At 47.7% G+C, this 140,769-nt stretch overlaps 1 long non-coding RNA gene, 36 other non-coding genes and 5 pseudogenes across 37 annotated transcripts; all 42 read left to right on the top strand.

Moving 5' to 3' along the window:
• Window positions 1–27,409: 27,409 nt before the first annotated feature.
• LOC140397051 (uncharacterized) lies at window positions 27,410–29,438 on the top strand. Its single transcript, XR_011936682.1, has 3 exons — window positions 27,410–27,517; window positions 28,002–28,133; window positions 29,129–29,438. It is a non-coding gene; the product is annotated as an uncharacterized lncRNA (long non-coding RNA).
• Window positions 29,439–53,406: 23,968 nt separating this feature from the next.
• Window positions 53,407–53,596, top strand: LOC140397920 (U2 spliceosomal RNA). Its single transcript, XR_011937342.1, has one exon. It is a non-coding gene; the product is annotated as a U2 spliceosomal RNA (small nuclear RNA).
• Window positions 53,597–59,727: 6,131 nt separating this feature from the next.
• On the top strand, window positions 59,728–59,903 carry LOC140397142 (U2 spliceosomal RNA; annotated as a pseudogene).
• Window positions 59,904–66,045: 6,142 nt separating this feature from the next.
• LOC140397289 (U2 spliceosomal RNA) lies at window positions 66,046–66,222 on the top strand (annotated as a pseudogene).
• A 785-nt stretch (window positions 66,223–67,007) lies between these two features.
• On the top strand, window positions 67,008–67,198 carry LOC140397692 (U2 spliceosomal RNA). Its single transcript, XR_011937124.1, has one exon. It is a non-coding gene; the product is annotated as a U2 spliceosomal RNA (small nuclear RNA).
• Window positions 67,199–67,983: 785 nt separating this feature from the next.
• On the top strand, window positions 67,984–68,174 carry LOC140397557 (U2 spliceosomal RNA). Its single transcript, XR_011936991.1, has one exon. It is a non-coding gene; the product is annotated as a U2 spliceosomal RNA (small nuclear RNA).
• Window positions 68,175–68,961: 787 nt separating this feature from the next.
• On the top strand, window positions 68,962–69,152 carry LOC140397440 (U2 spliceosomal RNA). Its single transcript, XR_011936879.1, has one exon. It is a non-coding gene; the product is annotated as a U2 spliceosomal RNA (small nuclear RNA).
• A 785-nt stretch (window positions 69,153–69,937) lies between these two features.
• On the top strand, window positions 69,938–70,128 carry LOC140397774 (U2 spliceosomal RNA). Its single transcript, XR_011937203.1, has one exon. It is a non-coding gene; the product is annotated as a U2 spliceosomal RNA (small nuclear RNA).
• Window positions 70,129–76,275: 6,147 nt separating this feature from the next.
• Window positions 76,276–76,460, top strand: LOC140397148 (U2 spliceosomal RNA). The gene has a single exon (XR_011936726.1). It is a non-coding gene; the product is annotated as a U2 spliceosomal RNA (small nuclear RNA).
• Window positions 76,461–77,245: 785 nt separating this feature from the next.
• On the top strand, window positions 77,246–77,436 carry LOC140397490 (U2 spliceosomal RNA). The gene has a single exon (XR_011936926.1). It is a non-coding gene; the product is annotated as a U2 spliceosomal RNA (small nuclear RNA).
• A 786-nt stretch (window positions 77,437–78,222) lies between these two features.
• On the top strand, window positions 78,223–78,413 carry LOC140397540 (U2 spliceosomal RNA). Its single transcript, XR_011936975.1, has one exon. It is a non-coding gene; the product is annotated as a U2 spliceosomal RNA (small nuclear RNA).
• Window positions 78,414–79,190: 777 nt separating this feature from the next.
• Window positions 79,191–79,381, top strand: LOC140397652 (U2 spliceosomal RNA). The gene has a single exon (XR_011937085.1). It is a non-coding gene; the product is annotated as a U2 spliceosomal RNA (small nuclear RNA).
• Window positions 79,382–80,158: 777 nt separating this feature from the next.
• Window positions 80,159–80,349, top strand: LOC140397627 (U2 spliceosomal RNA). The gene has a single exon (XR_011937060.1). It is a non-coding gene; the product is annotated as a U2 spliceosomal RNA (small nuclear RNA).
• A 785-nt stretch (window positions 80,350–81,134) lies between these two features.
• On the top strand, window positions 81,135–81,325 carry LOC140397820 (U2 spliceosomal RNA). Its single transcript, XR_011937248.1, has one exon. It is a non-coding gene; the product is annotated as a U2 spliceosomal RNA (small nuclear RNA).
• Window positions 81,326–82,110: 785 nt separating this feature from the next.
• LOC140397751 (U2 spliceosomal RNA) lies at window positions 82,111–82,301 on the top strand. The gene has a single exon (XR_011937180.1). It is a non-coding gene; the product is annotated as a U2 spliceosomal RNA (small nuclear RNA).
• Window positions 82,302–83,079: 778 nt separating this feature from the next.
• On the top strand, window positions 83,080–83,270 carry LOC140397475 (U2 spliceosomal RNA). The gene has a single exon (XR_011936911.1). It is a non-coding gene; the product is annotated as a U2 spliceosomal RNA (small nuclear RNA).
• Window positions 83,271–84,048: 778 nt separating this feature from the next.
• LOC140397752 (U2 spliceosomal RNA) lies at window positions 84,049–84,239 on the top strand. Its single transcript, XR_011937181.1, has one exon. It is a non-coding gene; the product is annotated as a U2 spliceosomal RNA (small nuclear RNA).
• A 785-nt stretch (window positions 84,240–85,024) lies between these two features.
• Window positions 85,025–85,215, top strand: LOC140397599 (U2 spliceosomal RNA). The gene has a single exon (XR_011937032.1). It is a non-coding gene; the product is annotated as a U2 spliceosomal RNA (small nuclear RNA).
• Window positions 85,216–85,999: 784 nt separating this feature from the next.
• LOC140397205 (U2 spliceosomal RNA) lies at window positions 86,000–86,190 on the top strand. The gene has a single exon (XR_011936758.1). It is a non-coding gene; the product is annotated as a U2 spliceosomal RNA (small nuclear RNA).
• A 776-nt stretch (window positions 86,191–86,966) lies between these two features.
• Window positions 86,967–87,157, top strand: LOC140397484 (U2 spliceosomal RNA). Its single transcript, XR_011936920.1, has one exon. It is a non-coding gene; the product is annotated as a U2 spliceosomal RNA (small nuclear RNA).
• Window positions 87,158–87,942: 785 nt separating this feature from the next.
• Window positions 87,943–88,133, top strand: LOC140397653 (U2 spliceosomal RNA). The gene has a single exon (XR_011937086.1). It is a non-coding gene; the product is annotated as a U2 spliceosomal RNA (small nuclear RNA).
• Window positions 88,134–88,917: 784 nt separating this feature from the next.
• On the top strand, window positions 88,918–89,108 carry LOC140397840 (U2 spliceosomal RNA). Its single transcript, XR_011937265.1, has one exon. It is a non-coding gene; the product is annotated as a U2 spliceosomal RNA (small nuclear RNA).
• A 785-nt stretch (window positions 89,109–89,893) lies between these two features.
• Window positions 89,894–90,084, top strand: LOC140397589 (U2 spliceosomal RNA). Its single transcript, XR_011937022.1, has one exon. It is a non-coding gene; the product is annotated as a U2 spliceosomal RNA (small nuclear RNA).
• A 777-nt stretch (window positions 90,085–90,861) lies between these two features.
• On the top strand, window positions 90,862–91,052 carry LOC140397559 (U2 spliceosomal RNA). Its single transcript, XR_011936993.1, has one exon. It is a non-coding gene; the product is annotated as a U2 spliceosomal RNA (small nuclear RNA).
• Window positions 91,053–91,836: 784 nt separating this feature from the next.
• On the top strand, window positions 91,837–92,027 carry LOC140397651 (U2 spliceosomal RNA). Its single transcript, XR_011937084.1, has one exon. It is a non-coding gene; the product is annotated as a U2 spliceosomal RNA (small nuclear RNA).
• Window positions 92,028–92,812: 785 nt separating this feature from the next.
• On the top strand, window positions 92,813–93,003 carry LOC140397449 (U2 spliceosomal RNA). The gene has a single exon (XR_011936887.1). It is a non-coding gene; the product is annotated as a U2 spliceosomal RNA (small nuclear RNA).
• Window positions 93,004–93,780: 777 nt separating this feature from the next.
• LOC140397617 (U2 spliceosomal RNA) lies at window positions 93,781–93,971 on the top strand. Its single transcript, XR_011937050.1, has one exon. It is a non-coding gene; the product is annotated as a U2 spliceosomal RNA (small nuclear RNA).
• Window positions 93,972–94,757: 786 nt separating this feature from the next.
• LOC140397464 (U2 spliceosomal RNA) lies at window positions 94,758–94,948 on the top strand. The gene has a single exon (XR_011936900.1). It is a non-coding gene; the product is annotated as a U2 spliceosomal RNA (small nuclear RNA).
• Window positions 94,949–95,733: 785 nt separating this feature from the next.
• Window positions 95,734–95,924, top strand: LOC140397679 (U2 spliceosomal RNA). Its single transcript, XR_011937111.1, has one exon. It is a non-coding gene; the product is annotated as a U2 spliceosomal RNA (small nuclear RNA).
• Window positions 95,925–96,696: 772 nt separating this feature from the next.
• On the top strand, window positions 96,697–96,887 carry LOC140397549 (U2 spliceosomal RNA). Its single transcript, XR_011936984.1, has one exon. It is a non-coding gene; the product is annotated as a U2 spliceosomal RNA (small nuclear RNA).
• A 785-nt stretch (window positions 96,888–97,672) lies between these two features.
• LOC140397543 (U2 spliceosomal RNA) lies at window positions 97,673–97,863 on the top strand. The gene has a single exon (XR_011936978.1). It is a non-coding gene; the product is annotated as a U2 spliceosomal RNA (small nuclear RNA).
• A 786-nt stretch (window positions 97,864–98,649) lies between these two features.
• On the top strand, window positions 98,650–98,840 carry LOC140397639 (U2 spliceosomal RNA). The gene has a single exon (XR_011937072.1). It is a non-coding gene; the product is annotated as a U2 spliceosomal RNA (small nuclear RNA).
• Window positions 98,841–104,975: 6,135 nt separating this feature from the next.
• On the top strand, window positions 104,976–105,155 carry LOC140397236 (U2 spliceosomal RNA; annotated as a pseudogene).
• Window positions 105,156–111,298: 6,143 nt separating this feature from the next.
• On the top strand, window positions 111,299–111,480 carry LOC140397268 (U2 spliceosomal RNA). Its single transcript, XR_011936794.1, has one exon. It is a non-coding gene; the product is annotated as a U2 spliceosomal RNA (small nuclear RNA).
• Window positions 111,481–112,258: 778 nt separating this feature from the next.
• On the top strand, window positions 112,259–112,449 carry LOC140397728 (U2 spliceosomal RNA). The gene has a single exon (XR_011937157.1). It is a non-coding gene; the product is annotated as a U2 spliceosomal RNA (small nuclear RNA).
• Window positions 112,450–113,234: 785 nt separating this feature from the next.
• Window positions 113,235–113,425, top strand: LOC140397724 (U2 spliceosomal RNA). The gene has a single exon (XR_011937153.1). It is a non-coding gene; the product is annotated as a U2 spliceosomal RNA (small nuclear RNA).
• Window positions 113,426–114,210: 785 nt separating this feature from the next.
• Window positions 114,211–114,401, top strand: LOC140397505 (U2 spliceosomal RNA). Its single transcript, XR_011936940.1, has one exon. It is a non-coding gene; the product is annotated as a U2 spliceosomal RNA (small nuclear RNA).
• A 799-nt stretch (window positions 114,402–115,200) lies between these two features.
• On the top strand, window positions 115,201–115,391 carry LOC140397804 (U2 spliceosomal RNA). The gene has a single exon (XR_011937231.1). It is a non-coding gene; the product is annotated as a U2 spliceosomal RNA (small nuclear RNA).
• A 786-nt stretch (window positions 115,392–116,177) lies between these two features.
• Window positions 116,178–116,368, top strand: LOC140397483 (U2 spliceosomal RNA). Its single transcript, XR_011936919.1, has one exon. It is a non-coding gene; the product is annotated as a U2 spliceosomal RNA (small nuclear RNA).
• Window positions 116,369–117,153: 785 nt separating this feature from the next.
• On the top strand, window positions 117,154–117,344 carry LOC140397717 (U2 spliceosomal RNA). Its single transcript, XR_011937147.1, has one exon. It is a non-coding gene; the product is annotated as a U2 spliceosomal RNA (small nuclear RNA).
• A 785-nt stretch (window positions 117,345–118,129) lies between these two features.
• LOC140397350 (U2 spliceosomal RNA) lies at window positions 118,130–118,225 on the top strand (annotated as a pseudogene).
• Window positions 118,226–129,175: 10,950 nt separating this feature from the next.
• Window positions 129,176–129,348, top strand: LOC140397392 (U2 spliceosomal RNA; annotated as a pseudogene).
• Window positions 129,349–140,769: the final 11,421 nt, after the last annotated feature.

Here is a 140,769-nt window from a genome sequence, read left to right as displayed (position 1 = left end):
AAACACAGACATCGCTAGAACGCCAGGTGCTTCCTGTCAGTTTTGCAGAACAGGAAAAGACACAGCGAGTCTTCTGAGGCTCTGCAAACTTAAACCTGCTTTCGCATTACCCAAAATATGTCTCAATGCCAATTGGTCAGCTTCTCATCAACATTTCTCTTTGTGTTTACAACAAATATAACAGTGCGCGTTACGTCTGTGCCAGAAGCTCGATAAATATTGCAGCACGTTTACTCAACTGACTGGCAAGTTGACCGATGAAGGTGCAAGAATTTTGGTGCATTAATAATGAACGATTACTGAGCGGCATTGGCCTGACGTACTCTGTCACTCTAAGCTGGGCACAGGCAGCAAACACGCTCAGAAATGTAATGTTGGCCTCGATCGTCTGATCGAAAAGTAATTAAATTCAATTGAAGAATTACTATATTTTAACAGAGCCTTTAATAACTTCTGCAATAAGTCGCTGCAAATTAGAAGTTAATTGAGATTGAGCCGCCATTTAGACTGAAAGTTATATAAAACCCAATAGGTTGCTGAAATCCTTGGTTAAACTGCGTGTCATTCCTTTAAGTATGTTCAAGGCTGAGATAGATATAATTTAAATCAATAAGGGGATCATGGGATATTGGGATAACGGGTAAAAGTGGTCTAGAAGATTATCATTGCAAATCAGTATTGTACAGTATTCAATTGTGGAACAGACTTGATTGGATAAATGACCTACTTCTGCCCCAACGTCTTGTCGATTTATGATCTGTAATGCATCCCCAAATCTTTAGTTATCCCTGTACAGGATCACCGACAATAATCCTCTGCATATTTCACGAACACAGCTGATTTGCTTGCAGAATAGCCAGGAAAATGTTATAAATTTGACACAACGTCTATTTGAAACATACGACAACATCGCGATCCACATCAAAGATCAGTTTAAAATAGGGCCGTTTGAACTTCAGGAATAGAGAGAAAAGTTGGAAATAGACGTTTCACTTCACTGTCTCTATCATGTTCCAATTGGATTGGGGACACGGCAGTACATGTCCGCGTGCGTCTGGGTGTGCTTTGATTTAGATTTTAAAAATGTACGGAACATGCGGTAAAGGATTTTGCATTCTGCGATGGACATTGAAAAGTGAAAATCACACTGTGTCAGCACAAACACTGAGTGCAATCAGGATGTGGAACCAAATGTCACAATAGGCTTCAAATATAAAATCTGACTAATTTCAAATATAATCGATGAGCTGCCTCTGAATCTGTTGGTGGCCAGGTTTAACATGATATTTTCAATGAGGATGATCAAAAGATCCATTTCGAGCTTAACTTTTACTTTGTTTTCAGGTTTTCCTGTGGATGTGTTGTTTCTCCATTATAAACCCCGCATTCAGGCGGATTAGCAAACACAATTTAGTCTTCCAATGCCTGCTTCATTTCAGGTGAACATTCCATCTCACGCACGGCTCTCTCTGACTGACAGAGCTGCAGTTTCAGTGCGAAATTGCCTTTCATCTGAATCTGGATGCTATGTTGCTGAGGTCACCTTGTCATGAAAGGTTGCATGTTTCGCTCCAAAGATGCTGCTACATCATTCAAGTCATTCAAACATTTTATTTGTCGCGTTTATAATTCAGTACGTCAGGTTCAACAGCATTGTGCTTGTATGCTGCACGGGAACCTTTGTGAAAGAAGGACATGGCTGCCAAAGGGCCACAAAGCAGCTTAGAAGGGCCTCCAAAAATGAATAATGAAATGAAACTTGCAAGGGGCATCAAAATGAAAAAGAATAAGTTTGACAGCTGTACAAAAGGAACGCCGGCGACCAGGAGCACTATTGGCCCGCTGCAGACTGAAAGTGAGGATATTGTCAATGACTGTGACAACTTTGCACACACGGTGAATAATTATTTGCCTGAGCATTCACATTAGGGCAGGACGCTGGAAAGCGTTAGGCCTCCTATTGTGGACCAAGAAAGGAGATACCTGGATACTTTCTGGATCGAGATGGTATGAAACTAAATTCAGGGGAATCCGAGAGGGGCCTGTGGGTTCAGCTGCCCAGAACAAAGAACAAAGAAATGTACAGCACAGGAACATGCCCTTCGGCCCTCCAATCTTGAGCCAATCATGATGCCCTAACTAAAAAACAAAACCTTCTGTACTCGGACCGTATTCCTCTATTTCCTCCATGTGGATGTACCTAGCCTCTTAATTTTGCTAATATGCCTACTTCCACCACATCCTCTGGCAGCATGGTCTACGTGCCCACCACTCTGTGTGAAAACCTTACCCCGCACACCTTCCTTACATTTTCCCCCTCTCACGTAGAATCTCTGCCCCCTTCTAATTGACACTTCCACCCTTGGAAAAAGCCGCTGACTACCCACCCGGTCTATGCCTCGCATAATTTTGTAGAACTCTATCAGGTGTCTCCTCAGCTTCTGTCTTTACAGCGAAATCAATTCTTGTTTATTCAATCTTTCCTCACAGTGAACACCTTCGAGACCAGGCACCATCCTGGTGAACTTACTTTTCACTCCCTCCAAACTAACACGTCTTTCTGATAATGTGGTTACTAGAACTGCACGCAATATTCTAAATGCGCCTAACCAAGGTTTTAAATAGCTGAAACGTGATTTTCTAACTCCGATACTCAGTGACCCGGCTGATGAAGGCAATCATGTCATTTACCTTCTGAATCACCTTGGCCACCTGTGTTGCCACTTTCACGGAAGTGTGGACCTGCACGCCGTGATCCCTCTGTTTGTTAATGTTCCTGAGCGTTCTGCCACTTACAGTATAATTCATACCTAGATTTGATACTCTAAAATGCATCATCTCGCCTTTGTCCGGAATAAACTCCAACTTTAATGTGTTTGCCCAAATTTCCAAACTATCTATACCCTGTTCTGTACTCTGGCAATCCTTGCCACGATCAGCAACTCCGCCAATCTTCACGTCATCCCCAAACTTACTGAAAATACCACCCACATTTTCTTCCAGATCATTTATGTATACAGCGATCGCGGCACCGATCCCTGCGGAACATCCCTAGCTACAGATCTCCGTTCTGAAAAACACCCTTCCACCGCTACGCTCTGCCTTGTACAACCAAGCCAATTCTGTGTCCATCTGGCCATCCCACGACGAATCCCATGAGATTTTAGTTTTTCTACCACTCTGCCATGTGGAACCTTGTCAATCTCCTTACTAACGTCTTTATAAACTATATCCAGAGCCCTTTCCTCATCAATTTTCTTTGTTACGTCTTCAGAAAACTCAATAAGTCGGTGAGGCATGGCCATCTACGTGCAAAACCGTGCTGTCTGTCACTAACTAGTCCATTTTCGTCCAAATGATCACAGAGCCGGTCCCTCACACTATTTTACAAAAGCAATAGATAATTCAAATTCCATGAAGAAGGGCAGAAGGTAATCAAGAAGGATAATGGAATGCTGGCATTTATACTTAGAGGACTGCAATATAAATATGCAGGGGTTGTATTGCAGCTTTACAAAACCCTTGTTATACCACAATTGGAGTACTGTGGGCAGATCTGGCCATTACACTCCAGGCAGCATATTCTGGCCTTGTGTGGAGTGTAGGCTAGGTTGAGGAGAATGACACTTTAACGTCAGGGGATAAGTGGAGAGATTAGACAAATTTCCTCTAGAATGTGAAAGGTTAAGAGGTGATCTGATCGACATCTTAAATATATCAAGACCAAAGGATAGATTAGGTAAATTTAAAGTGATTCAGCTGCTTGGAGATGTGAGGAAGCACTGCGTCACACAAAGTGTGGCAGAGATTTGGATCAAACTTCCAACAACGGCAATTCATACTCCATCAGCTGTTAATTGAAATCGGAGACAAAAACACCTTTCTATAAACCAAGACATTAAGGGAAATGGGCCACGGATTACTTAGTACTCAACAAGCCCTTAAATCCAATCAGATAGAGTTAGGCCCCGGATCAGCTAATTAATCACAGTGCAGTCTCGATGGGCTGAATGACCTTTTCCAGTTCCTATGTTGCATTGCAATTTCAGAGATAGATATTTGGAAAGAGATATTTAGTTATGAACGTCGAACCAAAAACAGGAGGCCAGATGTACATACAAACATACACATATGCATACACACACACCGCACCATCACACGCAGAGATTGCGAAGAGATTTAGATAGAGGTGAGAGAGACAGATTGAAAGCGAGAGATAGAGATAGATAGATAGAGTAATAGAGAGAAAGAGAGAATGAGAGAGCGAGAGAGAGAGAAATAGAAACAGCCAGGAGAGTTAATAAAGTGCAGATGGAGACTATTAAGAAATCATATTCGACATGCATTGGCTTATATCATTGGGTTTTCTCACTGTTGTACAATTTTTCTCAGATACTTTAGGCTGCACGATTGAGGTTCCTTGACAGGATATGGATTATATTTCGCAGATTAATACCATAGGGACGGGTCTGCTGTTATTTCGAGAAATTGCTTCGTTTGGGCTGTGCCTCCTTCGAGAATATAGTTCTCCAAATAGAAATGGTGGTAGAGTAGTATTGTCGCAGAGCGAGAAATCCAGAGACCCAGGATATGAAATGGGGACCCGGGTTCGAATCCCACCATGCAAAGTGATGGAATTTAATCTCAATAAAATATCTAAGTTAAAATGTCTACTGATGACCATGAACTATTATCTATTGTCTGATAAACCTATCTGGTTCACTCATGCCATTTAGAGAAGGAAATCTGCCATCCTTACCTGGTCTGGTAGTCGGTCTAACCTACATGTGGCTCCAGGTCCACAGCCATGTGATTGACTCTCAACTGCCCCCTCAAGAGCTTTTGGGAAGGGCAATAAATGCGTGCAGCACGAGCGACACCCATGACCCATGAAAGAATAAAATGACATCTGCGAGTTGCTGTAAGAGTAAGTAGGAAAGATTTTAATTCCCCCACAAGTTATTTATTATATTCAGATTGCATAGATTTGAAATTGTTGATTAACTTGTTGCTGAACAGAAAGTTATTCATTCACCGAGTTGTTAAGATGTGGACCGCGCGGTGAGAATACTGCTGAATTCAGACTCCACGGGATTCTGGGAACTCTGCTGGGACATGTGCGTTAGGAACACTCACTTCCAGATTTGTGGAGGAAAAGCAAAAGGCTCTGGCGTTGCAGCTGCAATAGGCCGCTGCGTCTGTGGTGGGAGATTCTATGACTCTATGATGCAGGATACGTCATCTACTTCCCTTCATGGGCCGCACAGGACAAGAAGGTGGATGAAACCTGGGCTTTTCTCACGTGTTATTGCTCTGATTGTTTCTCATTGGTGCACTTTATCAAAGGGCGGTTTACCTTATCCACATGACAGCATGAATTGATTATGCAGAAGAGGACAAACTGTTCTCAAAGAAATAATTGTCTGAACAGTCTGGGTTTCAGATCGTGCAGGAAAGGCAGTCTAGTGTCTGTGCACAACATCTGGTTAATATTCCAGTCTGATCGCAGTAAAGGACTGCCGGGACGATGATGCGCTCCTTTCTGACACTAGTTACACTGCAGCTTCTGAACTGTGAGTTATTATTGACTAAAACTATTCTGATTCCTGTTGAGAAATCAGCTATTATAAATATTTACATCAAATGAAGTGATGTACTAATTATTCGTCATGAAAATGCTTATGTGCTACATTGAGGAAGATAGGCGTTTGAATATTAACATTGGATACCGGAGTTAAAGGGATATTAATATATAATAAACTGCATTGGGAGGAGGGAAGCTCAGTGTCTGAAAAACTGAAATCCTCAGCGTTTTTCCATCATTCTTGATTCTTGGATTGAATTATTGTTTCGCACGAAGAAAGAACTAAGATCAGGTAACAGGCACAAACTGGATCAAATTTCCTTCCATCCATACACTCAGGTTGGACCAATAGGCCTATGTTTGTGACTCAAATAATTCTGAGTTCACTAGTCTCCAGCGGAAACTGTCTTTAATCTCCGTTCACCGGAGATTCTTGGTGCAGGCTGCAGATATTGGAGTTAAAAATCAAAAGGGAGAGTTCACACTGAACCTGGAAGAAACAGTTGACTTTTCCCTCAGAGTTTCGGAATCTGGGCTCCTTTTAGGAAAAGGTGACCGGGGATTTTCAACTGTGACCTTCAGTCATGTCTTTTCAGCTTTCTGTGACCTTCAGCTTTCCCGATAAAGCTGGGAAATTAACTGGCAGAAGTTCTCGTTATTTAATATTTTAGATTCTTTGTTTCATATTAAAATCCACCCCTTTCAAGTAAATTTAGAATATAGTATAAATGATTTACATATTTTTAAAGTTTTCAGTTGAGATTTACATCAAATTGAGATTTAAATCTGTCCTTGAACATAAACACATTAGCAGATGGGTTTACTTTGGCATCCGCCACCCCTGTATATTATAGAAACAGCATATTATAGAAACATATTGAAGTATTTAAGTGAGCTTGTCCGTTTTAAGTGTGTAGCCGCTGATTGAAGCAGTTAAATCCAGGCTGCCCGGCAGCACAGTGGTGAGCATGGTGCCGAGGATGTGCAGACTTTGGCCACGCTAAATTGCACCAGAATGTCATGTTGTTATTGTTGAATGGAAGCCGACGTATAAGCCAATGCAGTGAGTTTAAACTGCACTAACATCGCCATGAAGCTCCATATATATCTGTCAGAGAGTTTCCACAGTCGACCTTCCACATGAGTCCGTGTCCGGGGAAAATTAATATTTTTTAACAACCTTACAGCGTTGTGCAAATTGGATACACAGCGGACTGGATTCTCCACTATCCCAGCCGCGTGTTTCTCGGCGGCGCGCCGTTCTTTGGCGGCGGGATTTTTCACTCCCGCCGCTTGTCAATGGGATTTCCCATTGAAGACACCCCACACCGCCGGGAAACCTCTGGGTGGGAGTGCGCTGACGGAGGGAAAAGTGTATCTTAACACAGGAATTACAAGAGCAATTAATGCTGTTATTAATTACTTTTGTTTGGGGGGGGGGGGGTGGGTGAGGTGAGGAACATTCTCACAAGCTGAGATTTACTCATTCTGTGGGAAACTTGCTTTGTGAATACTGTTGCATAAGCGGCTCAGAAATGCTTTCATATATAACCACGTCGTGTTAAATTAGTATTTCTGTGCAATGTTTCTACTTTCTTTTTGTCGTCACTAATTTTGCGCAAACCCATTCCATATTTTTATTTTTGCTGTATACCAGGCAGTGTTCAGCAACATTTTCAGAATTGTTTCTTCATTCATCTCCTCATCTCGGGTATTTTGCTGAGTCCTATGCCGATGAGTAAGTTCAGTTCATCGCTAATCAAAATGAGTCTCTTAAGTTAAAGTTTTTAACCTCTCACTATTAATAACAATCACCGACACTCGTCCCTGCACTGATATTGATGTTACTGTCAAGTTAAGAACAGGCATCTTATGGAATAATATGTTGTCGGCAAATAGGGAAATAATTTTCCAACTATAATCACAGCAGTGTCATACGTAGGGTATCTTGCATCTGATTAATAGATACTTTAAATTTGTCACCAGTATTAACATCAAAAACAGAGTGAACACGGACTATAACTCCAGACTGAGGTCGTTTTAAAATGTTCAGCTGCGGCTTTTGTGCAGACACAGCAGACTGGAATTGAAATTCGAGTTCAACTGATCCGGCTACAAATAGTTAGAATAGATTGTACCGCAGTCCTGGATGCCTGTTAAGTTGCTGACTCCAGCTGTAGTTACTGCCCACTGAGCACACCCTCAGGTTAGGCAAAGCTGTATCTAAATGGAACCGCTGTGTGCCTGGTCTGCGGTACAGTGAACTGTTTTAACACCTTATTCTGGGTAATTGGATTGTTGGACACGGTGTATTAATATTGTAAATGTGGAAATTAAATTAAGCTGGAGCCAATGTTACTTTAACCATTATCAGTATGATTAATATCAATTACAATCTCGAATATGTTCCAAAACATAAATGGACATCTGTCTGTTTGTCTAACAATGAGGATTTTCCAGCCTCTCCACAGAGATTCCCTATTTCACGCGGGTTTCTGCAGAATGTAATGAGAACCTGTTCCTCAATCTCTTTGCACCTGCTCCATCGTCTATTCGTAAAACACGTGTGAAGCATTTTGTATCTTCACCTTCCACTGAAAGATGCCATAAAATTTCATCCGGTCCCGGAATTATAACATACATAACGGGTTACATTCTAAACTCACATCCAGTACGAGTTCATTTGGTGTGATGTAACTTTATGAAATTGAAGTTGCACTTTTCACACATATTCTGGGCCCGCTGACAATTATTTCTTTTAACCTATAATCAATATTTGTTTTAATAATTCTGCTCGTATCATTTAAATTTATTTCTGACAACTCTCCAATTCACGTGCCATAGTTTAAAATAAAATATTATTATTATCGACACATAGAACAATCCGCCATGGGAAGATACATTTACATTAAAATGCGCAAGAAATATTCTGACCTTCACATCCCGCCTGTATTTATCGGTAAATGATTATGAGTCGGCTTATTCACCGGCAGCGGAACACGTTGCATACGGACAAGCATAGTGAGGTTAAGGAGGGATCATTCCCGATATAGGAATGTCGATATAGTTCCCTGGCCGCATTGCAGCTGTCTTGCATTTCTTGGTGCTCCCACATGTCTGCGGCCCGTGTTTTTCTGGGCAGTAGAGGTCCGGGGTTTGGAAGCAGCTGTGGAAGTATGTCTGACGCTTTGCTACAGTTTACTGTTTAAAATCCACTTACTGCATGAGGGTGTCGCTGGCAAGACCTGCGTTTATTGTCCCGCCCTCCTTGCCCTTCAGAGGTTGGTGGCGATGTGTCTTTATGCACCTCTGCAATCCCTGATGTGCAAGTACATCCACCGTGCTGTTTGGCTGGGGGAGGCGTTTGCAGGTTTTTACCGAGCTACAGTGAAGGAATGGTCCACATCTTTCCCAGTTCGGATGGTGAATGACTTGGAGAGGGTCTGCCAGGTGTCGCTGTTCCCAGGAATCTACTGCTGACGTTCTCCTCGATGGTCGTGGTCGTTGGTTTAGCGGGAATGTCTCAGGGACGTGGCAAGTTTAATGAAACGGCTGACATGTGCCTTGTAGGTGATTTGCAGTCTTTACTGTGTCAGGAGTTGAGGGCGAATTGACTGAATTCGTGATGCTTGGGCCTCCGGTGCAGGCCGAGATGAATCACTCACGGGGCACTTCTGTCTGATAATTGTTGTCATAACTTTTGCACAGTTGTTGCTGGGGTCCTGCATCGCTGTGGATGGGGATATTTGTGTATACTCATTTTTCAGTGCGTTGTTTAATTGTCCAGCACCATTCAATGTATTTTCGCAGATGACACACTGACAAGTAAGTTCATGGTTGAGCTGCCCATCGATAGAAATGTGCTTTTATCTGGATGTTCTCCTAATGATTCTGTTTTGTGGCTTGTCATTGTCTGTGGCAATGCGCTTTTAGAGCAAACTAATGGAAAATAACTGAGGAAACATTACGAAGATTAACTCGGAAAAGGATGGTTTATAACTGGAGCAGGAAAACAAAAGACGGAATGGAATAAATGCGTTTCGTATATTCCAGTGAGACCATTGTGGTTGTGACATTCCTGAGTAGCTATTGGAATATGTTCCATCAGTCAGGCAATGTGTATCAAAAGATGGATTTATAGGCAGTATAACTATCAGGATTGAGTTCTTAAGGATGACTGAGGATTTCCAGGATCGGCCACACTTGACGAACACTCGATATTATAGAAAGCGGAGATACAGGATTTACATTATCGTTGTTAATTTTGGTATCAAGTGACAAATTTCGGCAAACCAACAGCACGGAGGAATCTCTGTCCAGTTTTAATAGTTTTTCATAGTTTTAATAGTGTATATACGAGCGATTAAAAGCAATCAGGAGATTTGACAGACACGCTGGCTGACCAGTCTGCGAATATATATTTTTATTTTTAAAAATAAATTTAGCGGACCCAATTCATTTTTTTCCCCAATTAAGGGGCAACGTAGCGTGACCAATGTACCTACTCTGCACATCATCGGGTTGTGGGGGCGAAATCCACGCAAACCAGGGGAGAATGTGCAAAATCCACGCGGTCAGTGACCCAGAGGCGGGATCGAACCTTTGACCACTGCACCGTGAGGCAGCAAGGCTAACCCAGTGCGCCACCGTGCTTACCGTCTGGGAGTATATAAAGGAAAAATGAATAGTATTGAGCCAACACATAGAATGTGACCATGATTTATGGAGTCCCCAACATCATGGTGGCGCCATTTTGAATAGTTAGCCGATTCGTGAGATTGTCAACATAGACCGACGGTATTGCAGGGTGACTATGGCAAAAGTCATGATGATCTGTGGGAGACAATGACCTCAGGAATATTGGGAACAGCTCAATATTTTGGCAGTTAAAACAATTCTGGGTAAATGTTGACACGTTACTGATATTAGCCATGTTACAATCGATTTAATCACAATTCCCGGTGTTCCTTCTTCCTGACATTCATGAAATTCAACCCGAAAGAAAATGTCGGATCCTGGATTTAGGTGGAATATTTTATCATTAGGTGTGAATTAATAAAACAAATCACCGTGTTGTCTTTGTTTGTATTCTTTTAAATTTAGAGTACCGAATTATTATTTCCCCAATCAAAGGACAATTTAGCGTGGTCAATCCACCCACCCTGCACATCTTTGGGTTGTGGGGGTGAAACCCACGCAGGCACGGGGAGAATATGCAAACTCCAGATGGACAATGACCCAGGGCTGGGGTTCAAACCCATGTCCTCAGCGCCGCAGTCCGAGTGCTAACCACTGCGCCACACGCAGCTCCAGGGTTGCCTTTGTGATGCTTGATTTGGACAGTTTCATTCATGTCGTGTTCCAGTGAGCACTGATTCTCAACTATTTATTCCAGGCAGACCCGGGAGCAGCCAGGCTGATTCAGCAGGTAATCGCTTTCATTCTCATAGCTGATATTTTCCTTCCCAACGCATCCAACTGAATTTTAAATCTGTGAGACAATCTCAGTGCTTTTCTGTTTAAGTATTGACACGTTATCAATTAATTCCTGTTGCGAGATTAATGCTGGATATTTCCGAGCGACAATTGATTGTGTCCGTGGGCTTAGAGAAAAATCAGACACAGCTGTCGGTCTGAAACAGATATTCAGTTCCCGAATTGCCAGCCAGCGCTGACATATCGTGGAATTTTACGGTCCTTCCGCCGTCGACATCATCCGGTTCCACTGAAGGCAGTGGGTTCACCACATTTTCCCCTCCCGCCCCCTCCCTGAGCGGGCAGCACATTACATATCTGTCCCTTCCAGCGGAGAGCGGGAGGGCGCAGCTGGCTCGGCGGTGATGGCAGATATCTTGTAATCCGCACTAGGATTGGAATCTCACTGTGCTCGGCCAATCCGTGTGATTGACCGCTGACTATTCCACTCTTGACCTGTGTAGAGAAAATAAATTCTTTTTCTAATATAAATTTAGAGTACCCAATTCATTTTTTCCAATTAAGGGGCAATTTAGCATGGCCAATCCCCCAACCCTGCACATCTTTGGGTTGTGGGGGGGGGGGGGGGGGGGGGTGATACCCACGCAGACACGGGGAGAATGTGCAAACTCCACACGGACAGTGACCCAGCGCCGGGATCGAACCTGGGACCTCGGCGCCGTGAGGCAGCAGGTCTCACCCTCTGCACCACCATGCTGCCCTGAGCGAATAAATTCTGTGCCGATGCACACTCCAGGGTGACGCAGCCGGTAGAATTGTTTTTAAATAACCCACTATTCGCCCCGTGTTTATACCATTTAGAAAGATGCTCTCTTACATTTGCAATGTCTAATATTTGCTGCGTGTTTGTTGAGCTCCTGTAAACGGCCCAATGCTACCAATGATTCTGATATTTACCGCTGTATCGGGGACCAATAACTCTGCATTTTATTTCTGTATTTTACAGAGGCGGTGAAGCTGAGACTGAGCAATGTGGGCAGTCGGTGCGCTGGGAGAGTGGAGATTCACTATAGCGGACAGTGGGGGACAGTGTATGATTCTGAATGGGACACGAAGGACGCCGCTGTTGTGTGTCGGGAGCTGGGCTGCGGCACCGCGCGCGCTGCATTGCGCAGCGCTCACTTTGGTGAAGGCTCCGGACCCATTGTGACGTGGCAGGTGCAATGCAAAGGGAGCGAATCCGCTCTGCGGGATTGTCCTTCAAAACGTTGGGATGCCTATTCCTTGCCGCATTCCAATGATGCCGGAGTAATTTGTTCAGGTAAAAATCTTTCTTCGTCTATTCTCTACCGAATGGAATCTGTTCACTGAAAATAGCGGCAGTGAATTTGAACTTATAGGACATCCTGATTAATAAAATGGGTTACTTCACCATCCAAGGCCTGCATCCTGTGCTGGGTTAACGTTGCGGGTAAACGCCCATTCGCTTTCATGTGCAGGGAGAAATTCGCGGCTCCATCAGTGGCAACATTTCGACCTTTAGTTTCTGAAGTAGAAAATGGACGTGAGAAAGAGGGAATAGAGCCAGCGCTGCTATTGGTAGGTCAGGGGTTACTTCCCCTCAATTTGGCATTCTATCAATCAAGACTTCAACGTTACAACACTGGTGATAAAGTGCGTGTTTGCAACATGACACTGACGGTCTCTTTTAGACAGACGGACAATTAAGTTAATCTGAAAGGAAAAATTATGGTCGCGAGAGAAGCAAAAACATTTGGTGGAAGGAGGTAAGTTGCTTGATTAGTGTTGGAGCGGAAATGAGCCAATGTCCAAACTAATCGTGACAGATTCTCATTCAGCAGATGTGTACAGATTTGTAAATCATTTGTATCATTGTAATCTATTGTTGCTCAGCCCACAGATTTCCCAGATTGGTATCCCAAGGTGCACACTGCGCTGGAAGACTGGAGATCCAGGTCGGTATAACCTGGGGAACAGTTTGTAACCTTGACTGGGACTGGAATGATGCCATGGTAGTCTGTGCTCAACTTCAGTGTGGAGTCGCCGTGTCTGTGAGAAGAGGGGGTGATTTTGGAGAGGGCACTGGACTGATACACAGCGATAGATTTCAATGCATAGGCAACGAGACAAGCCTGGAGGACTGTCCTCTTGTTCCAGTAAATCGGACCCAATGCACTCACAGCAACGATGTCAGTGTGATCTGTTCTGGTGAGTGTTGAATTATGAATGATAGATCATTTTTGTCCAATATTTCAGTAACTGAGCAAAAGACAATCCAAGTCCGAGATATTCAGTTCTAATCACTTATTTAGAGATCACGATGCCCGGCCAATCAGTGATTAATTTCATATTTCTGGCGTGACCTTACAAAGTAAGCACGGATATTGATAATGGTAAATATCTACATTTAATTGATCTTGTGAAAACAACAAATTATCATTGCTAATTACACATTGATGTAACTTTATATCGTACACTTCAATAGACAAGCTCTGTCTCCCCAGTCATGATCCACTTTATGGACTCTAACAATAGGTAATTTAGTAATTAACGGTGTTTACATTGTTAATAGAGAAAGATCTAGGGTATTGACAAAAGGAAAAAGATGAAGAGGTAGAACCATACAGTAATAGAATTTGAAGTGGAGAAGGAGGCCATTCGGCCCATCACGTTACCACCGGCCCTTGGACATAGCACCCCAGTTAAGGCCTCAACTCCGTCCTATCCCCGTAACCCAGTAACCCTACCTAACCTGTTTTGGATACTAAGGGCAATTTATCATGGCCAATCCATCGAACCTGCACATCTTTCCACTATGGAAGGGAACTGGAGCACCCGGAGGAAACCAATGCAGACACGGGGAGAACGTGCAGACTCCGCACAGACAGTGAACCAAGCCGAGAACCGATCCTGGGACCTGGAGCTGTGAAACAACGGTTCTAACCATTGTGGTATCGTGCTGCGCCTAAAGTATATATGTCATTTTTTGCTGCCGGTAGAAATTAATGAAGTTAGCTCTGTAACATAATTGCAAATGCCCGGTTAACATTCGGACACCAGCACTTGTAGTGGATAGTTTTCAAGCAGTTGAGTATAGAAATGAACAATACATGGAGAATTTTCCAAGAACGTCATAACCCCAAGAATTAAAACTATTCCAATAAACGGCCTCTTTCTGCATTTCCCGATCAGCGCCCTGTCTAAACATTGAAAGTCCTTCAACATTTTAAACATAATTCAGTCAACTCTGGATTGAGTCGATACGATACGTTTTTCAAACTGGCCTAATCATGCAAAGCTTAATTAAACATCTTATACTTAGTTGTAATCTATACAATGTCGCCTTTAAACCCACTATAATCGGCAATATTCCATCAGATTGATTTTCAGGATGAACACTCACATTTGAGTTGAGGCAGCTTCTTAAAAGTGTCCAGCACCATTTTAACTCCTTTAAAATGAGTATTTGGTGAACATGAGCAGTGGGTATAGGTGCCTTGGTATAATTTACTTTCCTTACTTTTGACGTGTGACTATTCTAATGGATATCTACAAGTTACGTGGGTCCGTGTTTATATCCGAAACAGGACAACATGGTCCCCGATTGGTTGGTGGCCAGGACAGGTGCTCAGGACGGGTGGAGTTGTTACACGGAGACCGCTGGGGGACGCTGTGTGATGTTTACTTTGGTTTAGAAGCCGCCAGTGTGATCTGTGAGCATCTTCAGTGCGGGGCGGTAAAGAACATCATGAGAGGTGTTGCCTTTGGAAAGGGAACCGGCCCTGTGTGGAAGGAGAACTACAGGTGCGGCGGGAACGAGTCCAGGTTGTGGCAGTGTCCGCTTTCATCCGTGGACGATTTTAGCTGCTCCCATGGAAATGAAGCCAGTGTCATCTGCTCGGGTGAGTGCCCTCAATCCAGATAATCCGAGCAAAGTAAAATGTGGTACAGAAAGTGACCGTGCAAGCGTTTTGGAAATGTAACTCACCTCATCACAGCCCTGGAGTGCCCTCGCAGACTGTATTATTTCCCTTCCACATAATTGATCAATTCTCTTTTCAATGACATGATTGATCTCCACCTCCATTATACCCACACTGTCCATTTCCGATCCAAACCACTCACTGCCGATGAAAGTACTCTGAGGTCACAATTGTTATTTTGTCAAGTATCTTAAATCTGAACCTCCTCCCATCCTCGCCCTATGCCGACGGGAACATTGCGTCCATATCTGTGTTACACAGAACTCAGGACTCTGAACACACGGTCAAATCGGGAAGTTAAAAAATCCTCACACTGCATTGAGGGTAATTAGAGGAGAAGTCCCGCGTGTCCACGCCTGTATTTTCTTTCACTCAATATCACACAGGACAGATTAATGGCTACTCTCACATGGCTGTTTGCGGGACTTTGGTCTCCTCCTTAATGTCTCTATTTTTTTTTTCATTTTGCATATTCCTGCAGCTGTTTCAGACAATTCACCTTTGCAATGGCAGAATAATAGCTCTCGGTATTCGGCACTGCAGGCAAATTCTTTCCCACACTCTGAATTTACATCCCTAGAATGCAAGCGTAATTTCAAAGGAGTTACATTCTCTTCTCCTATAATCCCAGATAATGCCGCAATCGCCCATCCTCTCGTGCTAGCTGCCAGCACCGATTCTCCGAACGTGATCGATTTCCCCTAATGTTACCTCATAGCTCCAAAATGTTTTCCAAATCTGTCCTGACCATACCGATGGAACTAGCCAATTGAACTGGAAGGATATGGGACGCGACTGCGTTCAGCTGCAACCTATCCCAACATTCCCTGATCACTCTTCCGCAGAACTGTTGCCCATATTGGAGGAAATTTATGTCCAAACCCCAGCATCTAATATCCAGCAAGGTGTACATGCGTTTCCTAATGTTACAAAAACAGAGCTGCATTTGCTCAGCATCCGCTCAGTCACACCCTTCACTCTTGCACCAGAGAAGCAGTCGGGGTGAAGATGATCGAAATCTGCGTTAATTTTTTTCACTGTTACCATTGTTCTCAACGTCTCACTTCACACAGATGAAAATTGGTCACTGAGATTGATGAATGGGGGTAGCAGGTGTGATGGCCGAGTGGAGATTTACTACAACCGCAGCTGGGGCAGAGTCCAGGACAGCCTCTGGGACCTGAATGACGCTCACGTGGTCTGCAGACAGCTGGGCTGCGGAGCCGCGATAGCCGCATATAACTCTTCACAATACGGAGAGGGTGAAGGGTCAGTGTGGTTGAATTATGTCCATTGTAAAGGAAACGAATCGCATGTCTGGAACTGCAGCTCATTCCCACCGATGTTGCCTCACACTGACAGCATCGACGTAGGGGTTCTGTGTTCAGGTGAATAAACACGTCATGTGACTGAAATGAATGGGAAATGTGTCATCGGCAATGGGAACATGTCATTTCTTCCTCAGGGGCCTGTGGAACAATTATTTAACACTGGAGCCAGGATGAACATGGGCAGTAATAACACATATTTGGAACTATGTTGACAGATTGAACAACGCGATAAATCTCTAGGTCCCGCCCTCAGTAAATACAGACAAAGCCAATAAGGACCAATGGCAACGATGACAAATGAATTGGTCAAAGGGGTAGATTTCATCAGCGCAACTGAAAGGGAGAGGAAAGGTTTATGTAAAGGAATTCTGATATTGTCTGTCAAAAGCCAATGTCGGGGCTGTTGATTTTTTTTTGTTCGTTCTTGTGATGTGGGCGTCGCTGTCTGGGCCAGCAATTGTTACCCAAATCTAATTGCCCTTGAACTGAGTGGAGTTCTAGACTATTTCAGACTGGGGGAAACTAAGACTTAACCGCATTGGTGTGTGGGGCTATAGTCACATGGAGGTCAGAGCGGGTTAGGACAACAGATTTCCTCACTGAGGTGCATTAGTGAATGAGATGGGTTTTTACGACAATCGACAATGGTTACATTGTCATCAATAGACGTCCAATTACAGATTTTAGTTGAATTCAAATTCCACCATTTCGCAAGATGGGATTAGAAGCCGCGCCCCCAGAGATATCCCCAGGTCTCTGCATTAGTAGTCCAGTAACAATACCGCTACGAAGACGCCTCCTCATTAAGTATGGGGGATCGATTGATGTATTTGTGCATTTGAACATGACAATGATATTCTAAAGCTAAATTATATTATAGGATGAAAGTGCAGGATAGATCAAATAGGTGATTTTGGTAGGCGGGGGGAGTGTGTGAGGCAATGTAATTGCGGTGGGCATTTCTGGTGAGATCAAATTTGCGCGGTTCACTTTGGAAAGTGTTGTTTGCAATAGCGTTTTTGAAGGGAGCAAGATTGGTTTCCCAGCTAGGCATTTGAGAAATCCTCCTGTCTTGAAAGAACATGGATCTTCTGAAACTTTCAGCCGGATGTGTGGTGAATTCGCGGGGAGGGTCAGTGCTTGAGCGGTTAAGCCGCTTATTCTCTCAATGATGCTACCAACCCATTGAACATTTTCTGATTTGTACCATTAAGAACATTATGGCGATATCTGATGAAATATGGGCAGCAAAACAGTATGCAGTGAAAAACATAACATAAAATGTTTGCTTATAGGGATTGTGTTTAGACCAATTAATTAACATAATTAGACAATTGCGGGCGAAATATACTATCCAGCATAGAATGGGCCAATCCCGAAAACCACGGTGCAGATTTTATAACATAAATTGAGAGTACCCACTAATTTTTTCCAATTAACGGGCAATTTAGCGTTATCAAATCACCATACGCTATTCATGTTTGGGTTGTGAGTGTGAGAACAACGCAGACACGGGCAGAATGTGAATTCTCCACATTGCCAGTGACCCAGGGCCGGGATTAATCCTGGGACCGCTGCGCGGTGAGGCAGCGGTGCTAACCACTGCTCGCTTTATCAATCTCCAAATGATTTGTATCGGTTGATTCAGATTTTCGGAACAGGCATTTCCCTACGTCCCATTGAAGAGCAGTTCCACATTGCCTTCACGGCGTAATTTTCCAGTCACCATATTATACATTTAGGTAAGACTACAAAAGTGTTGGACAACAGGTATTCATTTACCTGTGAACAGCAGCTTGAAAGGGAGATTTTGATTCAGCCGGCCATGACACAATAGTTTGAATTAAACAGTGATATGAATTTGTGTTAGAAGGATAATATTCCACTGCATTATTTTCTATCAGGACACAAACAGTTAAGGCTGTCTGACGGGGCAAGCCGGTGTGCTGGCCGATTGGAGATTTATTACTCTGGGACCTGGGGCTCAGTTTGTGACGATTCCTGGGACCTGACAGACGCTGACGTTGTTTGCAAACAGCTGGGCTGTGGAAATGCATTGCAGCTTCCATTTCCTGCCCCGTCTGGACCAGGCACAGGCACCATTTGGCTTGAAGAGCTGGACTGCTCCGGGAACGAATCGTCTATCTGGCAATGCCCCCATGCATTGTGGGGAAACCACGACTGTAATCATAAAGAAGATGTGGAGATCATGTGCTCAGGTAAAGATCGTATTTCCTTCAGTTATAAGCGAAGTTTCATACTGAAGATATATCCCCGAATTTGGTCGGAACTGCACTGACGTAGGTTAGTCGGACTAACGCCGAGTGTGGCGTTTATTCTGCACACAAATAGCATTAAAACGTTGATTCAGCCTACCGGATCTATGTTCCCTTCCGATTCTTTCTCCTCTCACTTCCGTTTATACTCTCAGTGTAAAAGCATCGATGCTGTCCGCCTCAAGTATCTTATGTTTTCTGAGTTTCACTTTCCTCCAACCTTCTGGCAATCAGAAGAAAAACATGTTCTCCTGAACTCACTGTGAATGTTATTCGTACAAGAGATGGTCGTAACAGGGTCATACAAATCCACAGCACAGAAAAGAGCTCTCGGCCCATCGTGTCTGTTATATATTGTGCAGCCCTCTTCAGAAGTAACTGCTTGCCCCATTTTCTGCCTCCTATAAATTTGGAACTTTTACTTGTGAGGGCAAAGTACGACTGGTTGATGTATATCATCAGGAACAGTAAAACCAGCACCAATCCATGTGAACATCCCGTTCGTACTTCTGCTATTTAACTAACAGAATAATTTACAGCTAATTTTACAGCAACTTTCCTACTGACTCGCTGGTTTCTCATTTTCTGACATGAGTTAACAATGTGGGAACTTGTCAAAGCTCTGCTGACAATCCAGGCTGATTTAAAGGAACGCATTTATCATAGATTATCATAGAATTTTCAGTGAAGAAGGACGCCATTGGGCCCATGGAGTCTTCACCGGCTCTTGGAAAGAGCACCCTACCCAAGGTCAACACCTCCACACCCAATCCCCATAACCCAGTAACTCCACCCAACACCAAACTTTGCAAAGTTTCCTAGTCATTCAATGCGGTACATCATGTAAATATCTGGTTTGGAATTCACATTTACTTATTATGGACTGTATCGTTTGATTGCAGCTGCTCGTTTCTGTTAATTTTCTGAAATAATATCAATGAAAATGTTAACTCAACTGGCGCAACATATGTATTGCAGTGCACTGTGGATAAACAATTGGTCAATTGAACCAACAGGGTGTTTGTTATTTCATTGATAGAACACAAAGAGCTACGTCTGGTTAATGGAAAGCATCGCTGTGAGGGGAGAGTGGAAGTGTTCTACAATGGGACCTGGGGCACAGTGTGCTCTGACAAACTGGAGAACCGTGATGCAGATGTGATCTGTAAACAGTTAGAGTGCGGCACCGCCGATTTCATTGACTATGACGCTAAATCATTTGGAATGGGTACCGGCCACATTTGGCTCGATGAGATCGAATGTCTGTCACATGAGACGACGCTTTGGCAATGTCAGGGAGACCCGTGGGGTCAACACAACTGTGAACATCGGGAAGATGCGGGTATTGTTTGTTCAGGTAACACAATGAACTACTTTGTTTGCAGATGTAATTTCACATATTAATTTCATCTTCATTCAACATGTCTGTCTTATCAACAGGGGGAAACACAATAAAGGGACCACACTACAGTTTCAAGGACTGCGGTGGAGAATCAGGTTCTCCTTCATCTTTTCTAACAGCTGCCTGATTGTATTCTGCGCTTGTGTCACGTCAAGTGTAATAATTATTTTTTCTTTGACAAATTCAGGACAAATCTTGCGCTTGGCTGGAGGTGACACCAAATGCTCCGGGCGAGTGGCGATATTGTGTAACGACACTTGGGGCACGGTATGCGATGATTCCTGGGATATGAACGATGCCAGAGTTGTGTGCAGGCAGTTGGAGTGTGGTCCCCCTCTATTGGCCCCAGGAGGGGCCTCTTTTGGCCAGGGTAACGGTACTACCTGGCTGGATGAGGTGAAGTGCACTGGAAATGAATCCTTTCTCTCTGATTGTCCTTTATCATTGTGGCCTCAAGCTGACTGTGATCACAAGGAAGACGCCAGTGTGGTTTGTTCCGGTAAGCATCGCACAGAGTGGTGGGAGCTTGAGCTGGACAGGGGTGTTTGGTTCTTGGTTTCATAGATTATCATAGAATTTACAGTGCAGAAGGAGGCCATTCGGCCCATCGAGTCTGCACCGGCTCTTGGAAAGAGCACCCTACCCAAGGTCAACACCGCCACCCTATCCCCATAACCCAGTAACCCCACCCAACACTAAGGGCAATTTTGGACACTATAGATTAAATCTTCTGAATATGAAGCACGTATATAAATTAAGAATAACAGCTAAATTTCGAACATCAAACCCAAATAATTGTTTATTTTTTTCGACATGTTCCACAGATCCGCCTTTCTCTCCAACTTCTTCTCCATCCACGCCTGAAGGTACATCTCGTTGATAGAAATCATTCAATATTATTGTTATTTTTATATTCGGGGAATAATTGGACATTGGAATTGCCTAGTTGTGAGGATTTCTCAAAATGATAATCATGTAAACATTGAAAATTACACGGTGAAACCTTTATCTGTGAAAACGTTCCTGAATCTTTAATACAGCTCCTGGAGATGAAAACACTTCCATTCCTCTTGTTATCTGCATATCACTCGGAGTCCTATTGATCTGTGAGTTACTCGCCCTGGTGACAGTAATGCAGAGGAAGATGTCAATAAAAGGTGCGGCTCGAATCGGATTGTGAACCTCACACTGAATTTTGAATGTTGCTTTATCTTCTCTTCAATGTCTCTTTCCCCAAACTGTACCCAGTCGGTTGTAAGACAGAAAATAACATGCTATTGGTCAGTCATTTCGTTCAAGGTATTCGAGAAACAGTAACATCATAGAATCATAAAAACTGTACAGTACAGAGGGAGACCAGTCGCCCCATCGAATCTGCACCAACCCTCCTAATGCGCACCCGACGTAGGCCTGATCCAACCCTCTATTCCCGTACCCGCACCTAACCATAGGCACTAAGGGGAAATTTTGAATTGTCAATCCGACTAACCTCCACATCTTTGAATAGATTCAAAACATTACACTTAAAATAGGGACTTTTCATCAGCCGTCCAGGAGACTCGAAATTAGTTTCATTTTTGTAACAATAGATCAACACATGGAATGAAAACACTTTAAACTCTGAGCTCAGTATTTTCTTTAGCTGCTTATATATATTATTCCATTCAGTATTCGTTGTAAGCCTGCACAGTCTGTGCCGATGTCCACTGTCAACTTCTCTGAATGGAATCAGCCGCCGTTTTCAGAAGTGATGGAACATTTTCTATCTTTTACATTCTGCATCCCAGCACAACAAACACTCTGGTATCAGTGGATCTCTGCTGGTGGTGCAGTGAGTACTGGGCCCACAGCCGAGTCAGAAGCTCCGCTTCAGGTCCAAAGACTTCATATACCAAGGAATATCAAAACACCTTGAAAGTTCTTTCCATGGCCACAATGACACACAGGTAAAGTGGGGGAAAGTCCTGCTCCGTCAAGCTTGGTGTGGATTTGTGACCGTCTGGCGACAGGCTGGCGACATTTTCCCTACAGAATTTTGGCTATAGAATCTGATGAACCTTTGTCTTGTGAACCACTATGATTGGGGCTGAGAAACAAAACTGCTCCCCGTATCTTAACTCGCACCAAGTTATTTTGATTCATATCTGATGGACAGAACAATAGTGGCCCGGAAATCCCTCCGTTACTGATCCTTGAAATCGAGTAAGTGGAATTATTACTGGGCCAATCATCCAGAGACACAAAGTAATGCTCTGTGTTCCGTGGTACAAATACAGCCTCGGCAAAGAGGGAGATTTGAAATGAGTCAATCTGGAATTATATGTCTAACTATGATTGTAACAATATGCTAATCGTTCCGCTCTCCCGCCAACAGGTCCTCTCACTGGCGGCTGGGACTCACCATCTGGTTTCTACCAACCAATTTATGCAGAAATATATAATACTCCACCTGAGAAGGTTTCCATCCAGACCCGTGATTCAGGTTTGCATTCTGTATTCACTTCAAAACCAAGTTACAAGGGCAAATACCGGTTCAGGTTTAACAAGTTTAATTTTCAGTGCACTGGCTGCACAACACCATTCTCGTGCAACAAGGAGATCTGTATTTCTTCATCTTCAGATGACGAATGATTTTGATTCGATTCCCACTCTCCCGAATTGTTCCAGAATGTTTTTGGCGGCCAGTGCATAACATATAGAGCACCGTAGGAGTTTCCCACAAGGCTGCATCGCGGCTCCATTTGCCCCCAGCAACATTCAGCTTCAAATACGTATCGGCAAAGCGGCTGCTGGAATATGTAAATGAACATTTCAAAGCTTGCAGATGATACCACGTTGGGTGGGAGGGTGAACTGTGACGAGGATGCCGGAATCCAACAGCATGCTCTGGACAGGTACGGTGAGTGGGGAAATCAATGGCAGATGCAGTATAATTTGGATAAGTGTGAGATTAATCACTTTGGAAGCAAAAACAGGAAGGCAGATTACCACCTGAATTGTTGTAATTTGGGAGAGGGGAGTGTGCAGCGGGACCTGGGAGTCATTGCGCACCAGTCGCTGAAGGTAAGCATGCAGATGCACAGGCGGTAAAGGAGGTTAAGGGCTGGATGAGCTCAGTGGGCTCGACCGTTGGTTTCCAGTGCCGAACAAGGCTAGCAGCGTGGGTTCAATCCCCGTACCAGCTTACGCGAACAGGTGCCGTAATGTGGCAACGAGGGGCTTTTCGCAGTAACTTCATACTTATGACAATAAAAGATTAGTATTATATTATGGTATTTTGGCCTTCATTGCAAGAAATTTCGAGTACAGATGCCGGGATGTGTTGCTGCCATACCTCGAATATTGCGCACAGTTTTGGTCTCCCTTTCTGAGGAAGAATGTTCTTGCTCTCGAGGTAGTGCAACGAAGGTTTATCAGACTGATCCCAGGTATGGACTGATACCAAGAATGGTAGATCTGTCAAATGCGGAGAGATTCAGTACGTTAGGATTGTCCTCTCTGAAGTTCAGGAAAATGATCTCATCGAGACTTACAAAATTCTAACAGGTCTAGACAGGGTAGATGCAGGGAAGATGTTACCAATGATGAGTGTGTCCACAACCAGGAGTCAGTCTGAGGATTCAGGGTAAACTATTTCGGACAGAGATGAGGACACGTTTCTTCACCCAATGTGTGGTGAGCCTGTGGAATCCATTCTCACAGAATGTATTCACGAGGCGGCAAGATATAGCACTTGGGGAGAGTGGGACATAAATGGAAAAGATAGCAGAGGCAGTACTGCAGTTATTTACTAATCATGACTAAAGGTGTAATGTCAGGCTCCTAGCGGAAAGCTAGGGATATTACGAATAAATAATATTACTAAAGGATATTACTAATAAAGGATGAGAAGAATGTCTAGGAAAATAAACATCAATCCGCTGAACATTATCGAGAGGAAAATTCCGACTAAAGGAGGGAAGAAAATCAATACAAATAAAAGAATATTAGAACGGTCAGCGCATCTTTCAAATAGGACCTCTCAACACCGAATTAATTTAAAGGCGCCGGAGCAGATATGGTTTACACTGTAAATCTTGATGTCTAATATTAGGCTAGAAGTTAGCACCTAATACACTAATGAATGAGACCAGAGCACAGCTGTCAGCTAGGTGATAAGTAGGTGCAATGTGGCCTCTGAGTCAGACGTTTTCAGGTTCAGGCTCCACCCCATAACTTGGACAGATAAATGAAGTCTGGCACTGCGGTGCATTGCTGAGCGGGGAGCTGTGCATCTTCGGATGTCAGCTTTCATTGGAGCTATTGAAGAGAGGAACATCATGTCCTCTATTCTGAGTATAAAGTATCAATTGACCATGCTGAAGAAGTCTTGAGGGTTTGCCGTTTTGTCCTGACCAATAATGACCCCTGTCGCAAATTCACACAATCAGGTGACATGTTCTTTATGTTGAAATGCTGTGATGTCCGTGGTAATTCACAATTTGACTGCTGTGTTCCCATATTGTAACAGCGACTAATTTTAATTGTACATCTTTAGCTGCAAAGAGTTTAAAACCTGCTGATCATGAAAAACACGAAAAACAAGTGGTTATTTCATGAGTATGGAGTCACGTGGAAAGCAGAAGAATTAGTCCCAGTCGGTAGTGATCGAAGGACTAAATTCTGGGAATAAATGCATCCATATAGACGGAAGGAGGTTAGGAATGTGCTCTGCATGAATAGGCGCTAAGATGAATGTTGTTTGTAATTTGTTGGATCAACTTTGAGTTTGGAGTCAAAACTACATTTTTACGATGGTCTCAAATTGTGGTAGGCGGAGATGTACTGACTTGATAGAATAGATATACGATTGGAAAATTAATTTTTACATAAGTAACTAACATAAATGAAAACTTTGTGAGAAAAGGCACCATGTCATGTATTAAATTAAGAATAATTTAAATGACATACTTACTAAATGGGGTTAAGAACACAAAGGTAGAATAGTAATCTGATGTAAAGTAAAAACGTCAACTAAAACCAAATAAAACACAAATGTTCATTTCTAACTCCGGGAAAACAGACATTTCCGGACAAAGTCAGCAGGTGTGGCAGGATTCTGGGCGAGACCAACAAATCCAACACTTTGAGACCATGTGACTCTTCCTGCCAGACCATCTGACTGTGACATAATTTGATTTTCAGCATCCGCAGTATGTTGCTTTTATAAAAGTTTATTTTTAACCAGGTATAACTGGAAGGTAGAAGAATGAAGATCAAAGTCAATCGAACTTTGGTTGGATGGAATTGGAGTAGATTGTATGGATCTGAAGAGGATATTACGAAAGTGCAAGAACAGTTAAGGGGAGGGCTGATCACAATGTACAAGAGCGTGAACAGTATTGAGGGGTGCTGTTTATCCAGAATGGCTGAACAGAAAGGAAGCAAAATGATCGCATTTGGCGCATTCTGGCTCTTCCCTGAACCATTGCCGCGGGTTCCACGATCTAAATCCACTTCTGATGTATTTACCGTCAGTGATATTGAAACAGAGGGAATTATTGTGGGAGGGGAAGCGGTTCTGTATCAAACACCCAACGGCTGATGCAGACCTCACGGATTATGCCTTATATTATTTAATCCACTGGGATATCTGACACATTAACTATCCGAACGGACGGAACTGTTAGATGACAGAAGTGACATTTATTGTCCACCTGATGGACATAAATAACAAACCAGTCATTTTCTGGAACACAGGGTTTACTGCAGAAACTCAGTATTAGTAAAGAAGTGGAGATAGGAAACTGATGACAGTGAAGGCCGATAAATATCAGGACTTGATAATATACATTCCAGGCTACTTACCAACGTGGCGCTAGATCTTGTTGATGCATTGTGCGTCATCTTTTATGATGATTTGCACTTTGTAATTAATTATTGGAGGATAGCTCATGTAATCCCATTATTCAGAAGGAGAGGGTGACTGAAAATGGGAAATGATAGATCAGTACACCTAACGTCAGTAGTGGGGACAATTCTAGAGTCATTATGAAAAACCAAATAGCAGGCCACTTATAAAACAGTGATAAAATCGTGCAGAGTCATCATGGATTTACGAAAAGGAAAACATGCTTATGAGTACGACTGGAATTATTTGAGCATATAATCAGTAGAATATATAAGGTGGGACAGTGGGCCTGGTTTACCTAGACTTTCAGAAGGCTTTCTACAATGACCCTCACCCGATTATTAGCAAGTGACATTGAAACGCAAACGATTAGGAGGAGGATATTAAGATGAATGGAATTTTGTTTGGCAGAAAAGAAGCAGAAGAGTAGGGATTTTTAAAAAAAATCAGAATGGCAGTCATTGAGGTATTGCATGTTTCAGTGCTGGGACCCAAGCTGTTCACAATATACATTAATGATTTAAAGAATGCAATATGCCCAACACTTCAGATGACACACGCTGTGTGAGAGGGTGAGCTATAAGGAGGATGGATACAAAGATGTTTCAGTGTGATTTGGCCGAGCTGAGTGGGAAAATTCAGGGGATATGCAGTGTTATGTGGATAAATGTGAGGTTGGCGGCAAAAGTAAGAAGACAGAATATCATCTGATTGATTATAAATTGAGAGAGCGGTTTGTGCAACGAGACCCGGGTGTCTTCTCACACCAGTCGCTGAAGGTAATCCTGCAGGTACAGCAGGTGGAACAGAAGGCAACTGGTTTGCTGGCCATAAAAGTAGAAGAACAGGATGTCATGGTGCAATTATAAAGTGCCTTCGTGAGACCACACCAGGAATATTGTACAGTTTTGGTCACCTTATCTGAGGGGTGATTTGTTTTTGCCATAAAGGGAGTGCAACGAATATTTACCAGATGGATCCCTATAATGGTGGGTCCGACATATGAGGAAATAGTGAGTCCTTCACGATAATTTACGCTTGAGTTCAGAAGAATGCAGAGCGTTTGTGGCATCTATCTGAAACCTATAAAATGCAATCAGGATTACTTCCTTCACTTGGATATGATATTGTGTAATTTGCTACTACAAAAAGTAATTGAGCCCAAAACACATATGTTGATTTCCAGAACGAATTAGAAGGGCCGAATGACCCACTCCTGCTCCTACGTTCCATATTTCTATGTCTCTCTATGTTCCTCTGTATAGTTGTCCTGAAAAGTTTGTGCAGTTTCTTCGCCTGATCTCCCAAAGTTGAATGTTCTTCCAAAGTGGAGTCATGTATCAATTCCAGGACATTGTCACAATGATGGTGAAGTTATTGATACCTCGCCTCTGATTGGTTGAAATATTATGTGTCGTGATGACTTTATGATGACTCCACCACAAACAACTGATCCATTAACCAATCACTTTCTGTTTAGCAGATTCTGCAACGATTAACACTCTCAACCAGATTGAATATTACAGCAGTCACAGTTTGGGTGACACTGATCCTGGATCCGCATATCCTGAAGATGAATGCTCAAATATGCAGGGTATGTAGAAATTTACTTTCCACCATCTCGTTTCAGTTCTTCACTCTGTAATATCTGAAATACCAAAACAGATCAACTATTAAATGAGAGATTCAAGGATCTCAGGTATTGCACAATGATTTCAGTAACCGAAACATCGAAACTGCTTGAGTCTGAAACAACGTCTTATCATTTCTCCCAATAAAATAAATTAATTAAAAATAAACGTTTCCTTGTGATTCTACACAAGCCTATGGAGGCTGTGAAATGTTTGCAGGTTGGTGGGATGTACATTTTCTGGGAACAGTATGAATTTAAACTAAAATTGAAAATACTGCCGCACAAGCTGGCTCAATAATTCTCTCCACTCAAACTCAATGACATCATACCGTAATCGATCTACTTTCCTGCCCCGGTATTACTTGGGAGAGAATGATTAAAGTATATCATTCTAACTGTCCTTTGGACGTAAGTAACTTCAACTGCAAACACCTGTGCCTCTCAGCTCCTGTTTCTGCCGACTATGACGATGCTGAGACTGAAACCATTGACGCCCAGAGTGGACACATGCTGCAGGATCCTGGGTCTGATGATCGCATTACATTGGGAAAGTTCAGCGGTGATATCCACACTCTGGGTAAGATAATCCTTTGATTCTTCTGTTTCTTTGAGAATCGCTCGCTTCCGTCGATGATTTTCTCCAGCTCCGCTGAGATAGGCTCTAGGATGAACGATGAGCCCAATGGACGACCTGCAGATTTTGCTACATCTGGGGCAGCTTGATGGGCTGGGAAAACAGGTTGTTTAACAGGAGGATCATCAACTTTTCACAACTCAAGTTCGGCTTTGCGCATTTCCACGAAGTCTCTTGATGTGCTTCATGCCATTGGGGGTGACCCTTCTACATTATTGGGCTTTCAAATTCCAGGTCCTTCCATTGGTCATCGCGCATGTTTCAATTTGCTTGGATGTTTGATGACACCCCTGTACTTTTCCACGTCCCTCTTGCTGTCTTCTGTTGCGACTGCGTTCCCAATAGATTATCAGCTCTGGTTATTCCCTCAGTCACCAACCTTCTTGTGAGGAATTGACTCTCTCTGGATTGAAGTTATTCTAATCGATCATGGAACAAAGTGGGATTTGCAATTGTTCATGTCGCAAATGCAAATAATTTAAAGAAAACATCTAACTTTCAGCCCAATGTTTAACTGAAGTATGCTCATCCCCACAGTGTACAACAGTCATATCCTCATTGACCCAGCGTTATCGGTTCCTTCCACACCTTCTCACAATACCAATGTTATCTGTGTCACAGGCCGGGGGGTTCTACCATCATTGGGCAGTGACCGTTTACATCTAAAGTTTACAAATCTGCATTGCACTGTTAAACGGTGATGGTTAGTTCCATTTCCCTCTGTATGTGGCGCGCTGCTGGGGCGTTCCGTGTCCCGTATAATTTTGGGTCTCCTGGACTATTCCCACGGTTCACTGAGTGAGAGTTTATGAGAGAAAAAACGGAGAATGTTTTTGATAGAATTTTAAAAGGCCAGTTGCACTTGAAATGTTACGAAAGAGAAAACATGTAGATGTGATTTCTTTCGATGATCTCTTCTTTCTTTTCACCCATCTCAGATAATAGTCAACTCCACATCCCTGAGGTGACGTCCACAGATATATGATTCTACATTAAATCTGATGGAAGACATCAGAACTTTTCCAAAATGTCATCGCTTTGATTATGCTTTGCTGCCCGATATCAATATTGTATTTGACTGAATGAGAGATTACTTCCTGTTGTGTTTCTTAGAATCACATTTCTCTCCTTATTTTGTGTGAAAGAATCTGCATTCTGTCTCTTTAGAAATGAAAAACAAAATAGAATGTATATCCAGTATTGCACTGCCCATGTTAAAGCTGTGTTAAATCGCAGTGCATTGTGGAACCGAACCGGCATTATAATTAAATAACTGATGCTGTTTCATGTCAGGTGTATTGGAAGACCATTTGGTAAAATCCCTCACTCTTGCACCATTACATTAAGATTAGGAGTGATAAATGCATTATTTCTCTGTTTTATCTCCAGTTATTGATGATGTGGAGATGCCGGCGTTGGACTGGGGTGAGCACAGTAAGACGTCTTACAACACCAGATAAAAGTCCAACAGATTTGTTTCGAATTACTAGCTTTCGGACCTCAGCTCCTTTCTCAGGTGAAGGAGCTGCACTCCGAAAGCTAGTAATTCGAAACAAATCTCTTGGACTTTAACCTGGTGTTGTTAGACATCTTACTGCCCAGTTATTGAGCCCGTACATCATGTATTCGAGGAACAGCGATCACTGCATTCTCCCAGCAGCAAAGTCCCACACATTCATTCCAGCACTGCCCCTGACAATCGGGTCCTGAAGGCTGTAATCAGAATTTAACGTAGTTTTCTCACTTCAATTCCCCAATTTGTATATTCATTTCCATTAGTGTTGCCCCACTCAAGAGATCATCGGCAGTATCACCCAGTATCACCCAGTGCTGGAGAGAATTCTTCGAGACAGGATCTGCTCACATTTGATTATCATAGAATTTACAGTGCAGAAGGAGGCCATGCGAATCATCGAGTCTGCACCGGCTCTTGGAAAGAGCACCCTACCCAAGGTCAACACCTCCACCCTATCCCCATAACCCAGTAACCCCACCCAACACTAAGGGCAATTTTGGACACTAAGGGCAATTTATCATGGCCAATCCACCTAACCTGCACATCTTTGGACTGTGGGAGCAAACCAGAGCACCCGGAGGAAACCCGCGCACACACGGGGAGGATGTGCAGACTCCGCACAGACAGTGACCCAAGCCGGAATCGAACCTGGGACCCTGGAACTGTGAAGCAATTGTGCTATCCACAATGCCACCGTGCTGCCCATTTGGAAGCAAATGGACGTGTTAGTGAGAGGCAGCATGGTTTTGTGAAGGAGAGGTCGTGTCTCACTAAATTGATAGAGTTTTTCAAGGAGGTCACAAAGATGATTGGTGAAGGTAGGGCAGTGGATGTTGTCTATATGGACTTCAGTAAGGCCTTTGACAAGGTCCCTCATGGCAGACTAGTACAAAAGGTGAAGTCACACGGGTGAGCTGGCAAGGTGGATATAGAACTGGCTAGGTCATAGAAGGCAGAGAATAGCAATGGAAGGATGCTTTTCTAATTGCAGGGCTGTGACTAGTGGTGTTCCGCAGGGATCAGTGCTGGGACCTTTGCTGTTTGTAGTATATAAAAATGATTTGGAAGAAAATGTAACTGGTCAGATTAGTACGTTTGCAGACGACACAAAGGTTTGTGGAATTGCGGATAGCGATGAGGACTGTCAGAGGATACAGCAGGATTTAGATTGTTTGGAGATTGGGCGGAGAGATGGCAGATGGAGTTTAATCCGGACAAATGTGAGGTCAGGCATTTTGGAAGGTCTAATGCAGGTAGTGAATATACAGTGATAGGTAGAACCCTCAAGAGTATTGAAAGTCAGAGAGATCTAGGTGTACAGGTACACAGGTCACTGAAAGGGGCAACACAGGCGAAGAAGGTAGTCAAGAAGGCATACGGCATGCTTGCCTTCATTGGCCGAGGCATTGAGTAAAAGAATTGGCAAGTCATGTTGCAGCTGTATAGAACCTTAGTTAGGCCACACTTGGAGTATAGTGTCCAATTCTGGTCGCCACACTACCAGAAGGGTGTGGAGGCTTTAGAGGGGGTGCAGAAGAGATTTACCAGAATGTTGCCTGCTATGGAGGGCATTAGCTATGAGGAGGGTCAAAGACATAGTGGCTAGTCAGAGGCTTTTTCCCAGGGTAGAGGGGTCAATTACTAGGGGGCATAGGTTTAAGGTGCGAGGGGCAAGGTACAGAGTAGATGTACGAGGCATGTTTTTTACGCAGAGGGTAGTGGGTGCCTGGAACTCGCTGCCGGAGGAGGTGATATTTAAGGGGCATCTTGACAAATACGTGAATAGAATGGGAATATATGGATACGGACCCAGGAAGTGTAGAAGATTGTAGTTTAGCCGGGCAGGATGGTCGGCACGGGATTGGGTGGCCAAAGGGTCTGTTCCTGTGCTGTACGTGTCTTTATTCTTTTTCCTTATAAACAGTGCCCTAAAGTAAACGAAAGGCATTTGAACAGGGCCCGCCAGTAAATCATTACATTTAAACCGTGTCCTCCAGCAAACAAAATGTATTTAAACAGTACCCGACATAAATCAAGTGCATTTAAACAGTGCACCTACAGTAAATCAAATGCATTTCAACTGTGCCCCACAGTAAATCAAATGTATTTCAACGGTGCCCGACACGAAAGCAAATGCATTTAAACAGTGCCCTACAGTAAATAAAATGCAGTTAAAGTGCCCTACTGAAAATCAAATGCTTTTAAACAGTGTCCAACAGTAAACTAAAGACAGTTAAACAGTGCCTGTCACTAAATCTAATGCATTTAAACAGTACCCTACAGTAAATAAAATGCTGTTAAAGTACCCTACAGAAAATCAAATGCATTTAAACAGCGTCCAACAGTAAACTAAAGACAGTTAAACAGTGCCCGTCACTAAATCTAATGCATTTAAACAGTGCCCTACAGTAAATCAAATGCATTTAAACAGTGTCCAACAGTAAACTAAAGGCAGTTAAACAGTGCCCGTCACTTAATCTAATGTATTTAAACAGTGTCCTATAGGAAATCAAGTGCATTTAAACAGTGCCCAAATGGAAACCAAATGAATTTGAACAATGCGCTACATTAAAGAAAATGCTTTTAAACAGTGCTCGACAGTAAATCAAAGGCATTTAAACAGTGCGCTACAGAAAATCAAATGCTTTAAAATAGTGCGCTACAGTGAACCAAATGCCTTTAAACAGTGCCTGACAGTAAACAAATAGCATTAACAGCGCATTACAGGAATTCAAATGTACTTAAAGAGGGTCCTGGAGTAAATTAAATGCATTTAAACAGTGCTCGACTCTAAATCAAATGTCTTGAAACAGTTCTCTACTGTAAATCAAATTTATTTAAACAGTGCCCTCCAGTAAATCAAACGTATTTAAACAGTGTCCTACATAAATCAGATGCGTTTAAACAGTGCCCTACAGTAAATCAAATGTATTCAAACAGAGACCGACAGTAAATCAAACGCATTTAAACAGTGTCCTACAGTAAATCAAACGCATTTAAACAGTGCCCTGCAGTAAATCAAATGTATTCAAACAGAGCCCTACTGTAAATCAAACGCATTTAAACAGTGTCCTACAGTAAATCAAATGCATTGAAGCAGTGCCCTACAGTAAATCAAATGTATACAAACAGAGCCCGACAGTAAATCAAATGTATTCAAACAGTGTCCTACAGTAAATCAAATGTATGCAAACAGTGCCCTACAGTAAATCAAATGCATTTAAACAGTGCCCTACGGTAAATCAAATGCTTTTAAATAGTGCCCGACAAAAACCAAATGCCTTTGAAGTGCATTACAGTAAATCAGACAAATTTAAACGGTGAAATGAAATGAAAATCGCTTATTGTCATACGTAGGCTTCAAAGGAAGTTACTGTGAAATGCCCCTCGTCGCCACATTCCGATGCCTGTTCGGGGAGTCGGTACGGGAAATACGGGGAACAGTGCCCTGAAGTAAACCAAATGCATTTCAACAGTGCACAACAAAAAATGTAATGTATTCAAACAGAGACCGACAGTAAATCAAACGCATTTAAACAGTGTCCTACAGTAAATCAAATGCATTTATACAGTGCACCACAGTAAATCAAATGTATTAAAAAAGTGCCCGACACTAAAGCAAATGCATTCAAACTGTGCTCTGAAGAAAATCAAATGCATTTAATCAGGGCCCTACAGCAAGCCAAACGTATTTAACCAGTGCCCTAATGTAAAATCACTTGGATTTAAACAGTGCCCTGAAGTAAATCAAATGCATTTAAAAAGTGCCCGACAGTAAATCATATACATTTAAACAGTGCCCGACAGTTAACTGAGGCAGTTAAACAGTGCCCGTCACTAAATCTAATGTATTTAAACAGTGTCCTACAGGAAATGAAGTGCATTTAAACAGTGCCCAATTGGAAACCAAATGCCTTTAAACAGTGCCTGACAGTAAACAAATAGCATTAACAGCGCATTACAGGAATTCAAATGTACTTAAAGAGGGGCCTAGAGTAAATTAAATGCATTTAAACAGTGCTCGACTCTAAATCAAATGTCTTGAAACAGTGCTCTACTGTAAATCAGATTTACTTAAACAGTGTCCTGCAGCAAATCAGATGCATTTAAACAGTGCCCTACCGTAACCCAAATGCATTTAAACAGTGCCCTACGTTAAGTCAAATGCATTTAAACAGAACCCTACAGTAAATAAAAAGCATTTAAACAGTGTCCTGCAGTAACTCAAATGCATTTAAACAGTGTCCTACAGTAACTCAAATGCATTCAAACAGTGCCCTACCGTAACCCAAATGCGTTTGAACAGTGATCTACGTACCCTCCAGTAAATAAAATGTATTTAAACAGTGTCCGACAGTAAATCAAAGATAGTTAAACAGGGCCCTGCAGAAAATCAAATGCATTTAAACAGTGCCCCCGAGTAAATCCAATGTATTTAAACAGTGTCCTACAGTAAGTCAAACACATTTAAACGGTGCCCTGCAGTAAATCAAATGCATTTAAACAGTGCCCTATAGTAAATCAAATGCTTTTAAACAGTGCCCAACAGTAAATCAAATGCATTTAAACAGTGCCCTGCAGTAAATCAAATGCATTTAAACAGTGCCCTACAGTAAATCAAATGCTTTTAAACAGTGCCCTACAGAAAATCAAACGCATTTAAACAGTGTCCTACAGTAAATCAAACACATTTAAACAGTGCCCTGCAGTAAATCAAATGCTTTTAAACAGTGCCCTACAGTAAACCAAACGCATTTAAACAGTGCCCTACAGTAAATCAAATGCATTTAAACAGTGCCCTGCAGTAAATCAAATGCATTTAAACAGTGCCCTACAGTAAATCAAATGCTTTTAAACAGTGCCCCACAGAAAATCAAACGCATTTAAACAGTGTCCTACAGTAAATCAAACACATTTAAACAGTGCCCTACAGTAAATCAAATGCTTTTACACAGTGCCCTACAGTAAACCAAACGCATTTAAACAGTGCCCTACAGTAAATCAAATGCATTTAAACAGTGTCCTACAGTAAATCAAACGCATTTAAACAGTGCCCTGCAGAAAATCAAATGCATTTAAACAGTGCCCTACAGTAAATCAAATGCTTTTAAACAGTGGCCTACAGTAAATCAAACGCATTTAAACAGTGCCCTGCAGTAAATCAAATGCTTTTAAACAGTGTCCTACAGTAAATCAAACGCATTTAAACAGTGCCCTCCGGTAAATCAAATGCATTTAAACAGTGCCCGACAGTAAATCAAATGTATTTAAACAGTGCCCTGCAGTAAATCAAATGCATTTAAACAGATTCCTGCAGTAAATCAAATGCATTTAAACAGTGCCCTGCAGTAAATCAAACGCGTTTAAACAGTGTCCTGCAGTAAATCAAACGCATTTAAACAGTGCCCTGCAGTAAATCAAATGCTTTTAAACAGTGTCCTACAGTAAATCAATCGCATTTAAACAGTGCCCTGCAGTAAATCAAATGCATTTAAACAGTGCCCTACAGTAAATCAAATGCTTTTAAACAGTGTCCTACAGTAAATCAAACGCATTTAAACAGTGCCCTCCGGTAAATCAAATGCATTTAAAAAGTGCCCGACAGTAAATCAAATGTATTTAAACAGTGTCCTACAGTAAATCAAACGCATTTAAACAGTGCCCTGCAGGAAATCAAATGCATTTCAACAGTGCACAACAAAAAATGTAATGTATTTAAACAGTGCCCGACAGAAAATCCAATGTATTTAAACAGTGCCCTACAGTAAATGAAATGCATTTAAACAGTGCCCTACAGTAAACCAAATGCATTTAAACAGCGCGCCAGAGTAAATAAAATGCATGAAAACAGCGGCCTACAATAAACCAAATACGTTTATCCAGTGCACTACAGTAAATCAAATGCATTTATACAGTGCACCACAGTAAATCAAATGTATTTAAAAAGTGCCCGACACTAAAGCAAATGCATTTAAACTGTGCTCTGAAGAAAATCAAATGAATTTAATCAGTGCCCTACAGCAAACCAAACGTATTTAACCAGTGCCCTGATGCAAAATCACTTGGAATTAAACAGTGCCCTGCAGAAAATCAAATGCATTTAAACAGTGCCCTGCAGTAAATCAAATGCTTTTAAACTGTGTCCTACAGTAAATCAATCGCATTTAAACAGTGCCCTGCAGTAAATCAAATGCATTTAAACAGTGCCCTACCGTAAATCAAATGCTTTTAAACAGTGTCCTACAGTAAATCAAACGCATTTAAACAGTGCCCTGCAGGAAATCAAATGCTTTTAAACAGTGTCCCACAGTAAATCAAACGCATTTAAACAATGCCCTACAGTAAATCAAACGCATTTAAACAGTGCCCGACAGTAAATCAAATGTATTTAAACAGTGCCCTGCAGTAAATCAAATGCATTTAAACAGTGTCCTGCAGAAAATCAAATGAATTTAATCAGTGCCCTACAGCAAACCAAACGTATTTAACCAGTGCCCTGATGCAAAATCACTTGGAATTAAACAGTGCCCTGCAGAAAATCAAATGCATTTAAACAGTGCCCTGCAGTAAATCAAATGCTTTTAAACAGTGTCCTACAGTAAATCAATCGCATTTAAACAGTGCCCTGCAGTAAATCAAATGCATTTAAACAGTGCCCTACCGTAAATCAAATGCTTTTAAACAGTGTCCTACAGTAAATCAAACGCATTTAAACAGTGCCCTGCAGGAAATCAAATGCTTTTAAACAGTGTCCCACAGTAAATCAAACGCATTTAAACAATGCCCTACAGTAAATCAAACGCATTTAAACAGTGCCCTCCGGTAAATCAAATGCATTTAAACAGTGCCCGACAGTAAATCAAATGTATTTAAACAGTGCCCTGCAGTAAATCAAATGCATTTAAACAGTGTCCTGCAGTAAATCAAATGCATTTAAACAGTGCCCTGCAGTAAATCAAACGCATTTAAACAGTGCCCTGCAGTAAATCAAATGCATTTAAACAGTGCCCTACAGTAAATCAAATGCATTTAAACAGTGCCCGACAGTAAATCAAATGTATTTAAACAGTGCCCTGCAGTAAATCAAACACATTTCAACAGTGCCCTACAGTAAATCAAATGCATTTAAACAGTGCCCTACGGTAAATAAAATGCGTTTAAATAGTGCCCGACAAAAACCAAATGCCTTTGAAGTGCATTACAGTAAATCAGACAAATTTAAACAGTGAAATGAAATGAAAATCGCTTATTGTCATACGTAGGCTTCAAAGGAAGTTACTGTGAAATGCCCCTCGTCGCCACATTCCGATGCCTGTTCGGGGAGTCGGTACGGGAAATACGGGAAACAGTGCCCTGAAGTAAACCAAATGCATTTCAACAGTGCACAGCAAAAAATGTAATGTATTTAAACAGTGCCCGACAGAAAATCCAATGTATTTAAACAGTGCCCTACAGTAAATCAAATGCATTTAAACAGTGCCCTACAGTAAACCAAATGCATTAAACCGCGCGCCAGAGTAAATAAAATGCATGAAAACAGCGGCCTACAATAAACCAAATACGTTTATCCAGTGCACTACAGTAAATCAAATGCATTTATACAGTGCACCACAGTAAATAAAATGTATTTAAAAAGTGCCCGACACTAAAGCAAATGCATTTAAACTGTGCTCTGAAGAAAATCAAATGCATTTAATCAGTGCCCTACAGCAAACCAAACGTATTTAACCAGTGCGCTGATGCAAAATCACTTGGAATTAAACAGTGCCCTGCAGTAAATCAAATGCATTTAAACAGTGCCCTACAGTAAATCAAATGCATTTAAACAGTGCCCTACAGTAAATCAAATACATTTAAACAGTGCCCGACAGTTAAATGAAGGTAATTAAACAGTGCCCGACATTAAATCAAATGTATTTAAACAGTGTACTACAGTAAATCAAAGGCACTTAAACAGTACTTTACAGTAAACCAAAGGCATTTAATCAGTGCCCTACTGTACATCAATCGCATTTAAACAGTGTCCTACAATAAACCAAATGCACTTAAATAGTGCCTACAGTACATCAATCTTATTTGTTCTGGGCCAGGGTTTAGAGATTCCCAAAGTGTATCATGAAGTTCACCTCACGCCCCTGACCCAGAACTTTTAATAGACTGTGGTATGGGGAGCACACGGCCCACTCTACAGGAGTGGTACAGCAGAAATGGAAAATATATTTTAAATAACAAATCGATGTTTATTCTATGAATTTAAGTTAACCTTTTTAAAACATACAGTGAACTTCTTAGCAACCATTAATTCAACTACAACCCCCAAAGAATACAACACTAAGTAATGCTTACGCTGTCCTTTTAACATCCAGAAGACTTACAAAAAACAGAACCTTTAACAGAAGCACATCTGGTTAACGTCACTCCTGAAAACGTTTATAATTCTGACTTCACCAAATGATCAAGAGATAGACGCTTCATGGCAGAGAGATCAAGAGTACACCTGCTTTGTCTGGCTTCTGCTCCAACACTGAAACTAAAACACACCCTGCAGCAAACAGCCTAAAACGAAAGTAAAAAGCTGCCAGACAGCCCAGCTCCACCCATACTCTGACATCACTGATAAACACCCGTTTCTTAAAGGTTCATTTCTTAAACACCCATTTCTTAAAGGTACTCTCACATGACACCTCCGCCCAAGAAAAAATATAAACCATCAACTTCAAGATGGTTTCATTTTTCACCTTGTCACTATCCTTTAAGAAATGCACGAAGTAAACACACTTTTGCGTTTCTAAAAACAACACACGCAAACAGGGATAATAATATAGTCCATTTGTGTTCTTCTTCCTTCAACTGAAGCCCTTCTCGATTGACAGTCACTTTCAACATGAAATTTTACTTAAATGTTTAATGAAATTCACTCATGCCAAGAAATCGCATTATTTCCCTACGTTTGAGGGTATCGGAAACTTCGCAATGAAAGTGACTTGGGTTTTTCCAAATTCACTTTTGGCTAGGTTTATCACCAAACCAGCCTCCTGAAGTCGATCGAATAATTCCATCAGACGTTTCAACTGTTCTTTCCATGTCTGGCTGAAAACTATCAGATCGTCGATGTATACCACACGATTGGGTAATCCTGAAACAACTTTGTTAGTTAACCATTTAAACGTGGTTCGGCGTTTTTCATGCCAAATGGCATAACTTTGAATTGTTATATACCATCTGGAGTCACAAAAGCTGAAATCTCCTTCGCCCTTTCGGATAAAGGTACCTGCCAGCAACCCTTAAGTAAATCCAGTTTGGAAATAAAAGCTGATTGTCCCACTTTCTCAATGCAATTCTTCAAACGTGGGATAGGGTAAGAGCCCGTTCTTGTAACTGCATTAACCTTTCTATTGTCTACACACAACTGTTGGGTACCGTCTGGTATTGGTATCATCACTATGGGCGAGCTCCATTGGCTGCAATCCACTTCAATTATGCCATTTTAAAGCATAATCACCATCTCTTTGTTAACCTGTGCCAATTTTAAAGGATTAAGTCTACATGGATGTCGTTTGATTGGAACAGCATTTCCCACATCTACATCATGTATAGCCATTTTAGTACTTCCCAATTTATGTCCACAAACTTGCCCATGTGATAACTTTCAGGTCAGTCCGTTTTTCCTCTGGAAGGTAACTCTACAATTTATCCCAATTTTTAAGAACATCCCCGTTTTCCAATTTAATTTGAGGTGTGTCAAATTCACAGTCATCTGGATTTGGTTGGTCATTTTGAGTTAGAATCATTAAAACCTTTTTCTCTCCTTCCCTTTCCAAGCACCTTTTAAGCATATTCACATGACACACTCGGTGAGTCTTCCTTTTATCTGGTGTTGTTACCACGTAATTCATTTCACTTAATTTCCTTTCAATCTGATATGGTCCACAAAGCCTAGCTTTTAAAAGTTCACCTCCCACTTGGAACAATACTAAAGCTTGATCTCCACAGGCGAAACAACAAACTTTGGATTTCTTGTCCGCTTCCCGTTTCATCGCATTTTGTGCAACTTTTAAATGTTGTCCAGCCAATTGACCTGCTCTATTTAATAGTTCCCTAAAATTTGCCACGTAATCCAATAATGTAATTTCTGATTACTCACGCACCAATTTTTCCTTACTCAATTTAAGTGACCCTCGTACCTCATGACGAAAGGTTAGTTCAAAAGACTAAATTTGGTTGACTCAGTAGGTGCATCCATAATTGCAAACAGTACGAATGGAATTTCTTTATCACAATCCTCTCAATTATCGTGACACTAAGCCCTCAACACTGTCTTTAATTTCTGACATTTACCTTTCGATTACTCCCTGCGATTCTGGGTGGTACGCAGTTGATTTAAATTGTTTTATTCCGAAACTATCCATAACTTCTTTGAATAATCAGGAGGTAAAATTTGACCCTTGATCCGGTTGTATTTCTGTGGGTCGTCTATTGCTAGTAAATAATTCAAGTAATTCCTCCAGAATCTTTTTAGCTGTAATATTACTGGATGGCCTCCGGAAACCTAGTAGACACCTCCATTATCGCCAAAAGATATTGATTCCAACATTTTGTTTTAGGAAGTTGTCCTACACAATCAATTAGGACCCTTGGAAAAGGTTCCTCAAATGCTGCAACGGGTATTCAGGGCGCTGCTTTTATCACTGCTTGAGGTTTCCCTATCATTTGACATGTGTGACATGACTGACAACATTTAATTACATCTTTCTGGCGTACAGGCCAATAAAATTGTTTTTGTATTTTAGCTTAAGTTTTCCTTATTCCCAAATGACCTCCCACTGGAACCTCATGTGAAACTCGCAACACCTCCTTTCCATACCCAACGGCAATACTACTTGATGAACCTCTGCCCACTTTTCATCAGCCTGCATATGTAAAGGTCTCCATTTTCTCATCAAGCCATTACTTTTACGGTAATAAAACTCTGTTATACACTCTTCCGTGTATGTTTCTGATACATCCGTTTTATTTCTACACCTTTCTGTTGTAACTCTGCCAATTTTCCTGAACTAAAAATATCCGCCTCATCCTCCACCTTTGTCAACCATCTGATCAAAAATCCTTTCTGATAATTGCACTTCAACTTCATCTTCACTCTCTGAATTCCCCTCCTGTCTTAACCTGTGACTTTGCGACCTTGTAACTACAGAATCCGGAAAAATCATTCAACACTTCAGTTGTCTGATTTTCCACTGGATTATCAACCACCGTGGGCATCAGTCCCACCTGCGATTCAGCTGTATCATTACCAGAGATAAACTGTATTCCTGGACAAGATAGTTTCTCTATTACTCCTACTACCACCTCACGCCTCTTCACTGGACTTTCCAACCTTACCTTATATAATTGAACACTACTCCTCTCACCCTGAATTCCACATATTACCACCTTTTCTGGCAGCATTCTTCCCAAACTACATAACTCCTCATCTCCTACCATTAAAGATTGATTAGCTCCCGTATCTCTTAAAATTGTGACTTCTTGACCTACTCCTCATGATACACATGAGTAACCTTTACCAACACAAGTAAATTCTTTAAAGAGATCTGGCACCATTTGATAAATCACCTCTTGATCAGGTGTACAATCTTTTGCAACTCCTTCGCTTCATTTGGGCTTTCCTTTACCACTTTAACTACCCCCACTGTCTTATCCTGTTTTACCACATCAGCCTTCCCAGCGCTTTTCTTCAAGCACCAACACTGTGACTTTACATGGCCTAGTTTATTACAGTGAAAACATTTGAACCTTTTCATGTCTCTTCCACCCTCCTGGATTTTTACTCTGAGGTACACTTTCCTTATTATATCCCATCACATCACCTTTACTTTTACCACTTGAGTATTTCTCATGTCCCCAGTTTCTATCCCTCACAGGCTGAAACTGATGTCGGAAACCAAGCTTTGATTTATGAACTAATTCATAATCATCTGCCATTTTGCTGCTAATCTCGCAATTTTAACCCTCTGTTCATGCACATGAGTGCATACTGCATCAGGAATTCAATGTTAAACTACTCCAAAAGTATAATTTCTCTGAGAGCTTTGTACGTTTGGTCTATTTTCAAATCCCTTATCCACCTATCAAAATTAATTTGTTTGAGCCTTTCAAACTCCATGTATGTATGACCAAATTCTTTCTTTAATTTTCTAAACCTTTGTCAGTGAGCTTCGTGCCCGAGTTCATATGCACCTAAGATGGATTTTGTCACCTCCTCATACGTCCCAGATACCTCCTGCGGTAGTGATGCAAACACTTCACTGGCTCTACCTTCCAGCTTTGTTTGAATCAGTAATACCCACATGTCCTGTGGCCATTTTATTTGTTTAGCCACCTTATCAAATTAAATGAAAAAGGCTTCTACTTCCTTCTCGTCAAACCTTGGCAATGCTTGGACATATTAAAAAAAAATTCCACCAAGCCTTCAACTTTGACGCTCTTTCTCACTATCTTCATCACTATCATCCAACTGTACGTTTCCCTTTGCATCTACCAATTTTAACTGACTGTCATGTTTCATGGCTATTTTCTGAAGTTCAAACTCTCTCTCTTTACTTTTTCCCCTCATCTGTATCTCCCGTTCTCTTTCTCTTTGTTCTGCTGGGGCTATTCTTCCATTTCTACTTACTTCTCTCACCTTTTCTATTTCTTCTCTCTCTCTCATTCATTTCCGTCTCTCTCCCTTTCTTATTCCTCTCTATCTCTTTCTTTCTCCCTTTCTTTTTCCTACAGCAAACTAAAGGCATTTAATCAGTGCCCTACAGTAAATCAAATGTACAGAAACAGTGCCCCAGAATAAATCCAAAGTGTTTAAACAGTGCACTGCAGTAAATCAAATATAATTAAATAGCGCACAACAGTCCATCAATTGTATTTAAACAGTGCCCTCGAGTCAATTAAATGCATTTCAACAGTGCCCGACTGTAAATCAAATGCATTTAAACAGTGCCCTAAGTTAAATCAAATGCATTTAAACAATGCCCTACAGTAAACCAAACGTTTTTGAACAGTGCTTTATAGTAAATCAAATGCATTTAAATAGTGCCCTACAGTAAATGAAATGCATTTAAACAGTGACACAGTAAATCAAATGTATTTAAACAGGCGCTGCAATAAATCAAATGCGTTTAAACAGTGCCCTACCGGAAACTAAATGCATTAAAAAAGTGCCACGAAGTAAATCAAATGCATTCAAACAGTGCCCTACAGTGAGCCAAATATATTTAAATCGTGATTTATAGTAAATTAATTGCATTTAAACAGTGCCCTACAGTAAATCAAATGCATTTAAACAGTGCCCTACAGTAAACCAAATGCATTAAACCGCGCGCCAGAGTAAATAAAATGCATGAAAACAGCGGCCTACAATAAACCAAATACGTTTATCCAGTGCACTACAGTAAATCAAATGCATTTATACAGTGCACCACAGTAAATAAAATGTATTTAAAAAGTGCCCGACACTAAAGCAAATGCATTTAAACTGTGCTCTGAAGAAAATCAAATGCATTTAATCAGTGCCCTACAGCAAACCAAACGTATTTAACCAGTGCGCTGATGCAAAATCACTTGGAATTAAACAGTGCCCTGCAGTAAATCAAATGCATTTAAACAGTGCCCTACAGTAAATCAAATGCATTTAAACAGTGCCCTACAGTAAATCAAATACATTTAAACAGTGCCCGACAGTTAAATGAAGGTAATTAAACAGTGCCCGACATTAAATCAAATGTATTTAAACAGTGTACTACAGTAAATCAAAGGCACTTAAACAGTACTTTACAGTAAACCAAAGGCATTTAATCAGTGCCCTACTGTACATCAATCGCATTTAAACAGTGTCCTACAATAAACCAAATGCACTTAAATAGTGCCTACAGTACATCAATCTTATTTGTTCTGGGCCAGGGTTTAGAGATTCCCAAAGTGTATCATGAAGTTCACCTCACGCCCCTGACCCAGAACTTTTAATAGACTGTGGTATGGGGAGCACACGGCCCACTCTACAGGAGTGGTACAGCAGAAATGGAAAATATATTTTAAATAACAAATCGATGTTTATTCTATGAATTTAAGTTAACCTTTTTAAAACATACAGTGAACTTCTTAGCAACCATTAATTCAACTACAACCCCCAAAGAATACAACACTAAGTAATGCTTACGCTGTCCTTTTAACATCCAGAAGACTTACAAAAAACAGAACCTTTAACAGAAGCACATCTGGTTAACGTCACTCCTGAAAACGTTTATAATTCTGACTTCACCAAATGATCAAGAGATAGACGCTTCATGGCAGAGAGATCAAGAGTACACCTGCTCTGTCTGGCTTCTGCTCCAACACTGAAACTAAAACACACCCTGCAGCAAACAGCCTAAAACGAAAGTAAAAAGCTGCCAGACATCCCAGCTCCACCCATACTCTGACATCACTGATAAACACCCGTTTCTTAAAGGTTCATTTCTTAAACACCCATTTCTTAAAGGTACTCTCACATGACACCTCCGCCCAAGAAAAAATATAAACCATCAACTTCAAGATGGTTTCATTTTTCACCTTGTCACTATCCTTTAAGAAATGCACGAAGTAAACACACTTTTGCGTTTCTAAAAACAACACACGCAAACAGGGATAATAATATAGTCCATTTGTGTTCTTCTTCCTTCAACTGAAGCCCTTCTCGATTGACAGTCACTTTCAACATGAAATTTTACTTAAATGTTTAATGAAATTCACTCATGCCAAGAAATCGCATTATTTCCCTACGTTTGAGGGTATCGGAAACTTCGCAATGAAAGTGACTTGGGTTTTTCCAAATTCACTTTTGGCTAGGTTTATCACCAAACCCGCCTCCAGAAGTCGATCGAATAATTCCATCAGACGTTTCAACTGTTCTTTCCATGTCTGGCTGAAAACTATCAGATCGTCGATGTATACCACACGATTGGGTAATCCTGAAACAACTTTGTTAGTTAACCATTTAAACGTGGTTCGGCGTTTTTCATGCCAAATGGCATAACTTTGAATTGTTATATACCATCTGGAGTCACAAAAGCTGAAATCTCCTTCGCCCTTTCGGATAAAGGTACCTGCCAGCAACCCTTAAGTAAATCCAGTTTGGAAAGAAAAGCTGATTGTCCCACTTTCTCAATGCAATTCTTCAAACGTGGGATAGGGTAAGAGCCCGTTCTTGTAACTGCATTAACCTTTCTATTGTCTACACACAACTGTTGGGTACCGTCTGGTATTGGTATCATCACTATGGGCGAGCTCCATTGGCTGCAACCCACTTCAATTATGCCATTTTAAAGCATAATCACCATCTCTTTGTTAACCTGTGCCAATTTTAAAGGATTAAGTCTACATGGATGTCGTTTGATTGGAACAGCATTTCCCACATCTACATCATGTATAGCCATTTTAGTACTTCCCAATTTATGTCCACAAACTTGCCCATGTGATAACTTTCAGGTCAGTCCGTTTTTCCTCTGGAAGGTAACTCTACAATTTATCCCAATTTTTAAGAACATCCCCGTTTTCCAATTTAATTTGAGGTGTGTCAAATTCACAGTCATCTGGATTTGGTTGGTCATTTTGAGTTAGAATCATTAAAACCTTTTTCTCTCCTTCCCTTTCCAAGCACCTTTTAAGCATATTCACATGACACACTCGGTGAGTCTTCCTTTTATCTGGTGTTGTTACCACGTAATTCATTTCACTTAATTTCCTTTCAATCTGATATGGTCCACAAAGCCTAGCTTTTAAAAGTTCACCTCCCACTTGGAACAATACTAAAGCTTGATCTCCACAGGCGAAACAACAAACTTTGGATTTCTTGTCCGCTACCCGTTTCATCGCATTTTGTGCAACTTTTAAATGTTGTCTAGCCAATTGACCTGCTCTATTTAATAGTTCCCTAAAATTTGCCACGTAATCCAATAATGTAATTTCTGATTACTCACGCACCAATTTTTCCTTACTCAATTTAAGTGACCCTCGTACCTCATGACGAAAGGTTAGTTCAAAAGACTAAATTTGGTTGACTCAGTAGGTGCATCCATAATTGCAAACAGTACGAATGGAATTTCTTTATCACAATCCTCTCAATTATCGTGACACTAAGCCCTCAACACTGTCTTTAATTTCTGACATTTACCTTTCTAATACTCCCTGCGATTCTGGGTGGTACGCAGTTGATTTAAATTGTTTTATTCCGAAACTATCCATAACTTCTTTGAATAATCAGGAGGTAAAATTTGACCCTTGATCCGGTTGTATTTCTGTGGGTCGTCTATTGCTAGTAAATAATTCAAGTAATTCCTCCAGAATCTTTTTAGCTGTAATATTACTGGATGGCCTCCGGAAACCTAGTAGACACCTTTATTATCGCCAAAAGATATTGATTCCAACATTTTGTTTTAGGAAGTTGTCCTACACAATCAATTAGGACCCTTGGAAAAGGTTCCTCAAATGCTGCAACGGGTATTCAGGGCGCTGCTTTTATCACTGCTTGAGGTTTCCCTATCATTTGACATGTGTGACATGACTGACAACATTTAATTACATCTTTCTGGCGTACAGGCCAATAACATTGTTTTTGTATTTTAGCTTAAGTTTTCCTTATTCCCAAATGACCTCCCACTGGAACCTCATGTGAAACTCGCAACACCTCCTTTCCATACCCAACGGCAATACTACTTGATGAACTTCTGCCCACTTTTCATCAGCCTGCATATGTAAAGGTCTCCATTTTCTCATCAAGCCATTACTTTTACGGTAATAACACTCTGTTATACACTCTTCCGTGTATGTTTCTGATACATCCGTTTTATTTCTACACCTTTCTGTTGTAACTCTGCCAATTTTCCTGAACTAAAAATATCCGCCTCATCCTCCACCTTTGTCAACCATCTGATCAAAAATCCTTTCTGATAATTGCACTTCAACTTCATCTTCACTCTCTGAATTCCCCTCCTGTCTTAACCTGTGACTTTGCGACCTTGTAACTACAGAATCCGGAAAAATCCTTCAACACTTCAGTTGTCTGATTTTCCACTGGATTATCAACCACCGTGGGCATCAGTCCCACCTGCGATTCAGCTGTATCATTACCAGAGATAAACTGTATTCCTGGACAAGATAGTTTCTCTATTACTCCTACTACCACCTCACGCCTCTTCACTGGACTTTCCAACCTTACCTTATATAATTGAACACTACTCCTCTCACCCTGAATTCCACATATTACCACCTTTTCTGGCAGCATTCTTCCCAAACTACATAACTCCTCATCTCCTACCATTAAAGATTGATTAGCTCCCGTATCTCTTAAAATTGTGACTTCTTGACCTACTCCTCATGATACACATGAGTAACCTTTACCAACACAAGTAAATTCTTTAAAGAGATCTGGCACCATTTGATAAATCACCTCTTGATCAGGTGTACAATCTTTTGCAACTCCTTCGCTTCATTTGGGCTTTCCTTTACCACTTTAACTACCCCCACTGTCTTATCCTGTTTTACCACATCAGCCTTCCCAGCGCTTTTCTTCAAGCACCAACACTGTGACTTTACATGGCCTAGTTTATTACAGTGAAAACATTTGAACCTTTTCATGTCTCTTCCACCCTCCTGGATTTTTACTCTGAGGTACACTTTCCTTATTATATCCCATCACATCACCTTTACTTTTACCACTTGAGTATTTCTCATGTCCCCAGTTTCTATCCCTCACAGGCTGAAACTGATGTCGGAAACCAAGCTTTGATTTATGAACTAATTCATAATCATCTGCCATTTTGCTGCTAATCTCGCAATTTTAACCCTCTGTTCATGCACATGAGTGCATACTGCATCAGGAATTCAATGTTAAACTACTCCAAAAGTATAATTTCTCTGAGAGCTTTGTACGTTTGGTCTATTTTCAAATCCCTTATCCACCTATCAAAATTAATTTGTTTGAGCCTTTCAAACTCCATGTATGTATGACCAAATTCTTTCTTTAATTTTCTAAACCTTTGTCAGTGAGCTTCGTGCCCGAGTTCATATGCACCTAAGATGGATTTTGTCACCTCCTCATACGTCCCAGATACCTCCTGCGGTAGTGATGCAAACACTTCACTGGCTCTACCTTCCAGCTTTGTTTGAATCAGTAATACCCACATGTCCTGTGGCCATTTTATTTGTTTAGCCACCTTATCAAATTAAATGAAAAAGGCTTCTACTTCCTTCTCGTCAAACCTTGGCAATGCTTGGACATATTAAAAAAAAATTCCACCAAGCCTTCAACTTTGACGCTCTTTCTCACTCTCTTCATCACTATCATCCAACTGTACGTTTCCCTTTGCATCTACCAATTTTAACTGACTGTCATGTTTCATGGCTATTTTCTGAAGTTCAAACTCTCTCTCTTTACTTTTTCCCCTCATCTGTATCTCCCGTTCTCTTTCTCTTTGTTCTGCTGGGGCTATTCTTCCATTTCTACTTACTTCTCTCACCTTTTCTATTTCTTCTCTCTCTCTCATTCATTTCCGTCTCTCTCCCTTTCTTATTCCTCTCTATCTCTTTCTTTCTCCCTTTCTTTTTCCTACAGCAAACTAAAGGCATTTAATCAGTGCCCTACAGTAAATCAAATGTACAGAAACAGTGCCCCAGAATAAATCCAAAGTATTTAAACAGTGCACTGCAGTAAATCAAATATAATTAAATAGCGCACAACAGTCCATCAATTGTATTTAAACAGTGCCCTCGAGTCAATTAAATGCATTTCAACAGTGCCCGACTGTAAATCAAATGCATTTAAACAGTGCCCTAAGTTAAATCAAATGCATTTAAACAATGCCCTACAGTAAACCAAACGTTTTTGAACAGTGCTTTATAGTAAATCAAATGCATTTAAATAGTGCCCTACAGTAAATGAAATGCATTTAAACAGTGACACAGTAAATCAAATGTATTTAAACAGGCGCTGCAATAAATCAAATGCGTTTAAACAGTGCCCTACCGGAAACTAAATGCATTAAAAAAGTGCCACGAAGTAAATCAAATGCATTCAAACAGTGCCCTACAGTGAGCCAAATATATTTAAATCGTGATTTATAGTAAATTAATTGCATTTAAACAGTGCCTGACAGTAAATCAAAAGTATTTAAATTTGCGCCCTAGAATAAATTAAATGCGTTTACACAGTGTCCGACACGAAATCAAACGCATTGAAACAATGCCCTACAGTAAGTCAAGTGCATTTAAACAGTGCCCGACAGCAAACTAAAGGCATTTAAACAGTGCCCTGCAGTACATTAAATGCATTTAAACTGCCCGACAGTAAATCAAATGTATTTAAACAGTGCCCCAGAATAAATCCAAAGTATTTAAACAGTGTACTGCAGTAAATCAAATATAATTAAATAGCGCACAACAGTCCATCAAATGCATTTAAACAGTGCCCTCGAGTCAATTAAATGCATTTAAACAGTGCCCTACAGTAAATCAAATGCATTTGAACAGTGGCCTAAAATAAATCAATTATATCTAAACGGTGCCAAATGTATTTAAACAGTTCTTTATAGTAAATTAAATGCATTTAAACAGTGCCAACAATAAATCAAATGTATTTAAACAGTGCCACGACAGTCAATCAAATGTGTTTAAACACTGCGCAAGAGTAAAAAAAATACTTTTAAACAGTGCACCACAGTAAATCAAATGCGTTTAAACAGTGCCCTACAGTAAATCAAATGCATTTAAACAGTGCCCAACAGTAAATCAAATGCATTTTGTTCCCTACAGTAAACTAATTGCATTTATACAGTGCCCGATACTCAAATGCATTTTAACATTGCCCTCCTGTAAATCAAAAGCATTTAAACAGTGTTCTACGTTAAATCAAATGCATATAAACAGTGCCCTACAGTAAATCAAATGCATTTAAACAGTGACATAGTAAATCAAATGTTTTTAAACAGGCGCTACAATAAATCAAATGCATTTAAACAGTATCCCACAATGAACTAAATGCATTTTAAAAATGCCCTGCAGTGAATCAAATGCATTCAAACAGTGCCCTCCAGTATACGAAATGCTTTTAAACAGTTTCTGACAGTTAAATAAATGCATTTAAAGAGTGCCCAACACTCAAATGCATATAAGTAGTGCCCTACAGTAAATTAAATCAATTTAAACAGTGCCCTGTTGTAAACCAAATGCGTTTAAATAGTGCGGTGAAGTAAATGAAATGCATTTAAACTGTGCCCTACAATAAATCAAATGCATTTTAACAGTGCCCATCGTAAATCAATGCATTTAAACAGTGCCCTACAGGAAATCAAATGCATTTATACAGTGCCCTACAGTAAACCAAATGCATTTAAACAGTGCCCTATAGTCAATCAAATGTATTTAAACAGTGCCCGACAGTCAAACGGACCTTATTTAAACAGAGCCTTACAGTAACACACCAATTAAAAGTGCCCTACTGTAATCGGACTTAAAATGTGCCCGATAATAAATCATGTTTTTAAACATTAAACATGTTTATGTAAAGCGAATTGCTTTGGAGACCTAAAAAACAACTTTCCCGAGGCCAGTATATGCCCTTCCAAAAACTGAACGGGATCCAGCCAAAATAATACTGTTCCATATTTCTATCCAGCATATTAATTCTGCTCCATTTTAATATGCAGCCATATTAAAACGGCTCCATATTAATACTGTTCCATATTAATACTCTTCCACATTAATACTGTTCCATATTAATACTGTTCCATATTCGTGCTGCTTCATTTTAAGACCGTTACAAATGAGTACTGTTCCCTATTAATGTCCAGCATATAAACATTGTTCCATATTAATACTCGCTCAGATTATAACTTTTCCATATTAGTAGTGTTCCATATTAATACTGTTCTATATGATTACCGGTACATATTAATATCCAGCCATGTTAACACTGTTCCATATTAGTACTGTTCCATATTAATATCTGGCCAATTTAATATCCGGCTATATTAACACTGTTCCATAGTAATACAGTTCCATATTAACATCCAGCCACATTCCATATTAATAATAATTATCTTTGTCACAAGTAGTCTTACATTAACACAACAACGAAGTTACTGTGAAAAGCCCTTCGTCGCCACATTCTGGCGCCTGTTCGGGTACACAGAGGGAGAATTCAGAATGTCCAATTCACCTAACAAGCACGTCTTTCGGGCCTTGTGGGAGGAAACCGGAGCAGGAAATGCACGCAGACACCGGGAGAACATGCAGGCTCCGCAAAGAGACTGACCCAAGCTAGGAATCAAATCTGGGACCCTGGAGCTGTGACGATATGGTTCCATATTAATACTGTTCCATATTAGTACTGTTCCATATTAATATTCAGCCATATTAATACTATTCCATATTAATACGGTTCCAAGTTAATATGCAGCCATATTAATCCTGCTCCATATGAATAATGTTCCATATTAATATCCAGCCACATTAATGCTCTTCCATATCAATATGGTTCCATATTAATATGCAGCCAGATTAATACGTTTTTGCTCAATGCCTGCTACCCCGCCCCCCACATGGAGGTTGGACATGGCCCGACTTGCCCAGAATGCTTTGTGCAAGAAAATATCACAGCCACAGATAACTATATTATTAATAACTAGAATGGGGAAGTCCCGCCCTTCACGCTCTGGGAGGCCACGAAGGCTGTGGTCAGGGGTGATATCATAGCCAAGAACGCACGTAGAGACAAGGTAGAGAGGGTGGCTAGGCGACAGTTGTGGACTCCATACTGGAGGTAGACAGGCGATACTCTGAGGGCCTGACCAAAGAACTCCTGGCGGAGAGGAAAAAGCTACAAATGGACTTTGATCTGCTCTCCACGAGGGAAGCATTGCAGTAACTCCGCCAGGTACGGGAGACCCTTTACGAACACGGAGATAAAGCCAGCCACTGCTGGTTCGCCAGCTGAGAAAGCAGGCAGCCACGGGGGTAATAGCTCAGATTAGAAGCAGCAGACCGAATCCAGTGGCAGAGCCAAAAAATGTCTACGAGGCATTTGAGACGTTCTACCGGGGGCTATTCACCTACAAGCCATCACCTTAGGGATGAAACAGTTCATCGATGGACGGGACACGCCAGTTGTGAGACAGGCTGAAAATGGGACTGGAAGCACCAGTAAAACTGGGAGAAGGATAGCGCAGTGGTGAGCCGTCGTTCCTCATGATCCCGCCCGCCCCAAACATCCCTGTGACGATGGATGTGGCTGTCCTGAAACCCAGTTGTGTGTAGAAGCTGGGATTCGTCTTTCTGGAGCGCAGGAGGTTAGGGGGAATTGAAACAAGTCTTCAACGTCATAAAGATTTTTTTTTAATGATAGAAATGGATAGATCCTCTGCCCCCAATTGCTCGACTGCATAAATCCCACCTTAGTTAGTGTACCAATCCACCGGACTTTCCACAATACCATATCCAGCAATGCTCAGGAAGAATAATTGTTTTCCTATCCAGCCGAATGTTCTATGTTGAAGAAGCTGGTGAACTTTAGAAGGACAATTCTGCCTTCCTATCCACACTGCTGTTCACACATCAGTGCACTACGTCGAGATATACTTTGGACTGACTTTTCTGTGTCATTTTTGGCTCTATTGTTCATAAAAACAGATCAAGCTGAGCTGGACGAGATCTGCGTGTTCCCAGTGCACTCTGCTGAACACATCCAGATATCGTCTGGAGTAATATTTCGCTCTTCCGTTCTAACCTGGTGCTCCAACGGACACATGCACCTGCCCTGCAGCCGAACATGTATGTGTTTCATTTCCCAACCACTGTCCACACCCACTGACCCAAGCTGTACTTCAGAAGCCAATCTGCCTGTGCCATTCGCCTTGGATTGTTTCGAAATCCCACGTCAGGCTCGAATGCAGGTTACGATTCTTTATAGAATCATAGAATACAGAGCGGAAGGCGGGTCATTCGGCGCAACGCGTCTGCACCAGCCCTTAGAAAGAGCAACCTATTTAAGCCCACACCGCCACCCTATCCACATTCCCGCAAACCAAACTAACCTAAAGGGCAATTTAGCACGGCGAATCCACCTGACTTGCACATATTTGGACTGTGGGAGGAAAACAGAGAACCCAGAGGAAACCGTGTCAGAGAAAGTGCAAACTCCACATGGACAGACATCCGAGGCTGGAATTGAACCTGGGTTGCTGGCGCGCTGAGGCAAGCGTGCAAACTACTGTGACACCGGATTGCAGCCTCCTGGACTCTGCACTGCACAGATTCACCGTGTAGGACAATCTCTGGGGTCTCTGACATCCTCTTTTTTGTTTTACAATGAAATACACAGTTCTTAAAATTTAGAGTAGTCAATTATTTTTCCAAATTATGGTGGCTAATCCACCTACCTCTCACATCTTTGAGTTGTGGGGTGAGACTCACGCAGAACCGGGGAGAATGTGCAAACTCCACGCGGCCAGTGACCCGGGGCCGGGGTCGCAATGTGGACTGGGAACTTCAGGTAATTAGGAGAGCAAAAACGGTACATGAAAGGATACAGGCAGGTAAAATGAACGAACGTCCTAAGAAATTTTACCAGCTCATTACGGGTAAAAGGATAACTCGGGAAATAGCCGGAAAACATGGGCTATCGCTTCTCGGCCTTTTGGTTCAGATCAAGTGTTGTATCTGTTCTTATCAGTTTAATATCTTGTATGTCCCCTTCGGGGGACCGAATATTAAATTGATTTTTGGGACACGGAGATGGTTCAGGGGCTTTCTTGCTCCGCTCCAGGCATCAACCTGGTCTTGCAATGTTTCCAGGAATGGTGCCTTCACCCCGCTTTGGGCACAAATAGTGCAAAAGCAGAAAATGGCGCAAAACCTGGCTTCCCCTCTCCTGTCTTGTCCAGTTGTCTCATCCTGACCAATTTAAAAAATTTCAGGCTCCAGAGCATTGCTAGCTTTTCTGCTGGCGGGCGCTTCGCGCACTAATGTCGTGAGCCTATGGGCTCGCGGACTTGCGGCAGCCAGGCTCCGTTTTCAGCTGATATGCCAAACAGATTTCCTGCTGCTTTTTACAGGCCACTCACCCTCACCCTCGGATGCCGACTTGCCTTCTCCTCACTTCAGTTACCACATCCCTTCATCCTGCACAACGGGGAAGTGTGGCGACAGACTGAACGGCATCCTGATTTGGATGTAGGTACACCTTCACGGCGTCTCTTTTCGTTCTCGTGACTCCACGACCAACACGCCAGGGTGGAGCTCAGGGAGACTAGACATTTCCCCCTGTTGGATTCCGCCAGTACTTGCTGCTTGCACGGATTGCCCTTTGTTCGGCAAAGGTGGAGATTTCTTCGACTCCCTCCGTTGGGTGTCACTGGGCCTTCACAGCGTCTCCATTTAATCTGGTGACGACAGGGGGCGGCTTGCCAGACGATGTCTTCCTGTTGTGTTTTACTGGTTCTGCATGCACAGACTCCACCGTGCTCGGCCAAGCTGGAGGTCTCTTGACCAACAGTGACCGTAGACTAAAAGTTCCAAAGCACGGTCGAGCGCAGCAAGGTGCTCCTGAATGTCGGTGGACGAGGAGGACAAGAGCCATAGCCGGAAAATATTGGCTATCGCTTCTCGGCCTTCTGGCTGAGATCAAGTGTAGTCTCATTTGATCGAGGGAAGCTGAGGATCTCGATGACGATCGTGGATTGGAGAACTCGGAGGGATTGAAGTCGTCAAAGAGGAAACGTTTGGAGCCCGGCTGCTATTGGTGGATCTACATACTGGCCTAAACTTCTGGTTTAGGCCTAACGCCGATACAGTTCAGACCCAACGTACGAGCTATGGATGCAGCTGCATCCCGACCACCAGGCTGGGGAGTGCGAAACACTGTCCGAGTCACAGTGAAGAAAACGGAAGGAGAGTCACCTGTGGACAGGAAACATTTCGTGAAGAGGGTGCTGCTCGAGTGTTGAGGGTTTAAAGCAACAGAGATCTTCTGCTTGCAAAACTTCCCCAACAATGTTTGTTTTGATGTCACCTTCAAGAGCGTCGCAGCGTGCATCAAATTCTTGATTGTCTTCAAGGAAAATGGTAACCAGAGTCCCTTGTCGATCCTGACTGCGGATCCTCTGTTTACGCTACCGTCGCAGCGAAATCGGGTTGTTACACTGCACACGTACAACCCCCACGTCCCTGTGTCTGATGTGCCTACGTTCCTCGCCAGGTACGCTGAACTGAAAAGTGACAGCGTGCAAGTGAAAGACACCTTCGGCATCTGGACAAGTGAGCACCAGGTCAAGGTGACTCTATGAACAGACAGCAAATGAACCATCCTGCATCCCCCCTCCAATTTCGCTATTGGAGTAAGTCGTGGCTACCTCGACTACGTGGGACAGCCACGAGTATGCCACACCTGTGGCAAAACGGGGCATGTTGCAGCAAACTGCAGTGTGACCTTCTGCAAAAACTGCAGGCAGGAGTGACACATGATTAAGGAATGCAAGGAAGACAAGTACTGCAACCTGTGTGGGGAGGCCGGCCGTCTTTACAGGGCCTGCCCGAAACGCGGGGCGACATACGCTCAAATCATCAGCAGCGGAGTTAAAAAGGCGACCAGAGAGGAGGAGCATACACCCTCCACCGAAAAAGACAGCACGGCTCAGAATGAGGAAAAGCAACAGAAGGGCCCCCAACAAAAAGAGGAGGCCCCAGCACCTCCTGACAACCCAGCCCCAGCCCCATCTGATGAGGAACACTCAATGGAAGAGGAAGAGGATGGGACAAAGAATAAAGAGCCCTGGGAAACAGTGAACAGGGACAAACGAAAGCGGAAACAAAAAAACAAACTGAAGAACCCCCCGAGGGGTAGTGGCAAAAAGCGACAACTTTCAGCCGGCGCACTTAGCGCCGACACCTCATCCGATGAGTGAAAACAGGACAAGAATCGGCCTCAAATAAACAGACAAAGCACCAACGTGGAACGGGAGGCACAGACCCTCCAGACCACCGACCGGGAAGAAAACAAGGTCACAGACCAAACCCCGATAGTAACGAGCAGCAACAACCCAGGTGAAGACCGGCCTGCAACCCCAACACCTACTGTCTGCCACGACGAACCCCAGGAATACACCCCCCCCCCAATGCATCTGCATCAAAACCACGGGGCCAGTATGGACCAGAACAGCTTCCTCAGCCCTGCACCTGTGCTAAAGTTTGCGAGCACTACCGGCATGCTGGGGAACATTCAACAGCTGGAACAGCCAACTGTATAGACTCTGGACTCTTGAGACTGGTAAATCTACCTTTTTATAATGGGTTTAAAAATTGCATCCATAAATGTGCGAAGCATCAAAGATACTTCGCGGTCTGTAGCCACACTCAACTATTTGGCAAATGCAAAAGCTGACCTACTGTTCCTGCAGGAGTGCGGAATTCCGCACCTCAGCAACTACAGGCGCTGCTCGAGCTGGTGGTCCCACGGACCATCCATCTGGTCAGGAGGAAACGACTGCCGCTCCTCCGGCCTGGGTATTCTGCTGCGGGGAGGCAACTTCACCATCTCTGACGTTAAGGAGGTGGTGGGCGGGCGCCTCCTCGTAGCAGACGTGAAATACAAAAACACCCCTCTCAGACTTATTAATGTGTACGCCCCGGCCGTAAAAAGTGAGCGGCTGGCAGTCCTTCAGCAACTCCCACTGCTGTTGGCCACCTCCAAGCCGGTCATCCTGGGTGGTGACTTCAACTGCATCATCGATGCGGCTGGACGATCCAGCAAAGCCGACAGCAAACTAGACGCTACGTCCAGACTCCTGATGGAAACGGTAAAAGACGCCAAGCTGCTCGACGTCTGCATCAACCCTGCAGACGGCGCGCAGCGTAGATACACATGGTCATGGCCAGACGGGTCCGTCCGCTCCAGGATAGACTTCTTTTTTGTGTCCCGAGCTTTCACGGTCAGGTCCACCGACGTAACGCCGGTGTTCTTCTCTGACCACTGCCTCCTACTGGCCGACTGCCACCTGCAGGAAGACCAGGGGGTAGGCAGGGAGACATGGAAGCTAAATGTAAAACTGCTGACCCCTGAGAACATCGAGGAACTCAGGAGGGATTACAAAGGTTGGAGAACCGTGAAACCCCTCTTTGAGGCCCCACATCTCTGGTGGGAAGCAATCAAGGGGAATATCAAGAGGTTTTTCATCCTCAAGGGCGTTCAAACGGTGAGAGAGAGACGAGGGGTCATGTCCAGGATCCAGAAAAGTATGCAAAATTTGCTCCAGCTGCAGTCGATGGGGGTGGATGTCAAGGAGGATTTCCAAGAGGTGAAGAGCCAGCAAGCCTCGGAGGCCTCCAAGGTTATCTTCCGTTCCAGAGTCCGCTCCGTGGAGCAGGACGAAAAGTGCTCACGCTTCTTCTTCCAAAAGGTGCACAGAGAGACCTCTGTGATCAGCAGCCTGAAGGAAGAAGATGGCTCTGAAAAGTCATCGCAGTCTGACATCCTGAGGATCAGCCAATCCTTTTATGCCGGACTGTATGACCTGAAGCCAACAGATAGCACTGTTTCCCAGACCTTCCTGTCGACTATCACGGAGGTCATAGGCGACAGCGAGCTGGAAAACCTGGACAAACCACTAACTCTGGACGAGCTGACAAAGGCCGCCAAGTCCTTCGAGACGAGTAAAACTCCCGGAAGCGACGGCTTACCGGTTGAGTTGTATTCGGCTCTGTGGGACTGGATGGGCCCAGACCTGCTGGAAGTGTACGAGAGTATGCTTCTGGAAGGCAGCATGTCAGAGTCCATGAGGAAAGGCATCATCACCCTCATCTACAAGCAGAAGGGGGAAAGGGAAGAAATTCGAAATTGGCGACCCATTTCACTGTTGAATGTGGACTACAAAATTCTAGCCAAGGTCATCGCCAATCGGATCAGGTCTGCTCTGGAGTCGGTGATCCACCCTGACCAGACCTGTGCTGTACCCGGCAGGAAGATCTCTGATAGCCTCGCGCTACTCAGGGATACGATCGCCTACGTGCAGGACAGGGGGGTGGACACTTGCCTCATCAGCCTTGACCAGGAGAAGGCTTTTGACAGAATATCACACACCTACATGATGGATGTGCTCTCCAAAATGGGGTTTGGGGAGGGAATTCGCAATTGGATCAAACTGCTCTCCACAAACATCTATAGCGCAGTCTCAATCAATGGCTGGGAATCAGAAAAGTTCCAGATCAAATCTGGAGTCAGGCAGGGCTGCCCTCTCTCCTCTGCCCTTTTTGTGTGCTGCATAGAACCTTTTGCCGAGTCCATCAGGAGGGATCCGGGCATAAGAGGAGTGACGATTCCAGGTAGTGGAGGCATGCAAGTCAAGGCCTCCCTGTACATGGACGACGTTGCCGTCTTCTGCTCGGATCCTGCGTCTGTGCGCAGGCTCTTGACCACCTGCGACCAGTTTGAACTGGCCTCGGGAGCCAAGGTAAACCGGGGCAAGAGCGAGGCCATGTTCTTTGGGAACTGGGCCGACCGGTCCTTTGTCCCCTTCACTGTCAGGTCAGATTACCTGAAGGTGCTGGGGATATGGTTCGGAGCTGCTGGGGCGTGCACCAAAAACTGGGAGGAGCGCATAGGAAAGGTAAGACAGAAACTGGGCTGGTGGGAGCAACGCTCCCTCTCCATTGCGGGCAAAACCCTGGTCATCAGGTGTGAGGTACTCTCGGTGCTACTGTACGTGGCGCAGGTCTGGCCCATAACCCGACCCTAGGCCACAGCAGTCACCCGGGCCATCTTCAAATTTATCTGGCGATCCAAGATGGACCGTGTCCGAAGGGACACCATGTACAAACCTCTGGAGAAGGGAAGGCGGAACGTACCCAACGCCTCCCTCATCCTGTTGGCCACCTTTGTGTCCAGCTGCATCAAGCTGTGCGTGGACCCCCAGTATGCAAACACCAAGTTTCACTACATACTGAGGTTCTACCTGTCCCCGGTGTTACGAAGGATGGGCCTGGCCTCATTGCCGCGGAACGCTCCAAGTAGTTGGACCGGACCGTACCACCTGTTCTTCGTGGAAAAGTTTTTGAAGTAAAACACCTTTGACCACAAGGCAATGAAGCAGTGGTCAGCACGTAATGTCCTCGAGGCCCTCAGGGAAAAGGAGACCGTGGAGGACGTTGGATGGTTCCCTGAGCAGACTGCCAGAGTCATCTGGCAGAACGCCTCATCACCAGAACTTTCAAACAAGCACCAAGACCTAGCTTGGCTGGTGGTGAGAAAGGCCCTCCCTGTCAGATTCTTCATGCACACCCGAAGGCTCTGCAACAATGCACGCTGCCCTCGGAGTGGCTGTGGGGGAAATGAGACGGTCACACACCTCCTTGTGGAATGTGCCTTTGCAAAGAAGGTCTGGAGAGAGATGCAGTGGTATTTGTCAAGGTTTATCCCAAACAGATCAGTGACACAGGACTCTGTGCTCTACGGACTGTTTCCAGGGACACACACCGAGACAAATATCAACTGCTGCTGGAAGGTCATCAACTCGGTAAAAGACGCTCTTTGGTCTGCCCGAAACTTGCTGATCTTCCAGTGCAAAGAATTGTCATCGACCGAGTGTTGCAGACTGGCACATTCCAAGGTCCAGGACTACGTGCTGAGGGACGCACTCAAGCTTGGGGCAGCTGCCGCCAAGGCGCAATGGGGAAAGACCACTGTGTAAAGTCTTTCCAGCAAATGTACACCAAGGGGCGCGTAACAGTGTAAAGCCCCTCGGTCTGGGCAACCAACACTCCAATGTATAAAACAAACATGCCACTGTAAATATTTAAGAAGGAATTGTAATGTAAAGAGTGATATGTGTACGACAATATCAAAATTAAATGAAAGAAAGTCAAGGCAGCATGTAACCCTGCCGGAAATGTACAGTCAAGACAATTTGAAATGTTTCTGTAATGCTCATGATAAAGTTTTATGAATAAAGTATATTTTTTTGGAAAAAAAAAAATCTGTTCTTATCAGTTTAATATCTGATATGTCCTCAATCTGGGGACCGAATATTAAATTGATTTTTAGGACTGGGAGATGATTCAGGGGCTTGCTCCTTCCGCTCCACGCATCAACCTGGTCTTGCAGTGCTTCCAGGAATGGTGCCTTCACCCCGCTTTGGGGCGAAAATGTATAAAATCAGAAAATGCCGCAAAACCTGCCTACCCCTTTTCTCTGTTATCCAGTTGCCTCATCCTGACCAATTTAAGGCATTTCAAGCTCCAAAGCATTGCTAGCTTTTCTGCTGGCGGGAGCTTCGTGCACGAATGTTGCGAGCCGATGGACTCGAGGACTTTCGGCAGCCAGGCTCCGTTTTCAGCTGATATGCAGCACAGATTTCCTACTGCTTTTTACAGGCCACTCACCCTCACCCTCGGATGCCGACTTGCCTTCTCCTCACTTCAGTTACCACATCCCTTCATCCTGCACAACGGGGAAGTGTGGCGACAGACTGAACGGCATCCTGTTTGGATGTAGGTATACCTTCACGGCGTCTCTTTTCGTTCTCCTGACTCCACGACCAACACGCTATTGTGGAGCTCAGGGAGACTAGACATTGCCCCCTGTTGGATACCGCCAGTACTTGCTGCTTGCACGGATAGCCCTTTGTTCGGCAAAGCTGGAGATGACTTCGACTCCCTCCGTTGGGTGTCACTGGGCCTTCAGAGCGTCTCCATTTCATCTGGTGACGACAGGGGACGGCTTGCCAGAGGAAGTCTTCGTGTTGTGTTTTACTGGTTCTGCATGCACAGACTCCACCGTGCTCGGCCAAGCTGGATGTCTCTTGATCAACAGTGAGCGGAGACTAAAAGTTCCAAAGCACAGTCGAGCGCAGCAAGGTGCACCTGAATGTCGGTGGACGAGGAGGACAAGAGCCATTGCCGGAAAATATGGGCGATCGCTTCTCGGCCTTTTGGCTAAAATCAAGTGCAGTCTCATTTGATCGAGAGAAGCTGAGGATTTCCATGTCGATCGTGGATTGGACAACTCGGAGGGATTGAAGTCGGCAAAGAGGAAACGTTTGGAGCTTGGCTGCTATTGGTGGATCTACATGCTGGCCTAAACCTCGGGTTTATGCCTAACGCCGATACAGTTTCACACCCAACGTACGAGCTATGGATGCAGCTGCATCCCGACCACCAGGCTGGGTAGTGCGAAACACTGTCCGAGTCACAGTAAAGAAAACGGAGGGAGAGTCACCTTTGGACCGGAAACACTTCGTGAAGAGGGTGCTGCTCGAGTGTTGTGGGTTTAAAACAACAGAGATCTTCTGCTTGCAAAACTTCCCCAAGAATGGTTTCTTTGATGTCACCTTCAAGAGCGTCGCAGCGTGCATCAAATTCTTGAACGTCTTCAAGGAAAAAGGTAACCAGAGTCCCCTGTCGATCCTGACTGCGGAGCCTCTGTTTACGCTACCGGCACAGCGAAATCGGGTTGTTACACTGCACACGTACAACCCCCACGTCCCTGTGTCTGATGTGCTCACGTTCCTCGCCAGGTACGCTCAGCTGAAAAGTGACAGCGTGCAAGTGAAAGACACCTTCGGCATCTGGACAAGTGAGCACCAGGTCAAGGTGACCCTACGAATGGACAGCAACGAAGCCATTCTGCATCCCCCCTCCAATTTCGCTATTGGAGTAAATCGTGGCTACCTCTACTACGTGGGACAGCCACGAGTATGCCACACCTGTGGCAAAATGGGGCATGTTGCCGCAAACTGCAGTGTGACCTTCTGCAAGAACTGCAGGCAGGAGGGACACATGACTAAGGACTGCAAGGAAGACAAGTGCTGCAACCTGTGTGGGGAGGCCGGCCATCTTTACAGGGCCTGCCCGAAACGCGGGGCGACATATGCACAGATCATCAGCAGTGGAGTCAAAAAGGCGACCAGAGAGGAGGAACATACACCCTCCACCGAAAAAGACACCACGGTTCAGAATGAGGAAAAGCAACAGAAGGGCCCCCAACAAAAAGAGGAGGCCCCAGCACCTCCTGACAACCCAACCCCAGCCCCATCTGATGAGGAACACTCAATGGAAGAGGAAGAGGATGGGACAAAGAATAAAGAGCCCTGGGAAATCGTGAACAGGGACAAACGAAAGAGGAAACAAAAAAACAAACTGAAGAACCCCCTGAGGGGTAGTGGCAAAAAGCGACACCTCTCAGCCGGCGCACTTAGTGCCGACACCTCATCCGATGAGGGAAAACAGGACAAGAATCGGCCTCAGATAAAGAGGCAAAGCACCAACGTGGAACGGAAGGCACAGACCCCCCAGACCACCGACCGGGAAGAAAACAAGGTCACAGACCAACCCCCGATAGCAACGAGCAGCAACAACCCTGGTGAAGACCGGCCTGCAACCCCAACACCTACTGACTGCCACGACGAACCCCAGGGCTACACCACCCCCCCATTGCATCTGCATCAAAATCACTGGGCCAGTACGGACCAGAACAGTTTTCTCAGCCCTGCAACTGTGCTAAAGTTTGCGAGCACCACCGGCATGCTGGGGAACATTCAACAGCTGGAACAGCCAACTGTATAGACTCTGGACTCTTGAGACTGGTAAATCTATCTTTTTATAATGGGTTTAAAAATTGCATCCATAAATGTGCGAAGCATCAAAGATACTTCGCGGTGTGTAGCCACACTCAACTATTTGGCAAATGTAAAAGCTGACCTACTGTTCCTGCAGGAGTGCGGAATTCCGCACCTCAGCAACTACAGGCGCTGGTCGAGCTGGTGGTCCCACGGGCCATCCATCTGGTCAGCAGGAAACGACTGCCGCTCCTCCAGCCTGGGTATTCTGCTGCGGGGAGGCAAATTCACCATCTCCGACGTTAAGGAGGTGGTGGGCGGGCGCCTCCTCGTAGCAGACGTGAAATACAAAAACACCCCTCTCAGATTTATTAATGTGTACGCCCCGGCCGTAAAAAGTGAGCGGCTGGCAGTTCTTCAGCAACTCCCAATGCTGTTGGCCACCTCCAAGCCGGTCATCCTGGGTGGTGACTTCAACTGCATCATCGATGCGGCTGGACGATCCAGCAAAGCCGACAGCAAACTAGACGCCACTTCCAGACTCCTGATGGAAACGGTAAAAGACGCCAAGCTGCTCGACGTCTGCAGCAACCCTGCAGACGGCGCGCAGCGTAGATACACATGGTCACGGCCAGAGGGTCCGTCCGCTCCAGGATAAACGTCTTTTTTGTGTCCCGAGCTTTCACGGTCAGGTCCACCGACGTAACGCCGGTGTTCTTCCCTGACCACTGCCTCCTACTGGCCGACTGCCACCTGCAGGAAGACCAGGGGGTAGGCAGGGGGACGTGGAAGCTAAATGTAAAACTGCTGACCCCTGAGAACATCGAGGAACTCAGGAGGGATTACAAAGGTTGGAGAACCGTGAAACCCCTCTTTGAGGCCCCACATCTCTGGTGGGAAGCAATCACGGGGAATATCAAGAAGTTTTTCATCCTCAAGGGCGTTCAAAAGGTGAGAGAGAGACGAGGGGTCATGTCCAGGCTCCAGAAAAGTATGCAAAATTTGCTCCAGCTGCAGTCGATGGGGGTGGATGTCAAGGAGGATCTCCAAGAGGTGAAGAGCCAGCAAGCCTCGCTCTACACCTCGGAGGCCTCCAAGGTTATCTTCCGTTCCAGAGTCCGCTCTGTGGAGCAGGACGAAAAGTGCTCACGCTTCTTCTTCCAAAAGGTGCACAGAGAGACCTCTGTGATCAGCAGCCTGAAGGAAGAAGATGGCTCTGAAAAGTCATCGCAATCTGACATCCTGAGGATCAGCCAATCCTTTTATGCCGGACTGTATGACCTGAAGCCAACAGATAGCACTGTTTCCCAGACCTTCCTGTCGACTATCACGGAGGTCAGAGGCGACAGCGAGCTGGAAAACCTGGACAAACCACTAACTCTGGACGAGCTGACAAAGGCCGCCAAGTCCTTCGAGACGAGTAAAACTCCCGGAAGCGACGGCTTACCGGTTGAGTTGTATTCGGCTCTGTGGGACTGGATGGGCCCAGACCTGCTGGAAGTGTACGAGAGTATGCTTCTGGAAGGCAGCATGTCAGAGTCCATGAGGAAAGGCATCATCACCCTCATCTACAAGCAGAAGGGGGAAAGGGAAGAAATTCGAAATTGGCGACCCATTTCACTGTTGAATGTGGACTACAAAATTCTAGCAAAGGTCATCGCCAATCGGGTCAGGTCTGCTCTGGAGTCGGTGATCCACCCTGACCAGACCTGTGCTGTACCCGGCAGGAAGATCTCTGATAGCCTCGCGCTACTCAGGGATACGATCGCCTACGTGCAGGACAGGGGGGTGGACATTTGCCTCATCAGCCTTGACCAGGAGAAGGCTTTTGACAGAATATCGCACACCTACATGATGGATGTGCTCTCCAAAATGGGGTTTGGGGAGGGAATTCGCAATTGAATCAAACTGCTCTACACAAACATCTATAGCGCAGTCTCAATCAATGGGTGGGAATCAGAAAAGTTCCAGATCAGATCTGGAGTCAGGCAGGGCTGCCCTCTCTCCTCTGCCCTTTTTGTGTGCTGCATAGAACCTTTTGCCGAGTCCATCAGGAGGGATCCGGGTATAAGAGGAGTGACGATCCCAGGCAGTGGAGGCATGCAAGTCAAGGCCTCCCTGTACATGGACGATGTTGCCGTCTTCTGCTCGGATCCTGCGTCTGTACGCAGGCTCTTGACCACCTGCGACCAGTTTGAACTGGCCTCTGGAGCCAAGGTAAACCGGGGCAAGAGCGAGGCCATGTTCTTTGGGAACTGGGCCGACCGGTCCTTTGTCCCCTTCACTGTCAGGTCAGATTACCTGAAGGTGCTGGGGATATGGTTCGGAGCTGCTGGGGCGTGCACCAAAAACTGGGAGGAGCGCATAGGAAAGGTAAGACAGAAACTGGGCTGGTGGGAGCAACGCTCCCTCTCCATTGCGGGCAAAACCCTGGTCATCAGGTGTGAGGTACTCTCGGTGCTACTGTACGTGGCGCAGGTCTGGCCCATAACCCGACCCTACGCCACAGCAGTCACCCAGGCCATCTTCAAATTTATCTGGCGATCCAAGATGGACCGTGTCCGAAGGGACACCATGTACAAACCTCTGGAGAAGGGAGGGAGAACGTACCCAACGCCTCCCTCATCCTGTTGGCCACCTTTGTGTCCAGCTGCATCAAGCTGAGCGTGGACCCCCAGTACGCAAACACCAAGTGTCACTACATACTGAGGTTCTACCTGTCCCCGGTGTTGCGAAGGATGGGCCTGGCCTCATTGCCGCGGAACGCTCCAAGTAGTTGGACCGTACCGTACCACCTGTCCTTTGTGGAAAAGTTTTTGAAGGAAAACACCTTTGACCACAAGGCAATGAAGCAGTGGTCAGCACGTAATGTCCTCGAGGCCCTCAGGGAAAAAGAGACCGTGGAGGACGTTGGATGGTTCCCTGAGCAGACTGCCAGAGTCATCTGGCAGAACGCCTCATCACCAGAACTTTCAAACAAGCACCAAGACCTAGCTTGTCTGGTGGTGAGAAGTGCCCTCCCTGTCAGATTCTTCATGCACACCCGAAGGCTCTGTGCCAATGCACGCTGCTCTCGGAGTGGCTGTGGGGGAAATGAGACGGTCACACACCTCCTTGTGGAATGTGCCTTTGCAAAGAGGGTCTGGAGAGAGATGCAGTGGTATTTGTCAAGGTTTATCCCAAACAGATCTGTGACACAGGACTCTGTGCTCTACGGACTGTTTCCAGGGACACACACCGAGACAAATATCAACTGCTGCTGGAAGGTCATCAACTCGGTAAAAGACGCTCTTTGGTCTGCCCGAAACTTGCTGATCTTCCAGTGCAAAGAATTGTCCTCGACCGAGTGTTGCAGACTGGCACATTCCAAGGTCCAGGACTACGTGCTGAGGGACGCACTCAAGCTTGGGGCAGCTGCCGCCAAGGCGCAATGGGGAAACACCACTGTGTAAAGTCTTTCCAGCAAATGTATACCGAGGGGCGGGTAACAGTGTAAAGCCCCCTCGGTCTGGGCAACCAACACTCCAATGTATAAAATCAACATGCCACTGTAAATATTTCAGAAGGAATTGTAATGTAAAGAGTGATATGTGTACGACAATATCAAAAGTGAATGAAAGAAAGTCAAGGCAGCATGTAACCCTGCCGGAAATGTACAGTCAAGACAATTTGAAATGTTTCTGTAATGCTCATGATAAATTTTTATGAATAAAGTATATTTTTTGAAAAAAAAAAAAAATCTGTTCTTATCAGTTTAATATCTGATATGTCCTCAATATGGAGACCGAATATTAAATTGATTTTTAGGACTCGGAGATGGTTCAGGGGCTTGCTCCTTCCGCTCCACGCATCAACCTGGGCTTGCAGTGCTTCCAGGAATGGTGCCTTCACCCCGCTTTGGGGCGGAAATGTATAAAAGCAGAAAATGCCGCAAAACCTGCCTACCCCTTTTCTCTGTTGTCCAGTTGCTTCATCTTGACCAATTTAAGGCATTTCAAGCTCCAAAGCATTGCTAGCTTTTCTGCTGGCGGGAGCTTCGTGCACTAATGTTGCGAGTCGATGGACTCGAGGACTTTCGGCAGCCAGGCTCCGTTTTCAGCTGATATGCAGCACAGATTTCCTGCTGCTTTTTACAGGCCACTCACCCTCACCCTCGGATGCCGACTTGCCTTCTCCTCACTTCAGTTACCACATCCCTTCATCCTGCACAACGGGATACTGTTGCGACAGACTGAACGGTATCCTGTTTGGATGTAGGTATACCTTCACGGCGTCTCTTTTCGTTCTCCTGACTCCACGACCAACACGCCAGGGTGGAGCTCAGGGAGACTAGACATTGCCCTCTGTTGGATTCCGCCAGTACTTGCTGTTTGCACGGATTGCCCTTTGTTCGGCAAAGGTGGAGATGACTTCGACTCCCTCTGTTGGGTGTCACTGGGCCTTCACAGCGTCTCCATTTCATCTGGTGACGACAGGGGACGGCTTGCCAGACGATGTCTTCCTGTTGTGTTTTACTGGTTCTGCATGCTCAGACTCCACCGTGCTCGGCCAAGCTGGATGTCTCTTGTCCAAGAGTGAGCGTAGACTAAAAGTTCCAAAGCACAGTCGAGCGCAGCAAGGTGCACCTGAATGTCGGTGGACGAGGAGGACAAGAGCCATTGCCGGAAAATATGGGCCATCGCTTCTCGGCCTTTTGGTTCAGATCAAGTGTAATATCTGTTCTTATCAGTTTAATATCTGATATGTCCTCCATCTGGGGACCGAATATTAAATTGATTTTTAGGACTCGGAGATGGTTCAGGGGCTTGCTCCTTTCGCTCCACGCATCAACCTGGTCTTGCAGTGCTTCCAGGAATGGTGCCCTCTCCCCGCTTTGGGGCGCAAAATGTATAAAAGCAGAAAATGCCGCAAAACCTGGCTTCCCCTTTTCTCTTTTGTCCAGTTGTCTCATCCTGACCAATTTAAGGCCTTTCAGGCTCCAAAGCATTGCTAGCTTTTCTGCTGGCGGGAGCTTCGTGCACGAATGTTGCGAGCCGATGGACTCGCGGACTTGCGGCAGCCAGGCTCCGTTTTCAGCTGATATGCCACACAGATTTCCTGCTGCTTTTTACAGGCCACTCACCTTCACACTCGGATGCCGACTTGCCTTCTCCTCACTTCAGTTACCACATCCCTTCATCCTGCACAACGGGGAAGTGTGGCGACAGACTGAACGACATCCTGTTTGGATGTAGGTACACCTTCACGGCGTCTCTTTTCGTTCTCCTGACTCCACGACCAACACGCCAGGGTGGAGCTCAGGGAGACTAGACATTGCCCTCTGTTGGATTCCGCCAGTACTTGCTGCTTGCACGGATTGCCCTTTGTTCGGCAAAGGTGGAGATTACTTCGACTCCCTCCGTTGGGTGTCACTGGGCCTTCACAGCGTCTCCATTTCATCTGGTGACGACAGGGGACGGCTTGCCAGACGATGTCTTCGTGTTGTGTTTACTGGTTCTGCATGCACAGACTCCACCGTGCTCGGCGAAGCTGGATGTATCTTGACCAACAGTGAGCGTAGACTAAAAGTTCCAAAGCACAGTCGAGCGCAGCAAGGTGCACCTGAATGTTGGTGGACGAGGAGGACAAGAGCCATTGCCGGAAAATATTGGCTATCGCTTCTCGGCCTTTTGGCTCAGATCAAGTGTAGTATCTGTTCTTATCAGTTTAATATCTGATATGTCCTCAATCTGGGGACCAAATATTAAATTGATTTTTAGGACTCGGAGATGGTTCAGGGGCTTGCTCCTTCCGCTCCACGCATCAACCTGGTCTTGCAGTGCTTCCAGGAATGGTGCCCTCTCCCAGCTTTCGGGCGCAAAATGTATAAAAGCAGAAAATGCCGCAAAAACCTAGCTTCCCCTTTTCTCTCTTGTCCAGTTGTCTCATCCTGACCAATTTAAGGCCTTTCAGGCTCCAAAGCATTGCTAGCTTTTCTGCTGGCGGGAGCTTCGTGCACGAATGTTGCGAGCCGATGGACTCGTGGACTTGCGGCAGCCAGGCTCCGTTTTCAGCTGATATGCCACACAGATTTCCGGCTGCTTTTTACAGGCCACTCACCTTCACACTCGGATGCCGACTTGCCTACTCCTCACTTCAGTTACCACATCCCTTCATCCTGCACAACGGGGAAGTGTGGCGACAGACTGAACGGCATCCTGTTTGGATGTAGGTATACCTTCACGGCGTCTCTTTTAGTTCTCCTGACTCCACGACCAACACGCCAGGGTGGAGCTCAGGGAGACTAGACATTGCCCTCTGTTGGATTCCGCCAGTAGTTGCTGTTTGCACGGATTGCCCTTTGTACGGCAAAGGTGGAGATGACTTCGACTCCCTCTGTTGGGTTTCACTGGGCCTTCACAGCGTCTCCATTTCATCTGGTGACGACAGGGGACGGCTTGCCAGATGATGTCTTCGTGTTGTGTTTTACTGGTTCTGCATGCACAGACTCCACCGTGCTCGGCCAAGCTGGAGGTTTCTTGACCAACAGTGAGCGTAGACTAAAAGTTCCAAAGCACAGTCGAGCGCAGCAAGGTGCACCTGAATGTCGGTGGAAGAGGAGGACAAGAGCCATTGCCGGAAAATATGGGCTATCGCTTCTCGGCCTTTTGGCTCAGATCAAGTGTAGTATCTGTTCTTATCAGTTTAATATCTGATATGTCCTCAATCTGAGGACCGAATATTAAATTGATTTTTAGGACTCGGAGATGGTTCAGGGGCTTGCTCCTTCCGCTCCACGCATCAACCTGGTCTTGCAGTGCTTCCAGGAATGGTGCCCTCTCCCCGCTTTGGGGCGCCAAATGTATAAAAGCAGAAAATGCCGCAAAACCTGGCTTACCCATTTCTCTCTTGTCCAGTTGTCTCATCCTGACCAATTTAAGGCCTTTCAGGCTCCAAAGCATTGCTAGCTTTTCTGCTGTCGGGAGCTCCGTGCACGAATGTTGTGAGCCGATGGACTCGCGGACTTGCGGCAGCCAGGCTCCGTTTTCAGCTGATATGCCACACAGATTTCCTGCTTTTCTTTACAGGCCACTCACCTTCACACTCGGATGCCGACTTGCCTTCTCCTCACTTCAGTTACCACATCCCTTCATCCTGCACAACGGGGAAGTGTGGCGACAGACTGAACGGCATTCTCTTTGGATGTAGGTATACCTTCACGGCGTCTCTTTTCGTTCTCCTGACTCCACGACCAACACGCTAGGGTGGAGCTCAGGGAGACTAGACATTGCCCCCTGTTGGATACCGCCAGTACTTGCTGCTTGCACGGATTGTCCTTTTTTCGGCAAAGGTGGAGATTTCTTCCACTCCCTCCGTTGGGTATCACTGGCCTTCACAGCGTCTCCATTTCATCTGGTGACGACAGGGGACGGCTTGCCAGACGATGTCTTCGTGTTGTGTTTTACTGGTTCTGCATGCACAGACTCCACCGTGCTCGGCCAAGCTGGAGGTTTCTTGACCAACAGTGAGCGTAGACTAAAAGTTCCAAAGCACAGTCGAGCGCAGCAAGGTGCACCTGAATGTCGGTGGACGAGGAGGACAAGAGCCATTGCCGGAAAATATGGGCTATCGCTTCTCGGCCTTTTGGTTCAGATCAAGTGTAGTATCTGATCTTATCAGTTTAATATCTGATATGTCCTCAATATGGAGACCGAATATTAAATTGATTTTTAGGACTCGGAGATGGTTCAGGGGCTTGCTCCTTCCGCTCCACGCATCAACCTGGTCTTGCAGTGCTTCCAGGTATGGTGCCTTCAGCCCGCTTTGGGGCGGAAATGTATAAAAGCAGAAAATGCCGCAAAACCTGCCTACCCCTTTTCTCTGTTGTCCAGTTGCCTCATCTTGACCAATTTAAGGCATTTCAAGCTCCAAAGCATTGCTAGCTTTTTTGCTGGCGGGAGCTTCGTGCACTAATGTTGCGAGCCGATGGACTCGCGGACTTGCGGCAGCCAGGCTCCGTTTTCAGCTGATATGCCGCACAGATTTCCTGCTGCTTTTTACAGGCCACTCACCCTCACCCTCGGATGCCGACTTGCCTTCTCCTCACTTCAGTTACCACATCCCGTCATCCTGCACAACGGGGAAGTGTGGCGACAGACTGAACGGCATTCTCTTTGGATGTAGGTATACCTTCACGGCGTCTCTTTTCGTTCTCCTGACTCCACGACCAACACGCTAGGGTGGAGCTCAGGGAGACTAGACATTGCCCCCTGTTGGATACCGCCAGTACTTGCTGCTTGCACGGATTGTCCTTTGTTCGGCAAAGGTGGAGATTTCTTCGACTCTCTCCGTTGGGTGTAACTGGGCCTTCACAGCGTCTCGATTTCATCTGGTGACGACAGGTGACGGCTTGCCAGACGATGTCTTCCTGTTGTGTTTTACTGTTTCTGCATGCTCAGACTCCACCGTGCTCGGCCAAGCTGGATGTCTCTTGACCAACAGTGAGCGTAGACTAAAAGTTCCAAAGCACAGTCGAGCGCAGCAAGGTGCACATGAATGTCGGTGGACGAGGAGGACAAGAGCCATTGCCGGAAAATATGGGCTATCGCTTCTCGGCCTTTTGGCTAAGATCAAGTGTAGTCTCATTTGATCGAGGGAAGCTGAGGATTTCGATGACGATCGTGGATTGGAGAACTCGGAGGGATTGAACTCGCCAAAGAAGAAACGTTTGGAGCTTGGCTGATATTGGTGGATCTACATGCTGGCCTAAACCTCGGGTTTAGGCCTAACGCCGATACAGTTTCACACCCAACGTACGAGCTATGGATGCAGCTGCATCCCGACCACCAGGTTGGGGCGTGCGAAACACTGTCCGAGTCACAGTGAAGAAAACGGATGGAGAGTCACCTTTGGACCGGAAACACTTCGTGAAGAAGGTGCTGCTCGAGTGCTGTGGGTTTAAAGCAACAGAGATCTTCTGCTTGCAAAACTTCCCCAAGAATGGTTTCTTTGATGTCACCTTCAAGAGCGTCGCAGCGTGCATCAAATTCTTGAACGTCTTCAAGGAAAAAGGTAACCAGAGTCCCTTGTCGCTCCTGACTACGGAACCTCTGTTTACGCTACCGGCACAGCGAAATCGGGTTGTTACACTGCACACGTACAACCCCCACGTCCCTGTATCTGATGTGCTCACGTTCCTCGCCAGGTACGCTGAGCTGAAAAGTGACAGCGTGCAAGTGAAAGACACCTTCGGCATCTGGACAAGTGAGCACCAGGTCAAGGTGACCCTAAGAACGGACAGCAACGGAGCCATCCTGCATCCCCCCTCCAATTTCGCTATTGGAGTAAATCGTGGCTACCTCTACTACGTGGGACAGCCACGAGTATGCCACACCTGTGGAAAAACGGGGCACGTTGCCGCAAACTGCAGTGTGACCTTCTGCAAGAACTGCAGGCAGGAGGGACACATGACTAAGGACTGCAAAGAAGACAAGTGCTGCAACCTGTGTGGGGAGGCCGGCCATCTTTACAGGGCCTGCCCGAAACGCGGGGCAACATACGCTGAAATCATCAGCAGCGGAGTTAAAAAGGCGACCAGAGAGGAGGTGCATACACCCTCCACCGAAAAAGACACCACGGCTCAGAATGAGAAAAAGCAACAAAAGGGCCCCCAACAAAAAGAAGAGGCCCCAGCACCTCCTGACAACCCAACCCCAGCCCCATCTGATGAGGAACACTCAATGGAAGAGGAAGAGGATGGGACAAAGAATAAAGAGCCCTGGGAAACAGTGAACAGGGACAAACGAAAGCGGAAACAAAAAAACAAACTGAAGAACCCCCCGAGGTTGTAGTGGCAAAAAGCGACACCTCTCAGCCGGCGCACTTAGCGCCGACACCTCATCCGATGAGGGAAAACAGGACAAGAATCGGCCTCAAATAAAGAGGCAAAGCACCAACGTAGAACGGAAGGCACAGACCCCCCCAGACCACCGACCGGGAAGGAAACAAGGTCACAGACCAACCCCCGATAGTAACGAGCAGCAACAACCCAGGTGAAGACCGGCCTGCAACCCCAACACCTACTGACTGCCATGACGAACGCCAGGGCTACATCACCCCCCCCAATGCATCTGCATCAAAATCACGGGGCCAGTACGGACCAGAACAGCTTTCTCAGCCCTGCAACTGTGCTAAAGTTTGCGAGCACCACCGGCATGCTGGGGAACATCGAACAGCTGGAACAGCCAACTGTATAGACTCTAGACTCTTGAGACTGGTAAATCTACCTTTTTTATAATGGGTTTAAAAATTGCATCCATAAATGTGCGAAGCATCAAAGATACTTCGCGGTGTGTAGCCACACTCAACTATTTGGCAAATGTAAAAGCTGACCTACTGTTCCTGCAGGAGTGCGGAATTCCGCACCTCAGCAACTACAGGCGCTGGTCGAGCTGGTGGTCCCACGGGCCATCCATCTGGTCAGGAGGAAACGACTGCCGTTCCTCCGGCCTGGGTATTCTGCTGCGGGGAGGCAACTTCACCATCTCCGACGTTAAGGAGGTGGTGGGCGGGCGCCTCCTCGTAGCAGACGTGAAATACAAAAACACCCCTCTCAGACTTATTAATGTGTACGCCCCGGCCGTAAAAAGTGAGCGGCTGGCAGTCCTTCAGCAACTCCCACTGCTGTTGGCCACCTCCAAGCCGGTCATCCTGGGTGGTGACTTCAACTGCATCATCGATGCGGCTGGACGATCCAGCAAAGCCGATAGCAAACTAGACGCTACGTCCAGACTCCTGATGGAAACGGTAAAAGACGCCAAGCTGCTCGACGTCTGCAGCAACCCTGCAGACGGCGCGCAGCGTAGATACACATGGTCACGGCCAGACGGGTCCGTCCGCTCCAGGATAGACTTCTTTTTTGTGTCCCGAGCTTTCACGGTCAGGTCCACCGACGTAACGCCGGTGTTCTTCTCTGACCACTGCCTCCTACTGGCCGACTGCCACCTGCAGGAAGACCAGGGGGTAGGCAGGGGGACGTGGAAGCTAAATGTAAAACTGCTGACCCCTGAGAACATCGAGGAACTCAGGAGGGATTACAAAGTTTGGAGAACCGTGAAACCCCTCTTTGAGGCCCCACATCTCTGGTGGGAAGCAATCAAGGGGAATATCAAGAGGTTTTTCATCCTCAAGGGCGTTCAAAAGGTGAGAGAGAGACGAGGGGTCATGTCCATGCTCCAGAAAAGTATGCAAAATTTGCTCCAGCTGCAGTCGATGGGGGTGGATGTCAAGGAGGATCTCCAAGAGGTGAAGAGCCAGCAAGCCTCGCTCTACATCTCGGAGGCCTCCAAGGTTATCTTCCGTTCCGGAGTCCGCTCCGTGGAGCAGGACGAAAAGTGCTCACGCTTCTTCTTCCAAAAGGTGCACAGAGACACCTCTGTGATCAGCAGCCTGAAGGAAGAAGATGGCTCTGAAAAGTCATCGCAGTCTGACATCCTGAGGATCAGCCAATCCTTTTATGCCGGACTGTATGACCTGAAGCCAACAGATAGCACTGTTTCCCAGACCTTCCTGTCGACTATCACGGAGGTCATAGGCGACAGCGAGCTGGAAAACCTGGACAAACCACTAACTCTGGACGAGCTGACAAAGGCCGCCAAGTCCTTCGAGACGAGTAGAACTCCCGGAAGCGACGGCTTACCGGTTGAGTTGTATTCGGCTCTGTGGGACTGGATGGGCCCAGACCTGCTGGAAGTGTACGAGAGTATGCTTCTGGAAGGCAGCATGTCAGAGTCCATGAGGAAAGGCATCATCACCCTAATCTACAAGCAGAAGGGGGAAAGGGAAGAAATTCGAAATTGGCGACCCATTTCACTGTTGAATGTGGACTACAAAATTCTAGCCAAGGTCATCGCCAATCGGGTCAGGTCTGCTCTGGAGTCGGTGATCCACCCTGACCAGACCTGTGCTGTACCCGGCAGGAAGATCTCTGATAGCCTCGCGCTACTCAGGGATACGATCGCCTACGTGCAGGACAGGGGGGTGGACACTTGCCTCATCAGCCTTGACCAGGAGAAGGCTTTTGACAGAATATCGCACACCTACATGATGGATGTGCTCTCCAAAATGGTGTTTGGGGAGGGAATTCGCAATTGGATCAAACTGCTCTACACAAACATCTATAGCGCAGTCTCAATCAATGGGTGGGAATCAGAAAAGTTCCAGATCAGATCTGGAGTCAGGCAGGGCTGCCCTCTCTCCTCTGCCCTTTTTGTGTGCTGCATAGAACCTTTTGCCGAGTCCATCAGGAGGGATCCGGGCATAAGAGGAGTGACGATCCCAGGCAGTGGAGGCATGCAAGTCAAGGCCTCCCTGTACATGGACGACGTTGCCGTCTTCTGCTCGGATCCTGCGTCTGTACGCAGGCTCTTGACCACCTGCGACCAGTTTGAACTGGCCTCTGGAGCCAAGGTAAACCGGGGCAAGAGCGAGGCCATGTTCTTTGGGAACTGGGCCGACCGGTCCTTTGTCCCCTTCACTGTCAGGTCAGATTACCTGAAGGTGCTGGGGATATGGTTCGGAGCTGCTGGGGCGTGCACCAAAAACTGGGAGGAGCGCATAGGAAAGGTAAGACAGAAACTGGGCTGGTGGGAGCAACGCTCCCTCTCCATTGCGGGCAAAACCCTGGTCATCAGGTGTGAGGTACTCTCGGTGCTACTGTACGTGGCGCAGGTCTGGCCCATAACCCGACCCTACGCCACAGCAGTCACCCGGGCCATCTTCAAATTTATCTGGCAATCCAAGATGGACCGTGTCCGAAGGGACACCATGTACAAACCTCTGGAGAAGGGAGCGCGGAACGTACCCAACGCCTCCCTCATCCTGTTGGCCACCTTTGTGTCCAGCTGCATCAAGCTGTGCGTGGACCCCCAGTATGCAAACACCAAGTGTCACTACATACTGAGGTTCTACCTGTCCCCGGTGTTGCGAAGGATGGGCCTGGCCTCATTGCCGCGGAACGCTCCAAGTAGTTGGACCGTACCGTACCACCTGTCCTTTGTGGAAAAGTTTTTGAAGGAAAACACCTTTGACCACAAGGCAATGAAGCAGTGGTCAGCACGTAATGTCCTCGAGGCCCTCAGGGAAAAGGAGACCGTGGAGGACGTTGGATGGTTCCCTGAGCAGACTGCCAGAGTCATCTGGCAGAACGCCTCATCACCAGAACTTTCAAACAAGCACCAAGACCTAGCTTGGCTGGTGGTGAGAAGGGCCCTCCCTGTCAGATTCTTCATGCACACCCGAAGGCTCTGCACCAATGCACGCTGCCCTCGGAGTGGCTGTGGGGGAAATGAGACGGTCACACACCTCCTTGTGGAATGTGCCTTTGCAAAGAAGGTCTGGAGAGAGATGCAGTGGTATTTGTCAAGGTTTATCCCAAACAGATCTGTGACACAGGACTCTGTGCTCTACGGACTGTTTCCAGGGACACACACCGAGACAAATATCAACTGCTGCTGGAAGGTCATCAACTCGGTAAAAGACGCTCTTTGGTCTGCCCGAAACTTGCTGATCTTCCAGTGCAAAGAATTGTCCTCGACCGAGTGTTGCAGACTGGCACATTCCAAGGTCCAGGACTACGTGCTGAGGGACGCACTCAAGCTTGGGGCAGATGCCGCCAAGGCGCAATGGGGAAAGACCACTGTGTAAAGTCTTTCCAGCAAATGTACACCGAGGGGCGCGTAACAGTGTAAAGCCCCTCGGTCTGGGCAACCAACACTCCAATGTATAAAACAAACATGACAATGTAAATATTTAAGAAGGAATTGTAATGTAAAGAGTGATATGTGTATGACAATATCAAAATTGAATGAAAGAAAGTCAAGGCAACATGTAACCCTGCCGGAAATGTACAGTCAAGACAATTTGAAAGGTTTCTGTAATGCTCATGATAAATTTTTATGAATAAAGTATATTTTTTTGAAAAAAAAAAAAAAAAAAAAATCTGTTCTTATCAGTTTAATATCTGATATGTCCTCAATCTGGGGACCGAATATTAAATTGATTTTTAGGACTCGGAGATGGTTCAGGGGCTTGCTCCTTCCGCTCCACGCATCAACCTGGTCTTGCAGTGCTTCCAGGAATGGTGCCCTCTCCCCGCTTTGGGGTGCAAAACGTATAAAAGCAGAAAATGCCGCAAAACCTGGCTTCCCCTTTTCTCTCTTGTCCAGTTATCTCATCCTGACCAATTTAAGGCCTTTCAGGCTCCTAAGCATTGCTAGCTTTTCTGCTGGCGGGAGCTTCGTGCACGAATGTTGCGAGCCGATGGACTCGCGGACTTGCGGCAGCCAGGCTCCGTTTTCAGCTGATATGCCGCACAGATTTCCTGCTGCTTTTTACAGGCCACTCACCCTCACCCTCGGATGCCGACTTGCCTTCTCCTCACTTCAGTTACCACATCCCTTCATCCTGCACAACGGGATAGTGTGGCGACAGACTGAACGGCATCCTGTTTGGATGTAGGTACACCTTCACGGCGTCTCTTTTCGTTCTCCTGACTCCACGACCAACACGCCAGGGTGGAGCTCAGGGAGACTAGACATTGCCCTCTGTTGGATTCCGCCAGTACTTGCTGCTTGCACGGATTGCCCTTTGTTCGGCAAAGGTGGAGATGACTTCGACTCCCTGCGTTGGGTGTCACTGGGCCTTCACAGCGTCTCCATTTCATCTGGTGACGACAGGGGACGGCTTGCCAGACGATGTCTTCGTGTTGTGTTTACTGGTTCTGCATGCACAGACTCCACCGTGCTCGGCCAAGCTGGATGTCTCTTGACCAACAGTGAGCGTAGACTAAAAGTTCCAAAGCACAGTCGAGCGCAGCAAGGTGCACCTGAATGTCGGTGGATGAGGAGGACACGAGCCATTGCCGGAAAATATGGGTTATCGCTTCTCGGCCTTTTGGCTCAGATCAAGTGTAGTATCTGTTCTTATCAGTTTAATATCTGATATGTCCTCAATCTGGGGACCGAATGTTAAATTGATTTTTAGAAATCGGAGATGGTTCAGGGGCATGCTCCATCCGCTCCACGCATCAACCTGGTCTTGCCGTGCTTCCAGGAATGGTGCCCTCTCCCCGCTTTGGGGCGCAAAATGTATAAAAGCAGGAAATGCCGCAAAACCTGGCTTCCCCTTTTCTCTCTTGTCCAGTTGTCTCATCCTGACCAATTTAAGGCCTTTCAGGCTCCAAAGCATTGCTAGCTTTTCTGCTGGCGGGAGCTTCGTGCACGAATGTTGCGAGCCGATGGACTCGCGGACTTGCGGCAGCCAGGCTCCGTTTTCAGCTGATATGCCACGCAGATTTCCTGCTGCTTTTTACAGGCCACTCACCTTCACACTCGGATGCCGACTTGCCTTCTCCTCACTTCAGTTACCACATCCCTTCATCCTGCACAACGGGGAAGTGTGGCGACAGACTGAACGGCATCCTGTTTGGATGTAGGTACACCTTCACGGCGTCTCTTTTCGTTCTCCTGACTCCACGACCAACACGCCAGGGTGGAGCTCAGGGAGACTAGACATTGCCCTCTGTTGGATTCCGCCAGTACTTGCTGTTTGCACGGATTGCCCTTTGTTCGGCAAAGGTGGAGATGACTTCGACTCCCTCTGTTGGGTGTCACTGGGCCTTCACAGCGTCTCCATTTCATCTGGTGACGACAGGGGACGGCTTGCCAGACGATGTCTTCCTGTTGTGTTTTACTGGTTCTGCATGCTCAGACTCCACCGTGCTCGGCCAAGCTGGATGTCTCTTGTCCAACAGTGAGCGTAGACTAAAAGTTCCAAAGCACAGTCGAGCGCAGCAAGGTGCACCTGAATGTCGGTGGACGAGGAGGACAAGAGCCATTGCCGGAAAATATGGGCTATCGCTTCTCGGCCTTTTGGCTCAGATGAAGTGTAGTATCTGTTCTTATCAGTTTAATATCTGATATGTCCTCAATCTGGGGACCGTATATTAAATTGATTTTTAGGACTCGGAGATGGTTCAGGGGCTTGCTCTTTCCGCTCCACGCATCAACCTGGTCTTGCAGTGCTTCCAGGAATGGTGCCCTCTCCCCGCTTTGGGGCGCTAAAAGCATAAAATGCCGCAAAACGTGGCTTCCGTTTTTCTCTCTTGTCCAGTTGTTTCATCCTGACCAATTTAAGGCCTTTCAGGCTCCAAAGCATTGCTAGCTTTTCTGCTGGCGGGAGCTTCGTGCACGAATGTTGCGAGTCGAAGGACTCGAGGACTTTCGGCAGCCAGGCTCGGTTTTCAGCTGATATGCCGCACAGATTTCCTGCTGCTTTTTACAGGCCACTCACCCTCACCCTCGGATGCCGACTTGCCTTCTCCTCACTTCAGTTACCACATCCCTTCATCCTGCACAACGGGATACTGTTGCGACAGACTGAACGGCATCCTGTTTGGATGTAGGTATACCTTCACGGCGTCTCTTTTCGTTCTCCTGACTCCACGACCAACACGCCAGGGTGGAGCTCAGGGAGACTAGACATTGCCCTCTGTTGGATTCCGCCAGTACTTGCTGCTTGCACGGATTGCCCTTTGTTCGGCAAAGGTGGAGATGACTTCGACTCCCTCTGTTGGGTGTCACTGGGCCTTCACAGCGTCTCCATTCCATCTGGTGACGACAGGGGATGGCTTGCCAGACGATGTCTTCGTGTTGTGTTTACTGGTTCTGCATGCACAGACTCCACCGTGCTCGGCCAAGCTGGATGTCTCTTGACCAACAGTGAGCGTAGACTAAAAGTTCCAAAGCACAGTCGAGCGCAGCAAGGTGCACCTGAATGTTGGTGGATGAGGAGGACACGAGCCATTGCCGGAAAATATGGGTTATCGCTTCTCGGCCTTTTGGCTCAGATCAAGTGTAGTATCTGTTCTTATCAGTTTAATATCTGATATATCCTCAATCTGGGGACCGAATGTTAAATTGATTTTTAGGACTCGGAGATGGTTCAGGGGCTTGTTCCATCCGCTCCACGCATCAACCTGGTCTTGCTGTGCTTCCAGGAATGGTGCCCTCTCCCCGCTTTGGGGCGCTAAAAGCATAAAATGCCGCAAAACGTGGCTTCCGTTTTTCTCCCTTGTCCAGTTGTTTCATCCTGACCAATTTAAGGCCTTTCAGGCTCCAAAGCATTGCTAGCTTTTCTGCTGGCGGGAGCTTCGTGCACGAATGTTGCGAGCCGATGGACTCGCGGACTTGCGGCAGCCAGGCTCCGTTTTCAGCGGATATGCCACACAGATTTCCTGCTGCTTTTTACAGGCCATTCATCCTCACCCTCGGATGCCGACTTGCCTTCTCCTCACTTCAGTTACCACATCCCTTCATCCTGCACAACGGGGAAGTGTGGCGACAGACTGAACGGCATCCTGTTTGGATGTAGGTACACCTTCACGGCGTCTCTTTTCGTTCTCCTGACTCCACGACCAACACGCCAGGGTGGAGCTCAGGGAGACTAGACATTGCCCTCTGTTGGATTCCGCCAGTACTTGCTGCTTGCACGGATTGCCCTTTGTTCGGCAAAGGTGGAGATGACTTCGACTCCCTCCGTTGGGTGTCACTGGGCCTTCACAGCGTCTCCATTTCATCTGGTGACGACAGGGGACGGCTTGCCAGACGATGTCTTCGTGTTGTGTTTACTGGTTCTGCATGCACAGACTCCACCGTGCTCGGCCAAGCTGGATGTCTCTTGACCAACAGTGAGCGTAGACTAAAAGTTCCAAAGCACAGTCGAGCGCAGTAAGGTGCACCTGAATGTCGGTGGATGAGGAGGACAAGAGCCATTGCCGGAAAATATGGGTTATCGCTTCTCGGTCTTTTGGCTCAGATCAAGTGTAGTATCTGTTCTTATCAGTTTAATATCTGTTATGTCCTCAATCTGGGGACCGAATATTAAATTGATTTTTAGGATTCGGAGATGGTTCAGGGGCTTGCTCCTTCCGCTCCACGCATCAACCTGGTCTTGCAGTGCTTCCAGGAATGGTGCCCTCTCCCCGCTTTGGGGCGCAAAATGTATAAAAGCAGAAAATGCCGCAAAACCTGGCTTCCCCTTTTCTCTCTTGTCCAGTTGTCTCATCCTGACCAATTTAAGGCCTTTCAGGCTCCAAAGCATTGCTAGCTTTTCTGCTGGCGGGAGCTTCGTGCACGAATGTTGCGAGCCGATGGACTCGCCGACTTGCGGCAGCCAGGCTCCGTTTTCAGCTGATATGCCACACAGATTTCCTGCTGCTTTTTACAGGCCACTCACCTTCACACTCGGATGCCGACTTGCCTACTCCTCACTTCAGTTACCACATCCCTTCATCCTGCACAACGGGGAAGTGTGGCGACAGACTGAACGGCATCCTGTTTGGATGTAGGTATACCTTCACGGCGTCTCTTTTCTTTCTCCTGACTCCACGACCAACACGCTAGGGTGGAGCTCAGGGAGACTCGACATTGCCCCCTGTTGGATACCGCCAGTACTTGCTGCTTGCACGGATTGTCCTTTGTTCGGCAAAGGTGGAGATTTCTTCCACTCCCTCCGTTGGGTGTCACTGGCCTTCACAGCGTCTCCATTTCATCTGGTGACGACAGGGGACGGCTTGCCAGACGATGTCTTCGTGTTGTGTTTTACTGGTTCTGCATGCACAGACTCCACCGTGCTCGGCCAAGCTGGAGGTTTCTTGACCAACAGTGAGCGTAGACTAAAAGTTCCAAAGCACAGTCGAGCGCAGCAAGGTGCACGTGAATGTCGGTGGATGAGGAGGACAAGAGCCATTTCCGGAAAATATGGGCTATCGCTTCTCGGCCTTTTGGCTCAGATCACGTGTAGTATCTGTTCTTATCAGTTTAATATCTGATATGTCCTCAATATGGAGACCGAATATTCAATTGATTTTTAGGACCCGGAGATGGTTCAGGGGCTTTCTCCTTCCGCTCCACGCATCAACCTGGGCTTGCAGTGCTTCCAGGAATGGTGCCTTCACCCCGCTTTGGGGCGGAAATGTATAAAAGCAGAAAATGCCGCAAAACCTACCTACCCCTTTTCTCTGTTGTCCAGTTGCCTCATCTTGACCAATTTAAGGCATTTCAAGCTCCAAAGCATTGCTAGCTTTTCTGCTGGCGGGAGCTTCGTGCACTAATGTTGCGAGTCGATGGACTCGAGGACTTTCGGCAGCCAGGCTCCGTTTTCAGCTGATATGCCGCACAGATTTCCTGCTGATTTTTACAGGCCACTCACCCTCACCCTCGGATGCCGACTTGCCTTCTCCTCACTTCAGTTACCACATCCCTTCATCCTGCACAACGGGATACTGTTGCGACAGACTGAACGGCATCCTGTTTGGATGTAGGTATACCTTCACGGCGACTCTTTTAGTTCTCCTGACTCCACGACCAACACGCCAGGGTGGAGCTCAGGGAGACTAGACATTGCCCTCTGTTGGATTCCGCCAGTACTTGCTGTTTCCACGGATTGCTCTTTGTTCGGCAAAGGTGGAGATGACTTCGACTCCCTCTGTTGGGTGTCACTGGGCCTTCACAGCGTCTCCATTTCATCTGGTGACGACAGGGGACGGCTTGCCAGACGATGTCTGCCTGTTGTGTTTTACTGGTTCTGCATGCTCAGACTCCACCGTGCTCGGCCAAGCTGGATGTCTCTTGTCCAACAGTGAGCGTAGACTAAAAGTTCCAAAGCACAGTCGAGCGCAGCAAGGTGCACCTGAATGTCGGTGGACGAGGAGGACAAGAGCCATTGCCGGAAAATATGGGCTATCGCTTCTCGGCCTTTTGGCTCAGATCAAGTGTAGTATCTGTTCTTATCAGTTTAATATCTGATATGTCCTTAATCTGGGGACCGAGTATTAAATTGATTTTTAGGACTCGGAGATGGTTCAGGGGCTTGCTCTTTCCGCTCCACGCATCAACCTGGTCTTGCCGTGCTTCCAGAAATGGTGTTCTCTCCCCGCTTTGGGGCGCTCAAAGCATAAAATGCCGCAAAACGTGGCTTCCGTTTTTCTCTCTTGTCCAGTTGTCTCATCCTGACCGATTTAAGGCCTTTCAGGCTCCAAAGCATTGCTAGCTTTTCTGCTGGCGGGAGCTTCGTGCACGAATGTTGCGAGCCGATGGACTCGCGGACTTGCGGCAGCCAGGCTCCGTTTTCAGCTGATATGCCACACAGATTTCCTGCTGCTTTTTACAGGCCACTCACCTTCACACTCGGGTGCCGACTTGCCTTCTCCTCACTTCAGTTACCACATCCCTTCATCCTGCACAACGGGGAAGTGTGGCGACAGACTGAACGGCATCCTGTTTGGATGTAGGTACACCTTCACGGCATCTCTTTTCGTTCTCCTGACTCCACGACCAACACGCCAGGGTGGAGCTCAGGGAGACTAGACATTGCCCTCTGTTGGATTCCGCCAGTACTTGCTGCTTGCACGGATTGCCCTTTGTTCGGCAAAGGTGGAGATGACTTCGACTCCCTCCGTTGGGTGTCACTGGGCCTTCACAGCGTCTCCATTTCATCTGGTGACGACAGGGGACGGCTTGCCAGACGATGTCTTCCTGTTGTGTTTTACTGGTTCTGCATGCTCAGACTCCACCGTGCTCGGCCAAGCTGGATGTCTCTTGTCCAACAGTGAGCGTAGACTAAAAGTTCCAAAGCACAGTCGAGCGCAGCAAGGTGCACCTGAATGTCGGTGGACGAGGAGGACAAGAGCCATTGCCGGAAAATATGGGCTATCGCTTCTCGGCCTTTTGGCTCAGATCAAGTGTAGTATCTGTTCTTATCAGTTTAATATCTGATATGTTCTCAATCTGGGGACCGAATATTAAATTGATTTTTAGGACTCGGAGATGGTTCAGGGGCTTGCTCCTTCCGCTCCACGCATCAACCTGGTCTTGCCGTGCTTCCAGGAATGGTGCTCTCTCCCCGCTTTGGGGCGCTCAAAGCATAAAATGTCGCAAAACGTGGCTTCCGTTTTTCTCTTTTGTCCAGTTGTTTCATCCTGACCAATTTAAGGCCTTTCAGGCTCCAAAGCATTGCTAGCTTTTCTGCTGGCGGGAGCTTCGTGCACGAATGTTGCGAGCCGATGGACTCGCGGACTTGCGGCAGCCAGGCTCCGTTTTCAGCTGATATGCCACACAGATTTCCTGCTGCTTTTTACAGGCCACACACCTTCACACTCGGATGCCGACTTGCCTTCTCCTCACTTCAGTTACCACATCCCTTCATCCTGCACAACGGGGAAGTGTGGCGACAGACTGAACGGCATCCTGTTTGGATGTAGGTACACCTTCACGGCATCTCTTTTCGTTCTCCTGACTCCACGACCAACACGCCAGGGTGGAGCTCAGGGAGACTAGACATTGCCCTCTGTTGGATTCCGCCAGTACTTGCTGCTTGCACGGATTGCCCTTTGTTCGGCAAAGGTGGAGATGACTTCGACTCCCTCTGTTGGGTGTCACTGGGCCTTCACAGCGTCTCCATTTCATCTGGTGACGACAGGGGACGGCTTGCCAGACGATGTCTTCGTGTTGTGTTTTACTGGTTCTGCATGCACAGACTCCACCGTGCTCGGCCAAGCTGGAGGTTTCTTGACCAACAGTGAGCGTAGACTAAAAGTTCCAAAGCACAGTCGAGCGCAGCAAGGTGCACCTGAATGTCGGTGGATGAGGAGGACAAGAGCCATTGCCGGAAAATATGGGTTATCGCTTCTCGGCCTTTTGGCTCAGATCAAGTGTAGTATCTGTTCTTATCAGTTTAATATCTGATATGTCCTCAATCTGGGGACTGAATATTAAACTGATTTTTAGGACTCGGAGATGGTTCAGGGGCTTGCTCCTTCCGCTCCACGCATCAACCTGGTCTTGCAGTGCTTCCAGGAATGGTGCCCTCACCCCGCTTTGGGGCGCCAAATGTATATAACCAGAAAATGCTGCAAAACCTGACTTACCCTTTTCTCTCTTGTCCAGTTGTCTCATCCTGACCAATTTAAGGCCTTTCAGGCTCCAAAGCATTGCTAGCTTTCCTGCTGTCGGGAGCTCCGTGCACGAATGTTGTGAGCCGATGGACTCGCGGACTTGCGGCAGCCAGGCTCCGTTTTCAGCTGATATGCCACACAGATTTCCTGCTGCTCTTTACAGGCCACTCACCTTCACACTCGGATGCCGACTTGCCTTCTCCTCACTTCAGTTACCACATCCCTTCATCCTGCACAACGGGGAAGTGTGGCGACAGACTGAACGGCATTCTCTTTGGATGTAGGTATACCTTCACGGCGTCTCTTTTCGTTCTCCTGACTCCACGACCAACACGCTAGGGTGGAGCTCAGGGAGACTAGACATTGCCCCCTGTTGGATACCGCCAGTACTTGCTGCTTGCACGGATTGTCCTTTTTTCGGCAAAGGTGGAGATTTCTTCCACTCCCTCCGTTGGGTGTCACTGGCCTTCACAGCGTCTCCATTTCATCTGGTGACGACAGGGGACGGCTTGCCAGACGATGTCTTCGTGTTGTGTTTTACTGGTTCTGCATGCACAGACTCCACCGTGCTCGGCCAAGCTGGAGTTTTCTTGACCAACAGTGAGCGTAGACTAAAAGTTCCAAAGCACAGTCGAGCGCAGCAAGGTGCACCTGAATGTCGGTGGATGAGGAGGACAAGAGCCATTGCCGGAAAATATGGGCTATCGCTTCTCGGCCTTTTGGCTCAGATCAAGTGTAGTATCTGTTCTTATCAGTTTAATATCTGATATTTCTTCAATATGGAGACCGAATATTAAATTGATTTTTAGGACTTGGAGATGGTTCAGGGGCTTGCTCCTTCCGCTCCACGCATCAACCTGGGCTTGTAGTGCTTCCAGGAATGGTGCCTTCACCCCGCTTTGGGGCGGAAATGTATAAAAGCAGAAAATGACGCAAAACCTGCCTACCCCTTTTCTCTGTTGTCCAGTTGCCTCATCTTGACCAATTTAAGGCATTTCATGCTCCAAAGCATTGCTAGCTTTTTTGCTGGCGGCAGCTTCGTGCACTAATGTTGCGAGTCGATGGACTCGAGGACTTTCGGCAGCCAGGCTCCGTTTTCAGCTGATATGCCGCACAGATTTCCTGCTGCTTTTTACAGGCCACTCACCCTCACCCTCGGATGCCGACTTGCCTTCTCCTCACTTCAGTTACCACATCCCTTCATCCTGCACAACGGGATACTGTTGCGACAGACTGAACGGCATCCTGTTTGGATGTAGGTACACCTTCACGGCGTCTCTTTTAGTTCTCCTGACTCCACGACCAACACGCCAGGGTGGAGCTCAGGGAGACTAGACATTGCCCCCTGTTGGATACCGCCAGTACTTGCTGCTTGCACGGATTGTCCTTTGTTCGGCAAAGGTGGAGATTTCTTCCACTCCCTCCGTTGGGTGTCACTGGCCTTCACAGCGTCTCCATTTCATCTGGTGACGACAGGGGACGGCTTGCCAGACGATGTCTTCGTGTTGTATTTTACTGGTTCTGCATGCACAGACTCCACCGTGCTCGGCCAAGCTGGAGGTTTCTTGACCAACAGTGAGCGTAGACTAAAAGTTCCAAAGCACAGTCGAGCGCAGCAAGGTGCACCTGAATGTCGGTGGACGAGGAGGACAAGAGCCATTGCCGTAAAATATGGTCTATCGCTTCTCGGCCTTTTGGCTCAGATCAAGTGTAGTATCTGTTCTTATCAGTTTAATATCTGATATGTCCTCAATCTGGGGACCGAATATTAAATTGATTTTTAGGACTCGGAGATGGTTCAGGGGCTTGCTCCTTCCGCTCCACGCATCAACCTGGTCTTGCAGTGCTTCCAGGAATGGTGCCTTCACCCCGCTTTGGGGCGGAAATGTATAAAAGCAGAAAATGCCGCAAAACCTGGCTTACCCTTTTCTCTCTTGTCCAGTTGTCTCATCCTGACCAATTTAAGGCCTTTCAGGCTCCAAAGCATTGCTAGCTTTTCTGCTGTCGGGAGCTCCGTGCACGAATGTTGTGAGCCGGCGGACTTGCGGCAGCCAGGCTCCGTTTTCAGCTGATATGCCACACAGATTTCCTGCTGCTCTTTACAGGCCACTCACCTTCACACTCGGATGCCGACTTGCCTTCTCCTCACTTCAGTTACCACATCCCTTCATCCTGCACAACGGGGAAGTGTGGCGACAGACTGAACGGCATTCTCTTTGGATGTAGGTATACCTTCACGGCGTCTCTTTTCGTTCTCCTGACTCCACGACCAACACGCTAGGGTGGAGCTCAGGGAGACTAGACATTGCCCCCTGTTGGATACCGCCAGTACTTGCTGCTTGCACGGATTGTCCTTTTTTCGGCAAAGGTGGAGATTTCTTCCACTCCCTCCGTTGGGTGTCACTGGCCTTCACAGCGTCTCCATTTCATCTGGTGATGACAGGGGACGGCTTGCCAGACGATGTCTTCGTGTTGTGTTTTACTGGTTCTGCATGCACAGACTCCACCGTGCTCGGCCAAGCTGGAGGTTTCTTGACCAACAGTGAGCGTAGACTAAAAGTTCCAAAGCACAGTCGAGCGCAGCAAGGTGCACCTGAATGTCGGTGGATGAGGAGGACAAGAGCCATTGCCGGAAAATATGGGCTATCGCTTCTCGGCCTTTTGGCTCAGATCAAGTGTAGTATCTGTTCTTATCAGTTTAATATCTGATATGTCCTCAATATGGAGACCGAATATTAAATTGATTTTTAGGACTCGGAGATGGTTCAGGGGCTTGCTCCTTCCGCTCCACGCATCAACCTGGTCTTGCAGTGCTTCCAGGAATGGTGCCCTCTCCCCGCTTTGGGACGCAAAATGTATAATAGCAGAAAATGCCGCAAAACCTGACATACCCTTTTCTCTCTTGTCCAGTTGTCTCATCCTGACCAATTTAAGGCCTTTCAGGCTCCAAAGCATTGCTAGCTTTCCTGCTGTCGGGAGCTCCGTGCACGAATGTTGTGAGCCGATGGACTCGCGGACTTGCGGCAGCCAGGCTCCGTTTTCAGCTGATATGCCACACAGATTTCCTGCTGCTCTTTACAGGCCACTCACCTTCACACTCGGATGCCGACTTGCCTTCTCCTCACTTCAGTTACCACATCCCTTCATCCTGCACAACGGGGAAGTGTGGCGACAGACTGAACGGCATTCTCTTTGGATGTAGGTATACCTTCACGGCGTCTCTTTTCGTTCTCCTGACTCCACGACCAACACGCTAGGGTGGAGCTCAGGGAGACTAGACATTGCCCCCTGTTGGATACCGCCAGTACTTGCTGCTTGCACGGATTGTCCTTTTTTCGGCAAAGGTGGAGATTTCTTCCACTCCCTCCGTTGGGTGTCACTGGCCTTCACAGCGTCTCCATTTCATCTGGTGACGACAGGGGACGGCTTGCCAGACGATGTCTTCGTGTTGTGTTTTACTGGTTCTGCATGCACAGACTCCACCGTGCTCGGCCAAGCTGGAGGTTTCTTGACCAACAGTGAGCGTAGACTAAAAGTTCCAAAGCACAGTCGAGCGCAGCAAGGTGCACCTGAATGTCGGTGGATGAGGAGGACAAGAGCCATTGCCGGAAAATATGGGCTATCGCTTCTCGGCCTTTTGGCTCAGATCAAGTGTAGTATCTGTTCTTATCAGTTTAATATCTGATATTTCCTCAATATGGAGACCGAATATTAAATTGATTTTTAGATCTCGGAGATGGTTCAGGGGCTTGCTCCTTCCGCTCCACGCATCAACCTGGGCTTGTAGTGCTTCCAGGAATGGTGCCTTCACCCCGCTTTGGGGCGGAAATGTATAAAAGCAGAAAATGACGCAAAACCTGCCTACCCCTTTTCTCTGTTGTCCAGTTGCCTCATCTTGACCAATTTAAGGCATTTCATGCTCAAAAGCATTGCTAGCTTTTTTGCTGGCGGGAGCTTCGTGCACTAATGTTGCGAGTCGATGGACTCGAGGACTTTCGGCAGCCAGGCTCCGTTTTCAGCTGATATGCCGCACAGATTTCCTGCTGCTTTTTACAGGCCACTCACCCTCACCCTCGGATGCCGACTTGCCTTCTCCTCACTTCAGTTACCACATCCCTTCATCCTGCACAACGGGATACTGTTGCGACAGACTGAACGGCATCCTGTTTGGATGTAGGTATACCTTCACGGCGTCTCTTTTAGTTCTCCTGACTCCACGACCAACACGCCAGGGTGGAGCTCAGGGAGACTAGACATTGCCCCCTGTTGGAGACCGCCAGTACTTGCTGCTTGCACGGATTGTCCTTTGTTCGGCAAAGGTGGAGATTTCTTCCACTCCCTCCGTTGGGTGTCACTGGCCTTCACAGCGTCTCCATTTCATCTGGTGACGACAGGGGACGGCTTGCCAGACGATGTCTTCGTGTTGTGTTTTACTGGTTCTGCATGCACAGACTCCACCGTGCTCGGCCAAGCTGGAGGTTTCTTGACCAACAGTGAGCGTAGACTAAAAGTTCCAAAGCACAGTCGAGCGCAGCAAGGTGCACCTGAATGTCGGTGGATGAGGAGGACAAGAGCCATTGCCGGAAAATATGGGCTATCGCTTCTCGGCCTTTTGGCTCAGATCAAGTGTAGTATCTGCTCTTATCAGTTTAATATCTGATATGTCCGCAATATGGAGACCGAATATTAAATTGATTTTTAGGACTCGGAGATGGCTCAGGGGCTTGTTCCTTCCGCTCCACGCATCAACCTGTGCTTGCAGTGCTTCCAGGAATGGTGCCTTCACCCCGCTTTGGGGCGGAAATGTATAAAAGCAGAAAATGCCGCAAAACCTGCCTACCCCTTTTCTTTGTTGTCCAGTTGCCTCATCTTGACCAATTTAAGGCATTTCAAGCTCCAAAGCATTGCTAGCTTTTCTGCTGGCGGGAGCTTCGTGCACTAATGTTGCGAGTCGATGGACTCGAGGACTTTCGGCAGCCAGGCTCCGTTTTCAGCTGATATGCCGCACAGATTTCCTGCTGCTTTTTACAGGCCACTCACCCTCACCCTCGGATGCCGACTTGCCTTCTCCTGACTTCAGTTACCACATCCCTTCATCCTGTACAACGGGATACTGTTGCGACAGACTGAACGGCATCCTGTTTGGATGTAGGTATACCTTCACGGCGACTCTTTTAGTTCTCCTGACTCAACGACCAACACGCCAGGGTGGAGCTCAGGGAGACTAGACATTGCCCTCTGTTGGATTCCGCCAGTACTTGCTGTTTGCACGGATTGCCCTTTGTACGGCAAAGGTGGAGATGACTTCGACTCCCTCTGTTGGGTGTCACTGGGCCTTCACAGCGTCTCCATTTCATCTGGTGACGACAGGGGACGGCTTGCCAGACGATGTCTTCCTGTTGTGTTTTACTGGTTCTGTATGCTCAGACTCCACCGTGCTCGGCCAAGCTGGATGTCTCTTGTCCAACAGTGAGCGTAGACTAAAAGTTCCAAAGCACAGTCGAGCGCAGCAAGGTGCACCTGAATGTCGGTGGACGAGGAGGACAAGAGCCATTGCCGGACAATATGGGCTATCGCTTCTCGGCCTTTTGGCTCAGATCAAGTGTAGTATCTGTTCTGATCAGTTTAATATCTGATATGTCCTCAATCTGGGGACCGAATATTAAATTGATTTTTAGGACTCGGAGATGGTTCAGGGGCTTGCTCCTTCCGCTCCACGCATCAACCTGGTCTTGCAGTGCTTCCAGGAATGGTGCCTACACCCCGCTTTGGGGCGCCAAATGTATAAAAGCAGAAAATGCCGCAAAACCTGGCTTACCCTTTTCTCTCTTGTCCAGTTGTCTCATCCTGACCAATTTAAGGCCTTTCAGGCTCCAAAGCATTGCTAGCTTTTCTGCTGTCGGGAGCTCCGTGCACGAATGTTGTGAGCCGGCGGACTTGCAGCAGCCAGGCTCCGTTTTCAGCTGATATGCCACACAGATTTCCTGCTGCTCTTTACAGGCCACTCACCTTCACACTCGGATGCCGACTTGCCTTCTCCTCACTTCAGTTACCACATCCCTTCATCCTGCACAACGGGGAAGTGTGGCGACAGACTGAACGGCATTCTCTTTGGATGTAGGTATACCTTCACGGCGTCTCTTTTCGTTCTCCTGACTCCACGACCAACACGCTAGGGTGGAGCTCAGGGAGACTAGACATTGCCCCCTGTTGGATACCGCCAGTACTTGCTGCTTGCACGGATTGTCCTTTTTTCGGCAAAGGTGGAGATTTCTTCCACTCCCTCCGTTGGGTGTCACTGGCCTTCACAGCGTCTCCATTTCATCTGGTGACGACAGGGGACGGCTTGCCAGACGATGTCTTCGTGTTGTGTTTTACTGGTTCTGCATGCACAGACTCCACCGTGCTCGGCCAAGCTGGAGGTTTCTTGACCAACAGTGAGCGTAGACTAAAAGTTCCAAAGCACAGTCGAGCGCAGCAAGGTGCACCTGAATGTCGGTGGATGAGGAGGACAAGAGCCATTGCCGGAAAATATGGGCTATCGCTTCTCGGCCTTTTGGCTCAGATCAAGTGTAGTATCTGTTCTTATCAGTTTAATATCTGATATGTCCTCAATATGGAGACCGAATATTAAATTGATTTTTAGGACTCGGAGATGGTTCAGGGGCTTGCTCCTTCCGCTCCACGCATCAACCTGGGCTTGCAGTGCTTCCAGGAATGGTGCCTTCACCCCGCTTTGGGGCGGAAATGTATAAAAGCAGAAAATGCCGCAAAAACTGGCTTCCCCTTTTCTCTCTTGTCCAGTTGTCTCATCCTGACCAATTTAAGGCCTTTCAGGCTCCAAAGCATTGCTAGCTTTTCTGCTGGCGGGAGCTTCGTGCACGAATGTTGTGAGCCGATGGACTCGCGGACTTGCGGCAGCCAGGCTCCGTTTTCAGCTGATATGCCACACAGATTTCCTGCTGCTCTTTACAGGCCACTCACCTTCACACTCGGATGCCGACTTGCCTTCTCCTCACTTCAGTTACCACATCCCTTCATCCTGCACAAAGGGGAAGTGTGGCGACAGACTGAACGGCATTCTCTTTGGATGTAGGTATATCTTCACGGCGTCTCTTTTCGTTCTCCTGACTCCACGACCAACACGCTAGGGTGGAGCTCAGGGAGACTAGACATTGCCCCCTGTTGGATACCGCCAGTACTTGCTGCTTGCACGGATTGTCCTTTGTTCGGCAAAGGTGGAGATTTCTTCCACTCCCTCCGTTGGGTGTCACTGGCCTTCACAGCGTCTCCATTTCATCTGGTGACGACAGGGGACGGCTTGCCAGACGATGTCTTCGTGTTGTGTTTTACTGGTTCTGCATGCACAGACTCCACCGTGCTCGACCAAGCTGGAGGTTTCTTGACCAACAGTGAGCGTAGACTAAAAGTTCCAAAGCACAGTCGAGCGCAGCAAGGTGCACCTGAATGTCGGTGGATGAGGAGGACAAGAGCCATTGCCGGAAAATATGGGCTATCGCTTCTCGGCCTTTTGGCTCAGATCAAGTGTAGTATCTGCTCTTATCAGTTTAATATCTGATATGTCCTCAATATGGAGACCGAATATTAAATTGATTTTTAGGACTCGGAGATGGCTCAGGGGCTTGCTCCTTCCGCTCCACGCATCAACCTGGACTTGCAGTGCTTCCAGGAATGGTGCCTTCACCCCGCTTTGGGGCGGAAATGTATAAAAGCAGAAAATGCCGCAAAACCTGCCTACCCCTTTTCTCTGTTGTCCAGTTGCCTCATCTTGACCAATTTAAGGCATTTCAAGCTCCAAAGCATTGCTAGCTTTTCTGCTGGCGGGAGCTTCGTGCACTAATGTTGCGAGTCGATGGACTCGAGGACTTTCGGCAGCCAGGCTCCGTTTTCAGCTGATATGCCGCACAGATTTCCTGCTGCTTTTTACAGGCCACTCACCCTCACCCTCGGATGCCGACTTGCCTTCTCCTGACTTCAGTTACCACATCCCTTCATCCTGCACAACGGGATACTGTTGCGACAGACTGAACGGCATCCTGTTTGGATGTAGGTATACCTTCACGGCGACTCTTGTAGTTCTCCTGACTCAACGACCAACACGCCAGGGTGGAGCTCAGGGAGACTAGACATTGCCCTCTGTTGGATTCCGCCAGTACTTGCTGTTTGCACGGATTGCCCTTTGTTCGGCAAAGGTGGAGATGACTTCGACTCCCTCTGTTGGGTGTCACTGGGCCTTCACAGCGTCTCCATTTCATCTGGTGACGACAGGGGACGGCTTGCCAGACGATGTCTTCCTGTTGTGTTTTACTGGTTCTGCATGCTCAGACTCCACCGTGCTCGGCCAAGCTGGATGTCTCTTGTCCAACAGTGAGCGTAGACTAAAAGTTCCAAAGCACAGTCGAGCGCAGCAAGGTGCACCTGAATGTCGGTGGACGAGGAGGACAAGAGCCATTGCCGGAAAATATTGGTTATCGCTTCTCGGCCTTTTGGCTCAGATCAAGTGTAGTATCTGTTCTTATCAGTTTAATATCTGATATGTCCTCAATATGAAGACCGAATATTAAATTGATTTTTAGGACTCGGAGATGGTTCAGGGGCTTGCTCCTTCCGCTCCACGCATCAACCTGGTCTTGCAGTGCTTCCAGGAATGGTGCCCTCTCCCCGCTTTGGGGCGCCAAATGTATAAAAGCAGAAAATGCCGCAAAACCTGGCTTACCCTTTTCTCTCTTGTCCAGTTGTCTCATCCTGACCAATTTAAGGCCTTTCAGGCTCCAAAGCATTGCTAGCTTTTCTGCTGTCGGGAGCTCCGTGCACGAATGTTGTGAGCCGGCGGACTTGCGGCAGGCAGGCTCCGTTTTCAGCTGATATGCCACACAGATTTCCTGCTGCTCTTTACAGGCCACTCACCTTCACACTCGGATGCCGACTTGCCTTCTCCTCACTTCAGTTACCACATCCCTTCATCCTGCACAACGGGGAAGTGTGGCGACAGACTGAACGGCATTCTCTTTGGATGTAGGTATACCTTCACGGCGTCTCTTTTCGTTCTCCTGACTCCACGACCAACACGCTAGGGTGGAGCTCAGGGAGACTAGACATTGCCCCCTGTTGGATACCGCCAGTACTTGCTGCTTGCACGGATTGTCCTTTTTTCGGCAAAGGTGGAGATTTCTTCCACTCCCTCCGTTGGGTGTCACTGGCCTTCACAGCGTCTCCATTTCATCTGGTGACGACAGGGGACGGCTTGCCAGACGATGTCTTCGTGTTGTGTTTTACTGGTTCTGCATGCACAGACTCCACCGTGCTCGGCCAAGCTGGAGGTTTCTTGACCAACAGTGAGCGTAGACTAAAAGTTCCAAAGCACAGTCGAGCGCAGCAAGGTGCACCTGAATGTCGGTGGATGAGGAGGACAAGAGCCATTGCCGGAAAATATGGGCTATCGCTTCTCGGCCTGTTGGCTCAGATCAAGTGTAGTATCTGTTCTTATCAGTTTAATATCTGATATGTCCTCAATATGGAGACCGAATATTAAATTGATTTTTAGGACTCGGAGATGGTTCAGGGGCTTGCTCCTTCCGCTCCACGCATCAACCTGGGCTTGCAGTGCTTCCAGGAATGGTGCCCTCTCCCAGCTTTCGGGCGCAAAATGTATAAAAGCAGAAAATGCCGCAAAAACTGGCTTCCCCTTTTCTCTCTTGTCCAGTTGTCTCATCCTGACCAATTTAAGGCCTTTCAGGCTCCAAAGCATTGCTAGCTTTTCTGCTGGCGGGAGCTTCGTGCACTCATGTTGCGAGCCGATGGACTCGCGGACTTGCGGCAGCCAGGTTCCGTTTTCAGCTGATATGCCACACAGATTTCCTGCTGCTTTTTACAGGCCACTCACCTTCACACTCGGATGCCGACTTGCCTACTCCTCACTTCAGTTACCACATCCCTTCATCCTGCACAACGGGGAAGTGTGGCGACAGACTGAACGGCATCCTGTTTGGATGTAGGTATACCTTCACGGCGTCTCTTTTAGTTCTCCTGACTCCACGACCAACACGCCAGGGTGGAGCTCAGGGAGACTAGACATTGCCCTCTGTTGGATTCCGCCAGTAGTTGCTGTTTGCACGGATTGCCCTTTGTTCGGCAGAGGTGGAGATGACTTCGACTCCCTCTGTTGAGTGTCACTGGGCCTTCACAGCGTCTCCATTTCATCTGGTGACGACAGGGGACGGCTTGCCAGATGATGTCTTCGTGTTGTGTTTTACTGGTTCTGCATGCACAGACTCCACCGTGCTCCGCCAAGCTGGAGGTTTCTTGACCAACAGTGAGCGTAGGCTAAAAGTTCCAAAGCACAGTCGAGCGCAGCAAGGTGCACCTGAATGTCGGTGGAAGAGGAGGACAAGAGCCATTGCCGGAAAATATGGGCTGTCGCTTCTCGGCCTTTTGGCTCAGATCAAGTGTAGTATCTGTTCTTATCAGTTTAATATCTGATATGTCCTCAATCTGGGGACCGAACATTAAATTGATTTTTAGGACTCGGAGATGGTTCAGGGGCTTGCTCCTTCCGCTCCACGCATCAACCTGGTCTTGCAGTGCTTCCAGGAATGGTGCCCTCTCCCCGCTTTGGGACGCAAAATGTATAATAGCAGAAAATGCCGCAAAACCTGGCTTACCCTTTTCTCTCTCGTCCAGTTGTCTCATCCTGACCAATTTAAGGCCTTTCAGGCTCCAAAGCATTGCTAGCTTTTCTGCTGGCGGGAGCTTCGTGCACGAATGTTGTGAGCCGATGGACTCGCGGACTTGCGGCAGCCAGGCTCCGTTTTCAGCTGATATGCCACACAGATTTCCTGCTGCTCTTTACAGACCACTCAGCTTCACACTCGGATGCCGACTTGCCTTCTCCTCACTTCAGTTACCACATCCCTTCATCCTGCACAACGGGGAAGTGTGGCGACAGACTGAACGGCATTCTCTTTGGATGTAGGTATATCTTCACGGCGTCTCTTTTCGTTCTCCTGACTCCACGACCAACACGCTAGGGTGGAGCTCAGGGAGACTAGACATTGCCCCCTGTTGGATACCGCCAGTACTTGCTGCTTGCACGGATTGTCCTTTGTTCGGCAAAGGTGGAGATTTCTTCCACTCCCTCCGTTGGGTGTCACTGGCCTTCACAGCGTCTCCATTTCATCTGGTGACGACAGGGGACGGCTTGCCAGATGATGTCTTCGTGTTGTGTTTTACTGGTTCTGCATGCACAGACTCCACCGTGCTCGGCCAAGCTGGAGGTTTCTTGACCAACAGTGAGCGTAGACTAAAAGTTCCAAAGCACAGTCGAGCGCAGCAAGGTGCACCTGAATGTCGGTGGATGAGGAGGACAAGAGCCATTGCCGGAAAATATGGGCTATCGCTTCTCGGCCTTTTGGCTCAGATCAAGTGTAGTATCTGCTCTTATCAGTTTAATATCTGATATGTCCTCAATATGGAGACCGAATATTAAATTGATTTTTAGGACTCGGAGATGGTTCAGGGGCTTGCTCCTTCCGCTCCACGCATCAACCTGGGCTTGCAGTGCTTCCAGGAATGGTGCCTTCACCCCGCTTTGGGGCGGAAATGTATAAAAGCAGAAAATGCCTACCCCTTTTCTCTGTTGTCCAGTTGCCTCATCTTGACCAATATAAGGCATTTCAAGCTCCAAAGCATTGCTAGCTTTTTTGCTGGCGTGAGCTTCGTGCAGTAATGTTGCGAGTCGATGGACTCGAGGACTTTCGGCAGCCAGGCTCCGTTTTCAGCTGATATGCCGCACAGATTTCCTGCTGCTTTTTACAGGCCACTCACCCTCACCCTCGGATGCCGACTTGCCTTCTCCTCACTTCAGTTACCACATCCCTTCATCCTGCACAACGGGATACTGTTGCGACAGACTGAACGGCATCCTGTTTGGATGTAGGTATACCTTCACAGCGTCTCTTTTAGTTCTCCTGACTCCACGACCAACACGCCAGGGTGGAGCTCAGGGAGACTAGACATTGCCCTCTGTTGGATTCCGCCAGTACTTGCTGTTTGCACGGATTGCCCTTTGTTCGGCAAAGGTGGAGATGACTTCGACTCCCTCTGTTGGGTGTCACTGGGCCTTCACAGCGTCTCCATTTCATCTGGTGACGACAGGGGACGGCTTGCCAGACGATGTCTTCCTGTTGTGTTTACTGGTTCTGCATGCACAGACTCCACCGTGCTCGGCCAAGCTGGATGTCTCTTGACCAACAGTGAGCGTAGACTAAAAGTTCCAAAGCACAGTCGAGCGCAGCAAGGTGCACCTGAATGTCGGTGGATGAGGAGGACAAGAGCCAATGCCGGAAAATATGGGTTATCGCTTCTCGGCCTTTTGGCTCAGATCAAGTGTAGTGTCTGTTCTTATCAGTTTAATATCTGATATGTCCTCAATCTGGGGACCGAATATTAAATTGATTTTTAGGACTCGGAGATGGTTCAGGGGCTTGCTCCTTCCGCTCCACGCATCAACCTGGTCTTGCAGTGATTCCAGGGATGGTGCCCTCACCCCGCTTTGGGGCGCAAAGTGTATAAAAGCAGAAAATACCGCAAAACCTGGCTTCCCCTTTTCTCTCTTGTCCAGTTGTCTCATCCTGACCAATTTAAGGCCTTTCAGGCTCCAAAGCATTGCTAGCTTTTCTGCTGGCGGGAGCTTCGTGCACGAATGTTGCGAGCCGATGGACTCGCGGACTTGCGGCAGCCAGGTTCCGTTTTCAGCTGATATGCCACGCAGATTTCCTGCTGCTTTTTACAGGCCACTCACCTTCACACTCGGATGCCGACTTGCCTTCTCCTCACTTCAGTTACCACATCCCTTCATCCTGCACAACGGGGAAGTGTGGCGACAGACTGAACGGCATCCTGTTTGGATGTAGGTACACCTTCACGGCGTCTCTTTTCGTTCTCCTGACTCCACGACCAACACGCCAGGGTGGAGCTCAGGGAGACTAGACATTGCCCTCTGTTGGATTCCGCCAGTACTTGCTGCTTACACGGATTGCCCTTTGTTCGACAAAGGTGGAGATTACTTCGACTCCCTCCGTTGGGTGTCACTGGGCCTTCACAGCGTCTCCATTTCATCTGGTGACGACAGGGGACGGCTTGCCAGACGATGTCTTTGTGTTGTGTTTACTGGTTCTGCATGCACAGACTCCACCGTGCTCGGCCAAGCTGGATGTCTCTTGACCAACAGTGAGCGTAGACTAAAAGTTTCAAAGCACAGTCGAGCGCAGCAAGGTGCACCTGAATGTCGGTGGAAGAGGAGGACAAGAGCCATTGCCGGAAAATATGGGCTATCGCTTCTCGGCCTTTTGACTCAGATCAAGTGTAGTATCTGTTCTTATCAGTTTAATATCTGATATGTCCTCAATCTGGGGACCGAATATTAAATTGATTTTTAGGACTCGGAGATGGTTCAGGGGCTTGCTCCTTCCGCTCCACGCATCAACCTGGTCTTGCAGTGCTTCCAGGAATGGTGCCCTTTCCCCGCTTTGGGGCGCAAAATGTATAAAAGCAGAAAATGCCGCAAAACCTGGCTTACCCTTTTCTCTCTTGTCCAGTTGTCTCATCCTGACCAATTTAAGGCCTTTCAGGCTCCAAAGCATTGCTAGCTTTTCTGCTGGCGGGGGCTTCGTGCACGAATGTTGTGAGCCGATGGACTCGCGGACTTGCGGCAGCCAGGCTCCGTTTTCAGCTGATATGCCACACAGATTTCCTGCTGCTCTTTACAGGCCACTCACCTTCACACTCGGATGCCGACTTGCCTTCTCCTCACTTCAGTTACCACATCCCTTCATCCTGCACAACGGGGAAGTGTGGCGATAGACTGAACGGCATTCTCTTTGGATGTAGGTATACCTTCACGGCGTCTCTTTTCGTTCTCCTGACTCCACGACCAACACGCTAGGGTGGAGCTCAGGGAGACTAGACATTGCCCCCTGTTGGATACCGCCAGTACTTGCTGCTTGCACGGATTGTCCTTTGTTCGGCAAAGGTGGAGATTTCTTCCACTCCCTCCGTTGGGTGTCACTGGGCCTTCACAGCGTCTCCATTTCATCTGGTGACGACAGGGGACGGCTTGCCAGACGATGTCTTCGTGTTGTGTTTTACTGGTTCTGCATGCACAGACTCCACCGTGCTCGGCCAAGCTGGAGGTTTCTTGACCAACAGTGAGCGTAGACTAAAAGTTCCAAAGCACAGTCGAGCGCAGCAAGGTGCACCTGAATATCGGTGGATGAGGAGGACAAGAGCCATTGCCGGAAAATATGGGCTATCGCTTCTCGGCCTTTTGGCTCAGATCAAGTGTAGTATCTGTTCTTATCAGTTTAATATCTGATATTTCCTCAATATGGAGACCGAATATTAAATTGATTTTTAGGACTCGGAGATGGTTCAGGGGCTTGCTCCTTCCGCTCCACGCATCAACCTGGGCTTGCAGTGCTTCCAGGAATGGTGCCTTCACCCCGCTTTGGGGCGGAAATGTATAAAAGCAGAAAATGCCGCAAAACCTGCCTACCCCTTTTCTCTGTTGTCCAGTTGCCTCATCTTGACCAATTTAAGGCATTTCAAGCTCCAAAGCATTGCTAGCTTTTCTGCTGGCGGGAGCTTCGTGCACTAATGTTGCGAGTCGATGGACTCGAGGACCTTCGGCAGCCAGGCTCCGTTTTCAGCTGATATGCCGCACAGATTTCCTGCTGCTTTTTACAGGCCACTCACCCTCACCCTCGGATGCCGACTTGCCTTCTCCTCACTTCAGTTACCACATCCCTTCATCCTGCACAACGGGATACTGTTGCGACAGACTGAACGGCATCCTGTTTGGATGTAGGTATACCTTCACGGCGTCTCTTTTAGTTCTCCTGACTCCACGACCAACACGCCAGGGTGGAGCTCAGGGAGACTAGACATTGCCCTCTGTTGGATTCCGCCAGTACTTGCTGCTTGCACGGATTGCCCTTTGTTCGGCAAAGGTGGAGATGACTTCGACTCCCTCCGTTGGGTGTCACTGGGCCTTCACAGCGTCTCCATTTCATCTGGTGACGACAGGGGATGGCTTGCCAGACGATGTCTTCGTGTTGTGTTTACTGGTTCTGCATGCACAGACTCCACCGTGCTCGGCCAAGCTGGATGTCTCTTGACCAACAGTGAGCGTAGACTAAAAGTTCCAAAGCACAGTCGAGCGCAGCAAGGTGCACCTGAATGTCGGTGGATGAGGAGGACAAGAGCCATTGCCGGAAAATATGGGTTATCGCTTCTCGGTCTTTTGACTCAGATCAAGTGTAGTCTCATTTGATCGAGAGAAGCTGAGGATTTCGTTGTGGATTGGAGAACTCGGAGGGATTGAAGTCGTCAAAGAGGAAACGTTTGGAGCTTGGCTGCTATTGGTGGATCTACATGCTGGCCTAAACGTCGGGTTTAGGCCTAACACCGATACAGTTTCACACCCAACGTACGAGCTATGGATGCAGCTGCATCCCGACCACCAGGCTGGGGAATGCGAAACACTGTCCGAGTCACAGTAAAGAAAACGGAGGGAGAGTCACCTTTGGACCGGAAACACTTCGTGAAGAGGGTGCTGCTCGAGTGTTGTGGGTTTAAAGCAACAGATATCTTCTGCTTGCAAAACTTCCCCAAGAATGGTTTCTTTGATGTCACCTTCAAGAGCGTCGCAGCGTGCATCAAATTCTTGAATGTCTTCAAGGAAAAAGGTAACCAGAGTCCCCTGTCGATCCTGACTGCGGAGCCTCTGTTTACGCTACCGGCAGAGCGAAATCGGGTTGTTACACTGCACACGTACAAACCCCACGTCCCTGTGTCTGATGTGCTCACGTTCCTCGCCAGGTACGCTGAGCTGAAAAGTGACAGCGTGCAAGTGAAAGACACCTTCGGCATCTGGACAAGTGAGCACCAGGTCAAGGTGACCCTAAGAACGGACAGCAACGGAGCCATCCTGCATCCCCCCTCCAATTTCGCTATTGGAGTAAATCGTGGCTACCTCTACTACGTGGGACAGCCACGAGTATGCCACATCTGTGGCAAAACGGGGCATGTTGCCGCAAACTGCAGTGTGACCTTCTGCAGGAACTGCAGGCAGGAGGGACACATGACTAAGGACTGCAAGGAGGACAAGTGCTGCAACCTGTGTGGGGAGGCCGGCCATCTTTACAGGGCCTGCCCGAAACGCGGGGCGACATATGCACAGATCATCAGCAGCGGAGTCAAAAAGGCGACCAGAGAGGAGGTGCATACACCCTCCACCGAAAAAGACACCACGGTTCAGAATGAGGAAAAGCAACAGAAGGGCCCCCAACAAAAAGAGGAGGCCCCAGCACCTCCTGACAACCCAACCCCAGCCCCATCTGATGAGGAACACTCAATGGAAGAGGAAGAGGATGGGACAAAGAATAAAGAGCCCTGGGAAACCGTGAACAGGGATAAACGAAAGAGAAAACAAAAAAACAAACTGAAGAACCCCCTGAGGGGTAGTGGCAAAAAGCGACACCTCTCAGCCGGCGCACTTAGTGCCGACACCTCATCCGATGAGGGAAAACAGGACAAGAATCGACCTCAGATAAAGAGGCAAAGCACCAACGTGGAACGGGAGGCACAGACCCCCCAGACCACCGACCGGGAAGAAAACAAGGTCACAGACCAACCCCCGATAGCAACGAGCAGAAACAACCCAGGTGAAGACCGGCCTGCAACCCCAACACCTACTGACTGCCACGACGAACCCCAGGGCTACACCCCCCCCCCCCCCAATGCATCTGCATCAAAATCACGGGGCCAGTACGGACCAGAACAGTTTTCTCAGCCCTGCAACTGTGCTAAAGTTTGCGAGCACCACCGGCATGCTGGGGAACATTCAACAGCTGGAACAGCCAACTGTATAGACTCTGGACTCTTGAGACTGGTAAATCTATCTTTTTATAATGGGTTTAAAAATTGCATCCATAAATGTGCGAAGCATCAAAGATACTTCGCGGTGTGTAGCCACACTCAACTATTTGGCAAATGTAAAAGCTGACCTACTGTTCCTGCAGGAGTGCGGAATTCCGCACCTCAGCAACTACAGACGCTGGTCGAGCTGGTGGTCCCACGGGCCATCCATCTGGTCAGGAGGAAACGACTGCCGCTCCTCCGGCCTGGGTATTCTGCTGCGGGGAGGCAACTTCACCATCTCCGACGTTAAGGAGGTGGTGGGCGGGCGCCTCCTCGTAGCAGACGTGAAATACAAAAACACCCCTCTCAGACTTATTAATGTGTACGCCCCGGCCGTAAAAAGTGAGCGGCTGGCAGTTCTTCAGCAACTCCCAATGCTGTTGGCCACCTCCAAGCCGGTCATCCTGGGTGGTGACTTCAACTGCATCATCGATGCGGCTGGACGATCCAGCAAAGCCGACAGCAAACTAGACGCCACGTCCAGACTCCTGATGGAAACGGTAAAAGACGCCAAGCTGCTCGACGTCTGCAGCAACCCTGCAGACGGCGCGCAGCGTAGATACACATGGTCACGGCCAGACGGGTCCGTCCGCTCCAGGATAGACTTCTTTTTTGTGTCCCGAGCTTTCACGGTCAGGTCCACCGACGTAACGCCGGTGTTCTTCTCTGACCACTGCCTCCTACTGGCCGACTGCCACCTGCAGGAAGACCAGGGGGTAGGCAGGGGGACGTGGAAGCTAAATGTAAAACTGCTGACCCCTGAGAACATCGAGGAACTCAGGAGCGATTACAAAGTTTGGAGAACCGTGAAACCCCTCTTTGAGGCCCCACATCTCTGGTGGGAAGCAATCAAGGGGAATATCAAGAGGTTTTTCATCCTCAAGGGCGTTCAAAAGGTGAGAGAGAGACGAGGGGTCATGTCCAGGCTCCAGAAAAGTATGCAAAATTTGCTCCAGCTGCAGTCGATGGGGGTGGATGTCAAGGAGGATCTCCAAGAGGTGAAGAGCCAGCAAGCCTCGCTCTACACCTCGGAGGCCTCCAAGGTTATCTTCCGTTCCAGAGTCCGCTCTGTGGAGCAGGACGAAAAGTGCTCACGCTTCTTCTTCCAAAAGGTGCACAGAGAGACCTCTGTGATCAGCAGCCTGAAGGAAGAAGATGGCTCTGAAAAGTCATCGCAGTCTGACATCCTGAGGATCAGCCAATCCTTTTATGCCGGACTGTATGACCTGAAGCCAACAGATAGCACTGTTTCCCAGACCTTCCTGTCGACTATCACGGAGGTCAGAGGCGACAGCGAGCTGGAAAACCTGGACAAACCACTAACTCTGGACGAGCTGACAAAGGCCGCCAAGTCCTTCGAGACGAGTAAAACTCCCGGAAGCGACGGCTTACCGGTTGAGTTGTATTCGGCTCTGTGGGACTGGATGGGCCCAGACCTGCTGGAAGTGTACGAGAGTATGCTTCTGGAAGGCAGCATGTCAGAGTCCATGAGGAAAGGCATCATCACCCTCATCTACAAGCAGAAGGGGGAAAGGGAAGAAATTCGAAATTGGCGACCCATTTCACTGTTGAATGTGGACTACAAAATTCTAGCAAAGGTCATCGCCAATCGGGTCAGGTCTGCTCTGGAGTCGGTGATCCACCCTGACCAGACCTGTGCTGTACCCGGCAGGAAGATCTCTGATAGCCTCGCGCTACTCAGGGATACGATCGCCTACGTGCAGGACAGAGGGGTGGACACTTGCCTCATCAGCCTTGACCAGGAGAAGGCTTTTGACAGAATATCGCACACCTACATGATGGATGTGCTCTCCAAAATGGGGTTTGGGGAGGGAATTCGCAATTGAATCAAACTGCTCTGCACAAACATCTATAGCGCAGTCTCAATCAATGGGTGGGAATCAGAAAAGTTCCAGATCAGATCTGGAGTCAGGCAGGGCTGCCCTCTCTCCTCTGCCCTTTTTGTGTGCTGCATAGAACCTTTTGCCGAGTCCATCAGGAGGGATCCGGGTATAAGAGGAGTGACGATCCCAGGCAGTGGAGGCATGCAAGTCAAGGCCTCCCTGTTACATGGACGATGTTGCCGTCTTCTGCTCGGATCCTGCGTCTGTACGCAGGCTCTTGACCACCTGCGACCAGTTTGAACTGGCCTCTGGAGCCAAGGTAAACCGGGGCAAGAGCGAGGCCATGTTCTTTGGGAACTGGGCCGACCGGTCCTTTGTCCCCTTCACTGTCAGGTCAGATTACCTGAAGGTGCTGGGGATATGGTTCGGAGCTGCTGGGGCGTGCACCAAAAACTGGGAGGAGCGCATAGGAAAGGTAAGACAGAAACTGGGCTGGTGGGAGCAACGCTCCCTCTCCATTGCGGGCAAAACCCTGGTCATCAGGTGTGAGGTACTCTCGGTGCTACTGTACGTGGCGCAGGTCTGGCCCATAACCCGACCCTACGCCACAGCAGTCACCCAGGCCATCTTCAAATTTATCTGGCGATCCAAAATGGACCGTGTCCAAAGGGACACCATGTACAAACCTCTGGAGAAGGGAGGGCGGAACGTACCCAACGCCTCCCTCATCCTGTTGGCCACCTTTGTGTCCAGCTGCATCAAGCTGAGCGTGGACCCCCAGTACGCAAACACCAAGTGTCACTACATACTGAGGTTCTACCTGTCCCCGGTGTTGCGAAGGATGGGCCTGGCCTCATTGCCGCGGAACGCTCCAAGTAGTTGGACCGTACCGTACCACCTGTCCTTGTGGAAAAGTTTTTGAAGGAAAACACCTTTGACCACAAGGCAATGAAGCAGTGGTCAGCACGTAATGTCCTCGAGGCCCTCAGGGAAAAAGAGACCGTGGAGGACGTTGGATGGTTCCCTGAGCAGACTGCCAGAGTCATCTGGCAGAACGCCTCATCACCAGAACTTTCAAACAAGCACCAAGACCTAGCTTGGCTGGTGGTGAGAAGGGCCCTCCCTGTCAGATTCTTCATGCACACCCGAAGGCTCTGTGCCAATGCACGCTGCCCTCGGAGTGGCTGTGGGGGAAATGAGACGGTCACACACCTCCTTGTGGAATGTGCCTTTGCAAAGAAGATCTGGAGAGAGATGCAGTGGTATTTGTCAAGGTTTATCCCAAACAGATCTGTGACACAGGACTCTGTGCTCTACGGACTGTTTCCAGGGACACACACCGAGACAAATATCAACTGCTGCTGGAAGGTCATCAACTCGGTAAAAGACGCTCTTTGGTCTGCCCGAAACTTGCTGATCTTCCAGTGCAAAGAATTGTCCTCGACCGAGTGTTGCAGACTGGCACATTCCAAGGTCCAGGACTACGTGCTGACGCACTCAAGCTTGGGGCAGCTGCCGCCAAGGCGCAATGGGGAAAGACCACTGTGTAAAGTCTTTCCAGCAAATGTACACCGAGGGGCCGGTAACAGTGTAAAGCCCCTCGGTCGGGGCAACCAACACTCCAATGTATAAAACCAACATGCCACTGTAAATGTTTAAGAAGGAATTGTAATGTAAAGAGTGATATGTGTACGACAATATCAAAAGTGAATGAAAGAACGTCAAGGCAACATGTAACCCTGCCGGAAATGTACAGTCAAGACAATTTGAAATGTTTCTGTAATGCTCATGATAAATTTTTATGAATAAAGTATATTTTTTTGAAAAAAAAAAAAAAAATCTGTTCTTATCAGTTTAATATCTGATATGTCCTCAATCTGGGGACCAAATATTAAATTGATTTTTAGGACTCGGAGATGGTTCAGGGGCTTGATCCTTCCGCTCCACGCATCAACCTGGTCTTGCAGTGCTTCCAGGAATGGTGCCCTCTCCCAGCTTTCGGGCGCAAAATGTATAAAAGCAGAAAATGCCGCAAAACCTGGCTTCCCCTTTTCTCTCTTGTCCAGTTGTCTCATCCTGACCAATTTAAGGCCTTTCAGGCTCCAAAGCATTGCTAGCTTTTCTGCTGGCGGGAGCTTCGTGCACGAATGTTGCGAGCCGATGGACTCGCGGACTTGCGGCAGCCAGGCTCCGTTTTCAGCTGATATGCCACACAGATTTCCTGCTGCTTTTTACAGGCCACTCACCTTCACACTCGGATGCCGACTTGCCTACTCCTCACTTCAGTTACCACATCCCTTCATCCTGCACAACGGGGAAGTGTGGCGACAGACTGAACGGCATCCTGTTTGGATGTAGGTATACCTTCACGGCGTCTCTTTTAGTTCTCCTGACTCCACGACCAACACGCCAGGGTGGAGCTCAGGGAGACTAGACATTGCCCCCTGTTGGATTCCGCCAGTAGTTGCTGTTTGCACGGATTGCCCTTTGTTCGGCAAAGGTGGAGATTTCTTCCACTCCCTCCGTTGGGTGTCACTGGCCTTCACAGCGTCTCCATTTCATCTGGTGACGACAGGGGACGGCTTGCCAGACGATGTCTTCGTGTTGTGTTTTACTGGTTCTGCATGCACAGACTCCACCGTGCTCGGCCAAGCTGGAGGTTTCTTGACCAACAGTGAGCGTAGACTAAAAGTTCCAAAGCAAAGTCGAGTGCAGCAAGGTGCACCTGAATGTCGGTGGATGAGGAGGACAAGAGCCATTGCCGGAAAATATGGGCTATCGCTTCTCGGCCTTTTGGCTAAGATCAAGTGTAGTCTCATTTGATCGAGGGAAGCTGAAGATTTCGATGACGATCGTGGATTGGAGAACTCGGAGGGATTGAAGTCGTCAAAGAAGAAACGTTTGGAGCTTGGCTGCTATTGGTGGATCTACATGCTGGCCTAAACCTCGGGTTTAGGCCTAACGCCGATACAGTTTCACACCCAACGTACGAGCTATGGATGCAACTGCATCCCGACCACCAGGCTGGGGCGTGCGAAACACTGTCCGAGTCACAGTGAAGAAAACGGATGGAGAGTCACCTTTGGACCGGAAACACTTCGTGAAGAAGGTGCTGCTCGAGTGCTGTGGGTTTAAAGCAACAGAGATCTTCTGCTTGCAAAACTTCCCCAAGAATGGTTTCTTTGATATCACCTTCAAGAGCGTCGCAGCGTGCATCAAATTCTTGAACGTCTTCAAGGAAAAAGGTAACCAGAGTCCCTTGTCGATCCTGACTGCGGAGCCTCTGTTTACGCTACCGGCACAGCGAAATCGGGTTGTTACACTGCACACGTACAACCCCCACGTCCCTGTGTCTGATGTGCTCACGTTCCTCGCCAGGTACGCTGAGCTGAAAAGTGACAGCGTGCAAGTGAAAGACACCTTCGGCATCTGGACAAGTGAGCACCAGGTCAAGGTGACCCTAAGAACGGACAGCAACGGAGCCATCCTGCATCCCCCCTCCAATTTGGCTATTGGAGTAAATCGTGGCTACCTCTACTACGTGGGACAGCCACGAGTATGCCACACCTGTGGCAAAACGGGGCATGTTGCCGCAAACTGCAGTGTTACCTTCTGCAAGAACTGCAGGCAGGAGGGACACATGACTAAGGACTGCAAAGAAGACAAGTGCTGCAACCTGTGTGGGGAGGCCGGCCATCTTTACAGGGCCTGCCCGAAACGCGGGGCGACATACGCTGAAATCATCAGCAGCGGAGTTAAAAAGGCGACCAGAGAGGAGGTGCATACACCCTCCACCGAAAAAGACACCACGGCTCAGAATGAGGAAAAGCAACAAAAGGGCCCCCAACAAAAAGAAGAGGCCCCAGCACCTTCTGACAACCCAACCCCAGCCCCATCTGATGAGGAACACTCAATGGAAGAGGAAGAGGATGGGACAAAGAATAAAGAGCCCTGGGAAACGGTGAACAGGGACAAACGAAAGCGGAAACAAAAAAACAAACTGAAGAACCCCCCGAGGGGTAGTGGCAAAAAGCGACACCTCTCAGCCGGCGCACTTAGCGCCGACACCTCATCCGATGAAGAAAACAGGACAAGAATCGGCCTCAAATAAAGAGGCAAAGCACCAACGTGGAACGGAAGGCACAGACCCCCCAGACCACCGACCGGGAAGGAAACAAGGTCACAGACCAACCCCCGATAGTAACGAGCAGCAACAACCCAGGTGAAGACCGGCCTGCAACCCCAACACCTACTGACTGCCATGACGAACGCCAGGGCTACATCACCCCCCCAATGCATCTGCATCAAAATCACGGGGCCAGTACGGACCAGAACAGCTTTCTCAGCCCTGCAACTGTGCTAAAGTTTGCGAGCACCACCGGCATGCTGGGGAACATCGAACAGCTGGAACAGCCAACTGTATAGACTCTGGACTCTTGAGACTGGTAAATCTATCTCTTTTATAATGGGTTTAAAAATTGCATCCATAAATGTGCGAAGCATCAAAGATACTTCGCGGTGTGTAGCCACACTCAACTATTTGGCAAATGTAAAAGCTGACCTACTGTTCCTGCAGGAGTGCGGAATTCCGCACCTCAGCAACTACAGGCGCTGGTCGAGCTGGTGGTCCCACGGGCCATCCATCTGGTCAGGAGGAAACGACTGCCGCTCCTCCGGCCTGGGTATTCTGCTGCGGGGAGGCAACTTCACCATCTCCGACGTTAAGGAGGTGGTGGGCGGGCGCCTCCTCGTAGCAGACGTGAAATACAAAAACACCCCTCTCAGACTTATTAATGTGTACGCCCCGGCCGTAAAAAGTGAGCGGCTGGCAGTTCTTCAGCAACTCCCACTGCTGTTGGCCACCTCCAAGCCGGTCATCCTGGGTGGTGACTTCAACTGCATCATCGATGCGGCTGGACGATCCAGCAAAGCCGACAGCAAGCTAGACGCTACGTCCAGACTCCTGATGGAAACGGTAAAAGACGCCAAGCTGCTCGACGTCTGCAGCAACCCTGCAGACGGCGCGCAGCGTAGATACACATGGTCACGGCCAGACGGGTCCGTCCGCTCCAGGATAGACTTCTTTTTTGTGTCCCGAGCTTTCACGGTCAGGTCCACCGACGTAACGCCGGTGTTCTTCTCTGACCACTGCCTCCTACTGGCCGACTGCCACCTGCAGGAAGACCAGGGGGTAGGCAGGGGGACGTGGAAGCTAAATGTAAAACTGCTGACCCCTGAGAACATCGAGGAACTCAGGAGGGATTACAAAGGTTGGAGAACCGTGAAACCCCTCTTTGAGGCCCCACATCTCTGGTGGGAAGCAATCAAGGGGAATATCAAGAGGTTTTTCATCCTCAAGGGCGTTCAAAAGGTGAGAGAGAGACGAGGGGTCATGTCCAGGCTCCAGAAAAGTATGCAAAATTTGCTCCAGCTGCAGTCGATGGATGTGGATGTCAAGGAGGATCTCCAAGAGGTGAAGAGCCAGCAAGCCTCGCTCTACACCTCGGAGGCCTCCAAGGTTATCTTCCGTTCCAGAGTCCGCTCCGTGGAGCAGGACGAAAAGTGCTCACGCTTCTTCTTCCAAAAGGTGCACAGAGACACCTCTGTGATCAGCAGCCTGAAGGAAGAGGATGGCTCTGAAAAGTCATCGCTGTCTGACATCCTGAGGATCAGCCAATCCTTTTATGCCGGACTGTATGACCTGAAGCCAACAGATAGCACTGTTTCCCAGACCTTCCTGTCGACTATCACGGAGGTCATAGGCGACAGCGAGCTGGAAAACCTGGACAAACCACTAACTCTGGACGAGCTGACAAAGGCCGCCAAGTCCTTCGAGACGAGTAAAACTCCCGGAAGCGACGGCTTACCGGTTGAGTTGTATTCGGCTCTGTGGGACTGGATGGGCCCAGACCTGCTGGAAGTGTACGAGAGTATGCTTCTGGAAGGCAGCATGTCAGAGTCCATGAGGAAAGGCATCATCACCCTCATCTACAAACAGAAGGGGGAAAGGGAAGAAATTCGAAATTGGCGACCCATTTCACTGTTGAATGTGGACTACAAAATTCTAGCAAAGGTCATCGCAAATCGGGTCAGGTCTGCTCTGGAGTCGGTGATCCACCCTGACCAGACCTGTGCTGTACCCGGCAGGAAGATCTCTGATAGCCTCGCGCTACTCAGGGATACGATCGCCTACGTGCAGGACAGGGGGGTGGACACTTGCCTCATAAGCCTTGACCAGGAGAAGGCTTTTGACAGAATATCGCACACCTACATGATGGATGTGCTCTCCAAAATGGGGTTTGGGGAGGGAATTCGCAATTGGATCAAACTGCTCTACACAAACATCTATAGCGCAGTCTCAATCAATGGGTGGGAATCAGAAAAGTTCCAGATCAGATCTGGAGTCAGGCAGGGCTGCCCTCTCTCCTCTGCCCTTTTTGTGTGCTGCATAGAACCTTTTGCCGAGTCCATCAGGAGGGATCCGGGTATAAGAGGAGTGACGATCCCAGGCAGTGGAGGCATGCAAGTCAAGGCCTCCCTGTACATGGACGACGTTGCCGTCTTCTGCTCGGATCCTGCGTCTGTACGCAGGCTCTTAACCACCTGCGACCAGTTTGAACTGGCCTCTGGAGCCAAGGTAAACCGGGGCAAGAGCGAGGCCATGTTCTCTGGGAACTGGGCCGACCGGTCCTTTGTCCCCTTCACTGTCAGGTCAGATTACCTGAAGGTGCTGGGGATATGGTTCGGAGCTGCTGGGGCGTGCACCAAAAACTGGGAGGAGCGCATAGGAAAGGTAAGACAGAAACTGGGCTGGTGGGAGCAACGCTCCCTCTCCATTGCGGGCAAAACCCTGGTCATCAGGTGTGAGGTACTCTCGGTGCTACTGTACGTGGCGCAGGTCTGGCCCATAACCCGACCCTACGCCACAGCAGTCACCCGGGCCATCTTCAAAATTATCTGGCGATCCAAGATGGACCGTGTCCGAAGGGACACCATGTACAAACCTCTGGAGAAGGGAGGGCGGAACGTACCCAACGCCTCCCTCATCCTGTTGGCCACCTTTGTGTCCAGCTGCATCAAGCTGTGCGTGGATCCCCAGTATGCAAACACCAAGTGTCACTACATACTGAGGTTCTACCTGTCCCCGGTGTTGCGAAGGATGGGCCTGGCCTCATTGCCGCGGAACGCTCCAAGTAGTTGGACCGTACCGTACCACCTGTCCTTTGTGGAAAAGTTTTTGAAGGAAAACACCTTTGACCACAAGGCAATGAAGCAGTGGTCAGCACGTAATGTCCTCGAGGCCCTCAGGGAAAAGGAGACCGTGGAGGGCGTTGGATGGTTCCCTGAGCAGACTGCCAGAGTCATCTGGCAGAACGCCTCATCACCAGAACTTTCAAACAAGCACCAAGACCTAGCTTGGCTGGTGGTGAGAAAGGCCCTCCCTGTCAGATTCTTCATGCACACCCGAAGGCTCTGCACCAATGCACGCTGCCCTCGGAGTGGCTGTGGGGGAAATGAGACGGTCACACACCTCCCTGTGGAATGTGCCTTTGCAAAGAAGGTCTGGAGAGAGATGCAGTGGTATTTGTCAAGGTTTATCCCAAACAGATCTGTGACACAGGACTCTGTGCTCTACGGACTGTTTCCAGGGACACTCACCGAGACAAATATCAACTGCTGCTGGAAGGTCATCAACTCGGTAAAAGACGCTCTTTGGTCTGCCCGAAACTTGCTGATCTTCCAGTGCAAAGAATTGTCCTCGACCGAGTGTTGCAGACTGGCACATTCCAAGGTCCAGGACTACGTGCTGAGGGACGCACTCAAGCTTGGGGCAGCTGCCGCCAAGGCGCAATGGGGAAAGACCACTGTGTAAAGTCTTTCCAGCAAATGTACACCGAGGGGCGCGTAACAGTGTAAAGCCCCTCGGTCGGGGCAACCAACACTCCAATGTATAAAACAAACATGACAATGTAAATATTTAAGAAGGAATTGTAATGTAAAGAGTGATATGTGTATGACAATATCAAAATTGAATGAAAGAAAGTCAAGGCAACATGTAACCCTGCCGGAAATGTACAGTCAAGACAATTTGAAATGTTTCTGTAATGCTCATGATAAATTTTTATGAATAAAGTATATTTTTTGAAAAAAAAAAAAAAAAAAATCTGTTCTTATCAGTTTAATATCTGATATGTCCTCAATATGGAGACCGAATATTAAATTGATTTTTAGGACTCGGAGATGGTTCAGGGGCTTGCTCCTTCCGCTCCACGCATCAACCTGGGCTTGCAGTGCTTCCAGGAATGGTGCCCTCTCCCCGCTTTGGGGCGCTAAAAGCATAAAATGCCGCAAAACGTGGCTTCCGTTTTTCTCTCTTGTCCAGTTGTCTCATCCTGACCAATTTAAGGCCTTTCAGGCTCCAAAGCATTGCTAGCTTTTCTGCTGGCGGGAGCTTCGTGCACGAATGTTGCGAGCCGATGGACTCGCGGACTTGCGGCAGCCAGGCTCCGTTTTCAGCTGATATGCCACACAGATTTCCTGCTGCTTTTTACAGGCCACTCACCTTCACACTCGGATGCCGACTTGCCTTCTCCTCACTTCAGTTACCACATCCCTTCATCCTGCACAACGGGGAAGTGTGGCGACAGACTGAACGGCATCCTGTTTGGATGTAGGTACACCTTCACGGCGTCTCTTTTCGTTCTCCTGACTCCATGACCAACACGCCAGGGTGGAGCTCAGGGAGACTAGACATTGCCCTCTGTTGGATTCCGCCAGTACTTGCTGCTTGCACGGATTGCCCTTTGTTCGGCAAAGGTGGAGATTACTTCGACTCCCTCCGTTGGGTGTCACTGGGACTTCACAGCGTCTCCATTTCATCTGGTGACGACAGGGGACGGCTTGCCAGACGATGTCTTCGTGTTGTGTTTTACTGGTTCTGCATGCACAGACTCCACCGTGCTCGGCCAAGCTGGATGTCTCTTGACCAACAGTGAGCGTAGACTAAAAGTTCCAAAGCACAGTCGAGCGCAGCAAGGTGCACCTGAATGTCGGTGGACGAGGAGGACAAGAGCCATTGCCGGAAAATATGGGCTATCGCTTCTCGGCCTTTTGGTTCAGATCAAGTGTAGTATTTGTTCTTATCAGTTTAATATCTGATATGTCCTCAATCTGGGGACCGAATATTAAATTGATTTTTACCACTCGGCGATGGTTCAGGGGCTTGCTCCTTCCGCTCCACGCATCAACCTGGTCTTGCAGTGCTTCCAGGAATGGTGCCCTCTCCCAGCTTTCGGGCGCAAAATGTATAAAAGCAGACAATGCCGCAAAACCTGGCTTCCCCTTTTCTCTCTTGTCCAGTTGTCTCATCCTGACCAATTTAAGGCCTTTCAGGCTCCAAAGCATTGCTAGCTTTTCTGCTGGCGGGAGCTTCGTGCACGAATGTTGTGAGCCGATGGACTCGCGGACTTGCGGCAGCCAGGCTCCGTTTTCAGCTGATATGCCACACAGATTTCCTGCTGCTCTTTACAGGCCACTCACCTTCACACTCGGATGCCGACTTGCCTTCTCCTCACTTCAGTTACCACATCCCTTCATCCTGCACAACGGGGAAGTGTGGCGACAGACTGAACGGCATTCTCTTTGGATGTAGGTATACCTTCACGGCGTCTCTTTTCGTTCTCCTGACTCCACGACCAACACGCTAGGGTGGAGCTCAGGGAGACTAGACATTGCCCCCTGTTGGATACCGCCAGTACTTGCTGCTTGCACGGATTGTCCTTTGTTCGGCAAAGGTGGAGATTTCTTCGACTCTCTCCGTTGGGTGTCACTGGCCTTCACAGCGTCTCCATTTCATCTGGTGACGACAGGTGACGGCTTGCCAGACGATGTCTTCCTGTTGTGTTTTACTGGTTCTGCATGCTCAGACTCCACCGTGCTCGGCCAAGCTGGATGTCTCTTGACCAACAGTGAGCGTAGACTAAAAGTTCCAAAGCACAGTCGAGCGCAGCAAGGTGCACCTGAATGTCGGTGGACGAGGAGGACAAGAGCCATTGCCGGAAAATATGGGCTATCGCTTCTCGGCCTTTTGGCTCAGATCAAGTGTAGTATCTGTTCTTATCAGTTTCATATCTGATATGTCCTCAATCTGGGGATCGAATATTAAATTGATTTTTAGGACTCGGAGATGGTTCAGGAGCTTGCTCCTTCCGCTCCACGCAACAACCCGGTCTTGCAGTGCTTCCAGGAATGGTGCCCTCTCCCCGCTTTGGGGCGCAAAATGTATAAAAGCAGAAAATGCCGCAAAACCTGGCTTCCCCTTTTCTCTCTTGTCCAGTTGTCTCATCCTGACCAATTTAAGGCCTTTCAGGCTCCAAAGCATTGCTAGTTTTTCTGCTGGCGGGAGCTTCGTGCACGAATGTTGCGAGCCGATGGACTCGCGGACTTGCGGCAGTCAGGCTCCGTTTTCAGCTGATATGCCACACAGATTTCCTGCTGCTTTTTACAGGCCACTCACCTTCACACTCGGATGCCGACTTGCCTTCTCCTCACTTCAGTTACCACATCCCTTCATCCTGCACAACGGGGAAGTGTGGCGACAGACTGAACGGCATTCTCTTTGGATGTAGGTATACCTTCACGGCGTCTCTTTTCGTTCTCCTGACTCCACGACCAACACGCTAGGGTGGAGCTCAGGGAGACTAGACATTGCCCCCTGTTGGATACCGCCAGTACTTGCTGCTTGCACGGATTGTCCTTTGTTCGGCAAAGGTGGAGATTTCTTCGACTCTCTCCGTTGGGTGTCACTGGCCTTCACAGCGTCTCCATTTCATCTGGTGACGACAGGTGACGGCTTGCCAGACGATGTCTTCCTGTTGTGTTTCACTTGTTCTGCATGCTCAGACTCCACCGTGCTCGGCCAAGCTGGATGTCTCTTGACCAACAGTGAGCGTAGACTAAAAGTTCCAAAGCACAGTCGAGCGCAGCAAGGTGCACCTGAATGTCGGTGGACGAGGAGGACAAGAGCCATTGCTAGAAAATATGGGCTATCGCTTCTCGGCCTTTTGGCTCAGATCAAGTGTAGTATCTGTTCTTATCAGTTTAATATCTGATATGTCATCAATCTGGGGACCGATTATTAAATTGATTTTTAGGACTCGGAGATGGTTCAGGGGCTTGCTCCTTCCGCTCCACGCATCAACCTGGTCTTGCAGTGCTTCCAGGAATGGTGCCCTCTCCCCGCTTTGGGGCGCAAAATGTATAAAAGCAGAAAATGCCGCAAAACCTGACTTCCCCTTTTCTCTCTTGTCCAGTTGTCTCATCCTGACCAATTTAAGGCCTTTCAGGCTCCAAAGCATTGCCAGTTTTTCTGCTGGCGGGAGCTTCGTGCACGAATGTTGCGAGCCGATGGACTCGCGGACTTGCGGCAGCCAGGCTCCGTTTTCAGCTGATATGCCACACAGATTTCCTGCTGCTTTTTACAGGCCACTCACCTTCACACTCGGATGCCGACTTGCCTTCTCCTCACTTCAGTTACCACATCCCTTCATCCTGCACAACGGGGAAGTGTGGCGACAGACTGAACGGCATTCTCTTTGGATGTAGGTATACCTTCACGGCGTCTCTTTTCGTTCTCCTGACTCCACGACCAACACGCTAGGGTGGAGCTCAGGGAGACTAGACATTGCCCTCTGATGGATTCCGCCAGTACTTGCTGTTTGCACGGATTGCCCTTTGTTCGGCAAAGGTGGAGATGACTTCGACTCCCTCCGTTGGGTATCACTGGGCCTTCAGAGCGTCTCCATTTCATCTGGTGACGACAGGGGACGGCTTGCCAGACGATGTCTTCCTGTTGTGTTTTACTGGTTCTGCATGCTCAGACTCCACCGTGCTCGGCCACCGTGCTCGGCCAAGCTGGATGTCTCTTGACCAACAGTGAGCGGAGACTAAAAGTTCCAAAGCACAGTCGAGCGCAGCAAGGTGCACCTGAATGTCGGTGGACGAGGAGGACAAGAGCCATTGCCGGAAAATATGGGCTATCGTTTCTCGGTCTTTTGGCTCGGATCAAGTGTAGTATCTGTTCTTATCAGTTTCATATCTGTTATGTCCTCAATCTGGGGACCGAATATTAAATTGATTTTTAGGACTCGGAGATGGTTCTGGGGCTTGCTCCTTCCGCTCCACGCATCCACCTGGTCTTGCAGTGCTTCCAGGAATGGTGCCCTCTCCCCGCTTTGGGGCGCAAAATGTATAAAAGCAGAAAATGCCGCAAAACCTGGCTTCCCCTTTTCTATCTTGTCCAGTTGTCTCATCCTGACCAATTTAAGGCCTTTCATGCTGCAAAGCATTGCTAGCTTTTCTGCTGGCGGGAGCTTCGTGCACGAATGTTGCGAGCCGATGGACTCGCGGACTTGCGGCAGCCAGGCTCCGTTTTCAGCTGATATGCCACACAGATTTCCTGCTGGTTTTTACAGGCCACTCACCTTCACACTCGGATGCCGACTTGCCTTCTCCTCACTTCAGTTACCACATCCTTTCATCCTGCACAACGGGGAAGTGTGGCGACAGACTGAACGGCATCCTGTTTGGATGTAGGTACACCTTCACGGCGTCTCTTTTCGTTCTCCTGACTCCACGACCAACACGCCAGGGTGGAGCTCAGGGAGACTAGACATTGCCCTCTGTTGGATTCCGCCAGTCGTTTCTGTTTGCACGGATTGCCCTTTGTTCGGCAAAGGTGGAGATGACTTCGACTCCCTCTGGTGGGTGTCACTGGGCCTTCACAGCGTCTCCATTTCATCTGGTGACGACAGGGGACGGCTTGCCAGATGATGTCTTCGTGTTGTGTTTTACTGGTTCTGCATGCACAGACTCCACCGTGCTCGGCCAAGCTGGAGGTTTCTTGACCAACAGTGAGCGTAGACTAAAAGTTCCAAAGCACAGTCGAGCGCAGCAAGGTGCACCTGAATGTCGGTGGAAGAGGAGGACAAGAGCCATTGCCAGAAAATATGGGCTATCGCTTCTCGGCGTTTTGGCTCAGATCAAGTGTAGTATCTGTTCTTATCAGTTTAATATCTGATATGTCCTCAATTTGGGGACCGAATATTAAATTGATTTTTAGGACTCGGAGATGGTTCAGGGGCTTGCTCCTTCCGCTCCACGCATCAACCTGGTCTTGCAGTGCTTCCAGGAATGGTGCCCTCTCCCCGCTTTGGGGCGCAATATGTATAAAAGCAGAAAATGCCGCAAAACCTGGCTTCCCCTTTTCTCTCTTGTCCAGTTGACTCATCCTGACCAATTTAAGGCCTTTCAGGCTCCAAAGCATTGCTAGCTTTTCTGCTGGCGGGAGCTTCGTGCACGAATGTTGCGAGCCGATGGACTCGCGGACTTGCGGCAGGCAGGCTCCGTTTTCAGCTGATATGCCACACAGATTTCCTGCTGCTCTTTACAGGCCACTCACCTTCACACTCGGATGCCGACTTGCCTTCTCCTCACTTCAGTTACCACATCCCTTCATCCTGCACAACGGGGAAGTGTGGCGACAGACTGAACGGCATTCTCTTTGGATGTAGATATACCTTCACGGCGTCTCTTTTCGTTCTCCTGACTCCACGACCAACACGCTAGGGTGGAGCTCAGGGAGACTAGACATTGCCCCCTGTTGGATACCGCCAGTACTTGCTGCTTGCACGGATTGTCCTTTGTTCGGCAAAGGTGGAGATTTCTTCGACTCTCTCCGTTGGGTGTCACTGGCCTTCACAGCGTCTCCATTTCATCTGGTGACGACAGGTGACGGCTTGCCAGACGATGTCTTCCTGTTGTGTTTTACTGGTTCTGCATGCTCAGACTCCACCGTGCTCGGCCAAGCTGGATGTCTCTTGACCAACAGTGAGCGTAGACTAAAAGTTCCAAAGCACAGTCGAGCGCAGCAAGGTGCACCTGAATGTCGGTGGACGAGGAGGACAAGAGCCATTGCCGGAAAATATGGGCTATCGCTTCTCGGCCTTTTGGCTCAGATCAAGTGTAGTATCTGTTCTTATCAGTTTAATATCTGATATGTCCTCAATCTGGGGACCGAATATTAAATTGATTTTTAGGACTCGGAGATGGATCAGGGGCTTGCTCCTTCCGCTCCACGCATCAACCTGGTCTTGCAGTGCTTCCAGGAATGGTGCCCTCTCCCCGCTTTGGGGCGTAAAATGTATAAAAGCAGAAAATGCCGCAAAACCTGGCTTCCCCTTTTCTCTCTTGTCCAGTTGTCTTATCCTGACCAATTTAAGGCCTTTCAGGCTCCAAAGCATTGCTAGTTTTTCTGCTGGCGGGAGCTTCGTGCACGAATGTTGCGAGCCGATGGACTCGCGGAGTTGTGGCAGCCAGGCTCCGTTTTCAGCTGATATGCCACACAGATTTCCTGCTGCTTTTTACAGGCCACTCACCTTCACACTCGGATGCCGACTTGCCTTCTCCTCACTTCAGTTACCACATCCCTTCATCCTGCACAACGGGGAAGTGTGGCGACAGACTGAACGGCATTCTCTTTGGATGTAGGTATACCTTCACGGCGTCTCTTTTCGTTCTCCTGACTCCACGACCAACACGCTAGGGTGGAGCTCAGGGAGACTAGACATTGCCCCCTGTTGGATACCGCCAGTACTTGCTGCTTGCACGGATTGTCCTTTGTTCGGCAAAGGTGGAGATTTCTTCGACTCTCTCCGTTGGGTGTCACTGGCCTTCACAGCGTCTCCATTTCATCTGGTGACGACAGGTGACGGCTTGCCAGACGATGTCTTCCTGTTGTGTTTCACTGGTTCTGCATGCTCAGACTCCACCGTGCTCGGCCAAGCTGGATGTCTCTTGACCAACAGTGAGCGTAGACTAAAAGTTCCAAAGCACAGTCGAGCGCAGAATGGTGCACCTAAATGTCGGTGGACGAGGAGGACAAGAGCCATTGCCGGAAAATATGGGCTATCGCTTCTCGGCCTTTTGGCTCAGATCAAGTGTAGTATCTGTTCTTATCAGTTTAATATCTGATATGTCCTCAATCTGCGGACCGAATATTCGTTGTGGATTGGAGAACTCGGAGGGATTGAAGTCGTCAAAGAGGAAACGTTTGGAGCTTGGCTGCTATTGGTGGATCTACATGCTGGCCTAAACGTCGGGTTTAGGCCTAACACCGATACAGTTTCACACCCAACGTACGAGCTATGGATGCAGCTGCATCCCGACCACCAGGCTGGGGAATGCGAAACACTGTCCGAGTCACAGTAAAGAAAACGGAGGGAGAGTCACCTTTGGACCGGAAACACTTCGTGAAGAGGGTGCTGCTCGAGTGTTGTGGGTTTAAAGCAACAGATATCTTCTGCTTGCAAAACTTCCCCAAGAATGGTTTCTTTGATGTCACCTTCAAGAGCGTCGCAGCGTGCATCAAATTCTTGAATGTCTTCAAGGAAAAAGGTAACCAGAGTCCCCTGTCGATCCTGACTGCGGAGCCTCTGTTTACGCTACCGGCAGAGCGAAATCGGGTTGTTACACTGCACACGTACAAACCCCACGTCCCTGTGTCTGATGTGCTCACGTTCCTCGCCAGGTACGCTGAGCTGAAAAGTGACAGCGTGCAAGTGAAAGACACCTTCGGCATCTGGACAAGTGAGCACCAGGTCAAGGTGACCCTAAGAACGGACAGCAACGGAGCCATCCTGCATCCCCCCTCCAATTTCGCTATTGGAGTAAATCGTGGCTACCTCTACTACGTGGGACAGCCACGAGTATGCCACATCTGTGGCAAAACGGGGCATGTTGCCGCAAACTGCAGTGTGACCTTCTGCAGGAACTGCAGGCAGGAGGGACACATGACTAAGGACTGCAAGGAGGACAAGTACTGCAACCTGTGTGTGGAGGCCGGCCATCTTTACAGGGCCTGCCCGAAACGCGGGGCGACATATGCACAGATCATCAGCAGCGGAGTCAAAAAGGCGACCAGAGAGGAGGTGCATACACCCTCCACCGAAAAAGACACCACGGTTCAGAATGAGGAAAAGCAACAGAAGGGCCCCCAACAAAAAGAGGAGGCCCCAGCACCTCCTGACAACCCAACCCCAGCCCCATCTGATGAGGAACACTCAATGGAAGAGGAAGAGGATGGGACAAAGAATAAAGAGCCCTGGGAAACCGTGAACAGGGATAAACGAAAGAGAAAACAAAAAAACAAACTGAAGAACCCCCTGAGGGGTAGTGGCAAAAAGCGACACCTCTCAGCCGGCGCACTTAGTGCCGACACCTCATCCGATGAGGGAAAACAGGACAAGAATCGACCTCAGATAAAGAGGCAAAGCACCAACGTGGAACGGGAGGCACAGACCCCCCAGACCACCGACCGGGAAGAAAACAAGGTCACAGACCAACCCCCGATAGCAACGAGCAGAAACAACCCAGGTGAAGACCGGCCTGCAACCCCAACACCTACTGACTGCCACGACGAACCCCAGGGCTACACCCCCCCCCCCCCCAATGCATCTGCATCAAAATCACGGGGCCAGTACGGACCAGAACAGTTTTCTCAGCCCTGCAACTGTGCTAAAGTTTGCGAGCACCACCGGCATGCTGGGGAACATTCAACAGCTGGAACAGCCAACTGTATAGACTCTGGACTCTTGAGACTGGTAAATCTATCTTTTTATAATGGGTTTAAAAATTGCATCCATAAATGTGCGAAGCATCAAAGATACTTCGCGGTGTGTAGCCACACTCAACTATTTGGCAAATGTAAAAGCTGACCTACTGTTCCTGCAGGAGTGCGGAATTCCGCACCTCAGCAACTACAGACGCTGGTCGAGCTGGTGGTCCCACGGGCCATCCATCTGGTCAGGAGGAAACGACTGCCGCTCCTCCGGCCTGGGTATTCTGCTGCGGGGAGGCAACTTCACCATCTCCGACGTTAAGGAGGTGGTGGGCGGGCGCCTCCTCGTAGCAGACGTGAAATACAAAAACACCCCTCTCAGACTTATTAATGTGTACGCCCCGGCCGTAAAAAGTGAGCGGCTGGCAGTTCTTCAGCAACTCCCAATGCTGTTGGCCACCTCCAAGCCGGTCATCCTGGGTGGTGACTTCAACTGCATCATCGATGCGGCTGGACGATCCAGCAAAGCCGACAGCAAACTAGACGCCACGTCCAGACTCCTGATGGAAACGGTAAAAGACGCCAAGCTGCTCGACGTCTGCAGCAACCCTGCAGACGGCGCGCAGCGTAGATACACATGGTCACGGCCAGACGGGTCCGTCCGCTCCAGGATAGACTTCTTTTTTGTGTCCCGAGCTTTCACGGTCAGGTCCACCGACGTAACGCCGGTGTTCTTCTCTGACCACTGCCTCCTACTGGCCGACTGCCACCTGCAGGAAGACCAGGGGGTAGGCAGGGGGACGTGGAAGCTAAATGTAAAACTGCTGACCCCTGAGAACATCGAGGAACTCAGGAGCGATTACAAAGTTTGGAGAACCGTGAAACCCCTCTTTGAGGCCCCACATCTCTGGTGGGAAGCAATCAAGGGGAATATCAAGAGGTTTTTCATCCTCAAGGGCGTTCAAAAGGTGAGAGAGAGACGAGGGGTCATGTCCAGGCTCCAGAAAAGTATGCAAAATTTGCTCCAGCTGCAGTCGATGGGGGTGGATGTCAAGGAGGATCTCCAAGAGGTGAAGAGCCAGCAAGCCTCGCTCTACACCTCGGAGGCCTCCAAGGTTATCTTCCGTTCCAGAGTCCGCTCTGTGGAGCAGGACGAAAAGTGCTCACGCTTCTTCTTCCAAAAGGTGCACAGAGAGACCTCTGTGATCAGCAGCCTGAAGGAAGAAGATGGCTCTGAAAAGTCATCGCAGTCTGACATCCTGAGGATCAGCCAATCCTTTTATGCCGGACTGTATGACCTGAAGCCAACAGATAGCACTGTTTCCCAGACCTTCCTGTCGACTATCACGGAGGTCAGAGGCGACAGCGAGCTGGAAAACCTGGACAAACCACTAACTCTGGACGAGCTGACAAAGGCCGCCAAGTCCTTCGAGACGAGTAAAACTCCCGGAAGCGACGGCTTACCGGTTGAGTTGTATTCGGCTCTGTGGGACTGGATGGGCCCAGACCTGCTGGAAGTGTACGAGAGTATGCTTCTGGAAGGCAGCATGTCAGAGTCCATGAGGAAAGGCATCATCACCCTCATCTACAAGCAGAAGGGGGAAAGGGAAGAAATTCGAAATTGGCGACCCATTTCACTGTTGAATGTGGACTACAAAATTCTAGCAAAGGTCATCGCCAATCGGGTCAGGTCTGCTCTGGAGTCGGTGATCCACCCTGACCAGACCTGTGCTGTACCCGGCAGGAAGATCTCTGATAGCCTCGCGCTACTCAGGGATACGATCGCCTACGTGCAGGACAGAGGGGTGGACACTTGCCTCATCAGCCTTGACCAGGAGAAGGCTTTTGACAGAATATCGCACACCTACATGATGGATGTGCTCTCCAAAATGGGGTTTGGGGAGGGAATTCGCAATTGAATCAAACTGCTCTGCACAAACATCTATAGCGCAGTCTCAATCAATGGGTGGGAATCAGAAAAGTTCCAGATCAGATCTGGAGTCAGGCAGGGCTGCCCTCTCTCCTCTGCCCTTTTTGTGTGCTGCATAGAACCTTTTGCCGAGTCCATCAGGAGGGATCCGGGTATAAGAGGAGTGACGATCCCAGGCAGTGGAGGCATGCAAGTCAAGGCCTCCCTGTTACATGGACGATGTTGCCGTCTTCTGCTCGGATCCTGCGTCTGTACGCAGGCTCTTGACCACCTGCGACCAGTTTGAACTGGCCTCTGGAGCCAAGGTAAACCGGGGCAAGAGCGAGGCCATGTTCTTTGGGAACTGGGCCGACCGGTCCTTTGTCCCCTTCACTGTCAGGTCAGATTACCTGAAGGTGCTGGGGATATGGTTCGGAGCTGCTGGGGCGTGCACCAAAAACTGGGAGGAGCGCATAGGAAAGGTAAGACAGAAACTGGGCTGGTGGGAGCAACGCTCCCTCTCCATTGCGGGCAAAACCCTGGTCATCAGGTGTGAGGTACTCTCGGTGCTACTGTACGTGGCGCAGGTCTGGCCCATAACCCGACCCTACGCCACAGCAGTCACCCAGGCCATCTTCAAATTTATCTGGCGATCCAAAATGGACCGTGTCCAAAGGGACACCATGTACAAACCTCTGGAGAAGGGAGGGCGGAACGTACCCAACGCCTCCCTCATCCTGTTGGCCACCTTTGTGTCCAGCTGCATCAAGCTGAGCGTGGACCCCCAGTACGCAAACACCAAGTGTCACTACATACTGAGGTTCTACCTGTCCCCGGTGTTGCGAAGGATGGGCCTGGCCTCATTGCCGCGGAACGCTCCAAGTAGTTGGACCGTACCGTACCACCTGTCCTTGTGGAAAAGTTTTTGAAGGAAAACACCTTTGACCACAAGGCAATGAAGCAGTGGTCAGCACGTAATGTCCTCGAGGCCCTCAGGGAAAAAGAGACCGTGGAGGACGTTGGATGGTTCCCTGAGCAGACTGCCAGAGTCATCTGGCAGAACGCCTCATCACCAGAACTTTCAAACAAGCACCAAGACCTAGCTTGGCTGGTGGTGAGAAGGGCCCTCCCTGTCAGATTCTTCATGCACACCCGAAGGCTCTGTGCCAATGCACGCTGCCCTCGGAGTGGCTGTGGGGGAAATGAGACGGTCACACACCTCCTTGTGGAATGTGCCTTTGCAAAGAAGATCTGGAGAGAGATGCAGTGGTATTTGTCAAGGTTTATCCCAAACAGATCTGTGACACAGGACTCTGTGCTCTACGGACTGTTTCCAGGGACACACACCGAGACAAATATCAACTGCTGCTGGAAGGTCATCAACTCGGTAAAAGACGCTCTTTGGTCTGCCCGAAACTTGCTGATCTTCCAGTGCAAAGAATTGTCCTCGACCGAGTGTTGCAGACTGGCACATTCCAAGGTCCAGGACTACGTGCTGACGCACTCAAGCTTGGGGCAGCTGCCGCCAAGGCGCAATGGGGAAAGACCACTGTGTAAAGTCTTTCCAGCAAATGTACACCGAGGGGCCGGTAACAGTGTAAAGCCCCTCGGTCGGGGCAACCAACACTCCAATGTATAAAACCAACATGCCACATGGAAGTGTGGCGACAGACTGAACGGCATCCTGTTTGGATGTAGGTATACCTTCACGGCGTCTCTTTTAGTTCTCCTGACTCCACGACCAACACGCCAGGGTGGAGCTCAGGGAGACTAGACATTGCCCCCTGTTGGATTCCGCCAGTAGTTGCTGTTTGCACGGATTGCCCTTTGTTCGGCAAAGGTGGAGATTTCTTCCACTCCCTCCGTTGGGTGTCACTGGCCTTCACAGCGTCTCCATTTCATCTGGTGACGACAGGGGACGGCTTGCCAGACGATGTCTTCGTGTTGTGTTTTACTGGTTCTGCATGCACAGACTCCACCGTGCTCGGCCAAGCTGGAGGTTTCTTGACCAACAGTGAGCGTAGACTAAAAGTTCCAAAGCAAAGTCGAGTGCAGCAAGGTGCACCTGAATGTCGGTGGATGAGGAGGACAAGAGCCATTGCCGGAAAATATGGGCTATCGCTTCTCGGCCTTTTGGCTAAGATCAAGTGTAGTCTCATTTGATCGAGGGAAGCTGAAGATTTCGATGACGATCGTGGATTGGAGAACTCGGAGGGATTGAAGTCGTCAAAGAAGAAACGTTTGGAGCTTGGCTGCTATTGGTGGATCTACATGCTGGCCTAAACCTCGGGTTTAGGCCTAACGCCGATACAGTTTCACACCCAACGTACGAGCTATGGATGCAACTGCATCCCGACCACCAGGCTGGGGCGTGCGAAACACTGTCCGAGTCACAGTGAAGAAAACGGATGGAGAGTCACCTTTGGACCGGAAACACTTCGTGAAGAAGGTGCTGCTCGAGTGCTGTGGGTTTAAAGCAACAGAGATCTTCTGCTTGCAAAACTTCCCCAAGAATGGTTTCTTTGATATCACCTTCAAGAGCGTCGCAGCGTGCATCAAATTCTTGAACGTCTTCAAGGAAAAAGGTAACCAGAGTCCCTTGTCGATCCTGACTGCGGAGCCTCTGTTTACGCTACCGGCACAGCGAAATCGGGTTGTTACACTGCACACGTACAACCCCCACGTCCCTGTGTCTGATGTGCTCACGTTCCTCGCCAGGTACGCTGAGCTGAAAAGTGACAGCGTGCAAGTGAAAGACACCTTCGGCATCTGGACAAGTGAGCACCAGGTCAAGGTGACCCTAAGAACGGACAGCAACGGAGCCATCCTGCATCCCCCCTCCAATTTGGCTATTGGAGTAAATCGTGGCTACCTCTACTACGTGGGACAGCCACGAGTATGCCACACCTGTGGCAAAACGGGGCATGTTGCCGCAAACTGCAGTGTGACCTTCTGCAAGAACTGCAGGCAGGAGGCACACATGACTAAGGACTGCAAGGAAGACAAGTGCTGCAACCTGTGTGGGGAGGCCGGCCATCTTTACAGGGCCTGCCCGAAACGCGGGGCGACATATGCACAGATCATCAGCAGCGGAGTCAAAAAGGCGACCAGAGAGGAGGTGCATACACCCTCCACCGAAAAAGACACCACGGTTCAGAATGAGGAAAAGCAACAGAAGGGCCCCCAACAAAAAGAGGAGGCCCCAGCACCTCCTGACAACCCAACCCCAGCCCCATCTGATGAGGAACACTCAATGGAAGAGGAAGAGGATGGGACAAAGAATAAAGAGCCCTGGGAAACCGTGAACAGGGACAAACGAAAGAGAAAACAAAAAAACAAACTGAAGAACCCCCTGAGGGGTAGTGGCAAAAAGCGACACCTCTCAGCCGGCGCACTCAGTGCCGACACCTCATCCGATGAGGGAAAACAGGACAAGAATCGGCCTCAGATAAAGAGGCAAAGCACCAACGTGGAACGGAAGGCACAGACCCCCCCAGACCACCGACCGGGAAGGAAACAAGGTCACAGACCAACCCCCGATAGCAACGAGCGGCAACAACCCAGGTGAAGACCGGCCTGCAACCCCAACACCTACTGGCTGCCACGACGAACCCCAGGGCTACACCCCCCCCCTCCCAATGCATCTGCATCAAAATCACGGGGCCAGTACGGACAAGAAAAGTTTTCTCAGCCCTGCAACTGTGCTAAAGTTTGCGAGCACCACCGGCTTCCTGGGGAACATTCAACAGCTGGAACAGCCAACTGTATAGACTCTGGACTATTGAGACTGGTAAATCTATCTTTTTATAATGGGTTTAAAAAATGCATCCATAAATGTGCGAAGCATCAAAGATACTTCGCGGTGTGTAGCCACACTCAACTATTTGGCAAATGTAAAAGCTGACCTACTGTTCCTGCAGGAGTGCTGAATTCCGCACCTCAGCAACTACAGGCGCTGGTCGAGCTGGTGGTCCCACGGGCCATCCATCTGGTCAGGAGGAAACGACTGCCGCTCCTCCGGCCTGGGTATTCTGCTGCGGGGAGGCAACTTCACCATCTCCGACGTTAAGGAGGTGGTGGGCGGGCGCCTCCTCGTAGCAGACGTGAAATACAAAAACAGCCCTCTCAGACTTATTAATGTGTACGTCCCGGCCGTAAAAAGTGAGCGGCTGGCAGTCCTTCAGCAACTCCCACTGCTGTTGGCCACCTCCAAGCCGGTCATCCTGGGTGGTGACTTCAACTGCATCATCGATGCGGCTGGACGATCCAGCAAAGCCGACAGCAAACTAGACGCTACGTCCAGACTCCTGATGGAAACGGTAAAAGACGCCAAGCTGCTCGACGTCTGCAGCAACCCTGCAGACGGCGCGCAGCGTAGATACACATGGTCACGGCCAGACGGGTCCGTCCGCTCCAGGATAGACTTCTTTTTTGTGTCCCGAGCTTTCTCGGTCAGGTCCACCGACGTAACGCCGGTGTTCTTCTCTGACCACTGCCTCCTACAGGCCGACTGCCACCTGCAGGAAGACCAGGGGGTAGGCAGGGGGACGTGGAAGCTAAATGTGAAACTGCTGACCCCTGAGAACATCGAGGAACTCAGGAGGGATTACAAGGGTTGGAGAACCGTGAAACCCCTCTTTGAGGCCCCACATCTCTGGTGGGAAGCAATCAAGGGGAATATCAAGAGGTTTTTCATCCTCAAGGGCGTTCAAAAGGTGAGAGAGATACGAGGGGTCATGTCCAGGCTCCAGAAAAGTATGCAAAATTTGCTCCAGCTGCAGTCGATGGGGGTGGATGTCAAGGAGGATCTCCAAGAGGTGAAGAGCCAGCAAGCCTCGCGCTACACCTCGGAGGCCTCCAAGGTTATCTTCCGTTCCAGAGTCCGCTCCGTGGAGCAGGACGAAAAGTGCTCACGCTTCTTCTTCCAAAAGGTGCACAGAGAGACCTCTGTGATCAGCAGCCTGAAGGAAGAAGATGGCTCTGAAATGTCATCGCAGTCTGACATCCTGAGGATCAGCCAATCCTTTTATGCCGGACTGTATGACCTGAAGCCAACAGATAGCACTGTTTCCCAGACCTTCCTGTCGACTATCACGGAGGTCATAGGCGACAGCGAGCTGGAAAACCTGGACAAACCACTAACTCTGGACGAGCTGACAAAGGCCGCCAAGTCCTTCGAGACGAGTAAAACTCCCGGAAGCGACGGCTTACCGGTTGAGTTGTATTCGGCTCTGTGGGACTGGATGGGCCCAGACCTGCTGGAAGTGTACGAGAGTATGCTTCTGGAAGGCAGCATGTCAGAATCCATGAGGAAAGGCATCATCACCCTCATCTACAAGCAGCAGGGGGAAAGGGAAGAAATTCGAAATTGGCGACCCATTTCACTGTTGAATGTGGACTACAAAATTCTAGCAAAGGTCATCGCCAATCGGGTCAGGTCTGCTCTGGAGTCGGTGATCCACCCTGACCAGACCTGTGCTGTACCCGGCAGGAAGATCTCTGATAGCCTCGCGCTACTCAGGGATACGATCGCCTACGTGCAGGACAGGGGGGTGGACACTTGCCTCATCAGCCTTGACCAGGAAGAGGCTTTTGACAGAATATCGCACACCTACATGATGGATGTGCTCTCCAAAATGGGGTTTGGGGAGGGAATTCGCAATTGGATCAAACTGCTCTACACAAAAATCTATAGCGCAGTCTCAATCAATGGATGGGAATCAGAAAAGTTCCAGATCAGATCTGGAGTCAGGCAGGGCTGCCCTCTCTCCTCTGCCCTTTTTGTGTGCTGCATAGAACCCTTTGCCGAGTCCATCAGGAGGGATCCGGGCATAAGAGGAATGACGATCCCAGGCAGTAGAGGCATGCAAGTCAAGGCCTCCCTGTACATGGACGACGTTGCCGTCTTCTGCTCGGATCCTGCGTCTGTACGCAGGCTCTTGACCACCTGCGACCAGTTTGAACTGGCCTCTGGAGCCAAGGTAAACCGGGGCAAGAGCGAGGCCATGTTCTTTGGGAACTGGTCCGACCGGTCCTTTGTCCCCTTCACTGTCAGGCCAGATTACCTGAAGGTGCTGGGGATATGGTTCGGAGCTGCTGGGGCGTGCACCAAAAACTGGGAGGAGCGCATAGGAAAGGTAAGACAGAAACTGGGCTGGTGGGAGCAACGCTCCCTCTCCATTGCGGGCAAAACCCTGGTCATCAGGTGTGAGGTACTCTCGGTGCTACTGTACGTGGCGCAGGTCTGGCCCATAACCCGACCCTACGCCACAGCAGTCACCCGGGCCATCTTCAAATTTATCTGGCGATCCAAGATGGACCGTGTCCGAAGGGACACCATGTACAAACCTCTGGAGAAGGGAGGGCGGAACGTACCCAACGCCTCCCTCATCCTGTTGGCCACCTTTGTGTCCAGCTGCATCAAGCTGAGCGTGGACCCCAAGTATGCAAACACCAAGTGTCACTACATACTGAGGTTCTACCTGTCCCCGGTGTTGCGAAGGATGGGCCTGGCCTCATTGCCGCGGAACGCTCCAAGTAGTTGGACCGTACCGTACCACCTGTCCTTTGTGGAAAAGTTTTTGAAGGAAAACACCTTTGACCACGAGGCAATGAAGCAGTGGTCAGCACGTAATGTCCTCGAGGCCCTCAGGGAAAAAGAGACCGTGGAGGACGTTGGATGGTTCCCTGAGCAGACTGCCAGAGTCATCTGGCAGAACGCCTCATCACCAGAACTTTCAAACAAGCACCAAGACCTAGCTTGGCTGGTGGTGAGAAGGGCCCTCCCTGTCAGATTCTTCATGCACACCCGAAGGCTCTGCACCAATGCACGCTGCCCTCGGAGTGGCTGTGGGGGAAATGAGACGGTCACACACCTCCTTGTGGAATGTGCCTTTGCAAAGAAGGTCTGGCGAGAGATGCAGTGGTATTTGTCAAGGTTTATCCCGAGCAGCTCTGTGACACAGGACTCTGTGCTCTACGGACTGTTTCCAGGGACACACACCGAGACAAATATCAACTGCTGCTGGAAGGTCATCAACTCGGTGAAAGACGCTCTTTGGTCTGCCCGAAACTTGCTGATCTTCCAGTGCAAAGAATTGTCCTCGACCGAGTGTTGCAGACTGGCACATTCCAAGGTCCAGGACTATGTGCTGAGGGACGCACTCAAGCTTGGGGCAGCTGCCGCCAAGGCGCAATGGGGAAAGACCACTGTGTAAAGTCTTTCCAGCAAATGTACACCGAGGGCCGGGTAACAGTGTAAACTCCCCGCGGTCTGGGCCACCAGCTCTCCAATGTATAAAAGAAACATGACGATGTTAATATTTAAGAAGGAATTGTAATGTAAAGAGTGATATGTGTATAATAAGTTCAAAATTGAATGGAAGAAAGTCAAGGCAACATGTAACCCTGCCGGAAATGTAGTCAAGACAATTCGAAATGCTCTGTAATGCTCATGATAAATGTTATTAATAAAGTATATTTTTTTGAATAACATTTTTTTTAAAAAATCTGTTCTTATCAGTATAATATCTGATGTGTCCTCTATCTGGGGACCGAATATTAAATTGATTTTTAAGACTCGGAGATCGTGCAGGGGCTTGCTCCTTCCGCTCCACGCATCGACCGGGTCTTGCCATGCTTCAAGGAATGGTGCCTTCACCCCGCTTTGGGGAGCAAAGGTGCGAAGGCAGAAAATGGCGCAAAACCTGCCTTCCCCTTTTCTGTCTTGTCTAGTTATCTCATCCTGACCAATTTAAGGCCTTTCAGGCTCCAAAGCATTGCTAGCTTTTCTGCTGGCAGGAGCTTCGTGCACGAATGTTGCGAGCCGATGGACTCGCGGACTTTCGGCAGCCAGGCTCCGTTTTCAGCTGATATGCGCACAGATTTCCTGCTGCTTTTTACAGGCCACTCACCCTCACCCTCGGATGCCGACTTACCTTCTCCTCACTTCAGTTACCACATCCCTTCATCCTGCACAACAGAGAAGTGTGGCGACAGACTGAACGGCATCCTGTTTGGATGTAGGTACACCTTCACGGTGTCTCTTTTCGTTCTCCTGACTCCACGACCAACACGCCTGGGTGGAGCTCAGGGGGACTAGACATTGCCCCCTGTTGGGTTCCGCCAGTACTTGCTGCTTGCACGGATTGCCCTTTGTTCGGCAAAGGTGGAGGTTTCTTCGACTCCCTGCGTTGGGTGTCACTGGGCCTTCACACCGTCTCCTTTCCTTCTGGTTACGATAGTGGAAGGCGTGCTAGACGATTTCTCCCTGTTGTGTTTTTCTGGTTTTGCATGCACAGACTCCACAGTGCTCGGCCAAGCCGGAGATCTCTTTACCAACCATGACCGTAGACTAAACGTTCCAAAGCACAGTCGAGCGCAGCAAGGTGCACCTGAATGTTAGTGGGCGAGGAGGACAAGAGCCATAGCCGGGAAATATGCGCTATCGCTTCTCGGCCTTTTGGCTATGATCAACAGTATATTGAATCAAGAGAAGCTGAGGGTTGTGATGTGGATTGGAGAACACAGAGGGATTTAAGTGGTCAAAGAGGAAACGTTTGGAGGTCGGCTGCTATTGTTGGATCTACATGCTGGGCTAAGCCTCTGGTTTAGGCCTAATGCCGATACAGTTTAGACTCAACGTATGAGCTATGGCTGCAACTGCATCCCGACCACCAGGCTGCGGAGTGCGAAACACTGTCCGAATCACAGCAAAGAAGGCGGAAGGGGAGTCACCTGTAGACCGAAACTTCTTCGTGAAGCGGGTGCTGCTCGAGCGCTGCGGGTTTCAAGCAACAGATATCTTCTGCTTGCAAAACCTCCTCAACAATGGATATTTTGATGTCACCTTCAAGAGTGTTGCAGCGTGCATCAAATTCTTGAACGTGTTCAAAGATAAGGGCAACCAAAGTCCCCTGTTTATCCTGACTGCGGAGCCTCTGTTTACTCTACCGGCACAACGAAATCGGGTTGTTACACTGCACACGTACAAGCCCCACGTCCCCGTGTCTGATGTGCTCAGTTTCCTCGCCAGGTACGCTGAGCTGAAAAGTGACAGCGTGCAACTGATGGACACCTTTGGCATCTGGACAAGTGAGCACCAGATCAAGGTGACTCTGAGAACAGAGGGCGGCGGAACCATCCTGCATCCCCCCTCCAGTTCCGCCATTGGAGAAAATCGTGGCTACCTCTACTACGTGGGACAGCCACGAGTATGCCACACCTGTGGCCAAACGGCGCATGTTGCCGCCAACTGCAATGTCACCTTCTGCAACAACTGCAGGCAGGAGGGACACATGACTAAGGACTGCAAGGAAGACAAGTGCTTCAACCTGTGTGGGGAGGCCGGCCATCTGTACAGGGCCTGCCCGAAACGCGGGGCAACGTACGCACAAATCATCAGCGGCAGAGTCAAAAGGCGACCTGAGAGGAGGTTGATGCCACCTCCATCGACAAAGACACCACGGCACAGAATGTGTAAAAGCACCAGAAGGGCCCTCAACAAAAAGGGGAGGCCACAGCACGCCCTGACAATACAACCCCAACCTCATCTGACGAGGAACATTCAATGGAAGAGGATGGAACGAAGATTCAAGAGGAATAAAAGGTGAACAACATTAAACCAGCTGTACCGCTCCGTGGAAATCTCAGAGACAACCCCAGACAATGAGGCGCTGACATGAACGTGTGTTTAAAAGGTGCGGGATGCAGAATGTGCCGGTGAAAAGGCTGCTGCACCTTTCCTCTGTGTCTGTCAATGAATTAAAGACTCAAATCCCTCTCTGTCTCAAACCTCTGTCAGTGTGGCTGATTCAACTGCTTCAAGGCTGCCGCCTGCTGGTGGTTCACAGCCGCTGCAGGCGCTGCTCTGCGGCCAGAGAGACGTCGGCGGCTGTTTCCCGTCCCGGCCGCCAGAGGGCGTGGGTCACTCTCCCAGAAGCCGATGCTGCTTCCGCTCCTCCCAGTATCACCTCCTGTCCGCAGCCCGGCCCGGCCGCTGCTTGTTGGCGGAACTTCCGGGTCCCGGTGTTGGGCGGGGCATCCGCCATGTTGCCGTGACGTCACCTCTCCACCCACCGGTTATTTCACAGAAAAGAGGAAGAAGCGGCTGCTGGGAAACGGGGGAGTTGACTTAAATTCAGAGCCGCCCCAGGAAATGAATTAAAATCAAATCAACAGGTCATTTCATAACCCAGTGACGGCCGCGGGACTGCGCATGCGCCGCCGCATCCCCCAGAGTGCGGCCAGAGGAGCCCAGGTTTTAAAAATAAATCAAATTGTCAAAAACAGATCAAAACTGGAATCGAAGCTTCAGAACCGAGAAGGAAGAGGAATTCAGACGGGGGAGGATGCGAGTAATTATAATCATCAGATGCAAATTAAAATTCAAACATGCGCCTGTGCTCATGTGCGGAGGGTTTTCCCCCCCGAGGACAGCGCGCGGGCCTTCACCTCAAAGAACAAAGAACAAAGAAATGTACAGCACAGGAACAGGCCCTTCGGCCCTCCAAGCCCGTGCCGACCATACTGCCCGACTAAACTACAATCTTCTACACTTCCTGGGTCCGTATCCTTCTATTCCCATCCTATTCATATATTTGTCAAGATGCCCCTTAAATGTCCCCATCGTCCCTGCTTCCACTACCTCCTCCGGTAGCGAGTTCCAGGCACCCACTACCCTCTGCGTAAAAAACTTGCCTCGTACATCTACTCTAAACCTTGCCCCTCTCACCTTAAACCTATGCCCCCTAGTAATTGACCCCTCTACCCTGGGGAAAAGCCTCTGACTATCCACTCTGTCTATGCCCCTCATAATTTTGTATACCTCTATCAGGTCGCCCCTCAACCTCCTTCGTTCCAGTGAGAACAAACCGAGTTTATTCAATCGCTCCTCATAGCTTATGCCCTCCAAACCAGGCAACATTCTGGTAAATCTCTTCTGCACCCTCTCTAAAGCCTCCACATCCTTCTGGTAGTGTGGCGACCAGAATTGAACACTATACTCCAAGTGTGGCCTAACTAAGGTTCTATACAGTGAAGCCGTTTCCCCTGGCAACTCAAGATTGCCGCCGGCCGTCTCCCCAGCAACTCAAAATGGCGCCGGCCGTCACACCGAGCAGCTCAAGATGGCCGCCATCCTCAGGCTGTGGTTGTGGCGCAGGCGCAGTGGCGACTCCTGCAGCCCATTGTCCAGATTGGATGGAGCAGGAGATGGACAACAATTCCCTAAGGCAGAGACTGGCCAATGGCAGCATCTTTATTGACAAAACCAGTTCACATTGACTGAGCTTCAGCTCAATCTCAACGATGGCCGTTGACCAGCTCTACATTGAAACCACCGCGCCATCCACGGTGAAAAGTCCTTCTTACAAAGTAGACGTCTATCCTGAGATTGGACATTGCCCGTGACCCACTATATAACAGAAATTCCAAACTCAAATCACACGCAATGTGACAAAGGGCCACCCAGGCACAACACCAGAGTTTGGTTTGACCAACACCAATGTGTGTTTGATTCTGGTGGCACGCACTCCGACCTGGTGTGGGATCATTCTGAGGCATAGAGACATCAGGATAACATCAGACGAAACATTGTGCCTTTTAATCTCTCTCCCTCTGACAGTCCCCGAGCAGGTACAACACGGCCATTAGACAGCCGTTCAGGTTGGGTGGATTGGCCATGAAAAACTGCCCGTTAATGTCCAAGTGTGTGCAGGTTAGGTTACTGGGTTATTGGGGTCAAGGGGGTGGGCGGGGGAGTGGAACTCGGTACAGTACACTTTCGGAGGGTTGGCGTAGACTCAATGGGCCAAATGGCTTCCTTCTGTAATTGGAGTCATAAAATCATACAGCACAGAAAGGGCCATTCGGCCCATTGCGCTTTTGCGGGTCATAAATGAACAACTAGCCATTCTAATGCCGTTTTCCAGGACTTGGCCCATAGCCTTCTATGCCGTGTAGGAATTCCATGTGATTCCATAAAATGTGCTCTTGATATCCATGATGGATTCTACTTCCACTTCAATGTCAGGCAGTGCATTCAGGACAATAGTCACTGACTACATTAATACAATTCCTCAGTCACCTCTGTCGCAAAACCATCGACAACCGCTTCATCAGTGACCTTCCCTCCATCATAAGATCGCTGATAATTGCACAATCTTCAGCACCATACACAACTCCTCAGACAATGAAATGGAAAATGTGATCATACGAAGCAGGTCAGGCAGCATCTATGGAGATGCAAACAAATTACTTGAGTTATATGACACAGGAGTGCATCAGAAGCTCAGCAGATTGATTCTTGGGAGGGAAGATTGTCGCCTTGGAGAGATTGGGTTGACAGCACTTGCATTCACTAGAATTGAGAAGAATGGGAGGGAATCGAATTGAACCGTATAAAAAACTGACAGTGCTGGAGAGGCTGGATGCAGGGATGTTCGCTATTCTGGTTGGGGGCTGGGGAAGAAGAAGGTGTCACTGCAAATTGTTTCCATTCAAATAGTCACCCAATGCCCTCTTGAGTGCCTCGATTCAAACCTTCCACCAATGTGCCAAGGGCAGCATGGTAGCCTTGTGGATAGCACAATTGCTTCACAGCTCCAGGGTCCCAGGTTCGATTCCAGCTTGGGTCCCTGTCTGTGCGGAGTCTGCACATCCTCCCTGTGTGTGCGTGGGTTTCCTCCGGGTGCTCCGGTTTCCTCACAGTCCAAAGATGTGCAGGTTAGGTGGATTGGCCATGATAAATTGCCCTTAGTGTCCAAAATTGCCCTTAGTGTTGGGTGGGGTTACTGGGTTATGGGGATAGGGTGGTGGTGTTGACCTTGGGTAGGGTGCTCTTTCCAAGAGCCGGTGCACACTCGATGGGCCGAATGGCCTCCTTCTACACTGTAAATTCTACGAAAGCAAATTATTTTACTCCCATCATTCAAAGCTGATCCATTGTCCATCAAAAAAATCAATTGCTTCAACAAATGTACGGAAATATGATATCCTTTTGCGCTATTCATGACCATATTGTTGTGGGCGAGGCGTTTTTAGAACCCGAAAATCTATCATGGAGTTCAACCAACCTCTCCCTTTAATGGATTTGTTGCTTTTCCTAGCACACGGCTTTTTCCCGAGGTGTAGGATTGCAATTATGGATACGTGGGTTTTTAAACACAAAACACTTTTATTCCATGAACTCAACTTAACATCTTAAATAAACATTGGATCTCTTAACACCCTTTTCTTCAAAGATAACTCAGAAAATATTGCAACAGTAAATAATTACTAAAAATGTTCCTTCGAACTTCCAAAAGACTTAACACCTTCAAACAAAATCACATCAGGTTGAAGGCTTTACTTTAAATCACCCAAAATGATCCACGGATAGTCTTTCATGGCAGAGACCCAGCTCACTGTAAAGCACAGAAACACACAAGCTGCTTTTTAAAACTGCAGCTCTCTGGAAACTCCGAGACACAGACACGCTCTTTTTCCAACTGCAAAACAAAACTGCAAAATGGCTGACCTGACCTCAGCTCCACCCACTCTCTGACATCACTGTTTTCTTAAAGGTACATTGCTTCAACATCCATGTCTTAAAGGTACTCTCACATGACAATGTCCTGTGCTTCTATGTTACACCGATATTGTATTTTGATCAGATCACTGGGGTTGTGTTATCTGGTCGAAGGTTTTTCCAGAAGGAAATCCGGTGGAGGAGAGGTTGCGACATTACAATTCTCTTGGGCAGCCAGATTGCAATTGCAGGTAGGCTATTACTAGGCCAAGCATTACCCAGCCTCCTGTTTCTGACCCCGAAAACCTCTACCGCAGGGATAACCTGTCAGTTCTTGCCAGGTTGGGTGAAGTATCTATTAAACTATCAAGAAAAAGATTCTTACATTTACAAGTTCAGGACAATTACCAACACACCATACCCTAGCCTAAAATCACATCAGTGGCATTGGAATGGGGAAGATTATGTATTCCTTAAAAAACAAACCCACAAATAACAAGTCAAATTTGTTATTGAAGTCAATGCCTGGACGATCATTTTCCAGCATCCCATAATCAGACGGGCATCCCCCAGAGCCGAGGGGTTAGACAAGCAAAGTGAAAGAGAATACATTATATTTAATGGAGTGTCTTTTGACACATAGAAGTGTCCCCAACAAAACTGGAGAGTAAGGAAGATGGAGGATATTCCTTCAGACACTATCGCAGAGGCAGACTTCTGTCAAAATATTAATAGTAAGTGTGGGAAACATTTGCAATAATTCTATACATGATTAAGGAGAATGAAATAAATAGTTAATTGGTCGATAATTTTTACAACGCACTGTGGGACATGGTCTGTGTGGGTATGTTGTTACAAATGGATCTTCCATCCTTTTTTTTAAAGAACAACATTGAACGAAATGTCCTTGTCACTAGGTTATATATGCGGTTGTAAAAAAAACATGTAAAAAGTTCTCCCATATTCTTAGAGGTTTTGCCTTTCGCCATAGCTTATATTTTACCATTCTGACAATTCAGAAAAATAACAATAAATGTATAAATTTCCACTTTGAGCATTGTATCTCAATTAGAATTCCGTGAAGGTTTCGTGGCCAAATCCCGTGAAACCCCGTTGGCTTCATCAACAGACAGCCCCTCCCTACACCACCAACCCGCCACTCGCTGACACAGAGACACAGCATCTGCTGTCAAAAATAACGGCCTTTGCGATCATGCGCTACATAATGTTCCAAGATGCAGCATGCAGTGGTGGCATTTCAGGCCTTAACACAGGGAGCATGTTGTGGGCCTGGTTTGGAAGGATGGGGTTGAGGGGCAGAGGGGTAGTGGTGCGGTGCCCCAGGATATAGTGTGATGCTGTCCACAGTTGTCTTCATAAGATACCGTAAATCATGCTCGATGGTTGGAAATATGAAGGCACGGCTAGGGAATAAACAGAGAATTTGGCAGCCCTCAAATAGTAAAATTATTTGATGAAAATTGGCCAGGACGGGTAACAGAGAGTTTCATTGAATGGCTGTTGGTCAACAGAAGTCAAACATGTATTACTGTGTGAGTTCTGATATGCGGTCACTGTATGTATTTTGGGACATTAGTTAATACTGAGGTAATTCTTCAGCAACTCATAAAACACTGATTTAAAAAACCATAAAATGAAAAATATATTTCTTCCCAGAGATGTGAGACGTGAGAAATTTTAGTTGCAAAACATATGTTCCGCATCCGGGTATTGCCAAATGGATAGAGAAATGCTGATGGCGTCTAAAAGTCACGAACTCTTGCTGAATCAAAATTCTTAAAGTGACTCGACAGGAACAGAACTGCTCTACGAACCAGGACACAGCATACAACTGAGACATCACCCGAAATATTAACAGATTAATAGCTGGATCCCTCATTTTCACAACATCCAGACACTGCTCCAGAATTCATCTCTGAACAAAGGTACAAGAGTGCATCAGTGGGCCTCTCGCTAATAAAGCAATACAGGGATGACCAGGCAGCCGTGTGGTCCCAATTACTGAGGAAATCACATCGTGGTTAGTGCTTGACATGCTGTTGTTATGGGCGAGGCGTTTTCAGAACCCCAAAATGTGCCATGGAGTTGAACCAATCTCCCCCTTTAATGCAATTGTTGCTTTTCCGAGCACACAGCTTGTTCCCTAGGTGTGGTATTTCAATTATGGACACGTGGGTTTTCAAACACAACACAATGTTTATTCCATGAACTCAACTTAACCTCTGAAATAAACATTGGATCTCTTAACACCCCTTACTTCAAAGATAACCCCGAAAACATTACAACAGTAAATAATCCTTCAGTTATTCCTTTCAACATCCAAGAGAGACTTAACACCTTTAAACAGAAACACACCAGGTTAAACGCTTTACTATTATGAGTTTAAATCACCCAAATGATCCAGAGATAGTCTTTCACCTTTGAACATCCTTGAGATTAATACCTTTAAACAGAAACACATCAGGTTAAATGCTTTACCATTATGAGTTTAAATCACCCAAATGATCCAGAGATAGTCTTTAACCTTTGAACATCCTTGAGACTTAACACCATTAAACAGAAACACGTCAGGTTAAAGGCTTTACTATTATGAGTTTAAATCACTCAAATGATCCAGAGATAGTCTTTCATGGCAGAGATCACAGCAGATCCAGCTCACTGCCAACACAGACAGACACCCAAGCTCTTTTCAAACTGAAACTACAAACTGGCTGAACTGAGCTCAGCTCCACCCACTCTCTGCTTTCACTGTTTTCTTAAAGGTACATTGCTGAAACATCCATTTCTTAAATGTACTCTCACATGACACTGTGTATTGAAATATATCAGAGGAAACTGACAACCAGATTGTAACTGACCCAGAAACCGTAATAACATCCTGCAACTAAAGGTAAGAGGAGGACCTAACATCCCAAGTACCTTTCTGCTCGCATCTCAACGGTATGTGTGGCATGTTCCTGTGAGGAAGAAGGATAAATACGGCAATTTTCAGGAGCCTTGGAAAACGAGAGATATTGTAGGCCTCGTCACAAAGAAAAAGGAGCAATTTGTCAGGGCTAAAAGGCTGAGAACAGACGAAGCCTGCGTGAAATATAAGGAAAGTAGGAATGAACTTAAGAAAGGAGTAAGGAGGGCTAGAAGGGGTCACGAAAAGTCATTGGCAAATAGGGTTAAGGAAAATCCCATGGCTTTTTACACGTACATAAAAAGCAAGAGGTAGCCAGGGAAAGGGTTGGCTCACTGAAGGATGGGCAAGGGAATCTATGTGTGGAGCCAGAGGAAATGGGCGAGGTACTCAATGAATACTTTGCATCAGTATTCACCAATGAGAAGACATTGGTAGATGTTGAGTCTAGAGAAGGGTGTGTAGATAGCCTGGGAGACATTGAGATCCAAAAAGACGAGGTGTCTTAAAAAATATTAAGGTAGGTAAGTCCCCAGGGCCTGATGGGATCTACCCCAGAATACTGAAGGAGGTTGGAGAGAAAATTGCTGAGGCCTTGACAGAAATCTTTGGATCCTCACTGTCTTCAGGGGATGTCCCGGAGGACTGGAGAATAGCCAATGTTGTTCCTCTCTTTAAGAAGCGTAGCAACAATAATCCAGGGAACTACAGGCCGGTGAGCCTTACTTCAGTGGTAGGGAAGTTACTGGCGAGAATTCTTCGAGACAGGATCTACTCCCATTTGGAAGCAAATGGACGTATTGGTGAGAGGCAGCATGGTTTTGTGAAGGGGAGGTCGTGTCTCACTAACTTTATAGAGTTTTTCGAGGAGGTCACTAAGATGATTGATGCAGGTAGGGCCGTGGATGTTGTCTATATGGACTTCAGTAAGGCCTTTGACATGGTCCCTCATGGTAGACTAGTACAAAAGGTGAAGTCACACGGGGTCAGGGGTGAGCTGGGAAGGTGGATACAGAACTGGCTAGGTCATAGAAGGCAGAGAGTAGCAATGGAAGGATGCTTTTCTAATTGGAGGGTTGTGACCAGTGGTGTTCCACAGGGATCAGTGCTCGGACCTTTGCTGTTTGTAGTATATATAAATGATTTGGAGGAAAATGTAACTGGTCTGATTAGTAAGTTTGCAGACGACACAAAGGTTGGTGGAATTGCGGATAGCGATGAAGACTGTCAGAGGATACAGCAGGATTTAGATTGTTTGGAGACTTGGGCAGAGAGATGGCAGATGGAGTTTAATCCGGACAAATGTGAGGTAATGCATTTTGGAAGGTCTGATGCAGGTAGTGAATATACAGTGAATGGTAGAATCCTCAAGAGTATTGAAAGTCAAAGAGATCTAGGAGTACAGGTCCACAGGTCACTGAAAGGGGCAACACAGCTGGAGAAGGAAGTCAAGAAGCCATACGGCATGCTTGCCTTCATTGGCCGTGGCATTGAGTATAAGAATTGGCAAGTCATGTTGCAGCTGTATAGAACCTTAGTTCGGCCACACTTGGAGTATAGTGTTCAATTCTGGTCGCCACACTACCAGAAGGATGTGGAGGCTTTAGAGAGGGTGCAGAAGAGATTTACCAGAATGTTGCCTGGTATGGAGGGCATTAGCTATGAGGAGCGGTTGAATAAACTCGGTTTGTTCTCACTGGAACGAAGAAGGTTGACGGACGACCTGATAGAGGTCTACAAAATCATGAGGGGCATAGACAGAGTGGATAGTCAGAGTCTTTTCCCCGGGGTAGAGGGGTCAATTACTAGAGGGCATAGGTTTAAGGTGAGAGGGGCAAGGTTTAGAGTAGATGTACGAGGCAAGTGTTTTACGCAGAGGGTGGTGGGTGCCTGGAACTCGCTACCGGAGGAGGTGGTGGAAGCAGGGACGATCGTGACATTTAAGGGGCAACTTGACAAATACATGAATAGGATGGGAATAGAGGGATACGGACCCAGGAAGTGTAGAAGATTGTAGTTTAGTCGGGCAGCATGGTCGGCATGGGCTTGGAGGGCCGAAGGGCCCGTTCCAGTGCTGTACATTTCTTTGTTCTTTGTTGTTTATAGTCCATCCGGCCTGCTGTGTGTAGTCAGGAAGTACTGAGGGATTTCAGCTGGATCGTGGCTCCTGTACAACTAAGCAGGACAAGGTATACGTATAGCTTATTTTCACTTGAGGATTTTATGTAGAAGCCATGCTTTCAGAAGTTACCAGTAAATGGTTACAGTTTAGCAATGTTACCTCCCCGCTACATTGCCCAGCACAAGTTAGAACATTCAGCAGCAGCGTGGCAACGCAAACGGAGATCAAAGACTGAAATGCAAACACAGACATCGCTAGAACGCCAGGTGCTTCCTGTCAGTTTTGCAGAACAGGAAAAGACACAGCGAGTCTTCTGAGGCTCTGCAAACTTAAACCTGCTTTCGCATTACCCAAAATATGTCTCAATGCCAATTGGTCAGCTTCTCATCAACATTTCTCTTCGTGTTTACAACAAATATAACAGTGCGCGTTACGTCTGTGCCAGAAGCTCGATAAATATTGCAGCACGTTTACTCAACTGACTGGCAAGTTGACCGATGAAGGTGCAAGAATTTTGGTGCATTAAT

The sequence above is a fragment of the Scyliorhinus torazame genome, chromosome 20 (genome assembly GCF_047496885.1).
Source record: "Scyliorhinus torazame isolate Kashiwa2021f chromosome 20, sScyTor2.1, whole genome shotgun sequence".
Lineage (NCBI taxonomy): Eukaryota > Metazoa > Chordata > Chondrichthyes > Carcharhiniformes > Scyliorhinidae > Scyliorhinus > Scyliorhinus torazame.
This window is presented reverse-complemented; position numbering and strand designations above follow the sequence as displayed.